This window comes from Petromyzon marinus, chromosome 32 (assembly GCF_048934315.1).
Source record: "Petromyzon marinus isolate PM22_M1 ecotype Great Lakes invasive population chromosome 32, UKy_Petmar_22M1.pri1.0, whole genome shotgun sequence".
Taxonomy (NCBI): Eukaryota; Metazoa; Chordata; class Hyperoartia; order Petromyzontiformes; family Petromyzontidae; genus Petromyzon; species Petromyzon marinus.
Window position 1 is genome coordinate 8,574,586 of NC_133698.1, and position 144,179 is coordinate 8,718,764.

Sequence of the window (144,179 nt, forward strand, 5' to 3'; positions counted from 1 at the left end):
AAATTCATTTATTTATTTTTGACGACTCCGTCCCACCGCGCACACAAACGCCGCGACCCGCCTGGCGCGGATCGTTCTGTTGCCGTCTCGTCCAAGCGTAGGGGCGAGGACGAATGCGCAGAAGAAACAAAACTTTGAAACTTTGATTAGCATCATCGTGTAGAGCTCGTCGAGAGGAACAGATCGCAGTGTCGTTCGCCTTCAACAGACATAAAACGACGTCGCAACGCAGTTTATGCGAGAGCCGGGGGCTTATGGGACCCTGGGGTCCCGCCACAAGGTTCATTTGTAGCCGCGAGAGAGGAAACTCCAGAAGCTGGAAGGGAACCCATGCGGAACAGGTGGGGGTGGGGGAGAAAAACCACGCACACTCTTCACAGAAAAGCCACCTGAGCGGGGGAATCCACCCCGGACTCTTCTTGCTGCGAGGCGAAAAGTGTTACCACTCCTCCACCCTGCTTCCAAGAGTCACACTCAAGCTGTGGTGTTGTCCATTACGGTCTCGCGATGTCATTACCCATCTTTGAATTCTCTTGTTCTGGCTGTCCACTCTCGCGAGGTCCTCCCCCCCCCCCCCCCCCCAGTTCAGGTCCGTGCTCAAGGATTTACTGTTCTCTCTTGTCTGTCTCTCCTATTCATTTTTGTTTCATTCCCACTTTTATGAGAGCATCGTCTCAATACCCCTGGCCTGCAGCATTCTATCCCACAATCCCAGGCTCTGGAAAGAACCCTCTCAAAACTCCATTCTCAATTTTCCCTATACATACAGCATCTTAAGCTTTTCGTTACAGTCAGACAATTGATCCATTCAAATAGGGTTTTTTGGTATTTGTGTTGTATGCATATTACCCTTGCAGGTGGCTCAACGGTAGAGCGGGCAGCTCACAATCGGACGGTTGAGAGTTACAATCCTCGTTGGGGGTTGATTCAGCCCCATCACCCTTCCAGGATTAGTCTCGCACCTCCGATTAGCACGTACGGTGCGAAAGAAGTTCAACATATATACATGCATAGGATCAATAAAAATGAGTACCACTTTGTCGGGAAGTCGACAGTAACGAGTAGTTGTTCTGTGGCTAGACTTTCTCTGCAGGAAATAACTTTGCGCATGCAAATAATCCGCGCTTGGATTCAATCTTACATTTTGCCGCATCCAGCGGTGCAGGAAATAATTTGTGCATGAGTAGAGAAGCAACTTTTTTCGTGAAAAGGATACTTTACTGACAACACACGTATCACTGCCACCTGGAAATCGTGCAATGTCACGGCATTGCTCTGCATGTGTACAGCTCACAGATACAAGGAGTTGGGCTGCCCGTTCGCTCGTGTACAGCCGCTGCCCTTGGCTTTGTCGGCAAGACACGTACCCATAGGGCATGACACAAACAAGCTTTAGCTTCCAAGCAAAGCAACGGAATGATTGAGAGCTTGAGGGCAACAGACCTTGCCGTGAAGGAGTGCATGCCACCCACTTGTCTACGGCAGCGCTCAATGAAAAGTGGCAGAAGCGGTTGGGTTCCGTTTAAACCTTCCCCCCCCCCCCCCCTCAATTCTGCCACTCTTCTGTTTTTTTTTTTTGCGGAGAAGGAAACCGGCAGCATGCATGCCCGGTTGGTACCGTTGCTGTTTCATGTTTCGTTGAATATTCATCATCTTATGGATTTTGGGTTGGGGGGGGGGAGGTTCCTGTACTTTACGTTTGACTGTTCTCGCCACCTCCGGCGGTGGCACCTTGTTAGAGGAAGCTGCCCTGGGTGTTCGTGGGGCTCAGCACACCGGCGGTGGCATCTTGTTAGAGGAAGCTGCCCTGGGTGTTCGTGGGGCTCAGCACACCGGCGGTGGCATCTTGTTAGAGGAAGCTGCCCTGGGTGTTCGTGGGGCTCAGCACACCGGCGGTGGCATCTTGTTAGAGGAAGCTGCCCTGGGTGTTCGTGGGGCTCAGCACACCGGCGGTGGCACCTTGTTAGAGGAAGCTGCCCTGGGTGTTCGTGGGGCTCAGCACACCGGCGGTGGCATCTTGTTAGAGGAAGCTGCCCTGGGTGTTCGTGGAGCTCAGCACACCGGCGGTGGCACCGCAAGAGCTTCTCAGATTGCTTCAGCCCTCCAGCTCGTCCGTTTGCGTTTCTTAAAATCCCATCCCCTCTCTCTTCTCTCTCTCTCTCTCCAGACTCCACCCGACTGTATAATAAATAGGTCGGGTTGCATGTGATGGGGCAAAGTGCCTGGGTAATCCCACCTCTTCCAACATTTCTGACCAGTATGGGAGAGTAGATCAAAATTGCCCTCTAGAGCTCCTGTTGGTTGAAGACCGTTCCACCAGCAATTGGTGCGAGCAAGAAATTGTAGGGGCTGCGCTTTTGCGATGAGACGCATCTTTACGTGCCCATCAATATACGGAGAAACTGAGGTTAATTTCTTTGTATGCATTACGAAGGCATTCACAAAAAAATGCTATTTTGACGAATGAACTTACGACTAAAACCTCTATGAGAGCTGGAATATCTGTCTCCCACATGAGCTCCCGTTGTAGTGAATAGTGAATCAATTGTGTTGCTAACCAACTGCGCGGTATTCATTTTTGGCAACTGTCTGCACTTTCAGCCTTCAACGAATGACCTTTCCCCAGGCCCCGTTACTTCATGCAATTTTGTCGTAAAGGATTTGTTTTTTTGCCATTATGAGTCGGTGGATTGAGTGAATTATCTTTGAGCCAAAAACTGAAGTCACAAATTGTTATAAAAATCTGTGCAAAAAAGCTTCGCAGCTCAACAGATTCCTCCAGTCTAAATAAAGATAAAGATTCTGATATTCACGTTGTTGCAAGCAACATATGGTGTAGCTGGTAGTTGAGATGACATTTATAATTATTAATAAATTTCATGATTAATGGCATTCATTGTTAATGATTCGTGTTTATTTTCTTTGGCGAGTTGACTGCACGTGAGTAATTAAGATAAAATGCTACAAATCTCTTTTGATATAAATTTACACGCACTCGACGCAACCGAGTGTATTTGCGGCCGTAATTGGAATCAACGTACGTCTAAAACAACCAAAGTTAGACATCACGTTTATACTGTGAAGTGAGCTTTCATGCACATGAGAATCTTCAAGATTTACCAGTATAAGTCCGCTCAATCTCAATTAGCAACAGTGGTTCTATGCTGCGCTGTGCTAATTAAGAGTTGCAATGTGCCAAATTTGTGAATCCATTGTTTTCACAGTTAGTTGGTGCATAGTTGCTCAATGTTTTCGGTAAGCAAAGGGTGTCTTGAAATGGAGTGTCATAGAAGCAGGAGAACGGAGACCATACATTGCTCATGGAGAAGTAGATTTGTATGCAGCACAAGTAATGGTTTGTTTTAATACAAATACAATCATAACAATACGTACGCCGAAACAAGTTCTTTAAGTAGAAGAAAACAAATCCAAATTAGCCGACAATCATTTTTAAATGCAATATTTTTTTTAGCTGTGTGCAAAGAATTACACAATACAGCCTTATCGCAATTTGTATTGCAGAAATCACAGCACATAACGAGACGCAAAGGTGGGTCCACGTTTGTACAATGCAATAGGAAAATATTCCTCTCTTAGATTAATTAAGATTTTATCTGAAATAGATTACATCGACAAATCCTGCACTCCATTTGTTTAAATAATATACCGTGAGCGCAAACCAAAAAAATATAATAAAGGCATGTGTTAAATATAACTGTGCTCACAACTTTTTTTTTTGCAGATGGGGCAGCCGTCAGTTTTTTTACATTAAACGTTTGTTTTATGATATTTCATAATGATATCAGAATGTGTGATCTACTGCTGTCATGACATCGATACGATTCTGCTTGCCTTGCATGAACTATATCCGTCTACATTTTAATCGGTGGTAAATACTGTCATTCACGTAATAACTATTAAAAGCGAACCACATCCACATTTTATGAATCATAACACAGGCCTGTGAAGCGTGTATTTTTTTGCATTAAAATTTAAATAGTACGATCAAATGTAATGAATAGGTCTAATTTCAGTAAATTATTTGTGCAAATATATCATTTTCATGAGCATTTGAAAATTAATATTTTCACAGAGTAAAAAAAATCTAATAATCTTAGCAAGCCTTTTTATATATAGAGAACTCCAACAATAACATACTTACTTCCATCCAGACCTGTCCATATTATGGATATAAAATCCCTGTAGGATTTCGCATTACTCCTAGATGATTACTAAAACGATTTGTCTCAGATTTTCATTAAACACTGTAATCGCTGCGCACACCTAAAACAGGCAGCGGGTTCATAATCCCATCCTCTTTGCAACATGATCCAGTGCTCTACACTGCTAGGTTTATTTTCTCTCTCTCTGTCTCCAAATAAATGGAGATGTAGGAACACAATGTCCGACTCGCACGTTATAAACCTTCACTTTTCGTCTCTGAACGGAGACAAATGGTGAGTGAAAGAGTGGCAGGGGGGGGGGGTGCCGTGTTTTCACGTTTCCGCGATTCACAATCACTGCCTGTTAACATTTGAAAGAATATCACTTTTCGCCGATTGTGTTAAATCGCTGTGCATGATAGAGGAAGAGGCTTACTTATTTGTTGAAGATTACGTCATAAATTAGTGGTAAAACTTTTCTTTTTTACATTTCGTAAACCATCTGATGTGACATTGCAGTCTGTACACATATTGTTTAATGTTGGTATCGATATGTACAATATCTTGCGGATTGTGGCATAGATAGTAAAGTATTTTCCTGCTTTAATGAACATTTGTCACAAAACATTAACTTTTAAGTGCCTTCTATGAGACATTTTGTTCTTTAAAGCACATTTCTTGAGGCATCACTCATCTTCTGATGTAATGCGTACATGCAGCAGAACACAAAAATGACTTTAACTTATTATAACAGGCTTGATATATATACGTTCAATAATATTTTAATATGACGTTTCATCGCTTAGCCAACAGAATGTGCATATTAAAGTTCTCCTTTTGTATTGGAGAAGTCTGAAAACAAATCCCATATATTCGTTTTACTGTGTGTGTCTTGGATATCAATTAAATATTTCACTTTTTTATAATGATGATGATAGTAATCCAATTGTTTACCCAACAAAGCCTCAGTGAATCTCAAGACACATTTTCAAGAGGGTTCCTGCATTTAGGATGTTTGACAAATTCCCTGAATGGGTGTTGGCATGTGGGAGAAAACTCGGGATAATGGAGTAAACCCACACACACGTGAGGGTAACACTCAAAATCTTTGCACAGATACATTCAAAAATCCCAACGGTGTACTTGCCATCGCTTAACAGCACATCATTCGATTCGCAAACCTATGTCTACAAAACACCTGATATACCCAGGCAATCTATCCAACCAAGCACGAACCAGGATCAGCTCTGCTCAGCTGCAGAGATCCGATGAGACCAACACATATTGAGAGTGATTTGGTCATAGGCAAAACATTTACTGAAACAAAACGATATTTATGTTTAAGTTCTCATGATATTTTGTGGGAAAGTACAAGTATTGAAATTGAGATGCAGCAAAAGTGGACCCTGAGGGTTTATGTTAACATGATTCCAAAATAAACATTGTTCCCTTACAAAAAAATCTGATTTGCTTTTTTAATATAGATGTGAATTTATGACATTTTTTTATAAAGTGCAAACATCAAGACTCTTTATAAACACATCATGGCAATCATGTACAATGATATACATATTAATTTATACACTAAGGTTTCTACAGTTGTTACCAATAAAGTGTTTTGCTAACATGGGAGTGTATATGGCAATCTACTATCTGAAATAGACCAAAATAATAAAATCGCTGCTGTATATATTACGCGCTGAGAACACCTGCGTGTTAACCAAATCTGTCGATTCAGCGTATTGGTCTTGTGGACTTACAGTAACCAGAAGCGTGTGTTTAAAGTGAGCAGAATCTGGATCGGTTCTGAGCCAGGCTTATTGAAAAAAATGCTGCTGTTATTGGCGAGCATGGCTGATGGTAGGGCACCTCCTCCTTCTCGACGGGTCCATGTTTAGAGACAAACAACACGAAACAACTCTGTTATGTGCCGTTCTGTATCCCTTCAGAATACTGCACAGAATCACCACATTATACATTCTTTTCTTTACGCAATGACTGCTACAGTAGGTAAAATGTGCACTGTTTTGAGCTGTCATTCATCTTCAGGTGTATATTTTTCTAAATTCTCTGATAATTTATGATGAAAATTGAAGTTGTACATTTACAATAAACAATACAGCATTTGTTTTTGGTATTCTACAGGCAATTGAATATGATGTTATCAAATTTGTTTGTAAGGATATACATACTTTCACACATTAGAATATACATATCTGTGATATGACTTGACAGTTTCAGACTGAATCAAAACAAATATATACTTTCATATGATTTGATTTTGCATACTCGCTGAGTTTTTTAATCTATGTATTATGAATAGGACGAGAAGTAAAAACTAAATCATAGTTTGTAACATTTGGGCATTAAATCTTGTGAAGAGAGTTCTCCAACACACCGGTGTTGAGGATCTAGGACACAAATTTTATTTATGCGATCTGACCCCAAAAAAATATATTTGGAATCATAATTTAGTTGGAATATGCCTAACATTTAATATGGGTGTCGTGGCGGTGAGATGTTAACTACCTCGCCTGGTGTACAGGAGGTCGTGGGTTCGATCCCGACCCTGACGATGCCTGTATATTTGGAGTTTTCATGTTCTCCCCGTGGTCACGTAGATTTTTCTCCGGGTCCTCCGGTTTTTCAAGATTTAGAAACGTGCGTTTAGAATATTTGGCTGATATAAATGTCCACGTGATAAGCCTCTTCGTCAAGTCATCATTGTGGCCAGGTCGCTTATTGAAAAAGAGCTATACAGTATAGCTTAGTGGGCCATACTTGGTAAAAAATAAAAATAAATGAAGTTTAAATTTAGATTTAAAGCTTTCGTGACTGCAGTGATTCATATTCTTGGTTCTTTCGGTAAAGTCACGTTGAAGGGAAACAATAAAATAATAATATATATATAAAACAATAAAATTCTCACGACGTTTCAACTGCAACACAAGCAGTTTTCACATCTGGTGATGACTGCTTGTGTTGCAGTCGAAACGTCGTGAGAATTTTATTGTTTTATATATATTTTATTATTTTATTGTTTCCCTTCAACGTGACTTTACCGAAAGAACCAAGAATATGAATAGTTTAGTTTAGTACCCAGTTCACACCGGGGAAAACAAGTGATCCTCTCAGCGAATCGATTCCTCAAACTTTTATTCGAGGAATCCGCTCCTGACCACCCACCTAAAAATAAATTACGAATCGTACATAATCCCCTCGGTTCTTTGGAACTGTATTGCGCTGCTAATAAATGAAATGCATTTCTCCAAAGGGAGACATGTGGTCACGAAGGGTTTTCACCAGGTTGAATAAAGCATTTGATCGCGATAGCATCATTCATTACAGTCGGCAACACAGGCAAAAGTTGCGATGTTGTGAATTTCTTATTCAATGCCAAGCATCAGTTACACCCCACAACGCGGACATATATAGCAACATCAGAAGTGTCTCGAGCAGCGGTGTGAATGGCTCGTGTGTAGTTATGATTGAGCGCTCTACTGTATGTGCAGTTCAGAACTATGGTATTTTTGAAGTGAGAGACTACGGCAAATACAATTGTGTACATTTTATCGGTAACTATAAATAATTAGAACGCTACGCAGATACAAAGCTTGTTGGTGACACGTGACCACTTTACCAATCTGTTTTCGGTCAGAGACTTTGCGCACGGAAAATCTCTTCCGATCTTATGACTCACCCACACATCTTCTTCATTCACGAGCGTCCAGGCAGTGATGCGGTGTTCTTTATGAAATTTCTACCTTGAGTATGAAGTCTATCACGCCTTTAGAGGCTTTGCTGGCCGAAAATACACGAGTATGTGTGTTTCAATCTTACATTTTATAACTGGCCAATATCCATCCCTGGGATGTTTGGAGACTATGTACAATGAGAAATTGATCAAAACCTTATAAACAACCAGAATGTTGCCGTTTCTTGTTAAATAACCAGTAAGGTCCGTGGTCTATATGTCACATTTTATATACTTTCTCAATGGCATGAGTATATGGACTCTGTCAGTAGAATGTGTTATACAGTAAGTATTTCCATTAATTGACAGATATAAACATTGTCATAAGTATGGCTCTGTAAGTCTAATGGCATGCTGTTCTTCATTGTAGCAATTCTGCTAAAATCATCTGACAGCTGCTGTCTTCTCTGAGTTCCAGTCCCCCACAATATGAAATTCAAATTGATTGTCTGAGCATTATCCCAAATTAATGACGGGAGATGAGCTGATTGCTGAAGGCATTTCTTTTAAATCCACACTTTTTTTCCATTTTCCACAGTCGTTTTGACATCTTTCAGGGAGGGGGGAAAGAATAGCAACAAAGTTTTTCACCAGATTCTGAATGAATTTTACTTTTTTTAAATATCGACACCAAAAATCATTTGTCAAATAAAGTAAAAATATATGTCTGTAACCATTCTTTTGAAACTCCACGCGGTACACTTTTCTCTGTGTCATGAGCAAAGCTGATGAATGTGTGCACTAATAATAAAAGTGTTTGATTTATATATATTTCCTTTAAACTGTTTCGGACAGCAGACCAGCGCAAATACTATGGGGTTTGCACATTCATCCGAAGAAATATTTACAATACACTCTGTGTGCAAAACGTCAGTGTAATCTGATCGCCTGCAATTTCTACTGTTTCTTTCTTTATTTTATCCAGTCAGTGTCAAGTCAAAACCGGGTGGAACAAAAAGAATCACGTGACTCTTCGTGTATATCTAGAGAGTGAATTTGAACGCAGCTACAGCCGTTACATTTGCTGAATTATATTTTCCTTCATTGTTTTTCTTACACTCTTTTGTAACGTTTGCACTCTAAGCCACTTTCTTGCACGCGCTATTGTCCCTCCATTCGTTAACTTTGCGGGTTGATCGTTGCGCCAGAGGGCCAAGGGAACAGCCCTGACTGGTAATAATATCAGCAGTGCAGGATCTTAATGAAGGCCTTGCGGAACTCTATGTTAAAGGTGGTATAGATGATGGGGTTGACCGCGCTGTTCACGTATCCCAGCCAGGTGGTCGCGCTGTACAGGGCTGGCGGAATGTAACAAGTCTTGCAGTGGACATTGAGGATGTGGGTGATGAAGAAGGGCATCCAGCAGACGATAAAGACCCCTGAAAGGAAACACGGCAAGCAAAGTTTAGGGCAGAGAACCAAGCCGGTTCAAGGGGGCACTCTTTCGCAATCTTCCGCGGGAGATGTGTGGGCATATATTAGGGGACGTGTGAACGACTTGTTGAGAATAATGTAATCAAGTCACGTGTTTTTTTTTTGTTCGTTCAAAAAAGGCGGCCACGATGTGTTCTGCACTGGTGTCACGAAGCAATGGTGAAGTTACCCCAGCGTTTGTGCCAGGCTAAGTGTACTTTGGAGCCAGGTGAAGTGTCGAAGGCTAGCTAGTCAGGTGTACGTATGTATGTTGAACTTCTTTCTCACCGCACGTAGCCAACCCTGCTAATCGGAGGTGTAGTTCAGATATGGTTCACTGGTAAGAGTGATGCTTTCATCCTGGGGCACTTCTTTAAGACAAGTTGCATGTTGGTATGTATATTTATATTTAGCCCATGACCAAATCACCTGGAATGTGCCTGGTGTCATCATATCTTCAGAATCAGAATATTATTTAAATTGGAGGAATCTCGATGAGCTCTTTTTTCATAGATGTCCAGTAGGGGCGGTTCAGAACGTTACAACAACAAACAACACAACACCACGATAGCAGTGCAGAGTGTAGGTAAGGTAAACTAATTATCTAAACAACTATACAAATCAAACTAAACTATTTTATCTTACCAGGTAAAGCCCACTGAGCTACTAGGTTATTTTTCAGAAACGACGTGACCACAAACGATAGCTCCACAAAGTGACTTATCATGTAGAAATTTAAAGCAGCGGAATAATCTAAATCTAAATGCATGTTTCTTTGGAAGTTAAGTAGAGATGAGCCTGGATATTGCTTGGATGGGCGGCCACCATACATAATAATTGTTTTAGGCTTCGGGACTATAACGTGAGCAGTAATGGATCATGCAGCAAATGCATTGTTATACAGTACTTCTATACTTCCACATCTATGCCCCTGGCCTTTACTAACCCACACTGACCAAATAGCAATGTTGAAGGAGTTTTGCTACGTCCTAGATATATATATCAAACTACGAGGCACTTTGGTTAGTTTACACGCATATCCTACAACCTTGCTATTTTTTTCAGCAAGCTATGACAAGTCCGCTATCCGGCTCCTAAATATTTTCGACCATTTCCAAACGCCGGGGTGCAGTGGTTGTGCCACAGATGGTGACGTTAGCCATGTCCCGGCCATGGATAACGCCATTGTAGCGTGATGTGCGAAATCGTCCCGGGCTCCCACCCCTACTTCACCAACCAGTCTTGACCAGTGTGGTGAAAATCAGGTCAACAATACCTCATGACCGACAAGGCATGGGGAGGGCATCAACAACCAGCAGGTGGGCTGTAGATTAATAACATGCGGTTCACATTTCACACCTGTATTATCATATTATCATCACGCAGCATCTGAAGCATTGCATAGATTTAATTAAGATAAAATTCACCCCCCCCCCCCCTAATATTAATATTGAAATATTTGTAGGAAGGAAAAAAATATTCAGAAAAGCTTTCGCGGATATATATAATCAAGAGTCCACCAAAACATTTGGCCACAAATGACAGCTCGACGAAGCGTATGATCACGTGGAAATTTAAAGCAGCCAAATATTCTAAACGCACGTTTCTAGATCTGGAAAAACCGGAGAACCCGGAGGAAAAAAAAACTACGTGACCACGGGGAGAAGATGCAAACTCCAAATATACAGACATCGTCAGGGTCGGGATAGAACCCACGACCTCCTGTACACCAGGCGAGTAGTAGTAAACATTTACTATGACCCAACATTTAGTGTTTGCTGGCTCGCATTTTTGTCATGTGTTTGCAGAGGAAATCATATAAACACTCAACTATGCGGTTAAATGCGTAATGGAGTGGGTTCCGCCCGGGTGCAATCTATTCGCGTTGTAACCTGTGTACAAATTCGCCCAAGTTGCTGCCCTGATTTCTTCTTCAAGATTGCAGTGGGTGCCACGGTGGCGAGATGTTAACTACCTCGTCTGGTTTACAGGAGGTTGTGCGTTCGATCTCAACCCTCACGCCTGTATATTTGGAGTTTGCATGTTCTCCCCGTGGTCGCGTGGATTTTTCTCCGGGTCCTCCGGTTTTTCCCTGCACATTTAGAATTAACACGCGTTCAGAGTATTTGGCCGCTATAAATGTCCACGTGATAAGCCAGCTCGTTGAGCTGTCATTTGTGGCCAGGTTCGCTTCTAAAAAAAGAGCCATATAGCTCGGTGGGCCTTGAAGTTTTTTTCTTCTTGAAATAACGAATCGCACTGCGGACCAGTCATCCCGCCCAAGAGTGGCAGGTGTTATCCTTTTTCTTGTGTTAACAGCTCACGTTATGGAACATGACATTGAAATTAATAACCACGACGACTTTGCTGCCTTCCACTGTGTTGATCTGCTCCATCGAAGTGCCCCTGCTTGTCGGACAGCGTTCACCCTTCGGCAGAAATTGTTTGGAAAAGGTACCATGCCACAAAAGTGGAAGCCAAAATTTTTTAATTGATGTCTAAATTAATGGATGCTATTTAAGGAAATTTCAATTAAGTGCATACACTAGCCCATGATATGTATATCTCCATATATATAAAAGGCAAAGTTGTGATTATGTGTGTCTGTTCAAAATGTGTATCCTACTTCCCGACATACAACAAACTTGAAATTTGCCATGTGGGTACTTTCCAGACTGTACACCATGCAAAAATTATAAAAAAATACACTTTTTTGGGGGGGTGGGGGGCAGGATCTCAATAATGCATTTATTTTATTCATGCCAAGTGAGCTGTGACGTCAAATCTGTCACGTGACCCGCGCATGTGGAAGCGTAACGCATTGTAGTGTAGAGGTTAGCGCGCTGCGCTACGAACCTGGCAAACCGAGTTCTATTCCCGCTCACGGCCACCACTGGTGACGATTATTTTAACCGGTCCTGGACCTCCCCTAGGTCGACTCAGCCTCAAACGAGTAACTGGTGTGGTGTGTGAACATCACCACTGGGGAGACAAAGGTGGCCGGGCGTGGTGAATCCAAAAAGTCCCGGGCGAAGCCGGGTAGTGAAGCTAGTACAATATATATGAGTGGGAGTGGTGGTGCAGTTGTAGGCGAGGCACAATATGAACCCAGCGACCTGAGATTGATTCCTCACGTCAGTGTCGATTGCTATCTGCGCTGATCCTGGTTTCCCTCCTGCACTGTTCATCAACCCACATGGACAGTATGTCCGTGAGGAGGTCTTCATCCAGCAGTGTATTGACATACATACCTATACTATACTTTGTTGTAAATATCTGCTGATGTATTTCACACATTTCATATAATTGAACGCCTGACAATTGGCAATATCCGTCTAAAGTGAATACGATGTTTAATTTATCATATGAAGTATGTTTGCCGAAGGGCATTAACCTTGGTGTACGCAAGGCACCTATGAATATACTCAGTTTAACACGTAGGCTTTCGCGATCAATATTATTGTTAATAAATGTTTTTTTGGGGGGGTTAGATCGCACAAGTATAAATTGTGTCGAAACCCTCCACCACCCGACATGGTCAATCAGTAAGGGGTTTGTCATGTAAACAAGACGCCAAATAGTTACTATTCTGGCAAATCGCCCGATGATACTGGATGATGTAATTGCCAGCGAAACGTCGTACTCAGATTGTAAATGTTGTGGATGCACTCTTCAACACACCGGTGGGCTGAAGTAGTAACTATTTGGCGTTTTGTTTACGTGACAAATCCCTTACTGATTGGCCATGTCGGGTGGTGGAGAGTTTCGACACATTTCTATTTACACGATCTAACCCAAAAAGACCTTTGTTACTAATATGCTTAATTGGTGGTCTCAGGCTTAGGTGGATGATGGGACACAACGTTACATGTATCCCACAACGTTTAGAGAAACGTTGCGCATTATAAAACAACGAATGTACTGTAACTGTTTAACGCAACAAACACGTGCTTTGTAAAACAGGTCGGCTCATCGCAAATAATTTCCCCGAACAATAATAATAAGTTAAAAATTAAGGCGATATTACAAATCAAGCGTATGTATATGCAAAATAAAAAAATTGCGTAAATAATTATGATGCCAAACTAAAACATGAATTCATGAAATACCGCATGACGATTGTGAAGACTGTCCTCAGCCTGAATGCCACTTACACTGGGACTCTCACAGATTGCATGTAACATTTCACCACGTAACTGTGAATTTTGAGAAGCCATGAAGCCAGGTGGTGCAAACCGTATTGAAACCACCCCTCCCCCACAACTCATATGTACAGATTGTGCAAGTCTGGTTATGCCAAAGGCGATCCAGGATTTCCTTCCCGTACTTAGGTAATTAATTTTAATGAAGCTTGTATATGCATCTCCAGAAAGACCCCCTGTAAATGTGTAATGTTCCCGTGCTTTGTCTGTGTTAAAGGAAATCAAATAAGGATTTTTTTTTATTAAAATATATATTTCACAGTGGTCTGCTCATAAGTGCTTTAGGGGCAAAGTCAGTGAGCCTACAATGAGCTGAATTAATGCCTGCAAATACCTAATGAGAATATAAATAAATAAACGCCACGGAGAACAAAATGTGCACAGATGTTTTTTGGAAGCAAATAATTGAAGCGGTATGATTAAATTCATGAACAGGTTCAAAACAATTGACCAAAAGCAATTCATCTCATTATATTCTTGGTTCTTTCGGTAAAGTCACGTAGAAGGAAAACAATAAAATAATAATAAATATATAAAACAATAAAATTCTCACGACGTTTCGACTGCAACACAAGCAATCATCAGGTGTGAAAACCACAGTAAGAAAATTTGAAAAAAAGTGGCGGTTATTTTTAACGTTAGCACCACGGAGAGCGATTTGACAGTTTGTTCAGATGGACGAGTCCATCTATATTTGGAACAAACTGTCAAACTGTCAAATCGCTCTCCGTGGTGCTAACGTAAACAATAACCGCCACTTTTTTCAAATTTTCTTGCTGTGGTTTTCACACCTGACGATGATTGCTTGTGTTGCAGTCGAAACGTCGTGAGAATTTTATTGTTTTATATTTTCATTAATTTTTGTATTGTTTCCCTTCTACGTGACTTTACCGAAAGAACCAAGAATATGAATCCCCGCAGTCACGAAAGCTTTAACATCTCATTATACTTCTCAAAATCTCATATCGGTAAAAGAAAAAGTCAAACATTTATCTAATCAATTGCTAGCCCATGCCACTTTCTGGAAGAAGGGCCTCCACTGGAGCCTGCTGGAGAAGGTATTTTGTCTGATCTTCCACATGGTCCAGATGCGATGGCATATGTGGGAGCAACCCATGCATTTTCCTCACCGCTTGTGACCCACCGATTGACTCACTATGGTGTACTCGTTCATACTGTTTGGGTGGACAGGGATCGGGGGGGGGGGGGGGAAGGTGGTTTCATAAACTTGCACCACTGTCTGCAAATACCTAATACCAGTTACATGCTAATTTATATGTAAACTCCTCTCCGCCCTCCTCCGGTCCGAGCTCGTCGCTCTCCGTGGTGCTCACACCAACATCATGCTAATCCCCCAGTTACATGCTAATTTATATGTAAACTCCTTTGTCATGGCGCTCTGTTCCTCCCACACAGCTTAAAAGACGCTGTCAAGCTTGGCAGGGTTCACTCAAGCGCTGTCTTCCGGACAGTCCTGTTTCTTCACCTGAGGAAGGCTACTTGTGTTGTGGCCGAAACGTCGTGAGAATTTTATTCTGTTATTATTTTTTTATAATTTTATCTCCATTCTACGTGACTTTACCGAAAGAACCCAGAAGATGAATCCCTGCAGTCACGAAAGCTTTAAATCGAAAAAAAATTGCACCACTGTTTTTGACCGACGATCTGCGAGATCGATTCGAACCGGCGACCTCTGGAGATGCGAGTCCCAGTGTGCCGGCCATTACACCAACGCAGTACGCCATACAAATCCCCCCCCCCCCAAAAATCTAAATCACACGAGACAGGCGTCCGTGCGGTCGGAACTCACCCAGCACGATGGCCAGCATCTGAGTCGCCTTCTTCTCTCTCTGTTGCGAAAAATTCCGATTGGCCGCCACCACCTTGAGGGAAGTGCGCATCTGACCGTTGGGCAGCTGCTGCGTTTCGAACGCCACCTTGAGGACGTTGCGGCACGCTTGGCCGCCGTCGGTCCTCTCCCCGTCGGGCCGCTCGCCGCCGTGGGGGCGGCCGCCGTTGAGCTGGTCGCCCTTCGGCTGGGCGCCGTTGACTCGCTCGCCGTCGGCCTCGAGCGAGGCTCCGTCCGCAGGGGCGACGTCGGTTTCCTCGGCCAGCGTGTCGTGGCGGTACGAGGGCGGAGCGGGGGCCACAAGGCGCTGCTGCTGGTGGTGGCCGAGCGAGTGTTGTTGGCTCGCCTGCTGCTGCTGCTGCTGCTGGTGGAGCTGTTTGATGCTCTTGCCCACAAGGGACTTTTTGGCTTTTCGAGAGAGTGGTGGGGACATGTATGACTCGAGCTCCATCTCTTCAGGTTGAGCAAGTTCTTCCTGCAATGGAGGACAATGCACAGTGCCTCTTTATACGTATATAAACAATTACATTTGAAATACGAGTAGATTAAGACGTTATGAAAGTGGATTTCATAGGTTCGGGCAGTGCAGTCTATCTAAATCAGTGGCATTACAATCACGTGTTAAATGCCTCTGGATTCCCTTCAATAGATTCCATCTTGCAGTCCTTACAATGTCCCTTCAACAATTATAGACAATTATTTCCACGGGCACATTCGTAGGTATTTAAAAGATACTCAAGAATAACAATTCCCAAATGGATTTTGAAAAATCACCAGCTTTTAATGGAAGCTGCAGTTATGTAGTCAAATACTTATAAATACCTCCTTTGGATGAAACAATTAGATTGGTAAAGCCGTAAAATATTTGAAAGACTTTAGTTAATCCTGCATAATTTAAGTTTTAATCCATTTAAAAAAATATTCATCACAATGGGGTCAGGTTATGGATGTTGCTTCTCACAACTGGTGGCCCATTCAAAGGAATTATCCTTCATAATAGAGCCGGGAGGTTATGATCTTTTTTGTGAAATAAATACTTTCCCACGAATGTAATTGGATTTTTAAAAATAACTAATCTCAATTTATTTACCAATTGCACAGCAGAAATTAGTTAACATGGTATGCATTTTTTCTTTACGTGTGATTATTTTAAAGGGGCCAAGGATATGAGCGCTATCATAAAGACTCGCAATTATATTTATAAATCCCTTTTCTGAAATGTCCCAATATGCCTAAAATTAAATTGATACAATTCCAAACTATGTTAAGGACAATGCATCACAGTAGTCACGTGTGAATTGATTGTTGAAATAGTACACTCGACGTAAGAGTAAACTATTAAAACAATTCAGTAGTTGAGAATTGTCAAGAATTAATCATATTAATATTTGACGTAACAAAATATAAGATTCAACGATTTCAATTGCAATGGTGTGCTATTTGTACAACTTATTATTTGGCAGGAAATTATGTTATTTATAGACATTCTAGATCCCCCTGCCACATCAGCCTGGTGAAGATGAGGATACCGTCATCAATCCAGCAGTGGATTGATGATGGGCTGTAAACAATTGTATTTATTGTGTTACTAAATGTAATATCCGACAATAATTTATGAAACGAAGACCTACAGTACATATCCAGTATAGCACGTATTAACTAAACTAAAACTCAACTTTTTTCTATTTTACCAGGTAAGGCCCCATTGAGCTATTTAGCTTTTTTTTCAGAAGTGACCAGGCCACCACAAATGATAGCTCAACGAAGTGGCTCACCATGTGGACATTTATAGGAGCCAAATGCTCTAAAGTCTAAACGCATGATTCTAAATGTGATGTACAAAGAAAGAGCAAGGGAAACTTACTACATTTTTCTTTGAGGAGGCAAAGTTGCCGTTATTAGCACAGACGATTGTGCAGAGCTTGACATCTTCAGGATGAGTGCATTTTACCTGGATTTAAAAAAATCAACACACAAATGAGTTATCCCACAGACTTCCATGAGGCATTCACGGGTGTAAAAATAGTAGGCATTTTAAATTGCTAAGTATCCCTCATTACACATTACATTCCTCGAGTGAAAACTATAATACTGCAGTGATGCATCATGAGCGATACAAGGGTCTATCTGAAATGTATAATTATATCCATCATTTCAGTAATGAATGTGTCACTGCATCAATGTTCGGATTCAAAGCTATATAAGTGAGAAAAACAGCTCCCATTTTTATACTGTACAGTCTGTTGGGGCAAAAGCTGTGAGCAGGCACTAATTAAGACCAGCATGGTACAGGAGTGGGCGGTGTTGCTTAGCGCTATGCCAACCACGTTTTGTTTCCTCAGTGCTGATACTGGCATGCCACGTCAGGTTAACTTCTTTAGGATATGTCGACCTTATACATATTTAGATACAAATGGGCCATAGTGCACAAGGCAGTCATTTAAAACAAGTCCCTGAAGTCATTCTAAAGTACAAAACAAAACATGTTGTAAAATATAAAGTTGACTAATGGATTAATATTGTATTTTATATATGGATAGCAGTACCTTAGATAATGGCAAATGTGCACTTTGGTTTACTACAGCTACAATACAACCGACTGATGACCACTGCCAAAAGCATGCCACATTTAAATATAGTATCAATTTTAACGCAGTATATTAACTGGCAATCTGCATAAGAACATCTCCAAATATGTAATTAGGTTTTTTTTTAAATACACTTTGTTACTGAAGTCTCGTTCACTGATCAGAGAATGATAATTTGATTCTCAATCTGTAGTTTCCAGGATATAAGTTAAAGCAATTTGGACGAATATGTTGACTCGTGAATTGCTGCTTGAATTTTTTTACACATGGCAGACCTTTTTGATATAATTTCAGCTGTTTCATGAATGTCTGGAATTTTATGTTGCAAGACTTATAAATAATTGGAACAAAGTTTGTCCCCGCATGAAATAATTAAGCTGTACCTTTACTGTAAAGTGTGACAAAACATTAGCTTGTACCAGAAATTGACCAAAACATGTTGCATTTACTTTCATATGCATTGCTGTACTCTTACAAAGTGTTGGCTTAAAGATACCATTTGACAAGTGAAAAGCTTCCAAAAACGAATAAATCATATGTTTCTAATTCAGTCTGCCATACTAAGTCAACCTTATTAATTTTGTCATAATTTTACATGTTCTCGGCACATGTTTATCCCCCTTCAGCCAAAGTATGCATGTATGTTGAACTTCTTTCGCACCGTACGTCGCCAACCGCAGTTCTGACTAAATTAGTTTTTTGTTTAGTCTACTTGACCATGAAGTCCTTATGCATCCTAACATCCTTATGAGCCCAAGCAAATTATATACGTGCACAAGGGGATATTTAACAGAATAAAAACATTAGAGAACTTGCAAGAAAAATCTGAAAAAAAGTTGACAATGTCAGCAACCAACGTTTGAAGAATATCATTGTTACAGTTAGTTTCAAATGGTGAAATCCTGTGATGGATCAGACGGCTTGCCACAATATAGGTGTTCCTCCCTTCGTACGGGTTTAGTTTTGTCCAAGTTCGCGTATATGCAGCGAGCCTATTTGTACCCAAAATGTGCCGAATGCGGTTTGTATTCACACGTGATACGTAGCTATACGGCCGGACGAGGCAACATCGTGCTTACTGTGTGCGCTACTTGGCAGGGCAGCTGTCTCATGCAATTTTGGTTTGTCTGCTCTCTGCTTAGGAACGCACGTTCCCACGTGAAGCAAAGGAAACGTGCCTTTCAATAGTTTCACGAAGGATTGTGTGATTTGACCAAGAATCATTTGTGCCGACTGCCATCGTAACATTAGTTTACAAACCAGACCAAAACAACCGTGTAAACTGCGAAGGGTTTTAAAGTGAATGTATATCTTCTAAAATAAATTGAATACATTTCTGCATGCATGAGGTGTGATGATGTGAAGAGGATGCGTAATAAATACACGCGTGGCAGTAGAGTATAGACTCACCCTGAAGGAGCAATGTTTAACATTGACAAGGTGAAGAAACTTTCAGGGGAGAAAACTTTTAATTATCGGAATAACATGTTTTCTCGAGATACTGATTGATTTCCCAAAGCCAAGGATAAGCTATTGGTTGCCGTGATTGTGTGTGTGCCAGTCCTCCTTGTTGGGGCTATTAAAGTTCTCAATACTGGAGTGAGGCTCATATCAAGAAAGGATATCTTCCCTGTAGAAATGGCATAAAAAAGTACATTTACAGAATCCATAGGATCCTGCAGAATGCAAGGTTGTTGTACCTTCTGGGAGAACAGATGTTCTATTTTTTTATCATCAAAGTGTGTCTTTGAAAAGGGAATCTTGCTTTATTATGGCTTTCTGGTGTACATGCGCAAAATAAAGCTACAGTACATTCTGTGTTGGGTGCGATTTCACAGCTCGTCTGGTTTGGGGAGTATAATCATGGCCGTTTTTCGTGGAAATCAGCAACTAATGACCAACAATCAACAACAAAAACAAGCTCTCTACTTGGCATCTCGTTGGTAATTATATCAGCTGAAGCTGTGAGTGGAAATGCCGCCCAAGTGGGTGTTGGTTAAGGTGATCGGATGGAATGGCTAAAGCGATCGCTGGTTGTGCCGAGGAGAGGTGTAAACATTGGCTCGCAGCAGGCCCAGCCTCTTCAGCTGTGGAGCCAGGGTTGGGTGGCCCATGTGGCGCGATGTTAACTACCTCACCTGATATACAGGAGGTTGTGGGTTTGATCCTGACCCTGACATTGATATATTTGGAGTTTGAATGTCTCCTCTCTCCCTGTGGTGACGTGGATTTTTCTCCGGGTCCTCCGGCTTTTCCCTCCACATTTAGAATCAACGTGAGTTTACAATTGTTGGCTGATATAAATGTCCACACGATAAGCCACGTTGTTCCGCTATCATTTTTGATGGCCAGGGCGCTTCTGAAAAAGAGCTACGTAGCTCAACCTAGCCCCTAACCAAGAAGCACAATATGCTTACAACGAATTAGATGACCCAGCATTAAAATATTTATATTGCCTGTCCTTTGACTCATTCTATTTTTGTATTAATTTGGTTGCGTATGAGATGTTAGATAAACGGAGACAACAAATTTATATCGAAAAAAAAAACCTGACAGAAAGGAAATGAGAAGACCCGAGAGGTAGGCCGGAGATGAATGGCAATACGAGAACCAAGATGGGACATTTGGAATGTCCGGACACTCTACTAACCAGGGAAGGGAGGGGATGCTTCCTGGTATGCTGAAATGGCACAACGTCACAATTTCTAGGACAAGTGAAACAGGGTGGATTTACTCAGGTAGGGCCCAGATTGTGGATTACACACAGCCTGTGGTATACAGTGAGTGAAAAAAGTATTTGATCCCCTGCTGATTTTGTACGTTTGCCCACTTACAAAGAAATGATCAGTCTATAATTTTAATGGTAGGTTTATTTGAACAGTGAGAGACAGAATAACAACAACAAAATCCGGAAAAACGCATGTCAAAAATTTAATAAATTAATTTGCATTTTAATGAGTGAAATATATATTTCACCCCCTCTCAATTAGAAAGATTTCTGGCTCCCAGGTGTCTTTTATACAGGTAACGAGCTGAGATTAAGAGCACACTCTTAAAGCGAGTGCTCCTAATCTCAGCTTGTTACCTGTATAAAAGACACCTGTCCACAGAAGCAATCAATCAATCAGATTCCAAACTCTCCACCATGGCCAAGACCAAAGAGCTCTCCAAGGATGTCAGGGACAAGATTGTAGACCTACACAAGGCTGGAATGGGCTACAGGACCATTGTCAAGCAGCTTGGTGAGAAGGTGACAACAGTTGGTGCGATTATTTTCAAATGGAAGAAACACAAAAGAACTGTCAATCTCCCTCGGCCTGGGGCTCCATGCAAGATCTCACCTTGTGGAGTTGCAATGATCATGAGAACGGTGAGGAATCAGCCCAGAACTACACGGGAGGATCTTGTCAATAATCTCAAGGCAGCTGGGACCATAGTCACCAAGAAAACAATTGGTAACACACTACGCCGTGAAGGACTAAAATCCTCCAGCGCCCGCAAGGTCCCCCTGCTCAAGAAAGCACATATACATGCCCGTCTGAAGTTTGCCAATGAACATCTGAATGATTCAGAGGACAACTGGGTGAAAGTGTTATGGTCAGATGAGTCCAAAATGGAGCTCTTTGGCATCAACTCAACTCGCCGTATTTGGAGGAGGAGGAATGCTGCCTATGACCCCAAGAACACGATCCCCACCGTCAAACATGGAGGTGGAAACATTATGCTTTGGGGGTGTTTTTCTGCTAAGGGGACAGGACAACTTCACCGCATCAAAGGGACGATGGACGGGGCCATGTACCGTCAAATCTTGGGTAAGAACCTCCTTTCCTCAGCCAGGGCATTGAAAATGGGTCGTGGATGGGTATTCCAGCATGACAATGACCCAAAAAACACGGCCAAAGCAACAAAGGAGTGGCTCAAGAAGAAGCACATTAAGGTCCTGGAGTGGCCTAGTGAGTCTCCAGACCTTAATCCCATAGAAAATCTGTGGAGGGAGCTGAAGGTTCGAGTTGCCAAACGTCAGCCTCGAAACCTTAATGACTTGGAGAAGATCTGCAAAGAGGAGTGGGACAAAATCCCTCCTGAGATGTGTGCAAACCTGGTGGCCAACTACAAGAAACGTCTGACCTCTGTGATTGCCAACAAGGGTTTTGCCACCAAGTACTAAGTCATGTTTTGCAGAGGGGTCAAATACTTATTTCCCTCATTAAAATGCAAATCAATTTATAACACTTTTGACATGCGTTTATCTGGATTTTTGTTGTTGTTATTCTGTCTCTCACCGTTCAAATAAACTTACCATTAAAATTATAGACTGATCATTTCTTTGTCAGTGGGCAAATGTACAAAATCAGCAGGGGATCAAATACTTTTTTCCCTCACTGTAAGTATGGGCAGCGTCATAAAGGAGTAAAGATTTCCATTCATAACAGGATAGCGAAGTCAACGACCAAATAAACATCAGAGGTGGGTTTTTGCAATTCTTGTGAACTTTACAGAAGATGGGTTACTCAGAACAAGAAACCGAGACTCTTTGGGAAGGCTTTGACAATTGTAGTTGAGAGAGCATCAACAGCAGCAGAATTTCTAGGTCGTAATAGGTAAGGAATAAGGATGAGTAGATAACAGCTTAAATTTACGAAGCCATGGATAGGGCTCGAGAAGGGAAGCAGCAATTGCTTCGTGAGAACAAAAGAGAGAGCTGGAGAGGATGCAGACTACGCTGAAAGAAAACAGGAATTACATGAGAGAGAGAAAACTATCGCAGGATTGAAATATTTTTTTACTTTTGTGTTTTTTTAACCATGTAAGACCCACTGAGCTATATAGCTCCTTTTTTTCAGAAGCGATCTGGCCACATTTAATAGCTCCAACGCAGTGGCTTACCCTGTAGACATTTACAGCAGCCAAATACTCTAAAAGGCACGTCTTGAGTGTTGGCACAGCAAGTGGAGGAGGTTGAAGATGCTTCGAGTAAGAAGGGCAGCAAGCAAAAGTTACGTTCATGTGGTCAAACAATTATGTTGTGAGAAAATGTCCAAATAATACAGTGTTAGAGCCAGGTATGGTAGGGATGGCAGTGAGGCATAAAACGGAGCGGACAGTGCTCGACAGCTAGATCTATGGCGATACATATTTTTAAACAAGGAACCCATTGACTCGTTAGGCCCATGGAGGGACATCGGGCAGCAGCAGAAGGAAGTTTCTGCGCAGAATTGAGAGGTTATGGAAGAAATGAAGAAAAGAGGTAACCCCCTGTCAGAGGTCAAAACAGCAGTGAAGCAGAACAAATCGGGTAAGGCATCAACAAACATGTGGCGTTACCGTTGAGATGCTGAAAGAAGGCAAGGTGTTCGTCAAGGTTGTATTTTGTCTCTCATGTTTTTTAATGTTGTGCTTGACTGTGCATTCACCAAAACCACACAGGAAAAACCCCAGGAATCAATACGGGTGGGATGAATGTGTGGGACTTGGAGTATGCCGATGATGCAGGTTTGATGGCTCGGACTATCAACAGCCATGAACCTGTTAATGGTCTTAGGCACTGAGTCTGCATACTGGGGTCTTCAGATAAGCCTCCCTAACAGAAAGATAATGGTGGTGGTGGTGGTGTAGTCAGCCACAGGGCTTCTGTAGTTGGATCGCGAGAAATGTCCTTTATACAGGTAGCTGTGAGGAGGTCAAGAGGTGTATTGCCTTCACAGGCAAGGTTATTGATGTGCTATGGACGTCACTTGTAAAGAGAGCAGATATACGCCTGAGTGTAAAGAAAAGGTTATTTGAGACAAGAGTGCAAACTCAATTACTGTTATGGGTCAGAGACCTGGACTCTTAACTAAGCAGTTCCAAAAGAAGCTTTGGACATTTGAGCGCAGCGTGTCTGAGATGGTCGCTTGTAATTTCATGGCAAGATAGGGTACATAATGTCGGGCTCTGGAAGAGAACATGGCAGGTAAAGTTGCGGGTATGATTAGGCAAATTATGTCTGAATGAAGGAAGTGCCAGCGAGGTGTGGTAAAATAAACAACATTGGCCATGATGCCATCTTGATCTCTTATTCTTTATTTTTTTTGTTCTCGATCACAGTGACATAGAGGCACATTTTTATTTTATTTTATACCTACGTGACTTTGCCGAAAGAACCAAAGAGTATAGGCACATTTTGTTTCTTATTTCTCGGTATTATGGATCCACACAGATTTGTGAAACTTTCAAACCCACTGCGCTGCAAGGTGGCTTGGAAATGGCAGTGCAGCAAGTGGATATGAATACATATTCTGATTCTGGATTCTTAAATTAATCCGTGGATACCTTTGAGTACTAACCCTTTGGCATGTGTGTGGGCTTTCTCTGGTTTCCTGCCACAGCCAAGAGCATCGGGATGCGGTACTCTCCAGAAAAAAAATCATCCCTAACACTCATTGAGGCTTTTCTGAATAACCACTAGGCAATTCATGAGAGATTTCGCGATATAATGTTTTTCGGGTTAGATCGCGTAAAAATGTCAATGCGTCTTGCATCCGCCTGACGCAGAGCCAATCATTGGCATGTTTTGCTCATGTCCTGGCAAACCCTTACCAACCAGCTGTGTCGGGTGGAGGTGGGTGGGCGACACATTAAAATGTTTACACGATCTAACTGAACAAAACTTTATCGTGAATAACATTGGCCGTGAGAGCCTGCGTGTTAAATCATCGGAGTTTGTACGTGAAATATGTAACCTCTTATGAGATGTTTATCTAACATATGCGATATAAATTTGTTTTCTCCGTTTACCTAACATCTCATACGCAACCAAATTAATACAAAAATAGAATGAGTCAAAGGACAGGCAATAGAAATATTTTAATGCTGGGTCATCTAATTCGTTGTAAGCATATTGTGCCTCTTGGTTAGGGGCTAGGTTGAGCTGTTTGGGGAAGAGGGCATCTGTGTTTCGTAGCAAAGCAGGTACCAGCACACTGCTCGCTGTGCCTGCCGTGGCATTCAACATCAATTTGTCGTATATGCCAAAGGTTTGCAGCGGCTGACCTATACTCATGGGGCTATTTTGCCTCACCAGTTTACCCTACAGTATGATGCGGTTGCGCTGCGCTTCCTATTTAAAAACATTCAAAGTGATTGTTTCCCCCTTCCACACAATTTGCAGATTGGATCTAAACAAATACGTGAAATAAACAAACAAAAACTTCCGTCTAGGGTAAAGAAACATGTAACAAAATATATTGACGCATGTTCCAGTCATTCATAACACAGAGCGTGAGGATTCATATTCTTGGTTCTTTCGGTAAAGTCACGTAGAAGGGAAATAATAAAATAATAAAAACAAAACATCATAATATCAAATTCTCACGACGTTTCGGCCACAACGCAAGCAGCCGTCCTCAGGTGAAGAAACAGAGCTGTCGGAAAGACAGCATGAGGAATTTTTAATTAAAAAAAATGTAAGAGCAGACCAACGAAATAGCTGTAGCGTTGCTGGGGAAGAGGGGAAAAAAATGATAAAAATAACATACAGTACAAATATGGCACATGACTCTGGTCCTGTGGCTCACTGGAAATGTCAACCCTTGACGACAAGACAACCAGTGGTGCATCATCCTCATTGCCCAAACCGGTCGCCGAAACGCCGTCTCGGCCAATCTCATACCCGCCCGCCGCCTGTCGACATTCACCAATTACGGCTGCATAACAGTCACGGCTTTCCGAACCTCGTTCTCATGTGTATATTTTTTTTTTCTTCTGATTGTTCCGAGCGGTAGCTCCAACTGGCCTCTAAAGCCAACTGGGGGGGGGGGGGGGGGGTGTAGCGGGGCATCGATTCGTCTATTCGATTCCATGGTATCTTTGTGTTTTTTGATTCGTGCAAAAGCGTACTTTAAAAAAAAAATGATATGCTAAGGGTAAATGAGGGTAAATGGAGCAAACAAACCCGTATGGACGAGACGGAATAAATGAGAATACAAATGAGATAGTAAAAATGGGAATGCACAAAATGATCACTGTGGGGTGGAGGAGGGTTGAATCATTTCACTTTAACTAATCAGCTTTTAGCAGCAAAGGTATGTCACAAAACATGGGTATAAGACAGAGGAAGGCATCATTGGAACTTGAATTAAATCATAACCTGAATTTGTCTGACATGGTGGATATTTTTTTGGATAACATTATCTGTGGATGGATTATCAAATCGCTCTGCACAGGGACCTCATCAGTGACTCAAACATTATATATCTTATTGCCATTTATAAAGCATTCCACACATCACCAGAACACGTGTAATAACTAATGGCCATGGCTAGAACACTGAATTCCAATGGCATTTTGTTCTTCGTTATTCCCAAAAAAACTATTTTGATGAAGAGTGTCACGTACATTTCATAAGCAGCCCTTAAAATTGAGAAATGCCTGAGTGATGTATTATAGAATATTTACCGAGGTTGAAATCTGAGTTTATTTATAACATTTATTAACGTTATTTATCAACACATGTTATCAAGACATCAGATTTGTGTTTGCAGGTGGAGTGATTATTTAGTGGCTATCACACCCGTGATGAATCCTGCTACCTGAGTTTGATTCTTGGCCACAGCTAACATCATCATATAGAAGTATCATCGAACAATCTCCATATCTAGCACGGCTTGGGGAAGCCTTCATTCAACATTACATTGAAGAAAGGGCTGTAAATTATTATAAGTGTATTTGAGGGGCTATATTCGTCTCATTTTACCATCTTCTTACTGCACAACTTGTGAATGTGGATATTGAGGTTCGAATATACAAAGGTCGAACAATTTAAAGTGCATGTACAAGACTATTTGTCATAACAGAACGGCAGTAATAATTGATGTCTCATCATAAATATTATTTCGTTCACGTGATATGTTTATTAATTGATTGCGTTGGGTGGTGGAGGGTGTACGACACACGTTTTACTTGTGTTTTAGTTTAATAACCCTATGCGATAAGAATAGCGCAAATACTAAATGTACGAACAATCTTGATTTGAAGGGGCATACAGATGGAGAGGCCACAGCATGTTACGTCAGGATCAAAACCATTCCAGGATTTGATCCAGGCGTGGCTTTGGCCGAAGCTTCTAAATGTCACGGGAATGCAGTGTGCACGGATGCCGAGAGGGCGGGGTCCATCAGTGGGCCATACTTAAATAAATAAAAAAAATATATCTTTGAGTTTTTAAGATCGCGTGCCGCCGGGAGACCGTTCCGCCGGGCCGAAGGGGCCTCACCTGGCCCTGGCGGCGCACGTGGTGCTCGCCGGCGGGCTTGATGCAGCCGCCGCGCTTGGCGTTGACCCTTTTGCGCCGCTTGCGCAGGACCACGTAGATCTGCACGTAGACGAGCAGCGTGACGATGAAGGGCACGTAGAAGGACACGATGGACGAGTAGAGCACGAAGGCGGGGTTGGCAATCACGCAGGCGTCGTCATCGCGCGTGGCTGGGGAGGGAGGGGGGTGGCGAGAGGGCTGAGTTCCCCCGCGACGAGACCCAGCAACATAACAAAGATCGGGGACATGGGCGGCACGTACGAGCGCCACTTGCGGAATTCCCATAAAGCGACCGGCCGTGCCACGTGCTCGCGTGACGGACATTGCGTTGCGCCGAGTGTTAAACCGCTGCTCGCCCATCACCCCCCGCCACCCGTCTCTCACTCTCTCTCTCTCTCTCTTCCAGCGCTGACATCCATGAGGAATGACCAGACGAGCGTCAATCACCACTGATCATTCGGTTCGTCCGGCCCATGTACACGCATTATTAGTCTTAGGTACGACGCAAAGGCTTTTCTAACTCACTCGTAACTACATCATTTTTGGGATGTGAAAGCAGGCTGTCTTGCATCGCATAATGAGGTCAAATGAGATGCAGAGTTTATGCACGAAGAAAGGGGGAGCAGGGGGGGGGGGGATATTTGAGGGAACAAAGTGCTGACCTTCAAATCATAGGCTTGGACCAATACCCAATCATGACAATTTAGAAACAGACCACGCCACTCCATAGGCAGTCTTCACTGCACTGAGAACTGAAGAAGTTGTGCATTTGTAGAATGCAAATTTCGAATTAGGATGTAAAAATGGGAATTATCATGTCTTCTTCTTCTTCATGACGGTTGAGCAGAATGATCTGAAACGCTGCAAAGGTAAAAAAAAAGTAAAACTAGAAGATAAATCACGAGAAAGAGATAAAAAATAGAAGAACTGCAGTAAAAATGACAGAAGGAAAAAAACCGCCATGGAGATTTTGACAGATTCTGTGCCGGTGGGGAAAGATTGTACATGTTTTTATTGGAATGCTTTAAAACATCATTATTCTTTTGAATGGTTCATTTTAAGATTTCCCTAGTGCTCCCTCGAGTGATTTTGAGCCAACCCTACATCAAAAAAGGTATAAAACTTGTCAAAGAAATGTAATCAACATCAGGCAAACTCAGAACTACACGCTTGGCTTGAGTGTCCAAAGCCTTACCAATAATTCCTCCACGTTTTTACCTGTCTAGAGTTGGGCATCATAGTAATTGTGTTTTATACGTTTAAAGCACAGGACTATGTGTGCGCTGTAGGACTTGAAACCGACAAGTTTGCTCACGAAATGTGTTTACTCAATTTGTTTCAGACAAAAAAACACCCATATTCTTGGTCCTTTCGGTAAAGTCATGTAGAAGGGAAATAATAAAATAATAAAAAATACAACATAATAAAATAAAATTCTCACGACGTTTCGGCCACAACGCAAGCAGCCGTCCTCAGGTGAAGAACAGAGCTGTCGGAAAGACAGCGTCCTTTATTTTCCTTCTACGTGACTTTACCGAAAGAACCAAGAATATGAATCCCCGCAGTCGCGAAAGCTTTAAATCGAAAGAAAAAAAACCACCCAATTTGCAATATGTGAAAATAAACAGGTAGCGTGTCTCTTTCGAATTGTCTACCTTTTGGGTTCAATCGCTCTTTAGGGTGTACTCTCGTCCTGCGGACTCCTTTGCAACGGTGGTGTCCGCTGTCACACCGTTAAACGAAACAGGCCCCAGTATCGCAACGAGGACGAGAACAATTGTAATCAACTTCTTTAGCCGTGGCCACTTCAGCCAGACACAGTACGCATTTTGCCCTCCTCATTGGTAGACCAGGCCCAATCTACGTAGGCAAAACGGTGAAATAGGTGTAGTCCTGTTTCACTCACCGTGCTCTGCAATGAATTAAATAACTGGATTCTGATAATTGTTTTTTTACCCTTTTATCTGACAACAAAACTGACACCTTTTTTTCACAAGGAGTCATGTTTGCATTGACCACAATACCTGCGGTCAGAATGCAAACAAAAACAACACAACTCTGATCATGTATGCACTGCCTTTGAAATTGATTGGTCCACACCTGAGACAGCTTTTCTTAGAGCCTAGTCTCACATGGTGTTGGACCTTTTGGCGTTATCTGGTCCAACACCATGTGAGACTAGGCTCTAAGAAAAAGCTGTCTCAGGTGTGGACCAATCAATGTCAAGTACAGTGCATACATTATCAGAGTTGTGTTGTTTATTTGCATTCCGACCGCAGGTATTGTGGTCAATGCAAACACGACTCCTTGTAAAAAAGGTGTCAGTTTTGTTGCCAGATAAAAGGGTAAAAAAAACAATTCTCATATTTTGCTACTGGCAAAGGAGGTTCCAATGGTCTAACTGGATACTGTTGCCCCCAAAACATCTCGTTGTACTTTGTAATAAAACAAAAACGTATCTACGTAAAATGCGTTGGCAATGTGGTGCAGAGATGGCACCGTGGTTATGACACTGTGCGATGAAAGCCGGCCACGAGTTTGATTCCTGGCCACTGCTATCAGAGGCGAGGGGTTTCCAAACCGGTTCTGCGCTTACTCCGCTCCCCCCCCCCCCCCCGCCAAACCACACTAACCAGTGTGGGGAAGTATGGCCAAACATCCTCATGGCCCACATCGCATGGGGAGGCCTTCATCCAGCAGAGGATTGCTAAAGGCCTATGGAGTTAGTTTTTTTGGCTTTGGCAATATGCAAAGGAAATAAACAGCAGTAACTGTTGCAATGCAGGGTGTTGATTTAAATCTATAATTTACTATTTTTGTCTCATTTTTCCCCTCTCCTTTGCATTTTTAAAGTTTGTTTCCACCGTCATTTGTACAGTTGATGTCATTCGCCAAATGTAACAATGTAAAATAATGATTTTCATATTATCTACGTAAACGTTAAGAATAAAATCTCTCACTCATCGTTCGACGCATTTTTCATGAGCATAGTTATTTATTCCAATCGACAACAGTTTTAAGTGGATTTATAGCGCAAAAACCTGAGGGGAAAAAAACTTATATATATATACGAACGATGTTAATTCTAGCAATTTATTGCACTGAAAAGAATTCCGAAATTGTATGCCACACACAAACGGGCAAATGATGCATAACAGATATTAATTGATAGTTTGGTGTTTATTATTATTATCATTTTTATGCAACATTTGTAACCAGTATTACATTTCTGTCCAGACAGCCAAGACTGTTTGTGTTGGAGTTCCACAACTGTGGAGCTTTTTGCCCGATTGCCTCGGAGATTTTACCCACAGTGACTAATTATTTTAAATCAAGGTATGAGACCTATTTATATAACTTGGCCTTGTGATTTAATTCTAGAATCTTTTGATTTTACTGTATTAAACATTTTTCCTTCTCTTTATGTATATATATTTTTTAGGAGTTAATTGTTTTGTCCCATGCTCGCTGATGTTTTTACAACATTTTGACATTGTTAATGTTTTATCTTAACTTTTTGCGAAGTGGCTGAGAACCTTGTGGTATGCAAGGCAATCGACAAAAAGATTATTCTGATTGTTCTCTTAATGCGAGAAGAACAACCTACAAGATTTAATGTTCAAGGGGAATCAGCCATCCTTAGTGGTGTACTTATAGTGGCCACTAAAACTGTGATCTATATCAAAATCGCAATGACCAATATTCAACCAAATGTAACCAGCAAAGCTCGAGTGAATTCCTTAAAAAAAAAATTTGTAATTTTCTGTCGGCCACACACCGAATAGCGGTACAGTGGGAAAAATAAGACGTGTTGACTTTGATAATCAAAGTGCGCTATCGATCATCATCCCTTATGGAATATTATATACATTTCATACATGGTAGCGAGACTACATTATATCCAGTCAACCCTCTTTCAGGCTCCAGGCTTATGAAGAAGATAAGGAACATCTGGATTATTATTTTTTTATCAAACAAGCTACTGAAAAATGTATTTATTCATGAATGGGGGAGATGCATAATTGGAATGGCACTTGACCCTTTCCCTTTTTGAGGTCTTGGTGGCAATTTCTATTTTTTTTTAAAGAATGGAGATTGAAGAACTGACTAAGTCACGGAGATGGGGGCTAATGCCTCTGTATCACATTGTGTGGGTGAGTATGTGAAAACATCAGCATTTATATGGTGAACCCGATGAAGTGTCAAAGGTCGAATCGCTCCCAACTGTCACATATTGTCTCGTCTGTCTTGACTGCCATGACCGCCATGAGAGATGGGATAACGTCTTTGCAATAAGGCTTAGCATGGGCGCAAAAAAAACCCACTCTATTTAAGCTCTGCACACTTACAATATAAAATAATCAAAGTGTCTAATGCATGTTTATCATCATTGGAAATTATATTCTGTTTTTCACGGTGAGCTAAATTTGGATCTCTAGAGATTTTAGATATATAATATCCACTCCAGCCAAGAAGCCGGGTAATGTAATGTGTCTATTTTCTGAAATGGTTTGTGAACTATGTGCATCAGATGTGCTCATTACAGCCAGCAGAGTTCTTCATATTGTATATTTTAAAATTGTATATGCGCTAAACCAATTTAAACACATTTTTGTAACCACACCCATAAAGTATAAGGCTGTTCTTGGCTTGACATAAATAATTACCATTAAAATATGTTATAAGTGAGATTGCAGATTGGTTTTATTGGGTACAAAGCATGACTTCTGCTAAGGGTCATGTAGCTTCATGTCACACAAATCGCAGCATTATGAAGGCTGCACATATAAGTCTATCTCTTGAAATGCAATTGCTGCTGTTAAAATGAATGTTTTAATCTTTCGGCAGGACACTTAATGGTGAGACCCATAAATATAAAAAGAAACGCATCCATGCAGCTAAATGAGCCAACTTGAAATGCCTCTGAGCCTCAGTGCACGAAAGTTATGTTTTTACCTTATCTCTCCGACACACTGCGACCTGTACAGACTTCACTTGCGGTGTAATGCACGTGACAGTCAGGAGATCATAATGTTGAAACCATTTAAGAATTTTTTTTTAAACAACACAGTTTATTTCTCTGCTGTGTTATCGCCCAGTGACTTTTTTTTTATTAAATACCTTTTTTGCAAAAATGCTGACATCTAAGACTTAGGCATGAAAATATATATTTGGTGAGGAATCGGACTTGCAATTATTTCCTCTGTAATTTAAAACATGTCTCAAAAATAGTTTTTTTTTATATTATAGGATTTTTTTTGTTTAAATGGTTCTCATTTTAAACGAGCACATTCATTGATGTGTTTTGGTATAATAAGAAACAGGGTACTGTTTTATATTCCATACCTGTCTGAATTAGAATTGTATAGATTGAGTGGCTCACAGGAAAGAGCATGCATAATAATAATTATTATGCAGTATTGAAGCTCCTTTTTGTAGAAACCCGGTTAATGCGATGGATAAAACAGTCGTGCGTACAGATCTGCTTTATTATTTACCTTACAAGCCAGAACAACAGACTTCAATCAAATGCTACCCAAATTACTCTACAATATATTAGATAAAACACACACACGCGCGCACACAAAATAAAAGTGCCACGTGCAAAAGGCTTCTCTTACCAGTGTTGTTCAAGCCAAAGAGAAGGGGGCACGACACAGCAAAGGACAGGACCCAAACCACAGAGATCATCACACCCACTCTCCGTCGAGACCGGTAGCGGGTGTTGTAGAGCACGGGCATCGCGACGGCTGTGTATCTGTAACGCGCGTCGCGGGACATGGGCAAACGTGGGACAACGAGCAGCGATGTCAATGTTTTATTTGTTCCGCGAAAAAAATCCCCGTTCAGCCAGTTAACCCAGCTCGCTTTGCGAGGTGAGAGCCGTACCGCGCAAGCACAGAATGGGAACAGCAATCACACCTGAAGTGATCCGTTCAGGAGGAACAGGCAACATCGCGAAACGGGAAAGCAACGGAGGTAGAGGTAAGAATAATGTGCGAAAATGTAAACAGGAGTATTGCACCAAAAAACGAGGACGAGGTAAGTGATGGTTGGAGAGGAGACGAACGTACTGTGGAACGCACTGCTGGAAATAAGTGCAAACACATAGCTTCTTGCAAAATAACTTTTTGTTTCAGGATACACTTCCTGTACAGGCCTAATATTTCAGACAAAGCATGTAAATTGTGACACTTTGCTATGTAATGAAAAAAACTGGTTTAGTTTTATGTCGCATAATGGTTCATACAAATTGCATCTCACAATCGCTGAAGGGCCGCGAACAAAGCTGGAAGCCAGCGAGGGCGTGAACCGACATCAACAACTGCGCAAGCTCTGCAGTCCTATATATATCAAGATGGGTTTTTTTCAATAAATGTGTATGCGTTTGGGAGGAAACCGGAGCACCGGGAGTAAACCCAGGATGCGAGGCGGGCAACACTCTGGAAGGGACACGCGATATTCGTGGGCACCTTTGCTGTACACTACCACCTTCTCCTGGCATGCCAAGCCGTGGGAACCCGCTTAACGGCATGTGCACGCAATGAGAAATCCCATTACACTTAATTCGTGCAATCGGAATGCTTATTATTGGCATGGATACAATATATATTAAAACAAGACTCACCGCACCCCAGTGGGCCATCATCCGACATCACACAGCACTTGACCTCACCTGCTTAACACGAAATACTATTTATGACTCTCTACAGTATGTATACGTCTCTTTATTTCCTGAGGAAGGGCTAATCAGCTGAGACATCAAGATGTCTCTTTCCTCGGTAATAGTTCTGAACAGCTGCTGATGTTTTCTGCCCTACTGGATAACAATGTATTGCCGTGGAGAATCGTCGTCAGGAAGTCGATTGTGAACAATTACATTAAAACGCATCTTCCAGAATTGCAATATATTCTCCGGCGATTTTTTTTTACTTTGAGCATGGGTTGGCTACGTATTGTGCGAAAGAGGTTCAGCATACATACGTACAAAATACAGGGACAAAGAAACATGCGACTTATAATCCGGAGGATACGGCAATAATAGTACAAGTTGACTTTTGTGGAAGATTGACCATGTGGCCAGACAACGCAGGAGTACAGCCAACCGTGCTAATCGGAGGTGTGGGGAAGGACAAATTAAACACAAAATGCAGTTCTAAAGAAAATGGGGTTGCAATTTAGATATTAACAGGTCCCTGCAGGGTGGGCTGGTAGGAACATTGGAATTTTTCACTTCGTTAAAGTATTGAAAGGGGACGGACGGACGGACACATTAATCTATTGCAGGCTGGTACACTCAGTTTACAACTTCGTTCCTACCAGTAAAAGTGCATGGCTCTAGTGGCTTCCTAATATCGGAAGGAAGACGCGTTCCATAAGTCCGCAGAAGCGCGTCTGAAAAAGCGCTACTACATATGTAGTCATCGTCTTTGTTAAATGGTTAGCCGAAAGCCACTCGCGAGGATGACCGGAGTTCACGTGATCGTTTATGCTCCTTGACGAGATCAGCAAGGTATTGTGGTTTAATCGTGGCAAGCACTTTGTGTGTAATGAGCGCGAACCTTATGATGTATTCGTTCAGTATTCGGAAGCCAATGCAGCTCAGTGAGTACCGGACGGATGTGGTCGGATATTGCAGCGCTCGTCACGACACGTGGCCAGATAATTGTGTACACGCTGTAGCTTGGTGAATTTATTTTTTTGGCAGGCATCCCATCGAGTCGTGAGTTGCAATAATCGAACCTTGTCGATACCGAGAGCTACACGCCACCCGTGGTGGCCATGTCATGGATAAATCGTGGCCCGATGTGCCGGAGGTTCCTCAAATGAAAAGTTGCGGGACATGACCGCATTTTTTTTTTCACGTGGTGAAAATATTCGCCACTGCATGAGATAAAATGCAAGCAAACAAAGTTCATAAAATCACGTTATTTCAAACGAATAAATTCTGCTAATAGGGTGTTTCCCCTTTTTTGTCTGGCAGAATAAATTCTGCACAGACAACTTCGTGTAGACATACGGAAGGCGACGGCGGGTGGGTGGGGGGAGGAAAAAAAAACAGCGTGCTCGTTTTTTTTTTATGGCAGGCGGTACCTATCGATGCTAATCGCGCAGAGGTTGAGAATGCTGGCCGTGCACATCATGACGTCGAGCGTGACGAAGATGTCACAGTGCACCCTGCTGAACCTCCACTCGCCCACCACCTGCAGACAGACACACGACGCGAGCGGTGGACCCCCGGGTAGAGGCGGGGGACAGGTTAACGCGGCCACTTGCAAGACACCACAACGGCAGCAGCAGCAGCAGCACGCCCTTAGCAGCAGTGGGTGTTGACTGTGAGTCACTCGGCAGCTGTGCCGACCAAAAGTGGCACTGCAAAACAAAAATGCATGATCGGTTCTCCCCCCCTCCACCCCACCCCCGTCTCCCCTGTAGCGCATAATGCTCCCTTTCATCTTTTCCACCGCACCACGTGGTGAAGAGGCAATTGTCTACGCCACAGTGTGTGAAAATTCACATTTGCAACGAGTACAGATTTGTTTTTCTGTAAATTGATCACATTGAATCAATGTCATGCATTTGTTATAAAAGTGGAGAGTCATCGAAAGGATATTTTATTTTGCGGTGTAAAATATGCTCTGCTTCGAAAGACATTGTAATGCCATGCATTGCTAAGTTCAAGATTATTTGTAAAATGGACCACAGGATTACAATGAGAGGCTTGTTGCCCATTTATATCTATTTTTTCAGACAATATTTTACCTACGTGACTTTACTGAAAAAACCAAAGAGTATAAATAAATGACTGCCTTGTGTGGTAGATGCGTATGTGTGTGAGCAGTAAACAGGGTAGGAGTAGCACTGGATTGTCAGCGATAATGTGAATGGGATGTTTATACAGTATTCCCTCATTATTCGCGAGGAATACGTTGCGGAGATGCTCATGAATAGCAAATTTTGCGGATAATGATGTTGGCCTACGAAAATATATAATATACTAGCATTTTGCCCGTCCAAGGACGGGTGTGTTTCAGTAAATCTGAAACTTGCAAGCGAAAAGCAGACCGCGACGTCATATTCATTGCATCAATTCGTGTGCACTTTGTAAGGCCGCGGTGACACAGACTTATTTCATTTGAATCCCTTGTTCATCACGACGTCCTTTTTACTTCGATGTCTCAACAGCGTCACGGAGATCACGTGATGACGTGAGGGTTCTGCCTTTGTAGTGAGGGTTGTGAGTTGACGCCGAGGAGGGGGGAGGAGGCGCTTCGCCCCCCCCCCCCCCCATGTGGAGTGACGTCAGCCGCTAATTATTATTAATGAGGGGGGTGTCCATTTGTAAGACGTCATCTCTTCATGATTATTAATGAGGGGGGCTGTTCGATGTGGAGTGACGTCACCTTCTCATGATTATTAATGTTGGGGGGGGTGCTACATGTGGAGGACGTCACCCGCTCATGATTATTAATGAGGGTGGCTGGCTGACGTGGAGCGACGTCACGCGCGGGACACAGACATTATTGGCTCATTATAGTAGTAAATAATGAATTACATTAAATACATAAATACGCTGTTAAATACCTAAATATGATCTCATCACTTTCTCTCGATGCAGTTGTGTAGAGTTCCAGACGCAATTATCAAACAACCGAAATTGCGGATTACAAGTTCGTGAAGAACGTGTGAACACTAGAGACAATACTCTGTCTCTTCATTGCTAGGTTTTGTGTGGTTTTGGTTTAATGTCAGCCACATGGCCATAGTCTGAGAACATCTCAAAGAAGATTGATGTGTTCATTGTTCTTAATAATAAGTTACTGATATTGCAGCCTTCACCAAATTTACAGATGTACTTGAAATTGGTTATTGACTGCATTTTCCTTGCTGAAAATGGTACAAGGCTAAACAACCCAACAATTAAATGTAAATTAGCTTTATTGAAGATGAAGCAATCGATAATTAGATTTAGTCACTCGCTCAAAGCCGGCCAGTCGCCTGTTTATTACTTTTGTATCGCTGCTACTTTGGTGGCTGCTCCAGTGCAACTCACTCATTGATTCCTCCTCCCATCCGTGGACTGGATCTACCAGTGTCACTGTTCCATCTCCTTCATACTGTGTTCAATCATCACGCTGCAGGTCACACAACACTCTTTTCTCTCGACTTTTTCACTCACACTGCGCCACTTTGAATTTCCCTCCCATCGTCTCTTTTCCCAACTTCTTGTAACCTCGCTCAATCCAAGAAATGTATTAACTCTTTGCTGTCAACATTTACAGGGCAACTTTATTTGTGCTGTCTGTTCCTTGGCCGCTAGGCATCTTGGCCCTAAGGGCCTGTGCTCAACAACTGTGGTGTAAAAACAAAAAAAACATTCTCCGCTGACCTGGAAGACTCAATCAGTGGCAACAAATGTCCCGCAGAGCAATGCGTGTCCTGTTCGATAGGCGGTATTGTAAAAAAATAACTAAGATTGCTCTATCTGCAGTGAATGCGGTGTTTATACCCCCCCCCCCCCAGAACAATTTCAGTAATCTCCTTCATTTCAAATTTTAACAAAATTCTATAACTACTTACATTAATTGGTTTGGAAACTGCATGTAAAAAAACATTACAATCATCACAATGATACAAAAAAAATCGAAAAATTGTATTTACCTGCACATTTTTTTGTCTTTCATTGTAGGGTTTTTTTTCACAACTTAATATTGATCAATATATTGCCTGTGTTTGATGTTGGCCAGTTATTGCAGTTGCACTGCAGTCTGCACTTACCAGTGTACATATTCTACAACCTGTATATATATGCATATTCATGTTTCATGCATTCATTATGCCCTCTTAATGCTGAGGACGTTTGGCTTAACAACCCTGCACGGCAAACACATGTGAACATTAATTAACTACTTGCCTCAGTGGCCTGTTCCAGCTTGTTTAGGGGAGTTAATTGCTACTACATGTTTAACTTCTTAAGCAAAACATCTTACAACGGGCAAGGTGAATGGATTCAGTGGCTGGGGAAATCCACTGCAATATTCCATGGATTTTCTTTTCTAGTGAAGCTTGGCCCTCATTTTATTGGCAGCTGTGTCGCATAAAATGTACACGTGTGCTTCCTAATATGTTCAGAAGTATTTTTTGCATTTGCGTTATATTATATTATTAACATTCAACAAATTTTGATCGTACTTATTACCACAGGAATACAGTGAGGGAAAAAAGTACTTGATCCCCTGCTGATTTTTGTACGTTTGCCCACTGACAAAGAAATGATCAGTCTATAATTTGAATGGTAGGTTTATTTGAACAGTGAGAGACAGAATAACAACAAAAAATCCGTAAAAACTCATGTCAAAAATGTTATAAATTGATTTGCATTTTAATGAGGGAAATAAGTATTTGACCCCCTCTCAATCAGAAAGATTTCTGGCTCCCAGGTGTCTTTTATACAGGTTATGAGCTGAGATTAGGAGCAAACTCTTAAAGGGAGTGCTCCTAATCTCAGCTTGTTACCTGTATAAAAGACACCTGTCTACAAAAGCAATCAATCAATCAGATTCCAAACTCTCCACCATGGCCAAGACCAAAGAGCTCTCCAAGGATGTCAGGGACAAGATTGTAGACCTACACAAGGCTGGAATGGACTACAAGACCATTGTTAAGCAGCTTGGTGAGAAGGTGACAACAATTGGTGCGATTATTCGCAAATGGAAGAAACACAAAAGAACTGTCAATCTCCCTTGGCCTGGGGCTCCATGCAAGATCTCACCTCGTGGAGTTGCAATGATCATGAGAACGGTGAGGAATCGGCCCAGAACTACACGGGAGGATCTTGTCAATAATCTCAAGGCAGCTGGGACCATAGTCACCAAGAAAACAATTGGTAACATACTACGCCGTGAAGGACTGAAATCCTGCAGCGCCCGGAAGGTCCCCCTGCTCAAGAAAGCACATATACATGCCCGTCTGAAGTTTGCCAATGAACATCTGAATGATTCAGAGGACAACTGGGTGAAAGTGTTGTGGTCAGATGAGACCAAAATGGAGCTCTTTGGCATCAACTCAACTCGCCGTGTTTGGAGGAGGAGGAATGCTGCCTATGACCTCAAGAACACCATCCCCACCGTCAAACATGGAGGTGGAAACATTATGCTTTGGGGGTATTTTTCTGCTAAGGGGACAGGACAACTTCACCGCATCAAAGGGACGATGGGCGGGGCCATGTAACGTCAAATTTTGGGTGAGAACCTTCCCTCAGCCAGGGCATTGAAAATGGGTCGTGGATGGGTATTCCAGCAAGACAATGACCCAAAACACACGGCCAAGACAACAAAGGAGTGGCTCAAGAAGAAGCACATTAAGGTCCTGGAGCGGCCTAGCCAGTCCCAGACCTTAATCCCATAGAAAATCTGTGGAGGGAGCTGAAGATTTGAGTTGCCAAACGTCAGCCTCGAAACCTTAATGACTTGGAGAAGATCTGCAAAGAGGAATGGGACAAAATCCCTCCTGAGATGTGTGCAAACCTGGTGGCCAACTACAAGAAACGTCTGACCTCTGTGATTGCCAACAAGGGTTTTGCCACCAAGTACTAAGTCATGTTTTGCAGAGGGGTCAAATACTTACTTCCCTCATTAAAATGCAAATCAATTTATAACATTTTTCACATGCGTTTTTCTGGATTTTTTTGTTGTTATTCTGTCTCTCACTGTTCAAATAAACCTACCATTAAAAGTATAGACTGATCATTTCTTTGTCAGTGGGCAAACGTACAAAATCAGCAGGGGATCAAATACTTTTTTTCCCTCACTGTATATACACTTGGGAATACATCAAATCCTGCTACATTATATGCTTTCATTAAAAAAATACCACAAAGTGTACAGTCAGCTCAATTACTGTACCATGAATTGAAACAACTTTTGGGGAGAATTAAAAAAACCCTGACAGGCCACGTGTTCATTGTGGGGAGCGTGGGTGTAGCGCTTAGCCCGCTGCGCTACAAACCCGGCGACACATGTTCGATTCCCGCTCACGGCCAACACCAGTGACGATTATCTGAACCGGTCCTGGGCCTCCCCTAGGTCGACTCAGCCTCAATTGAGTATCTCGTGCGATGTGTAAACATCAGCACTGGGGATACAAAGGCGGCCGAGCTTGGTGTTGACCACCCAATCCCTCGTGTACCGTGCTGACCTTAATAGGTGCTGCTCGCTAACAGCACTTGCCCCAACAGTCTGTTCGGACTATATACGGGGGGTGTTTGTTTTTGTTCATTGCCATCAAAACACCGCTGCCAAGCCGAAACGATGGCGGGATGTTAACTATCTCGGCTGGTATACAGGAGGTCGTAGGTTCGATCCCAACCCTGACACCTGCTGTATATTTGGTGTTTCCTGTTCTCCCCGTGGTTGCTTGGTTCCCCTGGTTTTTACCTCCACATTTAGAAGCATCGCGCGTTTAGTTTTTTTTTTATGCCACTTTAAATGTCCACGTGATGATAAGCCACTTCGTTGAGATATCATTTGTGGCAGCCAGGTCGCTTCTGAAAAACAGCTATATAAATATAGCTCAGTGGGGCCTGACCTGGCAAACAAAAACAAGTTTTAAAAAATTGCTATAAACGCCGCTCCCACATTTCAGCCGTTGTCCGTTACCTCCAGGTAGACCACCCAGGGCATGACCAGCGTCGCCACGAGCAGATCGGCGACGGCCAGGCTGACGATGAGATAGTTGGTGGTGGTTTGGAGCGCCTTTTCACGCGAGACGGCGATGCAGACGAGGACGTTGCCGAAGACGATGAGGCATATGAGCAGCGTGAGGAGCATCGCGTAGAAGTTGTAGCGGTGCGATGGCTGAGGCGCCGTGCCGTTGAGCCAGCCCGAGGAATTGCCCGGTCCCAGGGTGTCGTTGAGAACGGAGAGGGCTTGAGACACGACCATGGTGCTTGGCTTGGTCAAACACCCTAGCCTACGCTGAACAGACATCGGTCGGACATGTAACCCCCCCCCTCCCTACCCCTCCCCACTGCACGTGTAGTATTCACGTTTGAACCGCAGCAGTGTACACAATGCTTTCGTGTAGTGTGTGTGTGTACGTAGCCAACCGCGATCATCGGAGGTGTGGGAGCTCTCGCTGGGACGGTTAGGTGTGTGCAAAAAAATTCAGCTGCTGAAAAGTGAAAACATTATATATTGCGGCATTGCTTTACACGTTCAATTAGTTTATATATATGTGAAATAGGTCCAATGCATGTGGTAAATGTTGACGATTTCATGATTTCTATTTTATTGTTCATTTAATGTGAGTTGAAATTGGGGAATAATGGTTCAAAGTACTGGAAATATTCTATGAAGTAAATTGTTCTGTCATGTAAATATGGGGTAAAAAACATCGACAGGTTAAATAACCCATATTTGTTGATATAAAATGCTTTAAAAATTAATATAATTAACTAGTTAAACCTTGATTTAAAGCTTTCGTGACTGCAAGGATGCATATTCTTGGTTCTTTCGGTAAAGTCACGTAGAAGGGAAACAATAAAAAAATATTTTTATTATTTTATTAATAATATTTTTATTATTTTATTGTATAATAAAAAATACTATTTTTATTATTTTATTGTTTCCCTTCTACGTGACTTTACCGAAAGAACCAAGAATATAGTTAAACCTTGTTCACAATTATCAGTATCACAGTGTATGTAATCAAAGTCTACAATTACATATTTGCTTGGGGTTTGTCATGTTGACGTGGGCATTGCATTTGAATATTCATTTAGAATGAAATTGCTTCACCTATACAATTTTAAACATATTCATGATTGGAGCCAATGACTTATAAGTGTTCTGGGAAAAAGTCAAGTATCAGAAACAGCTACCAGTCAAAATAACACAATATAAAATGTAATACAATTTAGTACATCCCTCTGTGTACATGCTGCTTACACACTTAGCACGCTACAGTGGGAAATTTTAAATCATTTAGTTTGCTTTGTCCGGTGAACGCTACGTTACTGTTCGAAGGGCATGCAGATACACACACACACAATAGCCACACTCAGGTGATGCACTGGCATGCCCCAGATTGCAACGTAACAGTAGCGAAAATAATCCGTGATGGGGGTGTTTTTTTCTTTCCCCGCAATAAATTACCGAGGAAGCGTTGAGGACACACTGAGAAGTTTGAATTTGGCAAACGAGCACAGTGCTAACGAATGTCTTGAAACAGGTTAGCCACGTAACCTTGGCTTTCACGCTAGCCCTTTGTGCACCTCCCCTCGGCAATTACCGTGCAGGGCACGCATCTCGTCACCGACTGTTGTCACGGATCATCACGATGTTGAAACGGTACGCTTTTATTTTTTTAGTTTGAATATAATTAGTCTTTTGTATTATTTTAAATAAAAGTGTCTGACCGCATAGCTCTTTGGATTCTTTTTTTTTTAAATGACTTGCAATGGGTCACAGAAGTCAGTTGCGAATGTAAACGAGGAAGTGATGTGAATGAGAAAAGGAATTCAGGGGGATTTGTGCCGGGTCATGGTAAGAGTTGGTCAAATTGCTCTGTCTTGCGCCGAACATTTACGTCATCGGTGAGGCACCCAGGGAATTTTTTTTTTTAGAAATGGACCGCAACTGGGTACTATGGTTCACAATAATTGGTTTATTGTTCTCTCTGTTGTGAAGATGCCTCATTATTATAGAGGTAATGGTCTGAGCATGATGTTAACCTACGTAAATGTTTAATATGTTTATATATTAAATGATTCACCATTTGCACAGATTTACTCAATAAAATCAGGCAATGCGGCCACAGGCGCTTATATTATTAGCAGAGGTGTGACAATCTATCAGTCCATCGACTAATATCCATTTATCATTTGTGCAAGAATTCACGTTTTGAGATTCGCATGCAGTTTACTTTTGGTATAACTGTGTGAGGATTATCCTGGTGTCAGATTAACCGTGCTTGTGAAAAAAAACTAATCAAATATTGGTTTTACAATGCGCTGGTTTAATTATTGGCTACTGCTCACTCACCGAGTGTCAGTGACTCAGTGCCCACGTGACAGCAAACGCCCGCAATTGATAACAATAATTATAATCGAAATATAATTAAGTACATTTGCTATTTGCATCACTCACCTCCGATTAGCACGGTTGGCTGCGTACGGTGGGAAAGTGACATCACAATCCACTGATTCACCAAGAGGAATTAATCATTGCACCTCATGTGTACGTATATATTTGCACGTAAATGTTTATATTGTACCTGAAACACATTGGTAGGTCTGTAAAGTATTGAGGGGTATACAGTGAGGGAAAAAAAGTATTTGATCCCCTGCTGATTTTGTACGTTTGCCCACTGACAAAGAAATGATCAGTCTATAATTTTAATGGTAGGTTTATTTGAACAGCGAGAGCCAGAATAACAACAACAAAATCCAGAAAAACGCATGTCAAAAATGTTATAAATTGATTTGCATTTTAATGAGGAAAATAAGTATTTGACCCCTCTGCAAAACATGACTTAGTACTTGGTGGTAAAACCCTTGTTGACATCACAGAGGTCAGACGTTTCTTGTAGTTGGCCACCAGGTTTGCACACATCTCTGGAGGGATTTTGTCCCACTCCTCTTTGCAGATCTTCTCCAAGTCATTAAGCTTTCGAGGCTGACGTTTGACAACTCGAACCTTCAGCTCCCTCCACAGATTTTCTATGGGATTAAGGTCTGGAGACTGGCTAGGCCACTCCAGGACCTTAATGTGCTTCTTCTTGAGCCACTCCTTTGTTGCCTTGGCCGTGTGTTTTGGGTCATTGTCATGCTGGAATACCCATCCACGACCCATTTTCAATGCCCTGGCTGAGGGAAGGAGGTTCTCACCCAAGATTTGACGGTACATGGCCCCATCCATCGTCCCTTTGATGCGGTGAAGTTGTCCTGTCCCCTTAGCAGAAAAATACCCCCAAAGCATAATGTTTCCACCTCCATGTTTGACGGTGAGGATGGTGTTCTTGGGGTCATAGGCAGCATTCCTCTGCCTCCAAACACGGCGAGTTGAGTTGATGCCAAAGAGCTCCATTTTGGTCTCATCTGACCACAACACTTTCACCCAGTTGTCCTCTGAATCATTCAGATGTTCATTGGCAAACTTCAGACGGGCATGTATATGTGCTTTCTTGAGCAGGGGGACCTTGCGGACACTGCAGGATTTCAGTCCTTCACGGCGTAGTGTGTTACCAATTGTTTTCTTGGTGACTATGGTCCCAAATGCCTTGAGATTATTGACAAGATCCTCCCGTGTAGTTCTGGGCTGATTCCTCACCGTTCTCATTATCATTGCAACTCCACGAGGTGAGATCTTGCATGGAACCCCAGGCCAAGGGAGATTGACAGTTCTTTTGTGTTTCTTCCATTTGCGAATAATCGCACCAACTGTTGTCACCTTCTCACCAGCCTGCTTGGCAATGATCTTGTAGCCCATTCCACCCTTGTGTAGGTCTACAATCTTGTCCCTGACATCCTTGGAGAGCTCTTTGGTCTTGGCCATGGTGGAGAGTTTGGAATCTGATTGATTGCTTCTGTGGACAGGCGTCTTTTATATAGGTAACAAGCTGAGATTAGGAGCACTCCCTTTAAGAGTGTGCTCCTAATGTCAGCTCGTTACCTGTATAAAAGACACCTGGGAGCCAGAAATCTTTCTGATTGAGAGGAGGTCAAATACTCATTTCCCTCATTAAAATGCAAATCAATGTATAACATTTTTGACATGCGTTTTTCTGGATTTTGTTGTTGTTATTCTGTCTCTCACTGTTCAAATAAACCTACCATTAAAATAATAGACTGATCATTTCTTTGTCAGTGGGCAAACGTACAAAATCAGCAGGGGATCAAATACTTTTTTCCCTCACTGTAAGGCAGCTGCTCTACGGTGTTGCTGAGAAGGAATGAGATGGTATGTAAGGAACGTGACTGAGGTGTAAGAGGGCTGATATGAGGGGCTGTGCTTGGACTGTCAATCAAAGCACCATTACATAATTCTGCCTCCAATTACTGCCATTTGTCTCACTAGATCAGCTTAAACTCCGTCCCCCACCCTCTAGTCCCCCCACCTTATTAATCCCCCTGGGATCTTGGGGGAACCATATGCTTGCAAGCAAACGAACCCGACCTCCAAAAACAAGCAGGCTGTTCCCATGGGCATGGCCTAATCTAGCCCTCCTGTTGGATAACGGGCTTGAGTCTGGCGGAAATCCTACACTGGGCCGAAAGCTTAATTCATAGGAGCGTTCCTCAGCCACCCTTGAGACCCTTCCTTTTTTGTATTTTATTCCCTTGGACTTCTTGCTATTTCTCCTCTTGGACTCTTAAAGACGCGGCTCCTCTCTGACACTCATCGCGAGAGGTCACCACCCCTCCCCACCCCCTTCCTTGCCTTCCGGTTATTGGCATGAATGGACAAAACGTGTCTCGTGTCATTAAATGTTACGTGGCACACAGCGGTCACTGCAACTGCTCTGTACACTCTGGCGAACCGAGTTCGATGCCTGGCCATGGCAGAGGTCAGCAGCAAGTAGATAACTGAGAAATGTTCCTGAGCCACCCTCAACTTCTCCAAACCGGCACTGAGGAGCCCGTAGTGGTTTTTATCCAGCAGTGGATTGACAAACGTATTTAAAAAAAAAATATTCTCATTTTTTGGGTTTACTAATACAGTTCTGTAGGTTGCCAGCACGAATCGTAGTGGCCTCCATTAATTATATTATTAATGCAATATTCTGCATAGCAAAAATGCTTCCAGTAGATCTAAGGTTACTTTTTTTTCTTCCAAAAAACTAAGAGTGTGTAATAATGCGCACGTTGTTATTTTAACATTAGTATAGATTAGAGATAACTTAATAAGGACGTTACCTGCATTCAGTGCTTTGTATCATCAAGACTTGGAATGCGTCCAGCAAGGCCGTAATTATAATACTGGTAGGAAACGTAGTGGACTGGAAGCCCAACCGGGATTAATTCACAGGAGGCAGGGGATAAATTGTGTATGTCTGTGGATGTCTGTCCACGTGTATCTGGACACCCGGATAAAATGGGAGGGGTGGGGCTGGGTGGAGAGGGGAGGGTGAGGAGGGGCTGGGGAGGGTGGGGAGGGTGGGGAGGGGCTGGGTAGGGAGGGTGGGGCGGGGCTGGGTGGGGAGGGTGGGGCTGGGTGGGGGGTGGGAGGGGTGGGGCTAGGTGGGGAGGGGCTGGTCACCCCGTGGTGCCCTTATAAAACTCAACGTTTAACCTACTCACGCCGGCTTGTGCCCGCCCTCACAGTCGGGCATATTTGCGGAATACACCACACCGCTGTTGACCCTGGCCATTGACCGAGCAACCCAACGTTCCTACCAGCTCCCTCCGCAGGAATGTGTTATAAATTGGGGGGGGGGGGGGACATATCTCCCCTCCCAATATTCAAATATATACTCAAAATGTCCCCCCCAATGTATTATTATAAAAAAATATTTTATAAATAATTCCTATGCTATGACAGGCAACCACGCACCACCATCTAATATTATAATTAATGTAATCATAATCATAACTAAACTTAACAAATTGCCATTATTATTACTACTACCGGTTCTAATATTACGGTGTACTGCAGTTCTGCGTGTGGTTTGTCAAAGTGGTGTTGCCGTACCCCAGCAGAAGCCGTTGCTCGACTGCTGTGAGTAGGTACAATCAATGTCAAACACTGTACTGTCTCTCCATTTCATTACTTTCAAACGTATTAAAAAGTGGAAAACTAGAATGTAATGAGTGTTACGTCGGCTGTATCACTGTCGAGTGGAAACAAACGTTTTTGGTTAAAACGGGCCGATTTGCGATTGCTAATCAATCAACCATCACTAACGTTAGCTATCATAGCTAAGTAAGTTACTTGGAAAGTTAACTAGCCACACATTCACCCAGCGACCAACAGTGGCGCTCACGGGCGTATTTAACTAACGTTAATGTCTTTATTACGTTATATTTGTCAGAAAGCCCACGTGATGTTTGAGTAAAGTGTTGCTTTTATCAAAGTGCAAGCAGTTTTATTCCAGTCAGCTTTCATTCACAGTGAGTGTCATCATGAGCAAGAAGAAGGGTGACAGTGACATTCGTCAGGTTTTTTGGCAGCCTCAGAAAAGAAGAAAAGTAAGTTGAGAGCAGTGAGAAAATGAGTATACAGATGAGTCAATGTTTCTTGATATAATAAGAATATTTGCCATTCAGATCAGAAATGTCCATAATGAACGCTTTTAAGTTGTGGATTCACTGTTCAACACACTGGTGGGCTAAAGTCGTGAACTATTTGTATTTTGTCAACGTGACGCTATTTTGCTGATTGGCCGTGTCGGGTGGTGGAGGGTTATGACACATTTATAAATAACGCGATCTAACCCAAAAACGTTTATTATTCATAATATTGGTCGCGAAAGCCTACGTGTTAGATCAGAAATGGTTTTTAATCGATTCCTGAACAGCATGGCAAGAAACACCACTTGTTTACTGATACTATTTCTTTCATGTTCACTCTGGTGCATTCAGAGTAAAGAGAGAGAGGAAGAGAGAGCATGAGGATGCAGACAGGGCAGGGAGAGCAGGTGACATTGAGGTGAGTGAGAAAAGGAGCAAATATTGATGGTTAAGACCGAATAATGAGATCACAACAGTCTAATCCTAATGTTAATTTAAGCTGAGACATTCCTTTATACATGGCTTCTCATGCGTATTTCAGGTAATACAATCAAGCAGGGAGAGTGAGTTTGAGACAATGACAGACAGAGAGCAGACAGGCAAGCGAAGATGAAGGTGCAGGAGAGGGAGTGGAGGAGCTTGGACCTCGCCCAAATCAGCCAAATGTTAATGTCAAACCTAGTCAAACCCTATCAAATAAGACACTCTCAGGATGAATGGTTTAAAGATTATACTTAGCTCCATTACAGCCCCTCCTTAAAGGGGGTCTTCTGTTTCTATTGTGCTAAATACTTTGCAACACAAATGTCTAAGCTTGCGTCAAAAGCATATTCAGCTTTGTCAATACTGGCTTTCAAAATTGGAAAAAGGCACTGGATAAATTTAGTGCGCATGAAGACAGCCCGTGTCACAAATTAGTTTTACTGACTCGGATTTATGAGCCACAATCTGTTAATGTGCAACTTTCACGTGAGCTTGACAAACAGCAGCAACAAGCGAAGAGAAATCGTATGAAGATTGTTGGGGGTGTGAAGTACTTGGCATGGCAAGGTCTGGCTTTTCGAGGCATTGATAAGGAGAGTGGGAACTTCAGCCAGCTTCTAAAGTACAAGGCAGAGGGCAATGCAGAGCTGACCACCTGGCTGAAAGGTCACTTTGATTTGACATGTCCCCAAATGCAAAACGAAATTTGAAGCTGGTGGGAAATACAATCGTCAAATAAATTGTGTCGGAAATAACATCAATGCCAGTGGTTCAGTTCGCACTTATCATTGATGGCACTCAGGATATCTCAGGAGTTGAGCAGGAATCAATATGTTTGAGCTTTGTAGATGCAGATCTACAACCAAAGGAAGAATTCTTGGAACTCTACAAAGTGTCATCAATGACAGAGCAAAATATAGCCAAGATGGCATGTGATGTGATGATGCGTCTGGGCCTTCCTCTGTCCCAATGTCGAGGACAAACCTATGATGGTGCCGCAAATATGGCTGCACGATTGCAGGGGGTGCAAGCCATTTTAAGGAAGAACAACCACTGGCTATGTATTGTCACTGTGGTCCACACTGCGTGAACTTAGTTACACAGGCTGCCTGTGTAGCCTCTCCGCTAGTAAGATTATTATAATCAATGAGTCCGGTGCATGAATTGGGGGGCTTCTTTAATCAATCTGGCAAGTTCAAGGTGATTTTCCAGGAAATCGCAAAATCAGAGCATGGTTTCACCTCGTTGAAACCTCTCTGTCCCACCAGGTGGACTGTTCGCACCCCTGACATCTGCTCAGTTCTCAGCCAGTATAAGTCAGTGCTCACAGCCCTTGAAGAAATGGCATCATGCAGCTCATGTGACACTTCAACTAAGGCCAATGGTCTTCATGGAGCATTTCTAAAAGGGAACACTGCTCAGCCTTGTAATGGCTGAAGACCTGATGGGGGATTTGGAGTGCCTGAACACCTCCCTGCAGCTTAGGAAACAGACTGTTTCAGGCATGTTGGAGGCTGTGGACCATGTCAAAACAAGCATGCAGGACAAGCGAAGGGAGGAGCACTTTGATGTCTTGTTCGCAAAAGCAACTGCTATGGCAACAAAGTTGGACCTACAACCTATTCAGATGCCTCGTATCCGCAAACCTACAAAGCGTTACACCGGTCAGGCTGCAGCCCATATCCATCCGGATGCTCAGTCTTTGTACAGAGCCCAATTCTACAACGCCTTGGACACAGTGAATACTAAATTCATAGAGAGGTTTGATCAAGCTGGATTCCACAAGCTGCAGCAGCTTGAAAATGTGCTGCTACGCGGAGACATGGACAAGATGGTAGACTAGTATCCTGAATTGAATTCAAGACTACTGCAGGTGCAGCTGCCCATATTTGGGGCTAATTACACATATCAAATGAGCTCAGATGTTGATCGCATTATTATGGAAACGGTGCCAGAAGTGAGAGGTCTCTTCAGTCAGGTGGAATCTTTAGTAAGGCTTCTTCTGGTCGTCCCTGCCTCCTCTGTAGAGGCTGAGAGGAGTTTTAGTGCCCTGAGGAGGCTTAAGACATGGCTTAGATCTTCGACGAGTCAAACAGGGATGAATAATGTGGCCATGTGTCACGTGCACCAGGAGAAACTGGACAGACTGGACCTTGAAGGAATATGCCAGTCTTTTACCGGTGTCAATGATAAGCGCAAAAAGGCCTTTGGATCATTTGCTTGAAGAATGGCAAGTCAAAACACTTGTCATTGCCTGGAGAGAAGATGAGAGGATAGGAGAAGAGAGCAGAGGAAAGGAGCAGAAATGACTGCAGAGGAGGGGAGAGGAAAAACGATGACTGGAGAAGAGAGGAGAATATCGGACCAGAGGAGAGGAGGAGAGAGGAGAGGAGAGCAAAGCAAACGCCCCTGCTGCCCACCCAAGTTTACTTGTAAATATGTAAATAAAAACAACAATTTTCTAAACCTTTTCCACAATATCTGGACTTGTCTTCATATAACAATGCATAAATTTATGTTAATATGATTGTGGTTATGGTTGTACTTTATTTCAGTTTCATGTATTTGGTATAGGCCTGTGAGCCATGCGGCGCTTGACTCGGGTAAAAACATAGAACATCTTAAAGTGACTACGCGAATTAATCCCTAATATCTGCCATTGCATACAATGAAACAAGAAAAAGTAAAAAAAAGAAAAAACAGAGCAATGTAATACAATATACACGATTAGACATTATTGTAAAAAATAACAAATAAAGTCCAACCCATGTAATCGTGCATTTTTTATATATATTTTAGGCAGGAAATTCGTTTTCAAATTTAGATATTTCTCTTGGGGGGGGGGGCAGACCCCCTGGAAGATTTGGTCTCCCCCAATGTTGACGCCAAGGCTATGGCCTTGGCGTACAGTAATACTGTATTTCCTTTTTTTTTTGGCCCTTAGCAGGTACGTGTCTGTCCGAATAAACACTTTATTTCCATTTGTGGGTAGGTGGATGAAGCTTTTACGTTTTGGACAGTCTTCTGCCCCTCAACAGCAACCTCCTTCCCTGCATTACTCCGTTTTTACCATTACCATAAGCCGTCATACAGCCTTACTTGAAGCAACCGCAATGATAACTTTTTACGCATCCAAATCTTCCCCATTCATTCACTCACATGGCACACTTGACATGCATTGGACAGGGAGGAGAATGTTACAAATAAAGGCCTCTGATCACCCATTCTGTTACAAGATGGGTTACACGTAGTAGGATTAAGGTCATTAATGCCTCCCACTCCTAAGCCTACCGGCTAATTCAGTACAATAATATATTTTTTCCTCGTGTTGTCTGCTGTCGGTTAGAGGCCGCAAAAGGCTTAGGAACGCATTCACGCGGTCTCCCGAACGTTGAAAACGTTGGTAGATTGTTCATCCAACATTGCTCCTGTCGATCTGATAGCGGAGCAAAAAGACGCGGCAGTATATCAACCAGTGTATTGACTCACAGTGGGGTAAAGAGTGGGTGCCAAAGTCTCCTGTAGAAAGGAATTGCACGTCATGGGAGAAATCTCTTGATTAAAAAAAAGTCTGTTTCCACAGTTATTTAATGCTAAGCTCCAGTTGCATTGAGTGTCGGAATTTGGAGTAAACTCGCTTCAAGTACGGTACCGCAACTGAGATTGACAATGAAAAGTAAAGTTAGGTAACAAAGGGATTGGTCTCGAGTGGGCAATTTGTCATGGAACAGAAAACCAAGCTGATTGTTAGGCGTTGTTGAAAAAGTTAATTAATCGGAACTTGGATTTCGTAGCGGCACGTATGCAGCGTGTACACTTGAAGTAGCAAGTGGATTTGACCTTTGACCACGGACCACTTCGCTTGATAATGCATTCCCTCAGTACAGCCATTTTGGGATTATTCAGTGTGACGAGTAATTCATTTTAAGACTAGATGTTTGCAATTTGCATGTACGTCAGAGAGGGGGAAACATGGTAATAACGGGTTATTTGACCGGTATTATTTCGCACTTGACGATGCGATCTGCTTCGTCTGCAACAGAACGGGTGCCACGTTTTTCGCCACTGGACGCTCGCGCTGGAACGCGCCGACAAGGGCGGTTGGGGTTGTGCTCACAGAGTAATCTTTTGTTCGCATCCCAAAGGAAAATTAACCTTTCGCGAACAGCGCCTCGGGCTCGCGCTGGCAATTGTGCCTCCGGCGCTCCGCGACAAGTTCCGTTTTGGCAAGCTGGCTCGGGCAAGGGTTAGGGGGGGGGGCAAGGAGAGAGCGGGTCGCACAGGCGCGGTTTGTGAACCTCTGGCGCAGATGCGCGCACCGCGCACGATTTCTTTCAGACGGCGCTGCCAGCAACAAGCTTGGTTTGTAGTATCGCACACGTCTGTGCGGGTCTAAAAAAAGACCAGCGGTTGCGGCTGTCCGGGGAGTGTTTACCGTGTAGGCTGCTGGGATTGCTCCGTGCGTCGAATGAACACACGCATGCAGGCCGGTCATCCAAGCGAGGCAATCAAAGCACCTTGAGCGTTGATTACAATCGAGATCTCTGCTGTATGTATAGATTTTTTTTTGTCCATTCATTTCGCTCAACGCGTTCTCTGTGTTTGTGTAACGACAAACGAAAAATAATGTCGCACTGTTCTCATATAATTACGTTTATTATCACGATATCACACGGTGGTATCCACTGCGGCGTGGCATATTTAATTCAAGCCTCTGACATGTGGCACGCGAGCCACCCTTGAGGCCGTCTGTAACGCGTTCTACAGTCGGCAAATAATGCTGTACGAAGCAAGGAAATGGAATTAAAGTACATTCACACCGACAGCATCGGGTGCCTATGTGATACGCTCCCTGCAGGGACACCGGGTGTAGCTTCACGAGACATTAACACACGGGCAAAGTGGAAGACAATAACAAGCATTCTGCGCCTCCGTCCAACGTCATTTGTGCCATCTCTTTCCATCGCTCGTTCCCTAGGCAAACCGCTTTGGTCGCCACGGCAACGCTAATGGTATGCTATCTCGTTATTTTGCTTAATTAAATACTTTTTAATTAAGCAGTGCGGATAATTGGATCTGAATAGCCACTGTTTGGCGCTCGTGGATAAGATACCCCCACTTTTGGGAAGAAAAAAAAAAGGAAAGCCCGCTAAGGCAGGCACATTCAATTACCTCGCTGTATGAGGGAATTGTTCTAATTATTACCGGTTCATCAGCAGCACAAAGGCTTTCCTCGTAGCTGGCCGCATTCATTTTAGTCGCCCATCATAATCCCGCCGCCGCCGCCGTTCAAATGTGCCAATTGTGCGGCCCCTGCTTTCAAGCTAGTACCCCTTTCGTGCGTTCACTCTCCGATGCTCCCTCACCGTCTCGCCCACGTTACTTTCTTTTGACCATCCATCGCGACGCGAAAGGGGCGAGCGTCGCTTTGAGTCATCCGCTGTTCTTCGCGCTGCCATTCATCAACAACGACGGCCAAGTGGCCAACTTGGCTTCGCGAGTGTTCAACCACGCGCAGTGTCTCTCCGAGCAGTGGAAAACCAAAAGGCACAGCGAACGGAGGAGAACCTCCCTGGATGCTGCTGAATTTGCCTGTTTCTTTGTCAAAGCAGCACCACGCAGCGAGTGTAATTAATGCATTTTTAACTGATAAATAATGCAGCGCTCAATTATAAAGGACGTACTGTAATATTCATATTTTTGATGGTAATTCGAAATTCATCGCGATTCACGTTGCTCTGATGCACAACGTGCCACCGACAAACCTTTGTAAAAACGCGCGTGTTGGAAGTGGTGAAAATATCTAAAAATGCAGTCCATTACTCACACACAACAAGGCTGTGAAATCATAGCATTGTAACTGCTGTGTTTCCCATTCCACGATATTTGCTTGGGTTGAGTTGCATCCCCCCCCACCCACCCACCCACTCCTTGTCCAGAACTAAACTGCCACAGGACAATAATGAATGTATTACGACACTAAAAAACACAGGATTCTGCATTTGTATGTAAATACATAAATAAACTTCGTCATCATTGAAGCGCCTTATTAAATACATTCAACTTGCATATAAATACAACAGTAGAAAAGAATTGCGCGTGAGCAAATTATTACTAGACACAGCAAACGAACGAGACAGCCCAAAAAAATATACACCACAAAGCCAGAAAGCAACAACGCAAACGCAGACAACGAACTAAAAAACCTTACCGGCAAAATACTCTCTCAGACGAAGAACGCATCGCGGTTCGGCAAAAGGTGCGGTAAATTCCCCGTTCTCTGCAGCTCCGCCGGCATCTATCGGCTCTGTGCTCATAATTACGAGCGGCTTAAGGGGGCGAGGAAGCGCTACCGGGGGGGGGGAGAGAGAGAGAGAGAGAGGAGCGGTCGAGGGAGAGAGAGAGGGAGGGAGAGAGAGAGAGAGAGGCAAGGGAGAGCGAGGGAGAGAGCGAGAGTGTTGTCTTGAGCGTTGGCTGCCCTCTCCTCCCCTTGTCTCTCAGTGACACGGGCTGCCTGCTGCTCCACCGCTAACAAGGCGCTTTGACGCTCGAACCCTATAAGCCTTGCCGTCGCGTACCCACCATTGATAATTGGCAATAGGGAAATACCGTGGGTTGTTTTTTTTTTGTTAAATCCTATCCTGCAGCATGAGTAGAGCCGAGGTCGCTATTTGTAGCATTTATTACACGGTGTTTTCGGTTATTTTCCTCCCCCCCCCCTTTTTTTTTTGCTGTGCGTCCGCGTCGCCAATGTGTGCCCTCCGCACCGAGCGACGCATTATCGGACAAGCTGTGCGTGTGGTGTGCCCGTCACATTTGTTTGGGGGGGGGGGGTCGAGGGGGTGTGAGGGGGGGGGTGCTGGTCATATTTTTGTTGTGTTTTTATTTATTTATCTTAACCGCCACCATGCAGTTGACAAGCGTCGTGAATATTTTTATTTTTTTGGACATTGCCGTGCGCGGCTTGGAAGCATTTCTCCCGCTCCAGAGTGAAATAATATCAAACGTCGTCTTCGAAGCAGTTTTCTTGAAGAATTAAGAGCCTCGAACTTAAGTCGCTCTTCTTGCCTCAGCTTTATCCCATTAGTCCCTTGAACGCTTCGCTGTTGTATGCTGTACTGTGTTACAAAACTATTATCGCTATGAATAAACACAATTCGAACTTTTAGTACAGTGAGACATTTCAATGAAAAAATATTTTCCATAAGGTATTAAGATGACTAAGCAACAATGATAAAATATTTATTCATGGACCTTAGAAAGGTTATCCCTCTATTCTATGACCAACCATTTGCTATAGGAAATTACGATAATAATTACGATACGTTTACATATATGATTATAATAATTCCACTATGGATTTTTGGTAACCAAAGGCACTTGCATCATGCAAGATTAAAAGCAATTAATTTAATTTTTGCTTGTGCAGATATGACTGAGCAAGGAAATGTTTGCCTCTTCACAAAGAAACATGCTCTAATCGTCTATTTTGCGCATCAGAAACTGTAGTGGTTCTGGCATCTGAATATACAGAAGATTATAAATATATGATTTACGTGATAATTTTAAAGAACAACCTATTGTTTTTCTGTATGGTACCATTAAATGTAAAAAAAAAATATTTTTTATACATATAGATTTTTGCGCTCATGAATAAATGCATTACTTGCTTAGCTCTCAATATTTAATTCGACCCCTAATGACTTGGCACTTAATAAACTGACAGATTCGACGAAGAATCAACCACCATTCAACGCAGTGATATAAAGATAAAAAGTTAAATAAAACCACGCAGTAGAGTCTATTCGAATTTTTGGTTTCCAAAATGTGCAGCTTTGACAAGTCCCACATGTTCCTGCATAGATTATCGAAGCCAGCTCCTATTAGATAGATAAGCTATAAGTAAGCCCGATTGTCTGTTAATTGGTGGTAAGACAGGTAGTAATTCTTATTTTCCCAGACTATTGCTCTTGCAGTGACATTGCAGCGTCTAAGTCTTTGCGAGTTACCATGGCGGAACGCTAACATCTGATGGTAATGTGAAGTTGTGCGAATAATTTTAAGTGCATTAAATGTCCACCAATTGTATCAGTCGTAGAAAGCGAATCTTATTCATCCAAATGCTGTATATTTTTGTTAAATGCCACATTTTATCTGATACTGTGAGCGTGCATTGTAAGTTTACTTGAATATGTATAATTGCATATGAATACGTGTAAACTATCGCGTAAGTCATATTCTTAGCTCTTTCGGTAAAGTCACGTGACTTTAACGAAAGAGCTAAGAATATGAATTACTGCAGTCACGAAAGCTTTAAATCACAATTTATCGCGTAAGTATTTCAGGGTCATTGTTTCTATATCAAACTCTCAGCATTAAATGTAAAAGAGCTTGATTTATATTTTTTTAAAAATAGCTTTTCCACAGCAGAAAGATTGCTGCACCATTTACAGTGTCAGTGCCCAAACTTGAGTGACGGGAGCAGAGCGCATGAGTTTTCCACTGTGTGGTGACTCACACGTGGGCACTCAGAGGAAACCTTTCCAACATCACATTCTCCATATGAAAAATGAATTCGACACTTAGGTCTACACGTGAACTTGATACTCTAATCTCCGAGTATTCCCAAATAAAGTACGAAACCAAAATCATCGACTCATTGAATGTAATGTTTACAATGAGTGTGGACCTTTGCGTGGTGATTTATTTACTTATTTACCCGTTTGACATCGATGTTTGCCATTGAGACCGTTAAAATTGTTGCACAGAAGAATCTATCCAGACTGACCATGAATATTTCATTTGCCTTCAAGCGTAGATTTTAGATCTGCTGGCTTCAATATCATGATACGAACATTTAAATAACCAGCTCAATCTTTTGTTTTAAGCGTGTGATGCATAGGCTTTGATATCCATTATAAAAAAAACAATCGAGCAATCAACTTAAGGTCTGCATACATCGCATCATGCAAATCACCACACATTCTGCATGAAAACGTTGCCACGTCATATCACAGGTGATCTACTGCTTCTACATTTAATCATTTGCATGGTAATTCCCTTTGTAGATGTATCGTTTTCATATTTTAAGCTGGGAATAAAATCTTGTTTTGTTATCCACCTGAAAAATGGGGTTATAAGATAGATGAATGCCCCCTGAATTTCATAGTGAATGAAAAACATGACCAATGTGTCCCCTTTTGGAACTGTCCCTTGCTTTTTGTACACATGAGGGTTTTAGCTAATCGATTCCCAACTTGGAAGTAGAATTTATTATGGCTTAGTATGTTTGACTGTCAGCTCAGAAAATGGAGAAACTACCGAAGGAATTAAATATTCCCTGAAACATTATCTTTTTTGTAGAAAAATGGGGGTATCCATTTGCCATAAAACAAATTGTTAACCTCTGCAATGTAAAACAGCAAATTGTAGACCCAGAGAAGCATTCAAAACTATAATATATATCCTGGAGACCTTGAGCGAACTGGACTGTCACACTTCAAACACCCAGGGGGAAAAGGCAACAAAACTTAATTATTGACCAACCAATAGATATATATATGCTGGACTCAGTTTTAGCTACTGCAAAAGGTTTATGTGAATTGAAATACAAATTATGATTATACAAAGATGTGCACTAAAATATTTTAACTCCAGATTGATATTTTCCAGCTATTAGTTTTTTTTTTATCCACCAGAGTATACTTTGAACTTAATGAACCTGTATAGGGCCAGCATTAGCCAGTGGGATGCAAATTATTGTGTGTCCCACTCCATTCTCAGCTCTTGTCACTGTAACGCTGTGTGAAATAGCTCTGATAGGTCAGCACAAGTAAACTGCTACATCTGCAAATCGCAGTCCTGTAATTCTATATTTTCTCCAACTGAAAACGTGAACTAATGAGCATCTACAAACCCACAATCAGGTGCTTCATAAACAACAACAAAATAGGTCATGGGAAGGATAAACAAATAAAAAAACTAATGGACTATACATAAATATGTCATGTTTGCACAGCCTGGGAATATGTGCCACAGTCGCTCTTATCTATATCTCATGATATATCAATCCCAATGATTATACATAAGTTAACATTTCAAATATGACAAAACGAGTAATACCACAACCTCGTATAATTAACTAAAAAGCATACCACTCGAAATGTTAATATATTTTCCATATCTGCATGGTTGATAGCATCATTTCGTTTGTTTGTTTGTTTGCTTTATTATTTTAAAATATGAGATGGCGGGAAAGATTGGACAATTCCATTTCGCGGCACCCCAACACATTGGACATTGGTGTGGACAGCGTAATACTTAGTGTTGTCATGAACATTGTTATGACCTAGGACACAGGGAGAGAGGTGCACGGGTAGCGTTTTTCCAGGTGCAGACAGGATGTACACTTAAAGACCCATGCTTGCTTAAGAAAGGATCTATAATCAAGAGGGACAGGAGAGAGACAGAGGTTTGAGAGGTTATTTTTCTTAGATTGAACCAATTGCACTGGCAGTAAAGGATTTATGCTTTTATTGCAACCATAACAAACGGAATCATCCTTTTCCTTAAGGTTTTTTATTACATCAGTGGATCAATTCATGTTGTCTGCAAATCAATTGCCGGTTTCACAAATTGTGGCTTCACATTGCATATACGTAAATTATTATATACAAGTTATGACCCGTGTAGCACGTTTAATATCATCTTTCATTTAACTTTAATTCCCCTGTGGGTTAGGTGGGTTGGGTGGGCTGGGTGGGCTGGACTGGGTGGGTTTGGCTGGGTGAGTGGGGTGGGGTGGGGTAGGGTAGGTTGGGTTGGGTTGGGTGGGTGCGTTGGGTGGGTTGGGCTGGGTGATTGGGTTGGGTGCGTTGGTTGAGTGGGTTGGGTTGGGTGGGTTGGGTTGGGTAGGTTGGGTTGGGTTGGGTAGGTTGGGTTGGGTGGGTTGGGTGGGTTGGGTGGGTTGGGTGAGTTGGGTTGGATTGGGCTGGGTCGGTGGGTGGGTTGGGTGGGTTGGGTGGGTTGGGTGGGTTGGGCTGGGTTGGGTGGGTTGGGCTGGGTTGGGCTGGGTGGGTTGGGTTGGGTGGGTGGGTTGAGTGGTTGGGTTGGTGGGTTGGGTTGGGTTGGGTAGGTTGGGTTGGGTTGGGTGGGTTGTGTTGATGGGTTGGGTTGGGCTGGGTGGGTGCGTTGGGTGCATTGGGTGGGTTGGGCTGGGTGGTTGGGTTGTGTTGGTGGGTTGGGTTGGGTGGGTTGGTGGGTGGGTTGTGTGGGTTGGGCTGGGTTGGGCTGGGTGGGTTGGGGTGGGTGGGTTGGTTGAGTGGTTGGGTTGGGTTGGGTTGGTGGGTTGGGTTGGGTAGGTTGGGTTGGGTTGGGTGGGTTGTGTTGGTGGGTTGGGTTGGGCTGGGTGGGTGCGTTGGGTGCGTTGGGTGCATTGGGTGGGTTGGGCTGGGTGGGTTGGGCTGGGTGGTTGGGTTGTGTTGGTGGGTTGGGTTGGGTGGGTTGGTGGGTGGGTTGTGTGGGTTGGGCTGGGTTGGGATGGGTGGGTTGGGTGGGTTGGGTGGGTTGGGTTGGTGGGTTGGGTGGGTGGGTTGGGTGGGTTGGGCTGGGTTGTGTGGGTTGGGCTGGATTGGGCTGGGTGGGTTGGGTGGGTTGGGTGGGTTGGGTGGGTTGGGTTGGGTGGGTTGGGTGGGTTGGGTTGAGTGGTTTGGCTGGCTTGGGTGGGTGGGTTGGGTTGGGTTGGTTGGTTGGGCTGGGTGGGTTTGGTGGATTGGGTTGGGTGGGTTGGGTTGAGTGGTTTGGGTGGCTTGGGTGGGTGGGTTGGGTGGGTGGGTTGGGTGGGTTGGGCTGGGTTGGGAGGGTGGATTGTGCTGGGTGGGTTGGGCTGGGTGGCTTGGGTGGCTTGGGTGGGTGGATTGGGTGGGTGGATTGGGTGGGTGGATTGGGTGGGTGGGTGGATTGGGTGGGTGGGTGGTTTGGCGACTGCAGATATTTCATTGGACCAAGGTATTAATGTTAAATTTTGATTTAAAGCTTTCGTGACTGCAGGGATTCATATTATTGGTTCTTTCGGTAAAGTCATGTAGAAGGGAAACAATAAAAATATAAAACAATAAAATACTCACGACGTTTCGACTGCAACACAAGCATTCATCATCAGGTGTGAAAACCACAGCAAGAAAATTTGAATTTTTTCAAATTTGAAATTTTTCAAATTTTCTTGCTGTGGTTTTCACACCTGATGGTGATTGCTTGTGTTGCTGTCGAAACGTCGTGAGAATTTTATTGTTTTATATTTTTATTTTTTATTATTTTATTGTTTCCCTTCTACGTGACTTTACCGAAAGAACCAAGAATATGTATTAATGTTAATCATGTAAACCTTTTAATACACAGCAAACCGACCATCAAGCCTACTTTATTTTTTACATCTGCAACTCAGAACCACCGTGTATCTTGGCCAGTCTGTAACAAATAATAGCAAGGCTATGTACAAGATACTCGAAAACCTAGTCGGGGGAAAAACACGATTTTAATTTAATAAAAAGCTATTTTAATTTTACCAGGTAAGGCCCACTGAGCTATATGGCTATATTTTAGAAGCGACCTGGCCACAAATGATAGCTCAACGAAGTGGTTTATCATGTGGAAATGTATAGCAGCCAAATACTCTAAACGCATGTTACTAAATGTGTGTGGGGGGGGCGGGGGGGGAGAAACCGGAGGACCCGGAGAAAATTCCACGTGACCACGAGGAAAACACGCAAACTCCAAATATACAGGCGTCAGGGTCGTGATCGAACCCACGACCTCCTGTATATGAGGCGAGGCAGTTAACATCTCGCCACCGTGGCACCCCAAATATATATGATAGTTCCACTAATCACCCCAAGGCCTGAATCAAATATTTCCAGAGTTCACTCTGAGGTAAAGCAATAGCCATCAGCATAACCTTACCAGTATGATTTAATGTCATGGGGTTTTTTATTTCAAGAGTAATTCACTACTTGGGAATACAGTGAACCACAATACTTACCAATCCCCATGTTGCTTTTGTATTTCAGAGGACAATTATTGTTCTTAAAACTGTCAACAGTTTTATAAACAGTATCTGTAACCCAGCTTGAAGTAGCTATGTAATTTATTTGGATTTCGAATTTTTTGTATTTGTTACATAAATGCAACAATTACCATTTTATATCACGGTACTTTCCTTTTTGTTGCAAAAAAAACCTCACTGTGCATCGATACACATTGTTAGGATGGTCCTAATATGCCATTCATTTCGTTCTTCATATCACATTTTACGTGTCAGAGGAAAAATAATTCGGAGAGAATAGAATCCAAATGATACACTTTAGTTCAACAACCCACCGTTTGCATTGCTTCGCAAAGCCACCTAGGCAAATACACAAATTTCACACTCCTCACAATTTATTGAATCGGGGTCATGATTCAGTTCAAGAGTACTTTTTATATCGTGGTACATGTAGGGCCTCTTGGCTGCAGTGTTTATGTCAGCCAATTACGTACAATATATAGAAGCCAAAAAATATCGATTCTAGTGCCCACAATGCAATGTATCATGATAATAGTAATACATTTTCTTTTCAAAATTTGTATTTATTTGATTCGGAATATCATTCGATTTGTACTAATAATGTCAAGTGAAGAGATGAGGTATCGGTGTGGAGCTCTTACATAGCAATGCATCACCACCCCATGTTATAAAATAGCCTGTGGAAAGTGATATTATAGAACTAATTTTGAGATCCCTTTAAGTAGCCCAGTTCATTTTTACCCTGCTGTAGAGATGTCCATGTGATGGTGACATTTAAATATAAAAATGTCAGAACTTGAATTTAGCCTCATTAAGTGAAAACCTACATTTATGAGTTATTGATTCACCTGGCTGAGACCATCAATTCACTGCATGTGAGAATGAGTTGCTTACAAGACTCGAATCCAGCATCTTGACTGTTGTGCCTCAAGCGTGCCTAGCCTTGATCCACTTGGTTACCTCAAGAAACGAACCTAACTAATGAATTGATGCATCGTTACTGTACATGTGTGAAGGCTCCCTCTGTCTCCCTGGGGGTGGGTGTAACACACTCATAATCTCAGCACAATCTACACAATCTACCCCTCACCCCTTTTCACTAGTGTACAGATCAATGGTTTACGAATGAATAGCATCTCATCCGGCAGCTCATAATCATAATGTTAAAAACACATTGAGGGTGCAATTGCTTTAAAGAGAAAATAAAATTTTATTTCACAACAACAAAAAACTGTGATCCTGGAAAAGTTTAAGTCGTTCAATGAAAAGTTACATAAAATGTGGACCTACCACTGTATGGGCTGTCTCCCCAGTGCTGATGTATTACTAACAGTGCCTGGTGTGACATTGATACATGGGAGCATTAATTCCATGTGTTCCTAATGTTAAATAAATAAATAATAAGAACTGAAACCATCAATGTGATTTTTCAAACGGTGGAACACAAAAGCTATATAAGGATCCTAATCTGGCTTCGTAGAAAGGAATATACAATGAGGTTTACACGTTTTTTCCGTAATTTATTTTTCAACATCCAGTGGCTTTAACGTTATTTTTTTTTACTTGCCAATTTCTCAAATTTGTAAGTGTGGTTTCAAAGTTTTTGCATACCAACTTTAATTGGCAGTTATTTCAATCAACTAACAACCCACGCTCACACATTTAACACATTTAATTCAGGCGATCTGTGCGGTTATTTGTCTCTATTTATCTTCAAAGAATATTTTTCATGTATGGTATTAATGTCCAAGTGATGTGGAACAAACGTGGACAAAAAACGCATTTCTGCAGGCATAGTTAGAAGTGAAAATTACAGCGCAGTCCCATGGCGAGTAGTTATGATGATTCTTGTTGATTGCTAATGGTGCTTTCAAATCCCACGTGAAAATATTTTAATTACATCGGGAGGAAAAGCCATGCCAGGAAGGAAAAAAAAACATCTGAAGAAAAGCCTTGGTGAGTGCACGTCTTTCATTTGCTAGATGTATTAATGATGGTCAGAGGGCAACGGAAAAGAGTGGGCATTTGAGGGTATGCATGAAGGAGCGTTTAAGCGCAGAAATGTCCAGATTTTATCAATGTAATTTTAAAAATGTGTGATGTAAGTTTAATATTCAATAAAGCAAAATGTACTCACAAGCAATACCATACAACATTTATATTATTAGTTCTTTCGGTAAAGTCACGTTGAAGGGAAACAACAAAATAATAAAAAATATATAAAACAAAAAAAATTCTCACGACGTTTCGACCATAACACAAACGGTCGTCTTCAGGTGTGTTGGTTTGCATAAATTTATTTTTAAACGGTGCATTTATTTATAAAAAACGTTAGCGCCACGCGCAGCGATTTTGCAGTTTATTTAGGACTAGTCCATCTATATTCTGAAAAGAGGAGGGGGAAGACGATTTTTTTATAATGTATGCTGTCTGAAAGCCACTGTAAGCGTGAACAATCAATTAAGACCTGAAATGGTTTATCAAATCTTTCCAATGATTGCTAAGATAGAATCCATCTATCGGTTGAAATTGTCTCTGTGCTTGTATATGTGGATATGCGCTATCCACATATACAAGCACAGAGACAATTTCAACCGAGAAGATGGATTCTATCTTAGCAATCATTGGAAAGATTTGATAAACCATTTCAGGTCTTAATTGATTGTTCACGCTTCCAGTGGCTTTCAGACAGCATACATTATGCGCTATCCACATATACAAGCACAGAGACAATTTCAACCGAGAAGATGGATTCTATCTTAGCAATCATTGGAAAGATTTGATAAACCATTTCAGGTCTTAATTGATTGTTCACGCTTACAGTGGCTTTCAGACAGCATACATTATAAAAAATTCGTCTCCCCCCTCCTCTTTTCAAAATATAGATGGACTGGTCCTAAATAAACTGCCAAATCGCTGCGCGTGGCGCTAACGGTTTTTATAAATAAATAAATGCACCGTTTAAAAAAAAAATTATGCAAACCAACACACCTGAAGACGACCGTTTGTGTTATGGTCGAAACGTCGTGAGAATTTTTATTGTTTTATATATTTTATTATTTTGTTGTTTCCCTTCAACGTGACTTTACCGAAAGAACTAATAATATGAATTACTGCAGTCACGAAAGCTTTAAATCAACATTTACCATACAACATTGTGTAGTTATAATTCGTTTTTCACGTTGCCGTATTTTGCTCGCGAAGGTGTATCCGGTGTCATAGACACAGCCATCCGTAACTTCACGAGGATTCTAATTATATTGTAATGGCTCATTCGTTACAACTCTTTGCCCTTGTTATCGTACCAAATCCACTTGGTCCAAAAAACATGAAATTGCCAACACGCGCTTCTTATATCTCGGGGGTCAAAAGGTCAAGGTCCAAAGGCCACTACACTGCACTAATGTTTTCACCCTTTGGCCAGATGCTGCAATTGTTGCACGGTAGTGGTCGCATTGTTTTTAGCGGTTGTACACAGCCGACGCATTTGATTACATAAAAAACACGTGTTCAAAAAAGTTTCTTCTTGCGCGGTTGGAAGTGGTATTTTTAAGCCGTTCGTGCTGATAAGATAAGGAGAGAAAACACTTTTCTGTTAGGCATTGTGAACTGTGATTGTGCATACGTTTATCCGTGTGTACGAGCATTCAATAAATTAGAGGCCAGCATGCGCGTGCCATAGGAACTGATTAAAGCATTGCATTGCGCTGACCTCTTGGTCCCACAATCTATTACTATGCAGTAATCTTTTTCAAAATGACCTGCCTTTATCGTTATAACAACACAACGGTAAACACACAGCGGTATATCTCGCAAAAAAAGCTATACCTTTATCATTTCAGCATAGCGCTTCCAATTTTTTTTTAGAATCAGCTATCTTCAATGTGTGATTCAAATGACTGATAGCATCATGATAAAATAATTTTAAACAAGAATGCATAGCCCTATGTCAATCCACTGTTGGATGATGGTCTCCCCATGCCGTGTTGGTCGTAGGGATTGTGTGACCATACTTCACCATTCTGATTGGTGAAAGGCAGGGCCCATGATCAAATCAGATACCGCCACTGATGTTAGCCGTGGCCGGATATTGAATTCAGGTCATCTGGTTCATAGATTCATAGGTTGATTCCAATCTACAAGGAATTGAGGAATAGTTTGCAATTGTTCAAGTAGGGCAGTTTAACCGTAATATTTAGTTACCATTGACTGTATTCACTGATGTGTCTCATGGGATCTTTATTGGCCACAGAATCTTAAATCAGACCCCCACCCTGACATGTCATTCAAGACACAGCTGCAGGCCCACACGTAGCCTGCCTTGCACCTTTGACACAATGCAGATGTGATTCCTTAGAGCCCCATCTTCCTTGCTTGAAATTGGGCATTGCATTTTCACCTTCGTAGACCCAGACCCTCAAAGGAGTCAGGCCCTAGGATAGCAGTTATGATGGACCCTGTCTCTCAGCATCCGGGCACTGCATTCTAACAACGATTAGAAACTAGGCACAAGCCGTGCTTGGGACCAATCCTGGAATGGTCTAGAATTTATTTCGATCCTGACATAACGTGCTGTAGTCCCTCCCTCTTTATGCCCCTTAAAATCAGACCATTCGTAAATATAATATTTACGCTATTCTTATCGTACACGGTTATTAAACTAAAACGAAACTATTTTTATTTCACCAGGTAAGGCTCGCTGAAATATATAGCTCTTTTTTTCAGAAACGACCTGGCAAAAGAATTATAGCTGAACGAAGTGGTTTATCACGTGGAATTTGATATCAGCCAAATACTCGAAGAGCATGCTTCTAAATGTGGAAAGAAAAACCGGAGGACCCGGAGATAAATCCACGCGAGAGAGACCGAACTCCCAATATAGAGCAGGCGTCAGGGTCTGGATCGAACCCACGACCTCCTGTATACCAGGTGAGGGGATTACCATCTTGCCACCGCAACAGGTGGCACCACTCGGTTATGTAATCACTCCCTCCGCCCCCCTTTCTTCGCTGCAGGGGAGGGTGGGGGGAAGCAATCGTATATATTTAATCGTAACTAGGTTTCACGGATGCTTCGGTTAGATTACACGTGCTCAAGCTATGATATATTGCCTGTGACATCTGTGTCCGTTCCTCAGGGTCGCCCAGCTGAAAGCCGGTATGTCCCTTCACAAAAGTGATTCACGCAGCCCGGAAGAACAAGCGTCGTGTGGCCCATGTATAGTTCCCTGGCTGCCATGGGAAACCATTTATTGGGCCCCTCATCCCTTTCACCAACTGGGCAAGTGGGCTATTAAGTGGCAGTGGTAACAGCTTTAGATTGTACATCCCATCATCAGCCATGATTAATCCACTGCTGGATGAAGGCTTCCACAAGTAATGGACATGTGTCGTGGTCCCACAATGCATCAACATTTACTGTCTTTCTTTTACCAGGTAAGGCCCACTGAGCTATATATCCCTTTTTCAGGAGCGACCTGGCCACAAATGATAGCTCAATGAAGTGACTTATGCGGAAATGTAATGTATAGTGGCCAATACTCTAGACCAGTGTTTCGTAACCTTTACTGCAGCTTGCACATCATTGCTTCTCAATCGTAAAAAAAAATGTATAATGTTAACAAGAACATAGTGTTTAATGAAGCAAAGTAATTGTACGCACGTGCCCGTGCTTAATTTGTGTTTTTCAATTATTTACCTTCTCAAAAAATCTGGTCATGTCTCGCACCCCCAGAAAGGGCATCTCGCACCCCCAAGGGGTGCACCGTTCACCCCAGGTTAAGAACTGCTCTAGACGCATGTCTTTAAATGTGGAGGAGAAAACCGGAGGACTCGGATACAAAATTATCCACACAACCACAGGGAGAAATGCAAATTACTAATATAATGAGCCAAGAATGTGTGTGTCCTGCGCGTGACGTCACTCCACATGAGGCCCATCCCACTGTATGACGTCACTCCACATGAGGCCCACCTCCCCTCATTAACATTCATGAGTGGGTGGATTTTTACACTTAATGCAGAGGAAGTCGAGCTGAATTAAATAATGAATTGCACAAAGTCGCTTCAAATGACATTTCTTTACAGAAAGTGACGGTAAAAAATAAATCTACGCAGCACAGTGCTACATCCGTGCGTGACGTCACTACAAAAGAGCCCCCCCCCCTCCCTTCATTAATATTCATGCCCGCGTAGAAATTTACACGAACGCACAAGAAGGTCGCGCACTCCACATGCCGCACCCCTCCCCTCATTAATAATCATGAGCGGGTGACGTCACTCCACATGCCGCACCCCTCCCCTCATTAATAATCATGAGCGGGTGACGTCACTCCACATGCCGCACCTCTCCACAATAACCATAAGCGGGTGACGTCACTCCACATGCTGCACCGCTCCACAATAACCATTACCGGGTGACGTCACTCTACATGCTGCACCCCTCCCCAATAACCATTAGCGGGTGACGTCACTCCACATGCCGCACCGCTCCACAATAACCATGAGCGGGTGACGTCACTCCACATGGGGCAACCCCCCCCCCCCCCTCATTAAGAATCATGAGCTAAACAATGTTTCTATTGAATATTTCACATTTACTGCCATATACACCCGTTCTTGGACGGGTAAGCAAGCAAGTTACAAATAAAGAGGCATCGCCAGGGTCAGAATCAAACCCACAACCTCCTTGACACCAGGAAAGGTAGTTAACATCTCGCCACCGTGGCGTATTAAGCCAAGCTCACTTCGTTTTCTCAACAGGCAAATTGTGTCTTTAATCTGCGTGTGTTCTCTAATCCGTGTGCTCATCTTTCCGTCTCTCAGTGTAATCCCAAGCAGGGCATCTCTCCCAGCTGTGTTTTTAAGCTCTAGTTTCGTGTTGCTTCGTCATTATCAGGTTCAACTTACCAAAGGACTTTCCAAAAGGACTCCAACTGCCCCTTATTTTTACTCATTTATCTTGGTTTTCTTTCACTAACTGCCCTAAGTATACATTCTACAGTGTTTTTTTTCCAGTTGGGTTAACCCCTGACAGATATTTACGATTTTTTTTTATTGTTGTGAGCAAAACAATTAAAGTAAGGATCGCTGAACCATACAATCTTAATCATAATAAAGCAGTGAAAAATAACTATCGCACAGTGGCACTAATTTTAATTGTATATTCCCCACTCAATTCCCGAAGGAACATAACCTGTTTCACCCTCTGGGAATTGGGTGATTCATCGTTGATGTGGTATATCTGCAAACACTCTTTCAGTTGACGACACATTAAGACGCCTCAATCATATTATAAGCTGTGTGTGGATCAGGTAACAGAAATACTGGCATTCTTATATTCGGAAGAAAAAAAACACCACGTTAATCACAAAAAAATGCCTTTTTTGGTAGAGTCTATTGCACTAGAATTCATTATTGAGTGTAGATAGAGAGTTGTAATTTAATTCACGCTTGAAGGCATTGTAACAAAATCTAAACGCTTCACTTTTTTGCAGAATTGGAAATTATCCAGACCTCATTTAATGTCTCGATGAGTACATTTCGGGTGTTTGCACATCTACGTTTTTTTTTCCCCTGCATTAAAAGCATTTATAAAGTTGAAATGTGCAAAGACATTAATAAATATATGTCCAAAAAGATGAAAGGTTAACCATTTGGGGGGAGGATGTTCAGAATGCATAGAATAGGGTGACCAAAAAAACAAAGCTTGCTGGCTGTTTTTAATTTCTCCCCCAGGAAGAGACTTATACTCTCAGTTGGTGTTATTGTATATATATGTATCGATATCCATATCCCAGTTTTCTTCATCCACAAATGATCTACATACCCAGTATAAGATTTATGTCAAATGTATCAAGCACTTGACCACTCGTTGTGACATGTGAAAATTCGAATCACGAGTACGTTATCATTATCAGCGGTCATAATAAATCAACTGCTGGATGAAGGCTCCTCCTAAGACATCTCTCATGGTCCCACGAAGTAACAATCCACCTAGCACCTGCGAATGAGTTGTTTTGCGTTGCTTGTTATAATGAAATCTGAGATGGTTAATGTTTTCCGTTTATATACGTCTGAATTTGTTTCTCAAATACAATTTTCAGATAATAATAACAACAAATCTAATGTTGCTATGAATAACTTACCCCGACTCCTGTTTTAATATGTATTTTGGAAAAAAATAGTCATGTAATCTTATTTTGGCTGTTCTACTTTTGTGTGTTTGTAACTTGAACTTCCTTTGCAACGGACATAGCCGACCGCGCTAAACGGTTCCAGATTTCACACTTGATGAAATAAAATGTTTCCATCCTCTTTTGGTTCTTTCGGTAAAGTCACGTAGGTAGAAATAAAATAAAATAAATCACGACGTTTCGAACGCAACACAAGCGTTCGTCTTCAGGTGAAAATCGGGATAGCTACGTGACTTTACCGAAAGAACCAAAGAGTATGGATTCCTGCAATCACGAAAGCTTCAAATCAAGATTGAACCGCCTCTACGGGGAGGGTTTACACACATCTGTTAGAGCGTTTAACAGACTGCGAGACAAGAAGGCTCACTTGATCGAGTCTCTCACCTTTCTGAAGAGATGCAGCGACCACAAGCTTCTTTTCACAAGGCAGCAGACATCGTGCTGCTCACAGCAGACATCGCAGCTATCCCGATTCTCACCTGAAGACGAACGCTTGTGTTGCGTTCGAAACGTCGTGATTTATTTTATTTTATTTCTACCGACGTGACTTTACCGAAAGAACCAAAGAGTATGGGTTCCTGCATGTCACGAAAGCTTCAAATCAGGATTGAAATGTTTCCACTTGCAGTTTGAAAATAAGGGCGGGTGGGTGGACTTCTAAACTAAATGGCATAAACTGCGGCACCAATGGTTGGAACAAATTTAGAGGATTTGTTCACTAAAAGTTTACGCAGATTATGGAATGGTTCCTCAGTCCATTCTCCTTTTCCATAATGAGGAATTGACGGAACCCTGGACCGTTTGCCTCATCGCATATTTATATATTTACAAAAAAAAATGTCAAGAGGGGCTTAGGAAAGGTTTCGCTATCATCGACCACATACGTACTACGAATTAGAATCTGGGAAATACTAATGAGTTTGAAACAAAAGAGATCCATTGTCATTTATATGAATACATTAACCCTCCACTGCCCCTCTGGTCTTCACACCTGATTGGCTCACGAGTGACGACATCACATTAACCCCCTCTATTTAAGCCCGAAACAGGAGGAGGATTTCTCCACAACTCTGGCTGGCGCCTGATGATGCCGGTTGTAATTACCGGTGAAACATCATACTCGAATTGTAAATGTTGTGCGTTTACCCGCCAACACATCGGTGTGCTGAACTAGTAACTAATTGACATGTTTTGTTTAAGTGACAAACCTTACTATTTGGCTGTATCGGATGGTGGCAGGTTTAACGACACATTCATATTTACGCGATCTAACCACCATCACCACCTCTATTCCCACCACGACCACTGCCACAACCAATACTGCAAACACTACACAACACCATCAGTAACGCCACCGGCAACTGGCACTACTCCCACCATTATCAATGGACACCGCTGGAGGCCTTGGCCCTGACTTTGTTCTCTGTAAGGAACCCCTTCAATAGCCTTGGGGCCCCCAGTGGCTCACCAGAGGCCCCCGTGGATACTTTCCCTCGAACTTTAAAAAATCCCGGGACCCCCTGATGATTTTCTCTAATTATAGCATGCCCCAATGGATTGATGAAAATAAAAATCCCCCCATTAATCCTGGCTTTTACTGAAACCCTGCAATAATTGAAGTTGCCATGTAAACACAACGAGGGTAACAGTGTTCGGTAATTGCTGCAACGTTAGCTCCCAAGTCTTCCAAGGCACGGTGGATTACCGATTTTTTTTTTCGTTTGAGCCCCTGGTCTTTCAAAGGCTTGAGGGGAGATACTGCAGCACCTGAATGCGGTAGGGAGGGGGTGATGCAGAGACTGCCCAAGGCAGCTAACTTTTGGATTATTTCCTTGGTAAAAGTTGTGCCAGGTATTATTAACCCAATATATAACAACACAACTGGCAATGCTTTTATTTCTACATAATATAAAATAATGTACGCAGTATATGTTTTTCTATGACAGCGCTTATTCGAGTCTACTTTATGAGATTGCATGCATTTATTTATTAACCTTTATACCTCTCAGCGTTGGCCGTGATGTATATATTTCTACGTTGCCACTATGCTTTCCAAATCTACAAACACACACACACACACAGCTGGTGGCTGAGTGGATGGTGGGTGTTTGTTATAAGATTGGCCAGGGCTTTTAAGTGTCGAGCACAGCATGGACTAAAAGCACAATCAATATTGCACTTGACATCTAGATGCTCATGCAGACACAATGAGATGGTCAAAACGACTGCTGAAAATACACGGCATGTTTTCGAGGTGCAGGCATCCCTCGATTTAAGTAAGGGATGCGTTCTTGAAAGATAAGAAAAACACGGCGTAAAATGACATTTCGTAAATTGGAATGAATTCTCCCATTAATGTAATGCCAACAATTAGGATGTGTTTTGGACGGTCACTCCAACTTCTTCTTTGGTTCTTAACCTGATAATCTACACCTATGTCACCTTTCACAAAACAATAATAATTAACATAAATATAATGAATAATACAAATTAAAAACGCCAAAAATATTGACCTTTTCAGGGAACTCACCAAAATATCTGCACGTTGGACTGACTGGCAAGGCGGTGTGGAGGCGTTAGAACGATTGCACTGTCGGGACACCGTGACGCTGTCGTGGATGGATGACGCAGCCTCCTGGGTGCTTCTTGTTCGATGATCTTGTGGCACTTACCGTGTGAGGTTTCGTTTATGCGGAAATTCCATTTCGTGAGTTGAAAAGTGCCCGTAACTTGTAAAACGCGTTCATTCAAATTTTCGTCAAAAAAACCGTTATTTAATCGAGGGATACCCACACATTAATTTGTTTTCCTTGATATCCTCCTTTAAACTTGCTATTTTATATCGTCACCTATAAAGGCACCCAGTACAAGATACAGGATCTATTGGCAAGAATTTTGTTATGCTCTTGTGGCTTCCAATTAAGCAGAACAGCGTTCACGCAGTTGTTTTATCAATCCACTTCTTGGATGAATGCCTAACGAGACCGTGCCATTAATGGGGGGTTGTCTTTATCATACTTCACCATGCCGGTCACTGTGGTGTGGTCCACTACCCTACCGGGTTTGGTAAACCCGCCAGCACACGACACGTCTGCCAATAAATCACAAACGCCAAATGTGCCAGCAAGGCCTTCACGCTTCATGTAACACGTGTGCCCATTTCATTATACATACTCCAAGCTGAATACGGGTGGAAACACGATTTTACGTGTGTGCGTTTAGTTCGAATTGCTGTCCGTGTACTCCATACTTGAAGGATAAAATTGGGGGCATCTCGCCATGTGTGTGTGTGTGTGCGCGTGTACTCACAGAGTTATCGTCCACTCAAAATTATTATACACAAAACAATGAGACAGACCCTAACAACAAAAAACACCACAGGAAAAGAACACGTTTGTGGAAAATGGATATGTGACTCTTTTGTTTACAATTAAAATTTCTTAATTTTCAGTTCCGTCTCTGCCTCAGAGTATATCTCCCCACTTCCATCACCCCCCCCCGCCCCTCACATCAACACATTAATCGTTCTTGTAAAGTAATCATTACCAACATCGCTCCTGCTCCTAAGGCCCTGTGTCCTTGTGGTTAACCCCACGAGTCTGAAGTATAAAAAAGTACATTGCAACGATATGAATTGAATAAATACAACCTCATCCGGTACCTTCCAAGCAGACTGAAGGCATGTTCTAAATGAAGTCTAAAATTGGATACTACTCCGGCAAAACAGTTGCTTAATGTGTATAGTGTAAAGGCGTATTTATTCAGTGAGACTTTACGGGCGAGCTGGAAAATAAATACCTCAGACTATGTGGCACACATAAAGTCATGCTGCCAACACACACACCCACTTACCTAATCACCACACTTTATTTTGGAACAGCAGAGTTAACACGCTGAATGGTATCTTATTGCTTTTGTCAGTAAATTAGCAATTTTCAGGGTGACCGGTTTTTTCAGTTTGATTGGGAATTGTTCTACGTTAAACAAATTCTCCGTCCTGGTGAAAGCAGGCATCATGGTTGCCATGCTGTTTGTCTGCAGCTCATGGACATTTCCAATGTATCTTCATAGACATAATTACGCACCCCAGCAAGGAGGCAGGTAGATTGCGAACTGCGTGTCGGCTACAAGTGCAGCAGAGTTTCTTCAGCAGCTGCTGTAAGATGAGTTAAGATGAGTTTAAAATAAAAAAAAACGCCACTTTATTCAAATTTTCTTGCTGTGGTTTTCACACCTGATGATGATTGCTTGTGTTGCAGTCGAAACGTCGTGAGAATTTATTGTTTTATATTTTTATTATTTTATTGTTTCCCTTTCTACATGAGTTTACCGAAAGAACCAAGAATATAAGTTAACATGTTACCTGGCACTTTTAAGCTTTGCAATATAAATATTTGCACTTTTTCTCTATTTTGTTTTTGTCATATCCTCGCAAACTGTAAAAAACGGCACATTGAACACAATTGGCATGGAGATTGTAGATAGTCATATGTATGCATATCTGAAAACATATATGGATGTAAAATCTGGACACAGTGTGTGAGACTATAAATTATAATGATGTTCTAGAGGGGATGAGGAGTTTAAATTTGGCAGAAATATAGTCCAGGCAATGCTTCCAACTATAAAAAAATAAATCAAATATATGCTTTTTCCCTAAGTTTTAGCTCTTAAAAATATTGCTTGGAGGTTGTTTGGTGTCATTGTAAAGGACAAGGTGAGTCAAAACGTTGTTTTGTTCATTTATGAATCAGCTTGCTATGATTTATATAATGCAGATTTTTCCACAGAAAAACTCGACGAAAAACTGTTTTCATTGTATCAAGTAAGGCCCACTGAGCTATATAACTCTTTTTTCAGAAGCGACCTGGCCACAAATGATAGCTCAACGAAGTGGCTTATCATGTGGAAATGTACAGCAACTAAATTCTCTAAACTCATGTTCCTAAATGCAGAGGGAAAACCCGAAGAAATCAGAGAAAAATCCACGCGACAATAGAGAGAACACGCAAACTCCAAATATACAGGCGTCAGGGTTGAGATTAAACCCAGCACCTACTGCATACTAGGCGAAGGAGTTAACATTCCACCACCATGGTGCCCTCCACTGTGGTATAGCACACGGAACCAGGACCATTTAAAGTTTTACATTCATGATTTCAGTTAAGGTAATGTTTGGACGAGGTAAAATTTTATAAATGGGAAGCCACACTGTGTACACATTAATTTAACAAAAACATGTTTCCACTCAGCATACTTGACTTGTAATTTAAACAGCATTTTTTAAAGTTGTCTGGGAATAATTAAATTCCCCACTTAATATCTGCATCATGTGCGATTCAAATATGTAATAATGATGGTTTAGGATGTAAGTGAAATGTTTTAAAGCGGATGGGGAAAAAAAATGAGCAGTAATTTAGGTCAATGTGATTGACTGTAATGTGTCCAATTATGCAATTGAATTTCATGCATTCTTTGAGCTTTGCCTACAGCCTCCTGCACATTCATCATTGTCTATTAGCATCACATTAGAGTCTGAAAGAGTGCTAAGTATATTAAGAAACGTAATGGATCAGACAGTCATTGGCCTGTGCACATGTTTGTGGTTAAGCAACTGTTAGTTTGCAGCAACAATAGAAATTGAATGGCATTCATGAAATGCCATCTTCACCCTTTCGCTTTTGACCCCAGATCACTATCTAATTCATTACAGTTGCCTTAACATTTCTTGAATCTCCGGTTATCATGAATACAATGCTTCACACTGTGAAATATGTTCTACTTATTTTTGTAAATTTGAACAACCAAGCCTGGATTGTATATTTTGTTCTAAAATTTAAGGACAGTTTCTGTAACAACATAACATGCAGTTTGCGTCAGGGTTAATGTTTTATGGGGGGTGGTGTAAAGATGCAGCACACGACTCGTAATATTCCAATTTTGTTAAAATTCGAAACACGCAAATATGCATGTTTAGTGAATCTCTTGAAAGTGTTTTGTTCAAATTGAAAGCCTAATTAGACCCTTAAGAAAAGTTTAATGGTTTTCTTGATGAATATTTTGTAAGTGTTTTACAACAATTTAAAAAAGGAACCTTTTTATTACACGAAAAAAAATCTCTCTGCAAAAATCTACTTTTAATAGTGTTCACAAAACTGCTTGAATACCAATGCAGTGCCCCACTTGATTATTTCGAGGGGGGAGTTCAGAAATATATATTTTTTTACGTACGATAACGTTTGAACGTTCTAGCATGATACACATACCTGCCTTGATTACTGATTCAGGAGCACAAAAGGATGATCACATAACTACTGTGAGATTACACGGCGCGCTAGCAAGGGCATGAATTATAATATCAAATTCTCAAGAGGATGTGGCGAGAATTCCTAACGATCTGAAGAGACCAACGCTGGCTTGTGAAAACGCATAAAGTTTCATTTTCACCGTTTAGAACTCTGCGGTGTAGGTCAGGATGCCCTCATTGCCAGAAAGTAACATTCCGATATTAATATTATAGTTGAAGTGTGCTTCCATGCGCGCGCGCACACACGCAAACATCTGAGGAATTTTTCGATTAGTGCCATGTTACAGGATTAGAAAAGGGCATGAGCAAAAACTTTCCCAGGATGAGAACCAGGAGGAAAATATGAGGTCGAGGCTGAAGAGTAAACAGAAGCTACAAGTTTACACTTATTCACTTATATTGTGATGTTTTTTTTGGCCACAAGCAGAATGGGAGTGCTGTGAAACAAGGAATGGTGGTTTGGCAACCTACTTAGACACCAGTTAGCACAGAGTGCTCTACTAGAAACGAATGCCAATGCCCAAGGTTCACAAATACATCATGCCATCTTCTTCCCAATGTTCATTTCCTTGTGATCTCAGTGCCACGTCACGAGAGGTAGTAACCATTTAGAACCCTTACAGACCAGTGCAACCTTTTGTTTGAGAATGGTCCGTGGAAAGAGCTACTCTATCACAGAACTACCGTACTTGTAAGATCTCTTCCAGTAACATATTTATCCACAATAAGGGGCCACACTTTCCCATATTTACTGGCTACAGAAAAATAAACGTTCATCGCATTGCTGTAAAACCGTTCATTTTTAATATTCCAAAGACAAAAATTTGATCAATGCCGAATGTAATTCAAACCTTTGTTTGTGCACTCGCTGGTGAATGGGCTGAGATCATCAACTCGCTTTAGTCGATAACCTGGTTTAATCGCAGGTGTCTGTTGTTTTACTGCCTTGCCCAAGCTTCCGAATCAATTATGCAATTTTAGCTTATTCACTTTGTTTATTGATTAAAGGGACGCCACGTTGACGAGATGTCATCTTCCTCGCCTGGTATCCAGACGGTCAAGGGTTCAATCCTGACCCTGACGCCTGTATATTTGGAGTTTGCATGTTCTCCCAGTGGTCGCGTGGATTTTTTTCTCTCCAGGTGCAATGCAAAACATGTTTTGAGATTATTTCGATTATTTTAATGCTATAAATACCCAAAGTATGGGCTTATTTGTTGAGCTGTCATTTGTGGCCAGGTCGCTTCTGAAAAATAAGTTAATACCGCTTTGGGCTTTGCCTGGTATTATGGAAATGTTTTTGTTTCATTTGTATGTGTTTTGCTGATTTGTTTACCTTTCTTGAACTTTGCACTACTATCATGTTTTTGTACTGTTTGTTGTTGTAACGTTCTTACCCGTCCCTACTGGACATCTGTGAAATAGTGCTTTATAGCTGATCAGATTCCTCCAGTTTAAATACACATTGTGATCCTGATTCTGTCGGAATCATGATTCTAACTCAGTGGTGCCGGCTTATCACTCTGACCTCCTCTACTAACTTGGGAATCTGGGTTTCAAATGGCTCAATAGCGTTGTAACTCGGCCATTGTGAGACCCCAGAACTGCCCAGGAACGAGGGATGAGTTGCATGAACTGTCACCTTAACGTAACAGGGGAGTAAACCATATAGAATATGATTTGTAAAATGTTGGATTATCGCTTTCAAATTTCAACTGTAACCAGGAATGGCATGTATATCTAGAACAATTGAATATATTTCTGATTCTAACCATTTTAGAAGACATTCAACGATTGAAACAAATTGCTGTTTGCCAATTATTTATTCACACTTTAGTGACTTAACATTTTTAATAAAAAAAATAGAACCCACTTCACGGATGTAAAATAAGCTTCAAAAATATAATTCAAATAGGTAATACTTATTATGAATGATTTAACAATTATATTATGTATGTGTGGGGATCAGATGGTTAGCATGTTATGGTTGTTAACTCAGTCGCCTGAGTTTGATTCCTGTCCTTGGATAACATCAATGGCAAGTGATGTGGCATCATGGAGCAGTATGGGACAACAGCTCACGTTGTAATCAGCGAAGCCGACACTCACCAGGAGGGTCAGTTGTTGTTTTATTATTCATGATTATTTGCCCTGCTTGTATGCACGTTGAACCTTTTTCGCACCGCACGTAGTCAACCGCGCTAACCGGAGATGGTAAAGCCGTGGCGCTTTTAACTTCAATTGTTGTTGCATATTTCCTACGTTTTGTCCCAATTTGTACGATCGGTATCGTCTAACAAGAAGAAAATTCTCTACGGGGGTCTCACAGTGCAGTGCAGCCCCCTGTATTATAGGATGGCCGGCAGATGCGCATATCAAAGAGCTACTTCTGAGATGCCTTCAAGTGACCTCTGATCTACACACGAAGGGGCAGCCGTTTCACACCCACCTTTAGACGGAGTAATGTTTGTCACGTGAGAGTAAAACAGATGCAACAATAGATTTTATCTCAGATGTGAAATATAGCCACGTTAAGTATATAAATCAAATTTAATCGTAGCTTTTGTTTTTATGCAGTCAATTGGTGACTGGGCTGAGACCATTATGAACTCATTACCAATCTGGGCAGTTGCCAGGATTAATCGCAGGAGGTTACCTGGAACTGAACCCCGAATCTCTCAGCGCGTGCCAGCTCAGGGCTCTGACCCAGCCCGACAACCAACATTATCACTTGTTAATGTTATTATTTTCTAACGTATCGTAATTGCACCGACATATTAAAATGCATTAGACTGCCAGTACAATTAGTGGATGGATTAACAGATTATTTGGGATTTTACGTTTTGCATAGCTATATTAAGGCCCTAAGCTGTGATGCTACACAAGAACATGAACATTGCTTACTTTGCTTCTGAGTGCCGACAGCACTGCACAAAATAACTGCACACTAGACAAGACAGCGTCTCGAGATGCACATGCATTTAGCCTACAATTGGAATCCAAATGTTTTGTAATAAACAGCCGAACAGTCATATCGTACGACAAATCAGGGTACGTGATTTTTTTTTTTAAACAGTAGAATGCAAGGAATTACAAATACGGATTTTGCTGCTTTCACAGACTTAACAGCGCAATATGCACAGCATTTAAAACTACCGCTTTTGGCAGATATGCGTGTGCTTCTTTAGAGCAATGTCAAATTCATTCACTTTTACAATTAGTAGTTGCAGCCATGGATTTATTTTTAAACAATACCCATGATTTCGGTAATGAAACAAAGGTCAAAGGAATTAACAAACACCGTCGCTGTCTTTTCATCCAATCGTTGGCAACTGTCTGTTTGTACCGCCAGGATTGAGTTCTACATTACAGGACTTAATGGAACAGCACGCTACACCTCTTCATCAATGAGCACTCCATGATCCTGAGCTCAATTATAGCTATTGTTCTGGGAAGACTTAGACAGGAGCCATAAATGAATCACAGTGTCACCCTTCTTCCCACAACCCCTGGGCATCACAGTGGCGATATGTTCACTTCCACGCCTGACAAACAGGCGGTCGTAGGTTTGATTCCGACCTTAACGCCTGTATATTTGGAGTTTGCCTGTTCTCCACATGGTCACGTTGATTTTTCTCCAAGTCCAACGCTTTTTTTTTCCCTTCAAATTTAGAAACGTGCTTTTAGAGTATTTGGCTGCTACACATTTCCACGCGATAAGCCACTTCGTTGAGCTATCGGTTGTGGCCAGGTCGCTTCTGAAAAAAGAGCTAAATAGCTCAGTGGGCCTTACCTTAAATGTGCATCTACGTCAGCAGTTCAGCTTGTAAACATCATCACAGAACGCTTTGTTCTGTTGCATTGCGCCCTGCGGGCTTGAAAGCAGGGTGCCGCTATCAGACACGATTGCCGTAAGTTCAGACCGATGCAGGTGAGATATCGTTGCTGTGATTTATGGTCGGAGGAGTACACCGAAATTGTTTACGCCCATGAGCGTGCGGTGCCGATCAAAGAATTATTTCTTCAGCTGAGGCCATCAAGAGGGTCCGTCCTTGTGCCATCCGCGCCGAAACAATTCAAGCAGGGCATTGATGCAGAAAAACAAAGCTTCGCAGCATGCGCCCTGCATAAGGGGATGCAACAAAGCGCGTATCCTGTACAGCAATAAGATCAACTGTGTAACCAAAAAAATTGGCTGTGTGGCACAATGTACTTTTTCTTTTGAGTGATTATACTATGCAACACGATTTGTGTTCCTGGGTAGTAAGTGTTATTTCCTAATTGCTTATGCCTCAAAAATAAAGAAAATGGCTATTATTCCCCCACAATCTTTGCTTTTGTGACCAGGACAGTGACATTTTGAAATGTACCTATTTTCAATGAGAAAACGTGGTGTGCATTTGTGTCATTCCTTCACATAAAGTCCTGGTCAGAAAAGCAAAGTTTGTGGGGAATAATAGCCATTTTCTGTATATTTGAGGCATAAACAATTAGGAAATAACACTTACTGCCCAGGAACAAAAATCGTGTTACATAGTATAATCACTCAAAAGAAAAAGTACATTGCACCACAGTTAAATACACAGCAAATGTGTGTTTTGTGCAAAATTACATCGATTCAATTGGAGGCTTGATTTGTATCACAACACAACCTTCTCACACTTGAATGTTTATTATGGGTGTTTTTTTCACTTTGCTAACAGAACGTTGTTGTTGTTGTTCGTTCCTGGCGAAGTTGAAGTGAGGTGAAGTGTGGATTGTTTGTTGCTACCCACAGCTTACATCTTGAATCGTTTGTACAGTTTAAGGGACATTTGAGGAATGGTCTGTGTCTTAAATATCTCACCGGCAATTTATTTTCAGTTGCGAAAAGGTCAAAGGAAAAGGTTACAGTATCAATCAAAGTGTCACTGTCCCACTCTTTGCCCCAATGATTCTTTGCTGTTTTTGATACGTAGTATATTGCATGCAACAGGTTCTCATGCATAGTATGTGCATACTCAATTGAGACATTTGTAAAGTAAAACAATCATCTATCTTTATTTTTTTATATACATAGATATCAGAACATCTTTAGTCTTTCCGCACAAGCACGAGGTTCAAAGCTATTGGATGTGTGGGGGGCGCACGCCTGTGATCCTGGACTGCAGAGGCAAGGGTTGGCTGATCACAAATATGTTCTAAAAACTCCTAAATTGTGCTGGGCTCTGAAGGTGGCTGACAAATGGCACCGTAAATGCGTTATTTAATTATTCTGTGCAAAGCTTTGAATGTTACCCCTTGAAACATGCGTTTAGATAATTTAGATTCTTTGGCTGCTATAAATTGCCACATGATAAGCCACTCTTTGCGCTATAATTTGTGGCCAGGTCGCTTCTGAAAAAGAAGCTAATAGCTCAGTGGGCTTTACCTGGTAAGGTTTTAAAAAAATGTTTAGTTTTATTTGCAGATTTTTTTAAAAAGTTATTTGCTCACCTTTCCTATATTTGACACTCATATCGAGTGTTACACTGTTTGTTGTTGTAAGCTTTTGACCCGCCTCTACTGGACATCTGTGAAAAAGGCCTTTATAGCTCATCGGATTCCTCCAGAGTATGAAGATATATTCTGATGTTTGATTCTGATGCATGTGGTTTCTCCGGGCACAGTTTATTCCCACGTACAATCATCGACGGCGGTCACCAAACATTCCAATGCAGGACCCTCCTGAAAAAAGGGCGTCTTTCAGACTCATTAAGCAGCCTTTTTGTGATTAATTAAAAAGGAATTCCTGCATTGGTGCAATAATCTGTCCTTCCCCTACCCCCCACTGATCAGCGTGAAGCATGATTAATAAAAAAAACTTCCGTAACCGACTTTACCGAAAGAACCAAAGAGTATGGATCCGTGCAGTCACGAAAATTCAAATCAAGATTTCATCCAAGATTATTGACTGAGGGCTGTAAACTATTATTGCATTCTTTTTTACTCTGGCTAAAAGGGACCACAAGCTCCTAGCCATTTACAAGTCCGACCTCTAATGTCAAATATACTTATATATATTTTGTATTTATGGCAGGCAGCCTCTTCCCAGATGTCAGGCCGGTGTGGAGGAGTAGATCAACATTGCCTCTAGAAGGGGGCTCTCTACAGGGAGGGGGGGGGGGGGGGAGTCGTCGCATACCATGGAGGATTTTTTATCGATATACAAACGAAGCGGATATGATGATGGGTGATGTTCAATGCATGTTTGGCATGAAATGTGAATCAGAGAGTGTGCGGTAATTCATATTGCACGCAGCTGAAAGCAGTGCATTTTAGACTGCTTCATAAACATAGACAAACATAACGGATGCGTTTATCAGTTTACCTTTAAAAAGTGCGCGAAAGATAACAAAACGTTGTTTTCAGTTGACTAGTGTGGAATTTTAAAAGGCACGTGGTATACGTGGAATGTGATCATGTTTTTTTTTTATCACAAAATATATTTTGTAATTCTATGCAGTGTCAAATTCATCACTGCAAATCTGAATCAGTACCATGGTACAGGCCCTAAGATTTATAACACCTTGAAATTATTCTTCAACCTTTTAGCATTCGTATTGATCTCTAGTTTGGTCGAGAATTTCAATTGACTAGCTTCAGAGCACGTCATATAAAATGATACAAATTTAATGCACCGTATATTATAATAACGTTGAAAGTTGTTTACGCAACCAATGATGAGAATGATCAATGCGTTGATAAGAATATATTTCATTTGCTGCATGGGAGGATAAAATGTGTGGGAGGTTGTGGTTTTAAATGTAATTATTTTATTTTTAACTTACCTAGATTAAGTGCCATATTATTATGTAATTAGTCTTATGCAAAGTGAAAACATTTTGAAAAGGTTGACTTTTTCTTGCAGTGTTGGATCAGCACTGTACGGGTCTTGCTAAGACACTTAAAATATAAAAATCGAAATCCATTTATGTGATGCGTTAATAACATTGGAGGTCCATACTTATCTTTCTCGTTATGTTTGCATAACGATGTTTGCAAAGGTTTCATTGTGTGATAAGTATCTTTGTCGTTATGTTTGCAAAGATTATAATCGGTTAGCCTAGTTGACCAGGGTTTGGTAACCTAAAGGTCGAATGTAACTATCAAATGCCAATATTTTTTTTTTATCATACTACGACTTTAGGCATTGACTAAGTGATTAACCAAGTAAGGCCCACTGAGCTATATAGCTCTTTTTCAGAGACGATTAGGCCACAAATGATAGCTCAACGAATTGGCTTATCATGTGGAAGTTTATTACAGCCAAATACTCTAAACGCGTGCTAATAAATGTGGAGGGAAAACCCGGAGGACCCGGAGAAAAATCCATGCGACCACGGGGAGAGAGAACAAACTCCAAATATACAGCAGGCGTCAGGGTCGGGATCGAACCAACGACCTCCTGTACACCAGGCGAGGCAGTTGACATCTCTCCACCGTTTCGCCCAATTCGAAACACAGTGTTGTGCTGTCAAAAGTATTCCCCTCAAGTTCCCTCTTAGTCCAGCTAAGGTGCTGGCAGTGACAGATAAATACAGGAGGTGTTTGTGGGTCATCTCGACGTATCACGGCCTCCAGTGGTTTACTTGTCAACTTTATTTATTTAAGCTTTATGCCGCTCACTTCTCTTGTAGGCCACAGCTCGCAAATACTGTTAGCGAGTTTAACACGAAGCCTTTCGCGTCCAATATTATCCATGATAGCGTTTCTTTTTGGGTTATAAATGTGTCGTTCAACCCGCCACCACCCGACACAGCCAATTGGTAAGGTTTGTCGCATGAACAAAACATGCTAATTGGTTACGAGTTCAGCACACCGGTGTGTTGGAGAGTAAAACCCACACCATCGTAAGCGAAGCAACCATTAACGGTTGGCACAGCACACGAGCACTTTGACACGCGCAAAGACAGACACAGCAACCCCAAAGACAAAGATTCCCCGTATAGCCTGGACAGACTTTTGTGGCAAGTGCTCTTAGTGAGCACCTGTGAAGGCCAGCACGGTACACGAGTGGGTGGGTGGCCAGCACCACGCCCGGCCGATTTTCTCTCCGTAGTGGCGACGTTTACACATCGCACCAGGTACTCATTTGAGGCTGAGTCTACCTCGGGGAGGCCCAGGACCGGTTCAGATAATCGTCACCGGTGTTTGCCTGAGCGGAAATTGAACTTGGGTTACCGGATTCGAAGCACAGCGCTCTAACCACTACACCACCGCTCCCCATACCTCCACCCCCCACACACAGAAACCACACACATTCTATTTCCAGCAATATCACACGAATCATTAATTTATTTATAAACTCTGCAAAGGTACCCGTCTTTAAAACATATATATATAGCCGATTCGTGTCGCAGGAACACATAACCAGGGTACAGCCACCTGTGATATTGTTTGTTGTGGTAACAAAATAAATTATGTTAAAACAGAGGCCATTTCCCTTTATGCATGCTGATTAGCAAACACATCCTTTTGATACAAACAGGTTGCTTCTGTGTGGTAACATCGTGGCATCTGCATTTTGGGCTGCTACATCAAAAAAGAAAAACCGTATCCGACGCAAGCCCCTGAATAAATATGAGGCGCTCCTTCAGTTTTTTTTTGCGGGGACTGTCATTGTTAATGGTGATATTTAAAGCGGACAGTAATTGAATATGCCACGTATTGTGCAATGTGCGCTCCGCATTAAACAAACATCTCATTTGCACACGCTTACATTGCGAGCGGTCCGCTTGCAGCGCCGCTCAAACAAAAACAGGAGGCCGGAACTCGTGGTTGTCCTCGGCTTTGTCGTCGGCGTTAATGAGCGTGCGCTGTGTCTAAAACGCGTTTGGATGGAGATCCACAGAGCAACGTGGCAGCGTCTTGTTCGCGACAGCAGTGCGTGGAAACAAGCCACATTGTCTGCTATTGAATCCACAGAGGATGGATGACCTTTCAGTATTCGAGACCGTGAAATCAATTTAAGCACGTATTAAGGTTGCCGGGAACCGACTATCATCACAGAAATGGGGCGGTTTCCTTGAATTTTTTTTTATCTTTTACAGTGTATACTGTTTTAAATGAGCGTCATTAGCTAAATTTTGTACGGTTGATTGTGTTAATGGTTTTGCGCAACAAAGCTTTCATTTTGCTCTGTCGAAAACAGTGTAAGTTTAAAGAAAAGGATATTTGCTTCAAATTGTCTAGAAATAAAACCGAGGTAAAATGCCGATTAGATTAGGATAGATATTGTAACTGAATAAAATTGTAAATTAAACAAAATTAGATTTGCTTTATACTTTTGTAAAAAGGAAGTGCTCCCAAACCTAGACCTTAATAAAAACAAATGTGTATGTTTACAAGTGCATAAAAACTATATTTTACAACAGCTACACTGGGAGTACATGAAGTTAGTAAGAGGGTACATATTTGAAGTGCAGTTCACGAAAGTTAAAGTTTTAGGTTTATTTTGTTTAACCAGGAGAGAAATCAAGGGACCAGGATAAGTCTCCTTTGCAAGAGTGACCTGGGGCATGTATCTGTCGGTCGAGGATGACGATTGCCCTGTACAATTCCTGTGGAGTAATATTGCGGTGTCTCCTTTTTAAAAAAATGTTTTGACAAATTTGGGACCTTGACGGCCAGCACACGATGGTCTGCTCGTGCGAATGACATCGGGAGACCTTCGACGTCCGTTGCGAGGCAGACGGACAGACAGCGCGCGTAGCATTATTTCGGTTAGCACACTCGCCGGGGCAGCTGGATTCCAACGTGCGTATGTTGAACTTCTTTCGCACCGTACGGAGCCAATTGTGCTAATCGGAGGCGGCAGCATCACGGGTGCATCCTCCATGACGGAGCTCGCTCCGTTGCTGCATGCACGTGGGTAAATTGCTCACTTTGTAGACACCACACGATCATGTTTTGATTTGTGTTTATGGCATTGCCCTCCACTAACTTAACCCATCTGAGCACAATTATTTCAGTAACTAATGTAGGCTACGATGCTTTGTAAATTAATTATGCGTGCTTAAGAATAACAATATGAAGCTTCAACCCATTTGTTGCATCCGTTAATCCTCGCAGCGGCTTTTGGCTACAAAGACGACCACTGCATCGCGCGCTATCAGACGCACTTCTGCAGCCGTCTGGAACGCTTCTTCCTTCCAATATTAGGAAGCCACTGGAGCAACGCACTTTCAAATGAAGATTTAAAACTCATTTCTTTAGAACTGCTTTTTTGTGTTTAGTGTTGTTGTAATTCTCCCGCACCTCCGATTAGCACGGCTGGCTGCGTACGGTGCAAAAGAAATGCAACATGCGTTCATGCAAATGTTAAAGCAATCATGCTGCTTTAGGATGGGACATGCGCGAATACATTGCGTGTAGCAATTAACCCCCTCCCAGTGGTTTGTTATTTTCACGATTCGCAGTGACGGTTCAGTTCACAACCTTCCTATTTTTTTGTCTAATATTTCAGTGCCTCGTTTCTACTGCTTGTCGCTTGCCTTTTTGTTCACTCCATTAGCCTGTAACATTTCCATATCACGTGCGTGCAATTTGCGCACGTTGTGAGTAATGAATTACTATAAGGCACAATTCGATGAATTTATAGTGACCACCACAATAATAATAATAATAATCCATTTTTAATTGCTGAACCAATGCGTCGTTTAATGCCTACCGAATAAAGTACACAGACCAAAAGTCTTGTCGCAATTGGTCTTTTCAAATGGATGTACGATTTGCATGGACGATAGGTAACGATTTTATATATATAAATATATTTTATACTGTCGTCCTGTGGGAGGAGACTTTGGCTGTTATGCCACCTGAGAGTAGGCCAACAGTTGGCCAGGTCAACCTTGCAATAAATATTTGACATCTTCTGGTTTTGTTTATTCCCGCCCCCTCAACTCGCTCAATTTAACGAATGACTGATGTGCGCCCTCGCCTTGAATGTGCTGATGAATTTTTAGTGCCGTTGATGAGGGTGAAAGATTTGCGACCATTAGAGCAAATGTGCATTGCGAGTGTGCTTTAGGGCTCTGCAAGTGAGAGTGAAAGCTTGAGGTTGCATGCATTTTGTAACCTAATTATGCAGCCAGAATTGCCGCTCTCTTCCACAAACTCCATGCACCAGTTGTATATGTTTGTATCCGTTAATCTCATTTTATAATGCCAACTCAACTGCTGAAGACATCGTAAAGTATTTTTTGGTATCCAATTGCATAAACACGGCTGTTACTAAATGTACTGTTTTGCCGAAATGTGGGTACTTACATTTAAATAGCTGTGTTTCGTAACAGAAAAGTGGTGCAGGCTTTCAAAGTGTTCATGTTTTGGTGGATATATGGATATCGAGGTGAATCTGAATGAACACATTCTGCCATGCCATGTTCGTGGTGTGTTCATGATTGAGAGTGGCAACATAAAAACCATGATCACATTCAACGTATACCACGTGCCTTTTAAATTCCACACTAGTCAACTTAAAATAACGTTTTGTTATCTTTAGCGCACGTTTTTAAAGGAAAAATAATACGTAATTTGTTTAATCAACGTTGGAATCTGTTGTTGCATTAACACTGGGCTTTTCAAACTAAAAAAAATCTCAAACATTTTGGATAAAAAAACGGCACAATAATTCAGTGGTGGCCTCAGCACACAACTGCGACAGGGCGGATTCACGCCGATAGGTTTGAAAGCCTTCTCATGTTTTACAATAATATCTCCAAATACGATGCAGAATAAAATAATGATTAATGTCATTGCAACTGCCACGGGACTGACGTTCATCTGCACAAATTCCATCTGGGATTTCATCATTAATCAACCGGGTGAGTTGGATGATACATTCACATGGATATTTTTAGGTAAAGCACTGAAAGAGAGAAACAACAGTTAAAGGCATGAATGAGAAGCTTCTATCGCCTCCGTTCTGTTATTTGTTTTACTCGGCACACATCACAAAAGTTATGTTTTCGGCAAAGTTCAAGCCTCTGGAGAACATTATGTGACTGAGTCTCAAGACTTACTTGGCCCATGAGCATTACATTTTTGAATTTAACAAAAGGGTTTGAGCTTTAAGCCAGATCTCCCAGTCCAACTTACGGGATTTATACTCATACTTCTGAGTGCCAGAAGTTGTTGTATGCCCAAGGTCAGTTGACGTCTTCAATGCCAGAATGTTTTCTTCTCCTTGTTGGAATACTCATGGCCACAAAACAATGATAGGAGACAAGTACTCTTGGTTTGACATGGGTTTTTTTTTAGCCTTGACATCTAGAACCTCCCCTCCTCCTCACCTGAAATGTTTTGCTCCCTTGATTATATGATTTCTATCTTCTACATATGCACAGAGTTTCTCCATTAGTGTTATGATCGCGTCTCTATGGTGCGTTATGGTTACATCTGACACTTTATTTTTTAGCTGTTTTCATGCTGACTTTGTTTATTTCGACGCCTTCAGTAGCTTTTACGTTGAGTCCGATAATTTCTTTCCTCGTTCTTCCCCGAGTGGTTTTACACATTTCCATGTATGCTGTGTTTTATTGGGAATTTCCATCCCTTTGTATATCTCTCCTTTTCTTCAATGTGCTTTTTTAGTTTTCAGATATTTTCTTTTCTCTCCGATTTATTTTTTTACTATCACCGCCCACTTTCTATTCACAATCCATGACGATTCCAGCTATCTCATTATTGAATCGTTTTGCTTGGCATCGATCTCGGTTTTTTTTTCTGTGGATTTGGAGCTGTTGGTTAAAATTATAGGTTCTTGAAAATCTGCACAAAAGTAGAATTTGCGAATGTATAAGTATGTTTGTATAGGATGAAAGGATGTTAGGTTCCTGTGTCTGACTGAACATACGGGAGAACATGAAAATATTTCAAAACATTAATCCTGTACTGTACACTTAAATAACATCCGTATGCTTAATTAAATTGTGCAATTATACGAATAGATAAAAAAACACCACGAATAATATAACAAACTAGAATCAAGCAAATAAAACACCAATAAATTATACTTAAAACGTGGAAGTTTGCCTTGGATGATAATTGGGGTGTGATAATGGAGATGGTGATCAGCAGACGCACTATCGCCACGAAGAAGAAGTCTATCCTGCAACTCAATTCTTTTATCTAAACTGACGACTTACTTCTGGCGTTTTATCTAGCGCACACCTCATCCACTCACTCGACGCTTAGACCACCATGATTGAAAGAACAAAAACCCATCGCTACGGTACAGAGCAAGTAAACCTCCCCTCCTCCCATGATGCTTTGCCAAATCGCGAATAGTCGAAAGTAACGGATAATCGAATATCACGAAATAAAAATCGGCGAATGAACGGGTTTCACTGAAGTAGAAATTATCATACCTCCTGAACTAGATTTAGTTTTATTTTAACTGCATTGTTCTTGCCGATAATAATCTTAGCACTCTCATAGGTACAAATGTACTCGATGGTAAAAATGTTCATTTCCATCGTACAACGCTGCGATCTTCTCTGGAAGTCTGGGTTTGTCTATGAAAGTACATTTTATTTCGAATGTATCTGTTTAGGCTCCACTTCCATTTGTTGGTGTCATTTTTTTAAAGCGCTCTTCATTACCTTAATGACAAATTATAACCACTGCCCTTCACAGTATTACAAACGTAACGCGTCTGAACCAGTTGTAATAACCTGTGCATATTATCAGAGAAACAGATCTGCTGAAACGTAATGACTGGAGATGTTTGGTCAATGTTTACACAAAAAATGAAATACCTCAATTGATGGGTAATGATAACGTCAACTATTCTTTTTTATTTAAAGCTATCGTGACTGCAGGGATTCATATTCTTGGTTCTTTTGTTTCCCTTCTACGTGACTTTACCGAAAGAACCAAGAATATATATTCTTATTTTATACTTGCTTAATTAAACAAAAAAAGTTTTTTTTTTAAACTTCCTTTTTGCAAATTGTATTTTAAAAAACAGCTGGCACTCAACCGGTAGATAATATCCTTTACTCGGATGGTAAAAATAAACAGTGGAAATGCTGCGCATATTATAAATGTTCATGCAAATAGCAGCGCGATGCATTGCGTGATAATCACGTAGGTTAGTACATTCACAAGCGATTACATTTAAAAAAAAAATAACAATAACATCTTCATTGCCTTTTTAATAATGTGGCCCCCGAGGAACATTCTCACCAACAGCAATTGACGACAGAGGTGCCTATACCCAACACGCATTCAGCAATGGACAATTAACTGATTGTGGGCACTCCTCCAAATTAACCAATCACACCATAAGACGCTGAAACCGCGTTTATTTTACCTACATAAGTACACGTACGTAAAAAAACAAATCCACTTATTATACACTGTGCATCCAAACAAAAAAAATCCTCCAGTAATCTAGCATCGCATACTTTGCATACTACCCTAAGTGTAATCCACCCGTGCCACGCCGTGATTAATAGCGTCGGGGGGGAGGTGGGGGGTGAATAGAAAACAACGGGGAGAGACCACTGTGCTGGCAGTGGTAGCGAGACGAGCAAATTTCACACAGCTCATGCTCGGTCACCAGAGTGAAGCAGTGACGTGCGGTGAGGCCAATGGCTGGGGAGGCACTGGCTCGTGTCAGAGCCAGATTCACACACTTAGGGGGGGGGGGCGTGGCCTCACGGAGGGGGGCGTGGTCTCGCGGAGGGGCGTGGTCTCAGGGAGGGGCGTGTCCTCACTGAGGGGGGCGTGTTAGACACATCCCCCTCAGTGAGGCAGATGTGATGGCTGCCTCCCCTGGTGCTTTTTCATTGCAGTTTCATGACGAGACCATTGAGCCTAAATATCTTTATACACACACACGTGAAATAAGTTACCTGGAGTATGGAAGGCAAGGACATGAAATGAAGGGGTCTACAAACATTACAGTGGTGACATACTGAGATAGTAACAGGCACGCGCTTATTGCCCGCGCTCCATCCAGTTACTGAGGGGTTGCGCAATCAGAGGGGAGGCTGAGCGCGTCGCTGCCTCACCTCTCGTCTCTTGCTGTATTTGCAGCGGAGCTCCGCAAATTTGGCGATTTTGTCTTTAAAAATTATTGGAATCGTACAGAAATGACATTTATAACACAAATCAGTGGAAAAATATTAATGTTTTTTTTTACTTTTCGTAACAGCTATTTTCATTGGAGTATGACAGGTGAGGCTCTGCCTCCCCTTGCCTCCCCTGACCGCACGTCCCTGGAGTGAAGCCTCCTGGGGAGTTTGTCATTCGATTTCAGCCCGTGGTCACGCAGGAAGTGGCCTTTTCGAGTGACATCCGTGGCCATGCCCCGCGTTTGCAGGGGCGGCCCTGCTACTTCCCTCTCGTTTGTAAGGAGCCACCCTTTGCAGAGTAACCTGGCTGCGAAGGGTGTAGCGGCAGCTATTACGAGCATATTCATGATACGCCCGCTCGTTTTGAGTCGGGCATTACCCCAGGCATTTGGCGCCCTGGTATGCATTATAAATAGAAAAATCCAATCTCCGGAAGCAGCGCGCAACAGCATATCTGCTGTTACTTGCAGGACTGAGGAGTTGAGGAAAACAAATGAAGTTCCCTTTTGTCAAAGTCAAGTGAAGCGTAGGGCAGTGCTGAACACACTCACTCCTCTCCAGAAACCGCGCGCTTATTTCACCAGCGCGCCTCAGCGGGTCACAATTCAGTGAATCGCACCGCACCGCCTTTCCGATGCTGGTGAGAATGTGCGCAGGACTGATAATGGAAAAACTACTCCCTGGGAAACGGACCCCTCCGAGAATGGCGCCGCAAAGCAAGTCCGCATGTGGTGCCCGCGTCGTTTTCAGAAGGGGGCCGTCCATAAGTGACGTCACGCACCTGGGGGGTGGGTGGGGAGGGGGGTGTCAGACATTTGTGACGATGTGTGACGAGAGGGGGGAGGGGGGGTGAGAAATGTGACGTCACATCAAAATGCGCAACTTTAAATAAATATAGACAACACGTTCTACTTAATTAAATATACTTTTTAATAAATGTTTTCTCCTACTACATCAGAGTGCAGCGCCACATTAAATACGCACTACAATGACAATAGTTTAAAGCGATTTGAAGCATGTTTTATTATTTTGGGGGGGGTGGGGGGGAAGAGCTTTGTGACGTCATATTTGAGGGGGGGGTCTCACTTTTTGTGACGTCGTGTGACGAAGTTGGGGGGGGGGGTCAAAAATCTTCCAAAATCGCGTGACGTCATTTATGGACGGCCCCAAACGCACCGTCGCAATTGTTCATGCGTCGATTTGGCGGCACGGGCAGCCAATTTGGCAAGAGCCGTCTCGTGAGGCTGCCGCCTGCTGGCACGGACGGGCAGGCGGTCTGCTAAGCCCGCGCGAGTGGAGCCCAATCCGCTCACACACAAAACCACACCGTGGGGATTAACCCTGGATGTTGGCAGTATGTTGCTCCTAGGCTACCCGGCCACAACACTCGGTGGCCCACGGAACAGGTCTCCCTGCGAACACAGAGTGTGAAAAGAGGGCCCTCTCAGGGGGATAGATGTGGCTGCAACAGCCAGCGAGGGGCCGCTGGCATATTATATCGGCTGTTTTCCTTTCGTTCAGCTTTCTTTAAAAAAAAAACATCACAAGGTTCTTAGCTCGATTTTTAGCCAAATGTCAAATCATTACAGCTACACAGTCCTTGACCTTTCGGCACAGCATCTTGCTCGAAAATAATCTACTGCATGAAGAGAAGAACAGCTAAGGCGTGAGGACGGTGCGTCGCCGTACAGTGCAGTATAGCCCTTCTGGATGGCGTTTACTTACATTGTTCACATTTTCATATTTCCCCGGGTAGCCCAAATGGTATTTTTGAGGGATGGTCTTTTATTATTTTCAAAATGACTGAATATGAAAATTCAATCACATGCATCCACTTTTATTTTTATATGGCCACACAGGGTGTGGGATTTAAAACCCCCACCGCATATCACGATGCAAACACAGTCTCCACTTATGCCACGCTACTGGCTTTTGAGACATTCCCCTTGTCAATCATGAAGGTGATGCTCCGTTTTTTTTATTTCTCCATGCACTCATTTCTCCACGCCACTACATTGCCTGTGAAGTGATCCGCATCTTACGCGTCTCGTTACCCTATAAAAGGTATCAGATATCTGTACAAATGACACTTACGCACATTTGTATCTCGACGAAACATCACAGTATATAGAAATAAACTTAATCCTACTTGAGTGAAGACAAACCAAAAATGCAATTAAAGAAGGTACATTTTACTCACTTTAAGATATGTAAAGTTAAGTGGATTTAAATGTTGTAATAGTGATGGACCGATATATTAATCCATCTCAGCGACGCATTTCATTTTAGGAATAATGCGCACCCGTTGATGAAAACGAGGCTATTCCAATTCTACCAATTCAGTTCCATTCAAATAGATTTAAGAGCAGGTGAGACCCCCCATTTAGAAGGGACGACGGACGATTGTTCAGACCAGGTGGTCCGGCAGCCGAAATAACAATAAGAGTATTTTTGTTCCGAATTCGGTGTAAAAAAAAAACCCCTCAATATTTCAAGAGCCGCAATGGCGCGTCAATACGAGATGGTGGTGCTTCAATAAATAGCGGGACAAAGCAGTCTCCTTCGACGCTGCATGCGGCTCCGGAGCCGCGAATTGCCGACGAATGATCGAGCGGCACCCAACGGAGGCAGCACGCAACCAGGAGCACATCCACCACACAGATGAAGAAATTACAACAAGAACAAACCTAAAATCAGCGTGCGTGCAGGTACCACTCGGAATGTTGCATCACTGGACCATGTGAGAACGTCGATTGCTTGGGTAAGCACCACTCCAGCAGTGGTTTGATCATGGCTGCTGATGGTGATGACGATGAAGAGAGCCCTTTGAAACAGGAAAGATGAATGTTCAGATGAGATCTGGGTAAAACGAGCAAAACCTCTCGTGTGACACATTAAAGCGCAGACTCAAACACCGTACATATCATACACGGCAGCAACAACAACAACAACAAAAAAACAACACATCTCCACAAATCCCATTGCAAATCATTGCTCGCTCACCCTTGCCCAACCTAGTCATCGTACCGTACTAATTGGATTGTTACATCGTTGTACACCGTACATCCATTGATGTGCATATCTTCTTCTTCTTCTTTCATATGGATTCATCGCATCAGATTAAAGATGCCATTTTAGATGTGTTATCCACTCAATTGTCTGTTCAGACGCGGAGTGGATCTCGTCCGTCCCTACTTTAAAGGAGTGAGGACGGCAGCGGCGGATGCGGAGTGTTTACGATGTGGGAACGATGGTTCGGGATTCGTGGCCGCACGACTCGCAGGACCACCGAATCTCTGACGCGCCACTTTGTGCATCAGGTGGCCGCGTCGACCACGTGGCCCGGCCCCCGATTCGATTGACGGTCAACCATTGACGGGAGGTAAAAACGGTAGGGTCGCTGTACAATATGTTCATTTTTGACGTAGAATGCAATCCAGACTCTCGCTTCCATCTCTCGCCTTCATTTGTACTCTGTGGCTTGGGGTGAGGCTGCTGCTGCTACTGTGATCCAAAAGGGGTGGCGTGATTTTGGGCGAACAGGACGGCGCTTGGGTTTTACGTCCCGATGCATCGGAGGGTGCGGGTTAACGATCCATCTTTTTTGGGCGAACACCCGGACGGCCGCTGTTTCACGACGAATTTTCCGCGGAGCGATGTGGGGTGAGCACCGGGCGCCCACTGGGTCGGCGTCGACTTCGGCGTACATGAGATGGCACGCATCGCGATGCTCAGTCGCGTGTCGATAACTCGAGCGTGTGAGTGCTGCGTCCCCGTACAGGTGAGAAACACTCTCCCGTCGAATACAACGAGGGCGAGCGGGTATACGCGTTGTGCACGTACAACGCGTATACGTGTTTGTACCGATCAAATTCACACCGGAAACCGGGTTCCAAGCGCCTGACTTTGCTTCATCGCTGTCGTTCATTCATTCGTTTGGGGCCAGACTCGAACTTGAGGAAACAGCAAGAGGGGGTTAGCGAGGGTTAGGAGGACACGGGGGGGGGGGGGGGGTGGGTTAATCCCAATTGAGCAGAAAAGCTACCCTCTGCATCAGTATTCTGTTGGGAACCTCTCTCATTGCCTGAAGAATAATGTTTTTTTTTGTTATTTCACCACAAAAAGGTTGTGGGTAATGTTAATGGTAATCTGTTGTGTTTATCCTGTATTGAATGCTGTGCACCATTATCCCGTGACTTATTTGCGCGGTAGGATAATTGAAAATATGCTAATTATCTTTAGTAAAAGAGCATTCTTCAACATAGTGTGCGATTGCGCAAAAGAAGCAAAATGTGTTGGGAGTTAATAAAATGTTCGGAATCAACAAAGCGCCGTCCCAAACTGAAGATTTGTTTTTTTGCAAATGTAATTTGCCCACGCACGCAGCTTTACACACACACCTCCTGGGTTCAAGAAATTAAAATGCCCACGTGTATATCACATTCATGGGCCATTTCCTGTTTCACACTGCTCCATACAACGGCTGGGTGCCATGGGAGTGCAGGAATCGTCATCGTATATCTTCCCCCAGTGTCTCCTGTCTCATCGAAGGTAATGCATGCATCTTTTAGAAGACTTGTCAGTCTGCGCTGTCAACATTTTGTCAAGTTATATGAATATTTGCACATGTAAGAGGTCTGTTTGTGTCAACCAATAAAAACAAGATTGCTTGTCGCATGTCATATCACCTGGCCCCATACGAGACATCTGTGAAATAGAGCTTCATAGCTCATCGGATTCATCCAGTCTAAATAAAGATTCTGACTCGGAATAAAACGAATAATTTACAGCCTCCTGTACGAAGGCCTTCACACACCGTGCCAGTCATGGCACCTGATTGCCATACTTCACCACACTGGTCACTGCAATTTGATATAAGGGAAATGTTGGAGTGGGGAGGAAGAACAGGACCAGTTTGGATAACAGTGCCACTGATGACGTTAGCCGTGGCTGGGAATTCATCTTAAGGTTGCTTGGTTCAGAGCACAGGTCCACGAACCACTCGCTGCAGGACCACTCCATCTCCCAAGCGTCCAGCGTACAATTAACTGTCAGGAAGAGCTAAACGACGGTGATTTGAAATCCAGCAGCGCTGACCTGCAGCCCCGACGGTTCCCTTCGTATGCCCATCAGTGCCCACCTCTCTTTTTTTTACATTCCCGAGACACGGGCCATCGCGCTGCCAAACTGCACCCCCACGCCCCCCCGTGCGCCCGACGGCGTACGGAGTGGATTGGGCACGACGGCGAGTGAACGCGACACGCGTGTCACGGTGCCCCCTGGGGCCTTATTTATTTAACATGCGAGGCGAGCGGAGGATCCGGTGTGAGCTCGCGGTTTTGTGAGCCTGCCAAAAAAATTACACAAAACGTTTACGGGGGGGGGGGGGGGGGGTTGCTGGGGACGGGCTATGACGTCATGCTGATACGCAAAGCCGGCCTGGGTGCGTCACAATGCTCTCCGGTTTGCGTCAAAGAGCCCCGCCCTCCTCGCTCGCCCCCCACCCCGCCCCCACCTCGTTTGCGTATGTATGGTCATCGCTGAGATGAAATTATTGTTACATCCATTCCGCTGTTGCTGCTGCTGCATTAGGAGATTCTGATGATTTGTTAGCGTTTGAAGGAGAGGCTCTGGGATCAGCGAGCTAAACGAAGCCACCCATTCAATCTGAATACGTAAAACATTGTTGCAACGTTTAAGGCATTGTGTACTTGGTTAATATTTTGCGGGGTTGTTTTTGTTGTTGTATATACCCACGTCCTGCCATTATAGACATTGGGGCGGCCGCACTCATTTGTAGGGCAAGCTGCAGGCGATGGACGTGATTTCGTACTTTTCAGGAGGCGGGCAACCTCCATCACCAGCAGTAGTCTCCAGGTACTTCTCAAAAGCAAACAATTCCTGACTGATCTCGTGTCAAGCGTTTCTGGCAACAGCTGCTCGTTTTTTTCCCGTCAGAATGAGCCTGCCCGTTAGCCTTGCAAGGGTTTTCTCTGTTTGCTCCAAATTACGCTCATTGCTCCGGCTGGTATATTGTCCAATAAGCCCACTGCGGTGTGTGAGTCCCATTGGTAAAGTCGGTTGGATCTTCTGAAAACGCGAGAAAATACAGTGAGGGAAAAAAAAGTATTTGATCCCCTGCTGATTTTGTACGTTTGCCCACTGACAAAGAAATGATCAGTCTATAATTTTAATGGTAGGTTTATTTGAACAGTGAGAGACAGAATAACAACACAAAAATCCAGAAAAACGCATGTCAAAAATGTTATAAATTGATTTGCATTTTAATGAGGGAAATAAGTATTTGACCCCTCTGCAAAACATGACTTAGTACTTGGTGGCAAAACCCTTGTTGGCAATCACAGAGGTCAGACGTTTCTTGTAGTTGGCCACCAGGTTTGCACACATCTCAGGAGGGATTTTGTCCCACTCCTCTTTGCAGATCTTCTCCAAGTCATTAAGGTTTCGAGGCTGACGTTTGGCAACTCGAACCTTCAGCTCCCTCCACAGGTCTGGAGACTGGCTAGGCCACTCCAGGACCTTAATATGCTTCTTCTTGAGCCACTCCTTTGTTGCCTTGGCCGTGTGTTTTGGGTCATTGTCATGCTGGAATACCCATCTACGACCCATTTTAAATGCCCTAGCTGAGGGAAGGAGGTTCTCACCCAAGATTTGACGGTACATGGCCCCGTCCATCGTCCCTTTGATGCGGTGAAGTTGTCCTGGCCCCTTAGCAGAAAAACACCCCCAAAGCATAATGTTTCCACCTCCATGTTTGACGGTGGGGATGGTGTTCTTGGGGTCATAGGCAGCATTCCTCCTCCTCCAAACACAGCGAGTTGAATTGATGCCAAAGAGCTCCATTTTGGTCTCATCTGACCACAATACTTTCACCCAGTTGTCCTCTGAATCATTCAGATGTTCATTGGCAAACTTCAGACGGGCATGTATATGTGCTTTCTTGAGCAGGGGAACCTTGCGGGCGCTGCAGGATTTCAGTCCTTCACGGCGTAGTCTGTTACCAATTGTTTTCTTGGTGACTATGGTCCCAACTGCCTTGAGATTATTGACAAGATCCTCCCGTGTAGTTCTGGGCTGATTCCTCACCGTTCTCATGATCATTGCAACTCCACGAGGTGAGATCTTGCATGGAGCCCCAGGCCGAGGGAGATTGACAGTTCTTTTTATGTTTCTTCCATTTGCGAATAATCGCACCAACTGTTGTCACCTTCTCACCAAGCTGCTTGGCAATGGTCTTGTAGCCCATTCCAGCCTTGTGTAGGTCTACAATCCTGTCCCTGACATCCTTAGAGAGCTCTTTGGTCTTGGCCATGGTGGAGAGTTTGGAATCTGATTGATTGATTGCTTCTGTGGACAGGTGTCTTTTGTACAGGTAACAAGCTAAGATGAGGAGCACTCCCTTTAAAAGTGTGCTCCTAATCTCTGCTCGTTACCTGTATTAAAGACACTTGGAAGCCAGAAATCTTTCTGATTGAGAGGGGGTCAAATACTTATTTCCCTCATTAAAATGCAAATCAATTCATAACATTTTTGAAATGCGTTTTTCTGGATTTTTTGTTGTTGTTATTCTGTCTCTCACTGTTCAAATAAACCTACCATTAAAATTATAGACTGATCATTTCTTTGTCAGTGGGCAAACGTACAAAATCAGCAGGGGATCAAATGCTTTTTTTCCCTCACTGTATGGCGTAGCTTCGCCTGTGACGCTGCGTACCGGTCGCTGATGTTTTCGCCGAACTTTTTTGAAGGTTGTGTTCATTGCCGAGCGTCCACTGAACGAGTAAAACTGTTCATGTTCCAATCCGAAGCTGTTTATTGAGAAATATTCAGGACCCACATGGTGCGTACTGAAATCTCCGCCTATTATCGACTTCTCTCTCTGAGTTCTCGATCACTCTGCTATGAAGAAGGCCCATTTCCTGAGACGTCACCGTTTACATATATAAATGTGAGTGTTTTTACTCTTTTGGCAAGTGTTACTGACGAATGTGTTGAGGTTTTTTTTTGTTATTCGTGTTTGTGAACCACTTCTAACACAGTATTACGTTTATAATTGTTTATTTCTTTGTTATAAGAGTGGGTTTGTGATCTTACAGTGATCCCTTAATATATTCATCTTTAAACCATTGTTTGCTTGCGGCTTGACCAGTCCCGGAGACTTTAATCATACTTCTCCATTCAGTGGCATCTGGCATGAATATTACATGAAGTGCAAGCTTCATTTTAATAACCGAAGAAAATACTTGGCAGAATTGGGGAGACATTGCAAGAGCTATAACAACTACTGAATAAAGTATGTCAACCATGGTCCACACGTCTCTATGCCTGTAAAGTGGCCATACATGGATGGCGTTATGTGATTATCCACTGAAAGCGTGAATGCAGCTAGCCAAGTGACCGTCATTCTTTCAAGTTGATAACAGCAGCTGGGAATGCGAAGCTGAATGTTGTGTTAACCCTTAAACGCTGCGGTGTCTGTAAGAAACCATTACAGGCACTGGCATACATCACTTCCATGTCAGGGAACAGCAGTTAAACGTAGCAGCTCTATGCGCATGTCTAATAAAGTACAGGAGGGAGCAAAGTATTTTTTCAGAATGGCAGTTATCCCATTAAACTGCACGTTGCAATAAATGCCATGCTGTATTCAGATTTGTGGTGTATTTTGTGCCACATGTATTGCATATGCATAAGCTGTTCCAAGTGAGCTCTGACAAGTGAACTGCAGGAGTTCAACTCTGCAAAGTGCCTGATAATGCTGGATGCAATTACCAGCAAAACACAATCCCTAGTTGTTAAATGTTGTGGATTCCTACTCAATGCACTGGCGTGCTGAGGCAATACAAATCTTGGCACTTTTGTTCACGGGACAACTTTATTTATTCTGCTGTGTCAGGTGCAGGAAGGTGTGTGACACGCATTAGCAATTGTACCCACGTGATCTGACACGAAATAAATATATTAGGAATCTGAGCTTTAATTTGTTTGAAGTACCATGACGGTTAAATTGTGAATATATCAAGCATTTAAAAACTTGTGTTTTTTATGTTGAATATTATGGGCATTACTATTCATCCTCCTCATAATGCAATGAGTTGTAATGATTCAGGGTCATGAATTAATTGAAAAATAATTTTGTTACTTTATGGAGAATGTAGTGGCCTCTAGTGGCTTCAAAAATCAAGTGAACCCATGATATAGAATACAGGAATAAACACATTTAAAATGTTTCACTCAAGTAATTTAAGCACTTTCCTGTTTTGTTAATTCATCATCATTGTCCATAATAATTGTGATTGTCATCATAATAAAAAAAATTGTCTTGTCTCCGACTCTCTGAGTTGCATTGCCCTGTTAGGTGCCTCTGCATTAACGGGCTGGGGTCTCACTAACATGGCCACTTCTGCTCCCTTAGCCTCGATGTACCGATGGTTCTGGCTGTGTGATGGGCTGTGTGTCTCACTGGCGCGACCACCGTTGCGATGGTTCTCTTGCGTTGATGCGCTTGCCTCTCACAGCGCAGTTGGCAACGCCGCAGCTTGTGTTACACATAGACATGACATTAACTTGCTAATCCTCCTAATCTCCCTACCTAATCTTTCCCATCAACATAGTGCTAATCTCCCATTAATACTGCTGTTGTGTGCATATGCGGGGACGATACCCTTATGCGGCGACGGAAGCTCATTTCATGCTAATCTCTCTCCCTAATCTCTCTCCCTAATCTCCCCCCAAAACACAACTGACGTGCTTGCGTCCGGGGATGGAATTCCTTTCAAGCTTAGACCCCGCCTGCTTGCCCATCACCACATAAATAACCTCCTTGTTGTAACAGCTCTCTCACTGGTTCAGCAGTTCCACTGCTGGATATTTTTTTTCTGCCTGAGGACGACCGCTTGTGTTGCGATCGAAACGTCGTGATATATTATTTTTTGTTTTATTTTATTTTTCTACCTGCGTGACTGTACCGAAAGAACCAAAAAGTAATTGTACAGTGCTTTTCCTGAATAGATAAATTTTTAGTTGTTTGTGCTATGGTTTTTTGGATTTTTAATGAGAAACTATTATGATATATAATTGAATTCTGAAAAGTATTTGTTTTCCAAACATACACTGCTAATGTAGTGCAGCAAACTGTGCTGTTATGCCTGACTAAATGTCCTGAAATGGAATTTAATGCAATTATCATAGCTCTCCACACGGCTTTCTGAAAATCAGTGGCTTTGAAAGAGAGACAACAGGGAAGAAAAATCATACATATGCATGAATTCCAACATGCCTTTGTGCTCGGAAATAGTATTTGCTTTAAATAATGAGTGCATATTAACAGCTGTTACATGGCCATTAGCGAAGAAAATGGAAATGATGTGTTCAGAGAAGCATGGAGATCTGTACACTTGGAATTTTATTGAGCGGAGAACATTTACAAGTTAGAGACATCATTTTAATCTTCACGCAGGAGTGGATAGAGCGTGATGACACACGGTGCAGAGAGGCAAGAACATATCCCAGTTAAAGTAATTGTTTTGAAATTCGTGCAGCAGTGACTGGAGCATAATAAAGATTATAAAAGCATTGAGAGGTGCATGATTGGAATTATACTGAGAGGCAGATTGAGGAGCATGTGGATCAAGAAACAAAGACAAATCATATTGCACCTTCATCCAGTGGCTTTTGGCAAATCGTAGATAATTATCTATCCACCATGATCGCTGATTATGGAGCAGAATGACTTTGGCCTACTCGGTCTCTCCTTATTTTCTTTTCCAAGGAAGGCACAAGGACCCAGACAGGGAAAACAGGCAAGGCAGCCCTAGGGGGCACTAGGTCTCATTGCATTTATGGTAACAAAAAAGTCAGCTCACAAGTAAATTATGAATAATATTACATCACACATTTTGAGGTGAGATCACGTGATTTTACATAATTAGTTTTATTATAAGCAATGAGTTAAATTAAGACAAATGCACTTGAGGCCTAGTGCCACGTGCGACCAGGCCTGTCTCACCTAGTTTACCTACATGGGTCTTCAAGCCTCCCTGGACATGGGAATCTCGGTAACCCTGTGGTAGACCCAAGTCACTCATCATCATCGTTAGCCTGTGACGTTATCAACCATGGTGTGTGACATCACACTGGTGGTTTAAGAGACCTACCTTTGGTCAACCCTATTATAAACGTGCTCGGTCGTGTATAGATTAAGTCCTTGAAATCAGCAGCACATTTATAATAAGCGCTTATTTACATAAGATTTCAAATTAGGGCTCTACAACACATTCGGCCACGATTGAGTCGTGGCATAGCCAACACGGTGACGTGTACCATAGCATCGACAAGGTCCAATTATCGCAACTCACTACCCGACGGGACGTCTGGCAAAAACGTTAGCAAGCTGCAGCATGTACACAATTATTTGGTACGTGTCGTGACGGGTATTGTAAGATACGGCCATGTCCGTCCAATGCTCGCCAAGCTGCATTGGCTTCCAGCTGCTGAAGAAATACTTTATAAGGTTGCACTCATTATACACAAAGTGCTTGCCACAAATGAACCACAATACGTTGCTCTTCTTGTCCAGGAGCCTGAACCATAATGCAAACCCCGGTCATCCTCGCAGTGGCTTTTGGCAAACCATCGAACAAAGGCAGTGACTGCATCGTGCGTTTTCAGATGCGCTTCTGTGGCCGTCTGGAACGCTCTTCCTTCTGATATTAGGAGGCCACTGGAGCTATGCACTTTTAAATTTATATTGGAAACTCATTTCTTGAGAACTGCCTTTTGTTAAGTTTGTTATTCTTCCTCCACACCTCCGATTAGCACAGTTGGCTATGTACAGTGGCAAATAAGTTCAACATATATACATTTAAGATCGTCTTCACGAGAGTCATCATGACCCCTTACCTCAGACAGATGGACATACAGAGCTAATGCATTAACACGTTCAACCTTCGTTGGTAAGCGTTAAAATTAAGGTGAGTATATTTGGCTCGTAGAAAAAAAACCGGTCCATTTATATTTCACTTTGTGGTCTGATTTGGGCCAAAATCTCAACAAAGGATCGTGTGTTTTAATCAAAGGTCAAATGCATTCTACGTCCGTAACTCGGTATTTTATTTGTATAAAATATACATTGATCTTGTTCGTAAGAGCAGAGCATCCACCACTTGTACCTCCAAATTAGAGCAAAGCAGGTGTTGCGAAATTATACTTTAATTTGTAACTTTATTTTAAAATATTTTGTGAACACTTACATCGGCTGCTTTTCTCACTGAGCAAAATTGACTCGATATTGTTTTCCTTTCCGTGTATCCGTGGGTGCCAACATTATTTGAAAAATGTATTAATCTAAGTACAAACTATTCGTTTTATAATAACATATCAGATGCTTATTTGCATTGCTGCGTTTTAGCACATTTGTTTTTTTTCACTGGTATATATCCCCTGAATTAGTTTTTTTCATGAATTCATGTATTTACTTATTAAATAATGTATTCATGAATTCGTGTGAGCTGTGCTATGGGTTGGCACGGGTCAATGCATTTTCAGCTTGTGTGATAATTTTCTACAGTTCTTTTGAAGCGTACCCTATGGGGCTATAATGCATCAGATTGAAATACAAATGGCACTATTGTGTTATGGATTAATGTTTTGTTATGAGTTTTGAATCTTGCTTCAACCCAGTTTCAATTGACTCTCAGCAATCACAATCCGATGGTATGTTGTCGCGATTGTAAGAACCTACTTTAATCGCTCAATTAATGCGTCACCGCAGCACAACTCTTCCAATACATCTGCACATTTTGATACTCGAGAGCTCAACAAAATATCATTGGTATAGCCACATTTACTCGAGTATTGTGTGCATTGACTACTGTATTTACACAAGAATGTCAGTGTGTAACATGCCTGACGTCACTCGACATGGGGGTTGGGGGGGCGCCTCCTCCCCCCTCCTCAGCGTCAACTTAGAACCCTCACTACAAAGGCAGAACCCTCACGTCACGCGATCTCCGTGACGCTGTTGAGACATCGAAGTAAAAAGGACGTCATGATGATCAAGGGACTATAAATTTAAAATGAAATAAGTCTGTGTCACCGCGGCCTTAAAAATTCCACACGAATTGATGCAATGAATATATCACGTCGCGGTCTGCTTTTCGCTTGCAAGTTTCAGATTTACTGAAACACACCCGTCCTTGGACGGGCAAAAGGCTAGTTTAAAATGGTTTATGATGGTTATGCAGTTCAAGTGCAATGGATGCCCTCTCTACATTTGTTTAACCAAGTGAGCAATGTGTTAAAAGGCAAAGGTTATCAAGAATGGGGTCACAAACCCAGAGCAGATTATCCAGTGGCAGATTTCATACAAATGAATGGGGCGCCGCGGTGGCGAGATGTTAACACCCCGCCTGGTATGCAGGAGGTCGTGGGTTTGATTCCGACCCTGACGCCTGCTGTATATTTGGAGTTTGCGTGTCTCTCTCCCCGTGGTCGTGTGCATTTTTCTATGGGTCCTCTGGGTTTCCCTCCACATTTAGAAACATGCATTTCGAGTATTTGGCTGCTATAAATTCCCATGTAATAAGCCACTTCCATGAGTGATCATTTTCTGGCCAGGTCAATTCTAAAAACGAGCTCATTGGGCCTTACCTGGTAAAATAGGATCAAAAATAGTTTTTAGAATGTACTGGAATTTTAAAAGAAACAAAAATCTAAAGTGCTCATGTTTGTAATTATGTCCCGAGACCCTCATGTTTGTAATTATGTCCCGAGACCCTCAATGTTTATAATTACCAATGCCGGATTATCCCAGTAGGACAAGTAGCTACACATGCTGCAGGCTCCGCACTGTCAAGGGCCCCGCGCTAAATGCTTTCAAGCTATTAATACTGGTTCAGCAATTCTGCACTTGCTCTATTACTATAGTACTATACCGCCTTCAACTTTCACGAACAACTGGGTGTGTAAGGTTAGCGATTTGCCGTATTATCTGGCTGTATAGCAAATGAAAAAATACAATTACTTTCCTATGCAAGTTATAAATTTGTGTTTTAATATTTATATTTTTTTTTGTTTAGGGCCCCTTTATAACATCATATGCTACAGGCCTCGCACTAGCTTAATCCGGCACTGCCCGAGACCCATTTGCACTTTTGTGAGTAGCCCTTAAAATAACGCCACACACTCTTCATGGATTCACTCCCACAATCCCCTGTGCCGCCGCTGCTCAATGCAAACACATGTACATATGATTGTATATGTGACAAGTGTAATGCTTCAAAAAGAAAAACAAATGGTTTACGAAGGGATTAAATAATAAGGCCTTGCTCTAAAACTTAGAGACAAGCTCTCTCTCTCCCTTTTGAAGTGTTTCACTCTGCAGAGGTTACTGTAACCGGTCACTAACTTTGCAAATGATATCTCTGCTTCTCCAGAGAGAAAGAATATCACCCCAATTTCACCGACCATCTCTCTGCAACTTTAACATCTCTAGATTTTAAAAAAATGAGTCGTCAGAAAACTAATTCTACCAATATGTCAGTTTATTTGACATTATCTGGCATGTAGTTATCTCTGGCAACACATCCCTTTCAATTATGAATGGATATTGCTTGAAGGGATTTTTTTTTCAGGACCGTGTTTCAACCTTACCCAACGAGCCTGCTTCAGTGCAACTACACCACTGCGATAAGGCCCAAAAGGGTGACACATTCCTTACGGTTGTTTTTCTGAGCCTAGCCACCCTGAAATGTTTGAAAGGTTAATGGCACCATTTCAGTGGATGGATTGGGCTCCTCTTGGGAACTGTGCACATATTTTACCGCACATCCACGCAGTGCAAAAGGAGACATCCATCAGAGTGCTTTATTGACAATACATTATTGGACGGTTCATGCAAATGCATGAGTGGGCGTGTGATAGGTTTTATATGTTCCCTGCCTCCCTCGCAGTATAATCTGTGGTGCAGTGAAAATTATACAATAAAATTTTATATTTTCAAACTTTTACCTTCACAATTGAAAAAAGCGTCCACGTAAAACTCTTTTGTACGATGTAATGAAATGTATGCTCAACCCGTAACTGAAAATGTAATATCTGATCTTTGTGTAATCTAATGATACCCCGTGACTTTGTGATCACCACACTTTAAATAAGCCATTGCATCTGGCAACAACACATCGTGCAAGCAAATGAACAAAACAAATGTGCAACGGCTCTTTTGCACATTATTCACATTCACGATACTTCGCCTCTGGGTGCCAACTTCTCAAAAGTCAAATACTCTTCTTGGGTTTTAACTTAAAGCTTTCTTGGTTCTTTCGGTGAAGTCACGTAGATAGAAAAAAAATTATAAAAGCATTTTTTTTCTATCTACGTGACTTTACCGAAATAACCAAGAATATACTCTTCTTGGGGTTACTGCTTGTGGTGGTATCAGCGAGATATAAGGAGTGAGGGAGGGGGAATTGCCAGGCTAAGTTTAGCGCCATGCCTTTCACTCGAGTGGAAAATGAGCCCTGCCCCGAAGCTACACGGTAAGAGTCCTGTGAACATATTTTGCTCAGAATTCTCGGCAATTATTTTTTTGAGATGAGTGACCATCTTGCGTGAAGCAAGATGGTCGTAGGCTGCTTCTGCTGCTGGGCTACGTAGTAGGGCAGCAGAGAGCAGGGCCAGAGCATTCGTACAGTACACACAGTGTGCAATCAATCACTGCATATCCATCGCTATACAAGCATTTTAAAGTTATGATTCAGAACCACAAGGCTATCCTATATCTTTGAGAATTCCATAAATATATACCACATTATCAGGGCTGTCAATGAATACTGGACTGTGTTAAGCACCACCCAGTACCCATTAGAACATGAAGGCACTTATCTCTTTGACTCTTGGGGAGACTGTGGTGACCTCAGACTGAATTAGGACACATCATTACCACGTGTGATTTGTGTCTGGAACGCCCAGTGTGGTTTTTTTTCGACTCGCGGTGTTTGAAATATTAAGAGACATTTTATAAGAAAATTTGTTTAATTTGCTCGTGTGCAAAGAGCTTTAACTTATTATCAAAATGTGTCTGATGTTGTCAGATCCTGACAACTAAGCAGGTTTGAGCCGGGGTAGTGCTTAGGATGCGCGACCTCCATACACGGTGGCGAAATGTTTACTACCTCGCGTGGTATGCAGGAGCTCGTGGTTTCGATCCCAACTCTGACACCTGTATACTTGGAGTTTGCATGTCTCTCTCTCCGTGGATTTGTCTCCGGGTTCTGCGGTTTTTCCCGTACATCCGATTAGCACGGTTGGCTACGTACGGTTCAAAAGAAGTTCAACATCCATGCATACGTGCGTTGAGAGTATTTGGCTGCTATAAATTCCCACGTGATAAGCCACTTCGTTGCTCTATCATTTGTGGCCACGTCGCTTCTGAAAAAGAGACATATATAGCTCAGTAGTCCTTACCTGGTAAAATAAAAAATATAGTTAGTAGTAGTAATATTGAAAGGCTGCTTCTGAGAAGCAACAAAGCACGTTGTTGTACTGTTTGTCTTTGCTACCGTAGCTGGGCTTCCCACCTTCAACCCTAAATAATCAGCATGGTAATATATGGACCTGCACGGCATGGGGAGACCCTCGTCCAACAGTGGATTGACAAAAGGACTGCCCGTGTACTCGAATAAAATATACATATTAGTTCAGATATACTCTGCCGTATGCCGCAGTGCTTTGGAAATAACCTTCCCACACACCAAATGTATTCCATTTTAGTAGGCTTGTGAGGGAGATTGTTCGTAGTAGTCACGAATGTAATTCACTTTAGAAGGGCCGTACGTGCATATTTACACATCGTGCAGGGATAACTGGGGAAGAAAGTTAAATCTATTTTGTTTCTTAATGGTATTCCACTGGAGAGTTTTACATGCACGCACTACGGAGCGACCGTTATATCCTTTGAGATGCAAATACGTTTACATGGGGTTTAACACTGCAATCAGATCAATGAAAGCGACTGTTCCATCATTTTATATTCCAACTAAAGCTTCTTAGCAGTTGTCCCCCCCCCCCCAAGTTGCAGAGCACAATCCAAAAGACGCAAATTCGTCAATCAGCCAGCAACAAACGGCACTTTCCAAAGTCTTAATAAAATAAGAGTAAAATTTTGATTTAAAGCTTTCGTGACTGCAGGGATTCATATTCTTGGTTATTTCGGTAAAGTCACGTAGAAGGGAAACAATAAAATGATAAAATTATAAAACAATAAAATTATCACGACGTTTCGACTGCAACACAAGCAATCATCATCAGGTGTGAAAACCACAGCAAGAACATTTGAAAAAAGTGGCGATTATTTTTACGTTCAAAATTTGAAAAAAGTGGCGGTTATTTTATTATTTTATTGTTTCCCTTCTACGTGACTTTACCGAAAGAACCAAGAATAAAAACAAGAGTCAACACGTTTCTTCAATTGAGCAGGGTTATGAGAGCTTGGGAAAAGAAAGGGAGATTGTTCGTAGTAGTGCGTACGAAGAGGCATTGAGAGAAGTGTTTTGACCTGTGATGTGGTTGGTTGAACACAGTGCGGATAGTGACTAATCAGTCAGTCGGTCGGTTGGTCGGGTAGACTCAATCTTCACGAGCTGGTGGAGGGATCGATGAGTGACGTTCGCAGGCACAGTCACCCGTGGTAGTTGTGGTGGACGAGTGACAAGGAGGCGACTGACCGCCAGCGAGTATGTGACTGGGGTGAATTAGTGAGTGTTGCATCATCAATTAAAGCAGGCTTCTATACGGTGGCGAGATGTGAATTACCTCGCCTGGTATACAGGAGGTCGTAGGTTCGATCCCGACCCTCACGCCTGTATGTTTGGAGTTGGCATGTTCTCCCCGTGGTCGTGTGGATTTTTCTCCGGGTCCTCCATTTCCCTCCACATATAGAAACAACGTGCGTTTAACGTATTTGGCTGCCGTAAATTTGTGCACAATAAGCCACTTTGTTGAGCTATCATTTGTGGCCAGGTCGCTTCTGAAAAAACGCTGTATAGCTCAGTGGGCCTTACCTGTTCAAATAAAATAAAAATAGTTTAATACATCAACGGACCTCCTTTGTAGCTGCTCACACCGAGCTCTCATTACTCTGATAGTGCTTGTCTCACGCCTTTTGGCGTCCTACAATGCATATATTATCAGAGTATGTTTTTGTTTGCATTCTGACCACAAGTATTGTGGTTAATGCAGACATTATTCCTTGTAAAATGTTTCAGTTCGGTGTTTTGACATCGTAACACCTGTTTTGTTGCCAGAAAAAATGGGAAAACCTATTATCATAGTTTAATACAGTTTGAATAATTTCAAGTGCAGTAAGGTTGGAACAGGCTACTCTACCGCAGATATAGCAAGTTTTCCAACTTCAGCTGAATATTTGCCTTGTACAGTGTCACCCACAGGTGAGCATCACCTTGTCCAAATGTCAGCCATGACCTTCATTTGACTTTAAATGCCCTCTAGTGCCACCATTGAAAGTGGCCATCGCGTTAATCATGCGTTTCAATTCAAATAATTCGGTGAGTTATTTGAACAATGTTATCCAGATTTAATGGGCACACCATGTAAATCCTCTTGTGAGCTAATGTTCCCGATCGCAGTGAGATGTAATTTGGCACGAGCTAGCATCTTTGAAGTAAATTCATGACGACAAACACCCCCCCCCACCCACATACCACAATTCAAGAAAATCTAGGTAACTTTCAATCCACTGCCACATATAGTACAGGGTATCTGAACTTGAAATATATTTTACTTGTCGGTATTCTTTCCTGATTAAGTCCTCCGCACGTTGTGTGGGTCTTTGGGGGTTCATTTACCATAGTTCACACACTGGTCAGTGCTGGTTTGGTGGAGGTAGGGAGCATAGAAATACAATACAATCAGTGGGGTTTTCTGCACTATTATCTTCTGCAAAAAAAGCATGTTCCCCGACAGCTGCCTATAACATCTACCTCATGCGTGGCCGTCACCCCTCTAAGCACGATCCAGGCTCAACCCTGCTTTGCTTCTGAGATCTGGCGAGATCGGGTGCATTCTGGGTGGGGTTTTTTTTTTGTCGCAAGCTTTAATTGAGTAGCGTATGTGATTTGCATGAGGTATAACGTCAACACCACTGTACTCGCAACATGTAATGGCGCCTCGGTGGCTAGGAGATGTTAACTACCTCGCCTGGTACACAAGTGGACGTGGGTTCGATCCCGACACTGGCACCTGCTGTACATTTGAAGTTTGCATGTTCTCCCCGTGGTCGCGTTGATTTTTCTCCTCCGGTTTTACCTCCACATTTGGAAACACGCGTTTAGGGGCCGTCCATAAATGACGTCATGCGATTTTGGACGATTTTTGACCCCCCCCCCCACCACCTCGTCACACGGCGTAACAAAAAGTCAGACCCCCCTCAAATATGACGTCACAAAGCTCTGCCCCCCCCCCCCCAAACCATATTTCCATTTTGAAATAAAACATGCTTCAAATCGCTTTAAACTATTGTCATTGTAGCGTGTAATTAATGTGGCGCTGCACTCTGATGTTGTAGGAGAAAACATTTATTAATACGTCTATTTAATTAAGTAGAACGTGTTGTCTATATTTATTTAAAGTTGCGCATATTGATGTGAGGTCACATTTATCAACCCCCCCCCCCACCATCGTCACACATCGTCACAAATGTCTGACCCCCCCCCCCCCCCTAGGTGCGTGACGTCATTTATGGACGGCCCCTTAGGAGTATTTGGCCGCTATACATTTCCACGTGATAAGCCACTGCGTTGAGCTATCATTTGTGGCGTCTGAAAAAGAGCCACATATCTCAGTGGGCCTCACCTGGTGAAATAAAATATATTTAAGATAAATAGTTAACAGTCTGCTTTTTCCAGTGAGGCATACCAGCGGGGCTGCGAGCAGGTGAAGTAGGTCAACGGTGGTATGATGGCACCCCCAGTGAATACCACTGGTCCTCGTGTGCCCCCCCCACCACCTCCCTCAGCCTCCACAGCCCCCCCACGGTAAGTTACTAAGCCCACAGTGGATTGAGAGAACAAATCAAGTCCACGCCTCGAGGCAACCCGGCGCTAGCAAGCTATTTGCTTCATATTCTTGGTTCTTTCGGTAAAGTCACGTAGAAAGGAAACAATAAAATAATAATTTAAAAAAACGCCACTTTTTCACATTTTCTTGCTGTGGTTTTAACACCTGATGGTGATTGCTTGTGGTGCAGTCGAAACGTCGTGAGAATTTTCTTGTTTTATATTTTTATTATTTTATTGTTTCCCTTCTACGTGACTTTACCGAAAGAACCAAGAATATGAATCCCTGCAGTCACGAAAGCTTTAAATCAAAATTGATCTGCTTCATGTTGTGTATTTACGTCTTTTGCCACCGCAAAGTGATCCCTGACGTGGACGTTTCCTGCACATTCTCAATGTATGCCACAGCACGTGACCTCTCCACGCCACCCTCCCCACCACCGGCAAAAGAACTCCGTCAACATCGCAGCAGTCGCTTTTGGCAAACCATCGAACAAAGACGGTCAACTGCATCGCCCTTCTGCGGCCGTCTGGAACGCTCCTTCCTGATGATATGAGGAGGCCTCTGGAGCTGTGCACTTTTAAGTCATCGGCTAGATTGACAAACTCACTTCTTTAGAACTGATTTTTTGTGTTTAGCTTGTTGTCCTCCCCCACCGCTGATTAGCGAGGTTGGCTACGTACGGTGCGAAAGAAGGTCGACATACATAGATACTGTACATTCGTGCCCCCTGACCCACGGATTGAGGACCGCTGGAGTAGATGAATAAGAGATGGTCAATGTGTGAAGCTGACCGGTGGAGGGTATTAGACTGGTCAGTCTTCATATGGTAGTTTGACACCAGTGGGAACTTCTGGCGTGGCATCACTTGTATGATCATTCATTAGGTACGTGAGAAAGGTGGGGTAGGGAGGGTGAATTTCACTGCTGTTTTAAATTATTTTAAAAGTGACTTCCCTGGCCTTGCGAATGTGCCACCAACTCCAAATGGACGAGTCGCGTGCACAATGCCCCGCAACTTGAGAGAACCGCCACGTGTCAGCTCTATCGCGGGGAACCATCCCACGCAATTGAGATACGACAAAACGGGGAACCTACAATACAATTCCCCAGCTGTAACACGTTGGCAAGTATATGTGCCAAGGGTATATCCATTAGGGCACACTGCGCACATTTCAGACTAAACTTCCACACCGGTGGGGGGGGGGGTGTGTGAATTGCCACGGGACAGGTTCGTCGAGAGAAAAAGTTTCGTTGTGGTGAGCGCAGTGGCGTAGCAGCGCTCAACGTGGGCGCTCTGCGCGCGGGGTGAATGATGGGACCCCCCTGTTTGGCTTGCACCCCTTTCTTATAGCCCGGTGCCTGAGACCCTCCGTGTGAGACTGCGGGTTGACGTGAGCAGTATTGTCTGAAGCTAAAAGTAAACGAATTTTTTTCTTTCAGTTTTACCAAGTCAGGCCCGCTGAGCATTACACTGTCATATGTGCACAATCACATGGACTGGGTGGGCGAACTAACAAAAATGCGTATCCGTTTGTCATGTGGCGTTAGGCATTCGTGCCGTGTTTGCATGGGGCAGCTACGGCACGGGGGGGGGGGGGGTTGTGGGAGTGAATCCAAGAAGAGTTTGTGAGATTATTTCAAGGATTCCTCAAGAAAATGCAAACGGGTCTCGGGACATAATAATCAACATGAGCACTTTTGATTTGTGTCGTTTTTTATTCCAGTACATTCTAAAACACTTTTATTATTTTACCAGGTGCGGCCCACTGAGCTTTTTTTTCAGAAGCGAGCCGGCCACAAATGGTAGCTCAACGAAGTTGCTTATCATCATGTGGACATTTATAGCGGGTCAAATACCCGAAACGCACGTTTCTAAATGTGGAGGGAAAACCCAGAGGAACTGGAGCAAAATCCACGCGACCACAGGGAGAACATGCAAACTCAAAATATACAGGCGTCAGGGTCGGGATCGGGATCGGGATCGAACCCACAACCTCCTGTATACCAGGCGAGATAGTTAATATCTCGCCACCGTGCGTTTTAATTCTCGAGGAAGCAGGCTATTCAAATTGGCGCCTTTGCCACGATAAGCTTTGTAGAGCGACACACAATTGGCTACAGATCACTTATGCACCGGTCCCATGATGTGTACGCAGGGATCTGCACCGTGCTGATAAACGAAGGCGAGGAAGAGGAGGAGGAAGAAGAAGAAGACTCAATGGAAATATATCTCGATCAGGGGAGCGAAAGGACAATGGGACTTTCAGTCGAGTTGTTATCTGCCCCACTCCGTCTCTTCCTCCTCCCCATGTCATCTGCTACCCAACCACCGCTACCCCATCACCACATACCCACACCCTTGCAATGACCTGCTGCTACAGAGATATTGAACACGGCAACATTAATGTGACAGGTTAGTTTCTCAACTTTTCAGCACGGAATGCTCTTTAAACGTTGAGATTAAGCAGATGGATTGAAACTAATCCCATCCATCAAATGTGCCCAATTCACCATTGTCGTATGCAGTCCGTGTGTTTGTACAATAACAACTCCTTTTGTCAGATTAAATCAGTTTGTTCTTGATATGTTATACAGAAGTAAAAGCTCAAAAGTGTCTTGGTAAGACGCATTCTAATATGATTATCCTAATCGCCGTGTTATTATTTTACATTTCAGTGCCCCAGCAGCATGTGTCCTCGTCAAGAAGTGCTACTTCTGCGTTGATGTATTTTGGTTTTGTGCACGTAATTATTTTAATTTAATTACGAACGATGCCATGATCGGTTTGTGTCCTTAAGCAGACAAAATTACGGAGGACAAAAATATGATATGTTGAGAAAACAGCAACGACATATGTACACTCATTTACAATCCATTGCATATGAATACAGTGAGGGAAAAAAGTATTTGATCCCCTGCTGATTTTGTACGTTTGCCCACTGACAAAGAAATGATCAGTCTATAATTTTAATGGTAGGTTTATTTGAACAGTGAGAGACAGAATAACAACAACAAAATCCAGAAAAACGCAAGTCAAAAATGTTATAAATTGATTTGCATTTTAATGAGGAAAATAAGTATTTGACCCTCTCTCAATCAGAAAGATTTCTGGCTCCCAGGTGTCTTTTATACAGGTAACGAGCTGAGATTAGGAGCACAATCTTAAAGGGAGTGCTCCTAATCTCAGCTTGTTAACTGTATAAAAGACACCTGGCAACAGAAGCAATCAATCAATCAGATTCCAAACTCTCCACCATGGCCAAGACCAAAGAGCTCTCCAAGAATGTCAGGGACAAGATTGTAGACCTACACAAGGCTGGAATGGGCTACAAGACCATTGCCAAGCAGCTTGGTGAGAAGGTGACAACAGTTGGTGCGATTATTCGCAAATGGAAGAAACACAAAATAACTGTCAATCTCCCTCGGCCTGGGGCTCCATGCAAGATCTCACCTTATGGAGTTGCAATGATCATGAGAACGGTGAGGAATCAGCCCAGAACTACACGGGAGGATCTTGTCAATAATCTCAAGGCAGTTGGGACCATAGTCACCAAGAAAACAATTGGTAACAGACTACGCCGTGAAGGACTGAAATCCTGCAGCGCCCGCAAGGTTCCCCTGCTCAAGAAAGCACATATACATACCCGTCTGAAGTTTGCCAATGAACATATGAATGATTCAGAGGACAACTGGGTGAAAGTGTTGTGGTCAGATGAGACCAAAATGGAGCTCTTTGGCATCAACTCAACTCGCCGTGTTTGGAGGAGGAGGAGGAATGCTGCCTATAACCCCAAGAATACCATCCCCACCGTCAAACATGGAGGTGCTTTGGGGGTGTTTTTCTGCTAAGGGGACAGGACAACTTCACCGCATCAAAGGGACGATGGACGGGGCCATGTACCGTCAAATCTTGGGTGAGAACCTCATTCCCTCAGCCAGGGCATTGAAAATGGGTCGTGGATGGGTATTCCAGCATGACAATGACCCAAAATACACGTCCAAGGCAACAAAGGAGTGGCTCAAGAAGAAGCACATTAAGCTCCTGGAGTGGCCTAGCCAGTCTCCAGACCTTAATCCCATAGAAAATCTGTGGAGGGAGCTGAAGGTTCGAGTTGCCAAACGTCAGCCTCGAAACCTTAATGACTTGGAGAAGATCTGCAAAAAGGAGTGGGACAAAATCCCTCCTGAGATGTGTGCAAACCTGGTGGCCAACTACAAGAAACGTCTGACCTCTGTGATTGCGAACAAGGGTTTTGCCACCAAGGACTAAGTCATGTTTTGCAGAGGGGTCAAATACTTTTTTCCCTCATTAAAATGCAAATCAATTTATAACATTTTTGACATGCGTTTTTCTGGATTTTCGTGTTGTTATTCTGTCTCTCACTGTTCAAATAAACCATTAAAATTAAAGACTGATCATTTCTTTGTCAGTGGGCAAACGTACAAAATCAGCAGGGGATCAAATACTTTTTTCCCTCACTGTATATAAATACATACTTGCCATTTCTACCTGTTTCCGCAGTTAGGTTGCCGATTGTTGAACCCCTTTACCGCATACCAATATTCAAAGTGACATTTTCTGGCGATTTATTTTTCACTCAAAAACCATACGAACTCGCTCAGAAAATGAATGTACGTTTAAAGGGGGGGGGGGGGTTGTGCAGGCTATCACTTAAATCGATGGGTGTTGGCAGGTATGTACAGCATGTATATATTTGTATATATTGAGCCAGCTGATGGCTTTATAAAAGGAGGCAATGTTTCAGCAGTTTCGGTGGAACAATCCATCCTAAACAAGTTGAAGGTTAAAGGGAGGCACCGCTGTAGGTTTTTTTTGCTTTTGGCGGTGGCAGGAGGGTGAGTAATTTTCCAAGCTGTTACAGCTCATTGAAGGCAAAATTGACTCCTGTCTCACGGGGATGGCCCACTGTGAACGGGCTGACATGGCCACTGAATAAAAAATATATAGTGGAGCCCGGATTGTAGCGGTCGCGCATGCATCCAGGAAAGCCGTCTCCTCTGGCAGAAATGACATTACAATGCAGCGCACACCAAAAAAAAAATCTATCCCTGCAACAGCACGGGACAAGCAGCCGTGAATGAAGCTCGCGGTCTGGGGGATTCTTTGTATGGAAGAGAGAGAAGAAGAAAAAAAATAAGACGGGATGTGCTCAATAACTATTAAAAGCAAGGGCAGAAACAACGAAGTGTAGTTAACTTTAGATGAATGCGTTTGAAACAATAAAAGGATTCGAGCTGAATGGCCGTGTGTATGGGTCAGTCAGCACCTTTTAAAATGCCACTTCATCAGCAGCCATCACTGTTCATATGAAGCACGTGTTAAAGTGCTAATTATTCAGTTTAACTCCATTTGACACACTTGCTGTGAGTGTATCCCGTGCGGTGCGAATTAATGCGGGGAATGGGCTTTCTAAATGATCCGTTTGAATTACAGCATGTTTCGTTTGTAGTGTACTCCTATACCTTATGGAAATTATCACTCAATACAACATATCATGAGAGTATATTACTGCTGACTCTTTGCATAAAAAAACTGTAATTAAGCTAATGTTCTCAGTGAGAACGATTGTTTAAGGGCGCTTTACAATTGAAATAAAAACGACTAAAACTCACCCCTTGGACTTTATTTATTTTCACTGATTTATATAGCAAATGTTAGTTCTCATCAATGGCCTTAGTATTTCATGGCGAATTTATTAAATTCCTATAATGTTCACAGATTGTAATGATTTAAGGAAAAAAATTCCAAAATGACAACCTATTTTTTTTATTTGCTTTGTAAATACATCCGGACGCAGATAATCTCGAACAAAGAATCCAATGCAAACATGTGGAATTTATTGATACAAAAAGACACCCATGTATCCAGGATTACATTTGTATGAGTTATACTCAAAATAAAGTGTACGCCGTAAAACTAAAGGCTGCTGTGGTCTTAGGAGGAACCTATGACAAACTACTTGTGATCTTATGGTGAACACTAAATCAGCGAAAGCGTAAGCCTTTACATTGCTCAATTCAATAAATAAATGTACTCTTTATTTGTTGCTAACTTTGACAGTGCTGTTTGTTGTTGGCATCTTGACGTTTTCGGCCATACTTGGGCATGCGCTCAGCAACTGTGTTTTAAAAACATAATTATAAGTGCACATAGAACGAATAATAGCACTCTACCGCAACACCGAATGTGTTTACACGTACACGATACACACTAAATATCTGCATTTTTATCATCAGCCATGTAGGAATATATATTTTTTCTATTAAAAAAACAAGAATTTTTAACCTCCGGCGAAGAATTAAAATGCGAGTGATGTCTTGTTCCCCTCAACTTTCCCATTGCCGTTGTTGGGTTTTTTTTAGCGGCCATAATTAACTCGCATAAGGACACATGCTCCGATTACAAAGCCACAACCACTTAGAACCCGTACGCGCAGTGGTGGTGTTCTTTGTAAACATCAGCGTGCATCCCTATTGCCAACCCAGTAAACAATTTTCTTGATTATTTTTTTTATTAACAGATGGCGGCTTCTCCGCAAGAGCGGTTGTCGAACGGATCACCACGATACACTCTGTGTGTGTGTGCGTGCTCGGAAACGGCTGCGTGCACCTGGCCATAGAAGCCCCATTAAATTGTGGATGAGGCCGTATTCGCGACCGTTCCCCGCGCTTCTGTCTCGCATCTTTTGACCGCCACCAATGCCCTCGTTGTGCCTCTTGACCGCTGCATATTCGTCTCGTTCGTCCGTCCCTCTTGCCAGTCTCATTTAATTAACGTTTTCTTTTGTTTAAGGCAATAACCTACAGCTACTTAATTATGCCAGCGCGTCAGCTGTTCCGCACGGTGTGCTCCCCGTGACGGGATCATTCATGTTGGCGTTGCACTCGGAAAATGTTCGTGTACACCGTGAGATTATCTGTTGGTGTGGTGTGCTCAGGACGCTGCGTTCGCATTTTGACCGCACTTTGTTCCGTTACGTTTATTTTAATCAATCAATCAACGTTTCATTTTGTCGCACGGAAAGTTCCATTTAGCCAGTTACCCAGCTAGTTTACAAGGGAGATCCGTGGTGCATCGTTTAACACGTGTTTTGTGGCTGTACGCGTTAGCATGCTTTTGATCATTTTGAACAACAAGCCCATGGCAGTAACAGAACTGCCTATGCATATAAACTTCTTGCATTGTCCAATATATTGATTACTTTGCTCATCAACCTTATGCAAACTGCATTGAAGTATTGCATTGCAATTATTGACTTCACTTACATAGATTTTTTTCCTTTCTACATAACCAAATTAATACGGATTTTTTTCACGCTTTTTTTCCCCCATTTGAATCGGCAGTACTCGTACAGGTGAAAGCAACACATTAGCAATGCAAAACAACCGGAAGTGACGCTACAAATACGTATAACGCATCACGACCGAACGCGTCACGTGCGTGCGTTCGTCTTATCGGAGTCACAGACATCGAACAAAGACGGTCTCACCGCATCGCGCGCTTTCAGATGCGCTTCTGCGGCCGTCTGGAACGCTCTTCCTTCCGGTATTAGGAAGCCACTGAGAGCTGTGCCACTTTTACAGCTCGATTGAAAACTAATTGCTTCAGAACTGATTTTTGTGTTTAGTTTGCTGTCCTTCCACCCCCCCCCCCCCCCCCGTACCTTAGATTAGCACGTTTGGCTACGTACGGTGCGAAAGAAGTTCAACATACATACATACGAGACGTAAATCAGGTTAAGTGTGTGTCGGTTAAAAAAATACGTTGCATTTAACGGCGGTACAGGCAAAGAAGAAACCTGCCACGCTGTATGATGCAAGCGTCGGGTGAAACGCAGTGAAGTTGTACGTCATGACCGATCAAGCATGCCAACATACATCGAACATTAACGAATTAACGCGCGTGTGTGTATATACAAGGCAGGTAACTGGAACTGCGTGAAAATGTAGTTTCATTCAAATGACAGTCAAGTTATGCTTCGAGCAATGAGGGAGGGCAGGAGCCATATAAAACACGACTCGTTCTGCTTCTTCCTTACTTTTAAATTCGCTCCCATTGTCTCTTCTACCCAGCAATTATAACGTGGTCAGTTCAAGAATGGAAAAAAACGTTGTTTGCAAATTAGCTCCAAAGAAAACACACAATGACTGTCTCGTGTGCATTGTAATGATGAAACAAATGAGCGATGCATGCTTATTTCACGATGTTATATATTCGTGTGCACGTTGGTTTGCACGGCGACTGTTAGCGGTTGTGTTTGTAGACGTGTGGGCATTTGGTTAACATGTTCAACTATTTTGCGTGCGCTTCCAAACGTAATTGTGTATGTTGAACTTCTTTGTGTGAGTCTATGTATGGACGTTGAACTTATTGTGCACCGTACGTATCAAACCGCGCTAATCGGAGGTGCGGAGGAAGGACATCGAACTATGTGTCTCTGAGTCTGTGTGTCTCTGTGTGATTCTATGGGTCTCTGTGTGAGTCTACGTATGCATGTTGAACTTCTTTCGCACCGTACGTAGCCAACCGTTCTAATCGGAGGTCTGGGGAAGGACAATCAACTATGTGTCACCGAGTCAATGTGCCTGTGTCAATGGGTCTCGGTGTGAGTCTATGTATGTATGTATGCATGTTGAACTTCTTTGGCACCGTACGTAGCCAACCGTGCTAATCGGAGGTACGGGGGAAGGAAAACAATTACACACGAAGCACGTAAAAAAATGTTTTATATCTTAACCGATCGCAATGACGACGACCAAGGCCAAACACAAACAGAATGAAACCCCAGCGACGTCGCAACGAGGACATTGTTAAAAAGCCTGCACCCCATCGACAATCACACTCCTAACGAATTTAGACGGGGCCCTGAATATTGATCTCAACTTGTAACGGGCCCCACATGAGTATTTCCCTCTTTCCAAGAGAGAGGGAGGGAGAGAGAGAGACGTAATGAACGACTCAAGAGGTACAGGTAGCCACAGACGAGCGGGAAAGTCATCCCGGACACCGAGCCAGTGCCAAATTCTCCCCCAAGTTCCACGGGCCTCTGTAAATTAAGGCCACTTAACGAGTATACTACGTTTGGTGACCCTGGATACGGTACCTCGATGGGTGTGTGTATGTATGTTTAAATGATTTCGCACCGTATGTAACCAACCGTGCTAATAGTAGGTGCGAGGGAAGGACAAGGAAACTGAATACAACAAGTAGTTATAATACCCACGGGAAGGGAGTTTCTCAACATCTCTGTGGGATCCACGAAATTAAACTCAAATTTTTATTTATTTTACCAGGTAAGTCCTACTGAGCTATTTTTCAGAAGCGACCTGGCCACAAATGATAGGTCAATGAAGTGGCTTATCGTTTGGAAATTTATAGCAGCCAAATATCTCTAAACACGCATTGTGGATTCTAAACGTGGAGGGAATAAACGGAGAGCCCGGAGAAAAATCCACGTGACCATCACGGGGAGAAATATACAACAGAGGTCAAGGTCGGGATCAAACCCACCACCTCCTGTATACCAGGCGAGGGAGTTAACGTCTCGCCACTGGGGCGCCTCAAAGGCCACCACACAGCCGTGTGGACCTCCACATTTGGAAAGCATAAATATAAACCCCCTCCTCTGCATCATTTAGTGCAGATTGAGGATGCTGTCGTGGCGTGATGGTCAACACACCAGACTCGCAATCCAGAGGTCACCGGCTCAACCTTCCGGAACAACAATTGAAACCACCAACCCTCACAGCCCCCCCCCCCCCCCGCTGCCCCCCACAGTGCTGCAGTACAAAGCGTCACGTAACGTAACCAATACCCAGCTAGCTAAAGGGGGGCTACAGAGGGAGCGGCCAGCAATGGGTGCCCCCCAATCACTTTTTGTGTAGGCAGGGTTACGACATTTGCTAATACACCCTCCCCCACCCCTACCCCCGGGACCTGATAAAAAAAACATCAAATCTTTAAAGCAACAAGCAGGAAACAAGGAATACTCAACCAAATTCATGGAAGCAGTGAGTGAAGTGCGTGTAAAATGTAACCGCTGATAAGGTGACGTCGAGTGCTCTCCAGGGCTGTGGAATTCACTTCTACTGGACGTTCGCTCTGCTGATTGCCCCAGCTCGTTTTTAATTAAATTCACGCCTTAAAGACGAAACTTATTTCGAAGGGAGATTTTTTTTTCTTCCATTTCTTGAATCCTTTGTTTTGGGGTTGGTGCGAGCCTCGCTTCACGTGTGTGTGGAGCGGTGGTGTAGCGGTTAGCGCTTCGCTGCACTACGAACCTGGCCACCCGAGTTCGATTCCTGCTCACGGCCAACAGCGGTGATAGCGAATATGTGAACCGGTCCTGGGCCTCCCCGAGGCCGACTCAACCACAACTGAGTTCCTGGTGCGCTGTGTAAACATCGCCACTGGGGAGACAAAGGCGGTCGGGCGTGGTGCTGGCCACCGACAGCACTCGCTCCCACAGTCTGTTCGGGCTAAACGAGGAGGGGGTCGTCGCCTGGTGGTTAAAGTGGGTAAGCAACATTGAACGAATCCATAATCGAGGTTTTTTTGGGGGGGGCAAGATCGCGTAAATATATAAATGTGTCGTTAAACCCGCCACCACCCGACACAGCAAACTAGTAAGGGTTGTCACGTAAACAGAACGTGCCGTTTCGTAGTACAGCACGCCGGTGTGTTGGAGAGCCAAGCCACAACATTTACAATCTGAGTACGACGTTTCGCCAGTAATTACAACTAGCTTCATCAGGCGACAGACAGATTTGTGGAGAAGTCCACCTGTTTCATTACTTAAATAGAAGCATAGATGTCATGACAACACTTGTGCACTCTTCTTGCGCCAAATGGGGGGGGGGGGGTAATGAATCAACGTATATTATGCATCTGCATTACGCGAGCCAATTGTTCTTGTACAAAACTATACGCGAGGATTCATATTCTTGGTTCTTTCGGTAAAGTCACGTAGAAGGGAAACAATAAAATAATAAAAATATATCAAAATATAAAAACATATTTTTATTATTTTATTGTTTCCCTTCTACGTGACTTTACCGAAAGAACCAAGAATATGAATCCCTGCAGTCACGAAAGCTTTAAATCAAAACTTATACACGAGGAGTCAAATCGTCCGGAGGCAACAACAATCTCGTATGCAAGGTTGTCGCCTTCTTTGGTTCATTCGGTAAAGTCTCGTAGAATGAGAATAAAATAATAAATTGATAAAATAAAACAACGCAATAAAATGCATTTAAGGTTGTCGCCGTGTCCAGGCCATGCTTGGAGAGCGGGGCTTAATGTCTGGTTGGAGTACCTAAGGCTGGTCACGTAAACATGATCCTGGAGCCGGGCACCTGCAGGAAGCTGCAAGGACGCCATCGCCATCACATTGCAATTGTGGAATGAGGCCACCTGCAACTGGCCGCGTGAAACTTGATGGGGAAACGAGCGATGCCGTTCAAGCGGTGCTGCTGAGAGTGTTGTTTTAGCAGCTTTGCCAGAGCCCCGGTACTCTTTGTCAAAGCGACGACTGAGAGAAAGTATATCCCCCTTGAGTCGTGGCGTCTTGGAAAGGTTTTGTTCTTTTTTTCTTCTAAATATCCCCCGACGATGACCGGCACAACAAGCTAACCGTTGGCACGCCACGGAGTGGCAGATGGTGTCAAGTGAAAAGGGAATAACTGAAATATATGCCAGCTGCATGTACCCATTGCAAATGTTTTACACCCTTAAACACAAAAGGAAATCGTAGTGGTGCGGTCTCGCCTTGTTTTCCAATTACAAGCTGCACAGTGAGTAACCGAAAGACGCGGTCGTAGGGAGCGGTGCTTTCACGTGTCAACAAAAAGTAAAAAGCCAATTTCGGCTCAAATGAGCACTTGAGCCATTGCTCATCTCCCGTGTAAAGCCATGAGAGCCAGCGGTGGGAATTACTCGTTCCTACGGCAGGGGCACGTTTCCCCAGAGGCCAACCCCTGCACTAAAGTGGTGCCCACGACATCGACGCCAGAGGGATGATGGGCAGTCAATGCCCATCCAGGACGTGAACTCCTTCGCCTTCTGATCGCGCCATTCGTTCCCACATGCGGAGAAGTGTTGGCGTTGTACTTGCAGGGGCTTCGTAAATGGAATTTGTCATTTAGTCACCGGTGTCACCAGCACGCACACACATTCCAAAGATGAACCTGCCTGTCTCGCGCACAAAGGCAAAGATTCCCCGTACAAAGACAAAGATCCCCCGTACAGCCTTAAGAGACTGCAGGAGCAAGTGCTGCTAGTGCGTAGCACCTATCAAGGCCGTCACGGAACACGAGGGGGTGGGTGGCCAACAACACGCCCGGCCGCCTTTGTCTCCCCAGTGGCGATGTTTACGTATCGCACCAGGTACTCATTTGAGGCTGAGTCGACCTAGGGGAGGCCCAGGACCGGTTCAAATAATCGTCACTGGTGTTGTTGGCCATGAGGGGGAATCGAACTCGGGACGCCGGGTTCGTAGCGCAGCGCGCTAACCACCACACTACCGCGTCCCCACACGCACTACCAACCAGGTATTATCTGCATATGTAGACACTTGTCATGTATACAGGTCGCATATAAAGACAACATTTCTGAACCTGTGGGCCACCATCAAAGCCCTCAACATTTTTTGACAGCCTTAACTGATAAAATAAAAATAGAATAGATTTCACCAATAAAATACGTTTTAAACTTAAAACTACTCTCAATTGTCGTGCCTGAAACGGTTCTACAGATCACTTCCCACCACCTTGCAGACTACGATTGGTCGACTGACCAAAGGTTGGAAACCACCGTTTTTATGTCATGGCATCACGCACTTTCAGATGCGCTTCTGCAGCCGTCTGGAACGTTTTTTTCTTCCGTGATTAGGAAGCCACTGGAGCGTTGCACTTTTAAATCTGGATTGAAAACTAATTTCCTTAGAACTGCTTTTTGTGTTCAGTTTGTTGTCCTTCCCCCCGCACCACCAATTAGCACGGTTGGCTATGCGCAGTGCGAAAGAAATCAACATCCATACATACATTCACAATTCTGGCTAATTGACTGATAAAAGTGGTTGTAATCACCAGCAAAACGTCATACTCGAATTGTAAAACTATGTGGGTTTACTGTCCAGCACACCGATGGTGCTGAAGTAGTAACGAATTGGCACATTTTGTTAAAGTGACAAACCTTACTAATTGGCTTTGTCGGTTAGTGACGACTTAAACGACACATTTATATTTACGCGACCTAACCCAACAAAAAAAACCCTTTATTATGGATAATATTTGTCGCGAAAGCCTACGTGCTAAACTGAGCATCGTAACACATTCGGACGGCAATTACATGTATCGAAAAGATAGGCCAGCAAACGACATTAGATCGTCGAGGGAGTAGCGAGTGGGATAATCTATACCACCCGTCTACTTTTATAAATCGCCTGGAAACAATCCGCATGTCAATTTCAGCCATTACGAACCGAACCACCATTTTTCTCTTGGCCTGATGTGGTTCACTATAGGTGCAGATACCCGGAACTATTTTTCAGAAAACTGCAGAGAAGCCATCACCAAGCATGGCAAACGATAGGGCATGCTGTGCGTGCCCCAGCAAAGGACATGCATTTGAGAGATCTTTACATTTCACTGTCATCCTGGTCTCTGATAATAATAAAAAAAAACATATGACAACCCTACCGGTGCAATGATTGGCTGCATAATTTAGCAGTGGCCATAAATGTTCAATTGTTGACACAGACCGTAGCGGCTGCTGATGACACTGCGACCACATGTGATTCTTGGCACTGGCCCCAGACCTCTCAACGAACACTCCCAGTGAAGAGAACAGCTTGACCCTAGCCCATCTGCTCTTCGACCGGTGACTTTAGTTTTCCTGGTCAAGCGTACACAATACACAGCTTTCAGGCAATGCTTCACTGACTCCTTAGCTGAGCCCTTACTCCTACGGATGCTTACTGGTATCCATGAGCAAAGTCTATTTGATGTTTGTGGGTCTTATCTGAGCCCTTATACCTACGGATGCTTACTGGTCTCGGTGAGCAAAAGGTTGCGCTTGAGGAACACCGATGCAAAGCAAGACTCACTTTTAAAAATGACTGTGTTCAGGAGGTACAGTGTAGGTTTTATCTACTGCCTGGTGCCACTTTGCCTTCAGAGGGCCGCAGGAATAGGCTCAGATTTTCCCAGCCAGCTACGCTGTGGTGGGATGCCATTTATTTTGGGGGAAAGTTTAAGAAGGCACCTGTAGATGTGAAAGAGGCCATTTGTCTTCCTTATCCTAAGCAACATATAAAACGATTAACTATTTTTTTTATTTTACCAGGTAAGACCCACTGAGCTATATAGCTTTTTTTCAGAAGCAACCTGGTCACAAATGATAGCTCAACGAAGTGGCTTATCACGGGGGAAATTTCCAGCAGCCATATACTCTCAACGCACGTTTCTAAATGTGGAGGGGAAAAAAACGGAGAACCACGGGGAGTACACGGAAACTCCAAATATACAACAGCCATATAGGGTCGGGATCGAAAACACACCACCTCCTGTATACCAGGTGAGAGAGTTAACATCCCACCACTGCGGCTTCCCAAAGGCCACCACAGAGTCTTGTGGACCTCCACATTTCGAAGACGTAAATATAAACCTCCTCCTCTGCATCATTTAGTGCAGATTGAGGATGCTGCCGTGGCGTGATGGTCAACACGCCAGACTCACAATCCAGAGGTCACCGGCTCAATCTTCCGGAACAGCAATTGAAACATTGGGCAAGTTTCATAACCTGTCACCGCCTCCCCCCACCTCTGTCCACCTCACAGTCGTCAATCGGTAGGTTGCATAAAGTGAGGTGATGTGTGGCTATTATCACCGCTTCCAAGCATAGACAGTGTGGAAGAATAGGCCAAGTACACCTCGAGAGGGGCCCTCTCGAGCTTAAAAAATCCACCTCTAATGGAAGCCCTCCTGCCAACGATGGCATGACCAAGTAATTGCCGGGCTGACCCTTTACCTTTTTTTTACCAGGGCCATTACAGGCGAAGTGGGTAATATGAGACGGTGGATGATAGGACGGATATGAAGGTAGAGGTAACAGGTAAGCCCCGCGGGATGGCTCCTCCACTTTCACCACTTCCAAAAAAGATGAAATCCAGCTAACTCAGGGTGGTTTGGCACAGTCTCCCCCAATGTTGTATCCATCCATCATTCTGCACAGGCAGAGGACGTCAATATTCCCAGACCGTTGGGTACAAACAATTAAAAAAAAAAAACAAATGGGGGCTCTGGAAATAATCAGGTGCGGTTATGATGTAGAGCTCTCGAGCGAACCTCATTATTCGGGAAAGATATCTACGAGCTTACCCCCGACCCCCAATAACATGCTGGCTTTTTTAGGAGGAAATACACAGGCTGATGGCATTGCATGCCAATGAGTGAGTTTATTTGACTCAAGAGGGCCAACGTTTTAATTTGAGTTTTTTGTAAACAACACATTTTTTTTTACCAGGAAAGACCCACTGAGCTACACAGCTCTTTTTAAGAAGTGACCTGGTAACAAATGTTCGCTCAAGAAAGTGGCTTGTCATGTGGGAATGTATCACAGCCAAATACTTGGTGATCTGCAAGGTGGCACCCGAAAGCAGAATCTTTCATGAGACACTCCACACTGGACACCACGGTGGCGAGATGTTATCTCCCTCGCCTGGTACGCAGGAGGTCGTGGGTTCACTCCCGACCCTGGCACCTGCTGTATATTTGGAGTTTGCACGTTCTCCCCGTGGTCGCTTGGATTTTTCTCCGGGTCCTCCGGTTTTTCCCTCCACATTTAGAAACAGCATGCTTATATCGTGTTTTTGCTGCGATACATTTCCACGTGATAGGCCACTTTGTTGAGCTATGATTTGTGGCCAGATTGCTTTCTGAAAATGATCTATACAGCTCAATGGGCCTGACCTGGTAAAATTAAAATAGTATATAGAGTCAGAAGTGTATTATCCGAGTAAATTACCCGTAGAAAGATGCAAGGGTGATTCGGTCAGCAGACAGACACGGCAGCAAGAGTTACAAATAAATAAATTAAACACGATTTAAAACATAAAATAGATAAATAAACAGGACCGGTTCAGATAATCACCACTGGTTTTAGCCATAAGCGAGAATCAAATTCATGTCACGAGCTAACTGCCACACTACCGCTCCACACAATTATTCTCAGGTTTATCTCGATCTTAAAAAAAGGAGAACACTTCATTCAGTGATGTTATTTTTTAAAGTTAGACAAATGAATTAAAGTGGCCCCCATAATAGTTATCTGCTGAGAACGATTACAGATAGGGGGGGGGGGAGAGATAAGGCAACTTTCAACAACGGTCGCTGACAAAGTGCATTGCTGAAGGAGCGCCGTGCATGCTTACAATGCCGCCTAGGTGTGGTCTAGGTGTGGTTCAATACCGTGCTGTACTTTAGGGGGTTTGGCCAGAGTGTGTAAGTACCGTGGTGGTGGTGGTCAAAGGCGCCGTTTCAGCATTCACACACAAACTCCTCCCCCTGTTCCACCACACGTGTGGCAGCCAGCACTCCGTGACATCGCGGCCCACCTCCCCCTAGGAGATCTGCATGACTGTGTTCAATGACTAACGTCGATGCGCATTCAGGATTTACCACCCCCCCCCCCCCCGTTAGATCCTCTCCCAACGGAGCTCTGTCCATCTCTTTTCTTTTGCTTGGCTTGTTTCTCGGGTGGTGTCGTGAATATACAAGTTGGTGGTGATGGTGGTTTGGAGAGTGAGTTGGGTGGTGGTAGTGGTGGTTTGGAGAGTGAGTTGGGTGGTGGTGGTTTGGAGGGTGAGTTGGGGGTGGTGGTGGTGGTGGTGGTTTGGAGGATGAGTTGGTGGTGGTGGTTTGGAGGATGAGTTGGTGGTGGTGGTGGTGGTGGTGGTGGTTTGGAGGATGAGTTGGTGGTGGTGGTGGTGGTGGTTTGGAGGGTGAGTTGGGTGGTGGTGGTGGTGGTTTGGAGGATGAGTTGGGGGGGGGGGTGGTGGTGGTTTGGAGGGTGAGTTGGGGGGGGGTGGTGGTTTAGAGGGTGAGTTGGGGGTGGTGGTGGTGGTGGTGGTGGTTTGGAGGGTGAGTTGGGGGGGGTGGTGGTGGTGGTGGTTTGGAGGGTGAGTTGGGGGGGGGGTAGTGGTGGTTTGGAGGGTGGGTTGGGGGGGGTGGTGGGGATGGCTTCCCGTCTCCGGGCACTTGAGTGTAGAGTGGCAGCAGGAGGAGGAGGATCAGGAGATGGATGTGCACGTTGAGCGGATGATGTGAAGTAAGAAACGAGCGGTGATCCTCTGCCATGGAAAAGGCGCATCGATGGGAGGGACACTACAGGCAGCTTTGTTAACATGTCAAACGCATGTGGTTCAACTTTTGACTCATAATTAATGCACATTTACATGCAATGTGTGTTAATTACAAAACAGAATTCACGGCCAACACCAGTGAGGATTGTCAGAACCGGTCCCGGGCCTCCCCCTAGAGGTCGACTCAGCCTCAAATGAGTACCTGGTGCGATGTGTAAACATCGCTTCTGGGATAGACAAACGCGGTTTGGCGTAGTGCTGTCCACCCACCCCCTCGTGTGCCACAGTGCCGACCTCCATAGATGCTCGCTAACAGCGTTAGCCCCAACAGTCTGTTAAGGGGTCGTCCATAAATGACGTCACGCACCTGGGGGGGTCAGACATTTGTGACGATCTGTGACGAAGGGGGGGGGGGGGGTGAGAAATGTGACGTCACATCAAAATGCGCAACTTTAAATAAATATAGACAACACGTTCTACTGAATTGAATAGACTTTTTAATAAATATTTTCTCCTACAACATTAGAGTGCAGCGTCATATTAAATACACACTACAATGACAATAGTTTAAAACGATTTGAAGCATGTTTCATTTTGGGGGGGGGGGCAGAGCTTTGTGACGTCATTTTTGAGGGGGGGGTCTGACTATTTGTAACGTCGTGTGACGAAGGGGGGGGTGGGGGGTCAAAAACTCGTCTAAAACAGCGTGACGTCATTTATGGACGGCCCCTAAAGGCTAAACGGGGTCGGGGGGGGGGGATTCTTTATCTTTATTTTTTGTTGTGTTTATGATTTATAGGCAGCTCACACCTGTCCAGAGCTGAAGGGATGCACGCGTTGTTCTCCGGAATGCACCGTGTGCAGCCCTTCCAGTACGCACGCACGTGCTTTCGTGGGGAGACGTAGTGGCGCAGCGGTGAGCACGACACGCTACGAACCCGCCGGCCAGAGTTCGACTCCCGCTCACGGCCAACGCCGATGACAATTATCTGAACCGACCATGGGGCCTCCCCCTAGGTCGACACAACCTCAAATGAGTACCTGGTGCGATGGGTAAACATCGTCACACGGGAGACACAGGGCGGCCGGGCGTGGTGCTGGCCACCCACCCCGTCGTGTGCCGTGCCGGCCTTCATAGGGGCTCAAAAACAGCACTTGCCCCTACAGTCTGTTTCAGGCCATATCGGAGGGGTTTTTTTTCCTTCGCTTAAAAATTCTGTCCACTGCTAAGAGTTATCACTTGCAGCACTGATAGCCGAGAAGTTCCGCTCACACACTGTTCTTGCGGCAAAAGTTATTTTGATGGTGATGATGATGTGTGGTTTGCACTGTGTGTGTGTGGGTGTGTGAAATCACAAATGTACCATCCATGCCAAAACAAGTGAAATGCGAACCGACAAGTGACTCTGCTGGCAGAGTCACTGAATCAGACGCAGCCACACAATAACGTGGATAACGAGGGTCTTAGGTCCTGTCGCACATTAATATGATAGCACAATCGTTCAACGTAGGAGATGGCATTCGCAGAAGTAAAACGCAACGTTTATTTTCACCACAGTCCACTTATTATCGGGTCCCGAGCACACAGTGGGCTGAAGATATTTGCGCCAATTTTTTTCTTTCTCTCCAGCTTGAAAAGGAAAAATATATATACAATGCTGCTTTGAGTAAAAAAAAATGAAACCAATTCCTGCTGCAGAGATGATTACAGAGAAAAGATTGACGATGAGCCTCCGGTGGTGGAAGTTGAGAAAGTGTATCCAAGCGGAATGCCGTATACCGCCCGTGTTATTCACATGCAAGTGGAGAAACTAATGTCCACGATCCCATCTCAACGCCGTCTAAGTGTTGCTATTCAGCAGTGCCACTACAGTACAATAAACATTTCTCAGTTTTATGGTTGACCGGTGCAATGGCCGGGAAATAATTTGGCCAAAGTTTTTGTCGAGCCAGGCCCTCTCATGCATGAGACGGGGTGGTTAAAATAAGGCATCTTCACTCGGTTAGACCATCCTGAGCTCCTGAAAGATTCACGGGCCCCCCCCCTCATTCACCCTCTGGCATAGCTCACTATCCGCCCGTGCAGCTTTAGAACACCTGAGTCTGAAACTGAGGAATAGGGAAAGGGAGTTCATCCAGATCTGAGGCCCCCTCGTGAATGCCACTCCAGAGACCCTGACTTTACTTGACTGAACTTGAAATGAGACTGACCCCCCCCCCCCTCTCCTCTTCCCCCCCTTCCTTCTCCAAAGAAAAGTGATCTGACGCACCACGTACCACATAACGCTACGATCCTACACGTCTGTGTTGGTTGTCTGTCCGAGCCGCCTATCCCGCCATGCACCACTCGCCTGTCGCGGAAGTTGTACACTCAATGCCAGATTATACTCGGATAATTATCCTAGCAGCAAAAGTAGCTACACATGCTACGGGCCCCGCACTTTCAAGGGTCCCGTGCTGAATGATTTCAAGCTATCAGCGATTCTGCACTTGCTCTTTTACTGTAGTACTATACCGCCTTCAAATTTTATGAACGACTGGGTGTTTAAGGTTAGCGATTTGTCGTATTATCTGGCTGTATAGCAAATAAAAAAAGTACAATTACTTAACTATGCAAGTTAAAAATGTGTATTCTTGGTGCTTTCGGTAAAGTCACGTGACTGGAGGGATTCATATTCATAGTCACGAAAGCTTTAAATCAAAATTTAAAAATGTGTGTTTTAATATGTATATATATTTTTAGAGCCCCTTTATAACATATGATACAGGCCCTGCACTAGCTTAATCCGGCACTGTGTACACCCCCCCCTCCCCCATACCGTGGTCCGGTCAATACAAATAATTTACAACAACAAAATGAGCCATCTTCTCGAAAAAGGTATAGTTTACAGAAGATAGAGACAATTTCTTCCTACAGCTGCGACATTCTGAGACACGGGAAAATAAGGTCACGGTCGCGTTGCTAACTGCTACATCACTGCTCCCAAAGATATATAACACACACACACGTACAAACGTACATATTAGCCACTCGTAATATACATTAGGGGTATCGCAGATTATTTCTAAATAAATGTTCTATTCAACTGAAAAGGGATATCCCCTAATCAGTGGATGATTATGTTGTGTGATCATGGACACAACAAATCGGAGACGGTTAGATTCGGTCTCATTTCGCTTGCTAAATCCTTTCCGCTCATCTATTTAATAAGGAATACAGACTAACCAAAGAGTATGAATCCCTGCAGTCACGAAAACCTCAAATCTAGATTGAGTCTAAACTGAATTATGGGAATGCTATTTTAATGCATTTACCATTGGTGTCGTGGTATCCTTCACATACGATAGGCAGCAGACAGAACATTCCCGGTAAAGGACAGCGGGCCTATTGTGATAATGTTTAAGTGGAGAACTATCGACAGAGCTAAAATTGGGTTTATGGTTGTTGACTGAGCGTACGAGACAACCTATGGAGTATTCGCCATGACCTCTCACCCTATCCCGATCCCACGATCATTTGTACAATGCCCCATACATGTATCTGTCTGAAGAATTACACGCACTTATTTTTAGCTGGATTTGCTCTGCTAAAATATATATGCCATGCCCAAGTAAGGCGATTCAACACGTGTAATTAAAATATGCGCTGTATTTTGTTTTAAAATTAACTATCGCTAACAAAAAAAAATGCGCACTTCAACTTGAGCAAAGGTTCTCAGTCATCAAAACAAAAAAGAAAGAAATACTTCACTTGATTAATCCGTGTATTCTTGCACGCACGTGGATGCAGTACACACCGTGTACAGATCACCAAGACACTCGACGTATGAAAACCGCGCACGTAGTCGTATTGCTTCCCGTGAAAATACACATTTGCAAAGACAATCTCATCCAGCAACCGAAATGAACGGATTATATAGCCCTCCCTAGTGCGTGGTGTCCAAGATCACAAGACACAATCATCCACTGATAAGAGGATAACCCTTTTCAGTTTAGTCGAACATTTAATTCATAAATAAGCTGTGATACCCCTAATTTATATGACGAGTGGCTAATATGTACGTGTGTCCGTGTGTGTTTCTATTATGAAGACAAAGGTAATGGAATCCTTTGTTTTGGGATTGGTGAGAGCCTCGCTTCACGTGTGTGTGGAGCGGTGGTGTAGTGGTTAGCGCCACGCTGCACTACGAACCTGGCCACCCGGGTTCGATTCCCGCTCACGGCCAACACCGGCGACGATTATCTGAACCGGTCCTGGGCCTCTCCTAGGTCGACTCAGCCTCAAAATGAGTACCTGGTCCCACTGGGGAGACAAAGGCGGCCGGGCGTGGTGCTGGCCACCCACTTCCTCGCATGTCGTGCCGGCCTTTATCGGTGCTCGCTAACAGCACTTGCCCCGACAGTCTGTTAAGGCTATACGGGGGATCTTTATCTTTGTGTGTTATATCTTTGGGGGCAGTGGTGTAGCAGTTAGCACGCCGCGCTAAGAACCCGGCGACCCGAGTTCGATCCTCATGGTGAAATCTATTCTATTGCCCCAGAGCAAGGAGGCGCTGCTGCAGTCGTTCAACAAGCGGCACAAGGACGACTTGCGCTTCATCCGGGACAACTTCACGGAGATCGTCAAGACGGCCAAGGGTGGTGAATGAAGAGCCCCCTGTGTGGGCTTCAGTGGGGCCGTCTGGTCGGGCAGCAGAGACAACGAGAGGCCAAGAAACGACATTCCAGTCGTGGGCTGAGCTCAAGGAGGGCTAGCTCGAGCACCATCCTGTGGCGGGGAAAGGAGGCGGTGCAAGCGGTTGAGCCGAGCCCACCACAGCCAAGAATCTGCTGTCGGGGGGGGGGGGGGGGGGGGCGCTGTTCCACCCTAGCACATGGGGGGCGAGAAGCCGTGCATGTGTGACGAGCGCGGCAAGACGTTTTATTGCGCTCGGCCTACAAGTATATATATATTTTTCTATTCCACTTGTGTGTAAATCTGTGTATACCCCGGATATTTTAAAGATGGCAATTCTCCTGCTGTGTATCATACTGCTGTCCCTCCCGGCCATATCTAGTGCCACACTCAACTCTACAAGCAGCTACCCTCGTTACTTTGCGTCCATACTTGTTGCTCGATTTGCCACTACACCTGCTAATGAAACAGCTCATAGACACTTCTACACTCCATCATTGTATCCTTTTAAACCCTATCTTTGTTCCATTACTTCACCAGCACTCCTTCCAAACTTCATTTTGCTCTTAAAAATAACACCATCTGCGAGCTACTGCTATTCGTCCAAGGTTCGCCGCTCTTCATCCTTTCACAGAAAATACTTATGCAAACTGTTAATTCTACTTTTCTTATTTCTGGGTGGTGTTGAGCTTCATCCTGGCCCAAATGAAAAGAACTCGTATAATTCTGTAGATTTTTTCTGGCATGAAAGGTGTTGGTGTTCTACATGTCAACATCAGAGGGCTTGTGATTAAATTAAGTCAACTAAAACTCGAAGTGGCAAATCTTGACCTGGACATGTTTTGCCTCACAGAAACATTTCTCACTCCTGCCATCAATGACTTGCAGATTACGATTGAAAACTACAACCTTTTTCGGCTTGACCGAGAATCTAAAGGAGGGGGAGGGGGAATTGCCATCTATGTTCGTAATACTATTGCATGTTCACCAACTCACTCCTTGTTTAAAAAAATGTTGCTTTGAAGGTTTGGCTCTCAGAATAACTCTCCCAAATAATCAACAGATATTGGTAGTGTGCTGTTATAGACCGCCTTGTGGGAAGGATGTTGAAGCTGCATCGGCACTGAGAGAGCTTTTTGGGGGCCTCCCTAAAGGTGAAATAGTTTTAGTGGGTGATCTAAATTGGAATTGGCTAAACCCGCCGGCCGTGGCCACAAATTTTGCAGATGAATTTAACCTGTTTCAATAAATGTCCCCACAAGACCGGGACAGTCAACTCTGCTTGACGTCCTATTGACAAATGCCCCTCACAATTTCGCACTGACTAGTGTTCTGGGTAATAACCTTAGTGATCACTCCTTCATTTTTGGGGTGAGATCATCAGCCAGACCCAAAGCCCCCCCTAAAATTGTTGAGAAGCACTCTTTGAGGCACTTCAGCACTCAGGCATTTACAAATGATGTGCTTCACTCGGATATTGATAAGGTCTGTGATATCCCCAACCTGACTACGGCTTGGGAGACTTTCAGGTACACGTTTCTCCAAATTCTTAACAAACATGCTCCGTTGGTTAGATTTAAAACTAAAGGCAACTGCCCACCATGGCATGATCCTTTGATTACAAAGCTCATGAAAACTAGGGACAAGGCTTAGGCATGTGCTCAGAAAAGTAATTTGGTCAATGACTGGATAGAATACAGGATTTTAAGGAATAGATGCGTAAAAAAAATACGGCATGCAAAAAATGCCTACTTTTCCTCCACTCTCCTGGAATCACATGGAAATGCCAGGATATTTTTCAGATCCCAAAAAAATAGTTGACAATTTTAACCTTCATTTTTCTGAAGCTGGTAATCTTTTTGATAATGTATTGGGAGTCACCCTGCTCCTGCAAATTCCTACACCCCTGTCCAAACATTAAACGAATTTAGTTTCCAACCAATCCACGAAAGTAATGTTCTGAAACAACTGCCCTACCTCAAAGGGTCTTCCTCTACCGGAGCAGATAGTTTTCCTGTCTTTGCTCTACTAACTGTTGGTCACCTAATATACAAACCTATAGCCCATATTTTCAACCTGTCCATCAAAGAAGCATCAGTTCCTCTAGAATGGAAACATTCCTATGTCCGTCCACTTCACAAAGGGGGCCCTAAAGATGATCCCAATAACTACCGACCTATCTCAATTTTGTCCCCATTGATGACAATTTTTGAAAAATTATTGAACTACCAAATTAGCAGTTTCCTGTCCACCAACAATCTACTACATATAAAACAATCTGGGTTCCGAAAAAAATACAGCACCACATCTGCTGCATTAGACTCTTTGAATCAAATTTACAATAGCCTTGATAATAAGCAGTACTGTGCCTGTCTTTTTCTTGACCTGTCCAAAGCTTTTGATACAGTAGACCACAACACCCTGCTTAGTAAACTAAGTTGCCTCGGTTTTTCCGAAAACACAGTACAATGGTTAAAAAATTACCTCTTTTCTCGCACCCAAACTGTATTCACAGATGTTTGGAGGTCAAACAGTGTTAAGATAACAAAAGGGGTTCCACAGGGTTCCATCCTCGGCCCCCTCTTGTTCTCTCTTTATGTCAATGACTTGGGCACTGACCTGGACCATTCCAGGGTAAATCTTTTTGCAGATGACACGATACTGATTACTGCTGGCCGCTCTCCGGATGACGTGATTGCTAAGCTCCAGGGTGATTTCAACAAACTACAACATCAGCTAGTTTCTCTTTAACTAGTCCTGAATACCTCCAAAACCAAGGTGCTATGCTTCTCACCGGGACTAAAGCAGGAAGTAATTTTTCCCCAATTAAATTCCTTGAATAATTATCAAATAGAGCAAGTCAAGATCTATAAGTATCTTGGGGTCATCCTGGATTCAAAACTGAATTTTGAAGATCACAATGATTATATTGGTAAAAAAAAAAAATGTTTTCTGTATCGACACAAGCACTGCTTCCCCCCAATGTTCCGTTTGGAATTGACAAAAGCTACCATACTGCCTCTACTTGACTACTGTGACATCGTGTATAAATCAGCCCCAAGTACTGTACTGAAGAAGCTTGATTCCATCTATCACTCGGCCTTAAGATTTGCATTGAACTGCCCATATAGGACTCACCACTGTGATCTCTACATTGGGTCAAATTTAACATATCTTAATGTTCGACGGCTTGTGCACCAGATCTTATTTATTCACGATGTACTTACAAAAATATCCGCAGACTACCTACTAGATCTCCTCGCTGTTTCAAAGAACAAATTTGACCTCAGGTCTTCGCTCATTTACCAGCTTCACATTCCCTATTGCCGTACAAAAAACGGAGGAAGGGCCTTTGCTATTGATGCCCCCAGGGTCTGGAATGCTATTGCCAATAAACTGAAACTTGAATCACTACCTATGAGATCTTCACTCAAAACTGCTCTAGAGGAGTTGTACACCCCTAGCTGCCACTGCTATTCAGTGGCTTAAAATATGGCTCTAGATTTTGGTGTTATAATTTATTTATGTAGTTTATTGTAAAAAAATTCGGTCACAGTCCCTATGATCACTGTTACATTGCATTTATGGCTTTTATTTTGGTGATTTCGAAAACGGTTTTTTTGGTGTTGGCCATGTTTTTGTTTATTGTAGTACGGAGTTAGACTGATGGCCTTAATCTTAGTTGTCTTGTGTTTGTTGTTGTTGTTGTTTGACTTGCATCCCACTGGGATTTTTGCACACAGCGTTAGTGTATGGTGCTATTTCAGGAATATTTTGATGTTTTTTTCCTGGATTTTCTGTTTCCACAGTCACATAATCACTTTAAGATGTTTTCTTGTTCATGTTTTTGTTTGTTGCGGTTGCACCCGATTCAAGAGCCGAGTAGCTCACAGGGCTATACCAAATAAATGAACTATGAACTATTTATCAGCTAAGGCTGTGAAATAATGTTGATGTTTTTGATGGTGGCCCACAGGTTCAGAAATGTTGTGAACCACTGATATGTTGTCTTCATGTGCGACCTGTATACATGACAAGTGTGTACAAATGCAGATGGCCAAGGTAGTTGTTAAACGAATGCTTTTATAATACCTGGTTGGTAGTGCGTGTGGGGACGCGGTAGTGTAGTGGTTAGCGCGCTGCGCTACGAACCCGGCGTCCCGAGTTCGATTCCCCCTCATGGCCAACACCAGAGATGATTATTTTAACCGGTCCTGGGCCTCCCCTAGGTCGACTCAGCCTCAAATGAGTACCTTGTGCGGTGCGTAAACATGGCCACTGGGGAGACAAAGGCGGCCGGGCGTGGTGCTGCCCACCCACCCCCTCGTGTGCCGTGATGGCCTTCATAGGCGCTCGCTAACAGCACTTGCCCCTAAAGTCTGTTAAGGCTACACGGGGGGTCTTTGTCTCTCGCTTTGTCCAAAGGACTCCCACGATGTCACCAGACCAAAAGCGATGGCCGAGGTGCTTAATTGAAAGCTCATCATACGAGGTCGAAATGACCAAAACAATTTCATTTTTATTTAAACCATCCTGAAGCTGCTGCATGTCCGCTCTACTATATACAATGGCTTGGCGAGAAATTGCATGTCCCTAGCAGAGTTCAAAATCATACAATGGATAAGAATTTGCTGGTGGGGAGGGGTGGAAGGGGTTTGTGGGGGGGAGCGAGAAAAACTCAATGGGTTTCCCCCTACTATGTTGTATAACCTAAGGGGTGAGTGTCACGTGAGTGTCACGCCACCCCATTTGTAGGTGAGTGGCTGCACACTCGTATAGATTTGTTGTTATTTTATATACAGACTGACCTCAACGTTGACGTTTGTACTGCTTGATGCACAATGGTGAATTTGTTATTGCATCGAAGTTTAGCTAATTCGAGTTAAACTGCAGTTGAATTTGAGCAAATTTCCAAGTCATTTATATTAATTTCAAATTCGTTTTAAGTTTGTATTTTCAACGTGATAAAAAAAACCTGCTTTCTGAAAGTTACAATGATGCTCGACAGACGGTGTCATTATAAAATAGGCAATTGCAGCAGATGAATGGGAGAATAAAAGTGTATTTGCGTAAGGGCATAAAAAGTAGCACGTGACTGAGAAACCAGAATATATTTTTTTCTCAGAGCCAGTACATTTTGTATAGATATAGTTTTTCACAAACTATATCTATTTCACAAACTATATCTATTCGCGCTATTTACTTTATTCCAAACACTGAGGCATTTTTAAAGTAATATTTACGTGCTTGTTTGTGCAAATTAGTGTACTAACATCTCGTGTATTGTACCTTGTAAAGGTTTCATTTTAAAATGTGCGGGTGTGTGCGTAATTCAGTGTTAGCGTGCTGCGCTATAAACCCTGCGACCCGAGTTCGATTCCCGCTCACCGCCAACATCAGTGACCATTACTTGAACTGGTCCTAGGCCTCCCCTAGGTTGACTCAGCCTCAAATGTGTACCTGGTGCGATGTGTCAACGACGTCACTGGGGAGATAAAGGCGGTTGCTAACAGCACTTGTCCCAATAGTCTGTTAAGGTTATACTGGGGGGGGGGGGGGGGGGGTCGGATCTTTGTATTTTTGTGGCATTCATTACATGATTCCGCTGGACTGGCAAAAATAAGAAAGAAACCACTAGGATGAGAAAGTATATTCTCTTAAAATATCAAAGGGGTCATTTATTTACTTAAATTGTGTTATTGATAGATTTTCTATATTTATTTCTAACCAGTGAGAATATATTTAAGCAATCACGAATGCATTTATTTTCTTGAAATAAAGCTTGCTTGGTGTGTAAGTGTTAAAAAAATGCTGGAGGATATATACTCTATTGTCAACTTGCAAATGAGATCAACACACAGAGATTGTATTGTCCATTCTGCCTTGTGTCGTTAGAATAAGGAAGCTGCATGCATAATTGAGTCCCTTCTGTAAAGTGCAAATTATGGATTCAGTTTTCCAAGCAATGTGTATAAACACAATGCTTTGTTACAATAAGCAAGCCCGAGCATTCGTACCATTCGTGGCTTTGGCAGCAAATTCTATGCAAGCATAAGTACGCTCTAATACGCGTATGAAAGTAAGCACCTAATCCCCTTTTAATTACAAGTTGAATTATAAAAAAAAAACAATTTCGCAGATGTTACACAGAAACCCATGCACATAAAAAAAAAAATTTTTGCATACAATTCTTGGCTGCCTGATGCATCATCAACAGCCATGGACTATCCTTTTTTTCAGTTGGAGGCTTCTCAAAGCCATCTCGAACGATGCTTTGATGATGATGATAATGATAATCCACCTGCACAGCTGATTTTATCGCTCCATCCCACTCTGGCGGAAGACGTCTGGATTGCGTTTCATTCCTTGGCTGCCACTGTCATTATTTTTTTCCCATCGGCCATCATCATACCTTCTAGAGCTGTGTCCGGCCCAAGCCCCACTTTACGTTTCTAAACAGCTTACATGAAATCATTCACCTTCGTATGTTTGCTGAAAAACGGAATCAATTTGCTAATTATCCACGTGACAAATTGATGTGATCGCAAAATTCACGTGAACTGTAAGGAAACGAATTAGGATCGTGAAATGCTAACATTAACAGTATTTGGCAGCAATACATTTCCACGTGATAAGCCACTTCATTGAGCTATATCATTTGTTGGTTGCTTCTAAAAAACAGCGATATCGCTCAGTAGGCCTTAACTAGTAAAATAAAAAAAAAGTTTTAAGTTTGTAATTTTGATTTAAAGCTTTCGTGACTGCAGTAATTCATATTCTTAGTTTTTTTGGTAAAGTCACGTTGAAGGGAAACAACAAAATAATAAAATATATATAACAATAAAAAAAATTCTCACGACGTTTCGACCATAACTCAAACGGTCGTCTTCAGGTGTGTTGGTTCGCATGAATGTATTTTTAAACGGCGCATTTATTTATTTATTATTTTAAAACACGTTAGCGCCACGCGCAACAATTTGGCAGTTTATTTAGGACTAGTCCATCTATATTCTGAAAAGAGGAGGGGGGAAACGAAATATTTTTTTTAATTTATAATGTATGCTATCTGAAAGCCACTGGAAGCGTGAACAATCAATTAAGACCTGAAATGGTTTATCAAATCTTTCCAATGATTGCTAAGATAGAATCCAGCTTCTCGGTTGAAATTGTCTCTGTGCTTGTATATGTGGATAGCCTCATGAACGAATCTCTCATGGAAGCCAGATGGCTTACAAAGAACCTCTGTCTTGGAAAAGTCAATGGCATGTGAGCCTACTGAATTAGAACAATGATCTGCCACGGCCGAGGTGTTGGTCCTACCGTGTTTAAGGTCTGCTTTGTGTTCACGAATGCGGTCCGAGACATGGCGTTTGGTTTCTCCAATGTAACTACTACCACAGAGGCAACTTAGTTTGTAGACACCAGGGTATTGTATGTCCGGAATCACATCTTTTACAGACGGAACCAGATCACGGATTTTATGTAATGTGTTGAAACGGACCTGGATCTTGTGTTTATTCAAGATTTTGGAGATCTTTTTTGTGATCCCCGCAATGTAGGGTAAAGTGATGGTTTTGAAAGGCTCCTCAAGAGGGTTCTTCTTCATGGTTTGAGTGATAGCTTTGCGGATTGTATAGTTGGAGTAACCATTAGCCTTAAGAGCTTGGTGTACGTGCTTGAGTTCACTGCTTATGTGTTCCTGGTCGGATATGCATTGGGCTCTATGATACAGTCTTGATGAGAGAATTCTTCTGTGATGGATGGTGGTGGGAATCCGGTTTCAGATAAGCATCCGTATGGGTAGCTTTCCTGTAGACAGAGTGGCTCATTGAACCATCAGGTCTCTTTTTAATTAGGACATCCAAAAAAGGTATCTTGCCATCTATTTCGACTTCCATGGTAAATCTGATGGCTGGGTGTATGGAATTGATGTGGTTGAAGAATTGGTCTAGAGCAGGCCGGCCATGTGGCCAGATGACAAAAGTGTCATCCACGTACATCTTCCATAAGGTTGGGTGCAGAGTGGCAGTCTGGATGGCGTCAGTCTCAAATTTCTCCATGAAAATGTTAGCTATAACTGGAGAAAGGGGGGAGCCCATTGGGGTGCCCTCAGTTTGTTTGTAGAAAGTTCCATTCCAAGTGAAGTATGTATTGGTTAAACAGTGTCTCACCAGGGGGGGTACCTCAGTGTTTAGTCCTTGATGAACCAAGTCTTCAATGATTGCAATGGTGTCAGGTACAGGAACCTTGGTGAATAAGGAAACTACATCAAAACTGACAAGCAGGTCGTCTGGGGACAGGGAAATACCCTTGATTGTCGATAGCAGGTGAGTAGAATTTTGTACCGCAGAGGTGGTCTTTCCAGTGAAAGGACGCAGGATTTCAGACAAAAAACGAGCTAGTTTGTAGGTGGGGGAGCCGATAGTAGAGACTATGGGACGAAGAGGTGTATCTACTTTATGTATTTTTGGTAAGCCGTATAATCTTGGTGGCCTGGCAGCAGAAGGTTTCAACGAAAACTGTTTAGATTGATCAATTAATGCGGTTGAATCATAAATTATCTTGTTGGTTTGTGTGACGAGGCTGTTGGTGGGATCTCTTTTTATTTTTGTATAACTACCATCGTCGAGTAATTCTTTAATTTTGTTGTTGTATTCTATTTTATCCATGATGACAGTAGCATTGCCTTTGTCAGCTGAGAGGACTACAATATCATTCCTCTTTTTTAATTTATATAATTCAAAACGCTCATCTTTGCTGAGGTTGCTAGCTGGCATCTTAGCGTTTTTGAGGGTTGCAGCGATTTCAGATCTTGCTACGTCTGCAGCGATGTGACCCAGCCCCCTGAGAGCAACGTCTACTTGGGCAATTATATCATTAACTGGTATGTGTTTAGGTGTGACTGCAAAGTTTAGACCTTTAGCTAAAACGGATTTCAGACCATCGGAAATAGAACTGTTACTGCGATTAATTACGACTTTGTTAACGTCTAACTTTTTGGTGTGTGGGTCCGGTCTTTTGTTGAAGAGGAGGTTAAATTTGGAAATCAGGTTCCTTCGGTAAAGTCACGTAGAAGGGAAACAATGAAATGATAAAAATATAAAACAATACAATTTTCACGACGTTTCGACTGCAACACAAGCAATCATCATCAGGTGTGAAAACCACGGCAAGAAAATTTGAAAAAAGTGGCGTTTTTTTAACGTTAGCACCACGGACACGATTTGACAGTTTGTTCAGATGGACGAGTCCATCTATGTTCGGAAAAGAGGAGGGGGGAGACGAAAAAATGGATGCGGTCTGTTATAATTCAGTAGGCTCACATGACATTGACTTCTCCAAGACAGAGGTTCTTTGGAAGCCATCTGGCTACCATGAGAGATTCGTTCATGAGGCTATCCACATATACAAACACAGAGACAATTTCAACCGAGAAGATGGAATCTGGCTTAGCAATCATTGGAAGGATTTGATAAACCATTTCGGGTCTTAATTGATTGTTCACGCTTACGGTGGCTTTCAGACCGCATCCATTATTTTCGTCTCCCCCCTCCTCTTTTCCGAACATAGATGGACTCGTACATCTGATTAACTGCCAAATCGCTCTCCGTGGTGCTAACGTTAAAATAACCGCTACTTTTTCAAATTTTCTTGCTGTGGTTTTCACTCGTGATGATGATTGCTTGTGTTGCAGTCGAAACGTCGTGAGAATTTTATTGTTTTATATTTTTATTATTTTATTGTTTCCCTTCTACAGTGAGGGAAAAAAGTATTTGATCACGTGCTGATTTTGTACGTTTGCCCACTGACAAAGAAATTATCAGTCTATAATTTTAATTGTAGGTTTATTTGAACAGCGAGAGACAGAATAACAACAACAAAATCCAGAATAACAACAAAAAAATCCAGAAAAACGCATGTCAAAAATGTTATAAATTTATTTGCATTTTAATGAGGGAAATAAGCATTTGACCCCCTCTCAATCAGAAAGATTTCTGGCTCCCAGGTGTATCTTATACAGGTAACGAGCTGAGATTAGGAGCACACTCTTAAAGGGAGTGCTCCTAATCTCAGCTTGGTACATGTATAAAAGGCACCTGTTCACAGAAGCAATCAATCAGATTGCAAACTCTCCACCATGGCCAAGACCAAAGAGCTCTCCAAGGATGTCAAGGACAAGATTGTAGACCTACACAAGGCTGGAATGGGCTAAAAGACCATTGCCAAGCAGCTTGGTGAGAAGGTGACAACAGTTGGCACGATTATTCGCAAATGGAAGAAACACAAAAGAACTGTAAATCTCCCTCGGCCTGGGGCTCCATGCAAGATCTCATCTCGTGGAGTTGCAATGATCATGAGAACGGTGAGGAATCATCCCAGAACTACACGGGAGGATCTTGTCAATGATCTCAAGGCAGCAGGGACCATAGTCACCAAGAAAACAATTAGTAACACACTATGCCGTGAAGGACTGAAATCCTGCAGTGCCCGCAAGGTCCCCCTGCTCAAGAAAGCACATATACACGCCCGTCTGAAGTTTGCCAATGAACATCTGAATGATTCAGAGGACAACTGGGTGAAAGTGTTGTGGTCAGATGAGACCAAAATGGAGCTCTTTGGCATCAACTCAACTCGCCGTGTTTGGAGGAGGAGGAATGCTGCCTATGACCCCAAGAACACCATCCCACCGTCAAACATGGAGGTGGAAACATTATGGTTTGGGGTGTTTTTCTGCTAAGGGAACAGGACAACTTCACCGCATCAAAGGGACGATGGACGGGGCCATGTACCGTCAAATCTTGGGTGAGAACCTCCTTCCCTCAGCCAGAGCATTGAAAATGGGTTGTGGATGGGTATTCCATTATGACAATGACCCAAAACACACGGCCAAGGCAACAAAGGAGTGGCTCAAGAAGAAGCACATTAAGGTCCTGGAGTGGCCTAGCCAGTCTCAAGACCTTAATCCCATAAAAAATCTGTGGAGGGAGCTGAAGGTTCGAGTTGCCAAACGTCAGCGTCAGAACTTTAATGACTTGGAGAAGATCTGCAAAAAGGAGTGGGACAAAATCCCTCCTGAGATGTGTGCAAACCTGGTGGCCAACTACAAGTAACGTCTGACCTCTGTGATTACCAACAAGGGTTTTGCCATAATAATAGGGTTTTTTCCCCTTTTTTCTGGCAACAAAACTGAAACCTTTTTACAAGGATTCATGTCTGCATTAACCACAATACCTGCAGTCAAAATGCAAACAAAAACATACTATGATAATATATGCATTGTACTTGAAACTGATTGGTCTAAACCAAGCGGCGGCTTTCTTTTGAGCCTCGACCCAATTGGTGCTCGACTAGATGACGCCAAAAGGCCTTTTGGCATCATCTGGTCA

General features: G+C 43.0%; 1 protein-coding gene across 3 annotated transcripts; it reads right to left on the minus strand.

Moving 5' to 3' along the window:
- Positions 1 to 5,091: 5,091 nt before the first annotated feature.
- Positions 5,092 to 73,108, minus strand: DRD2 (dopamine receptor D2). 3 transcript variants are annotated; one of them, XM_076071265.1, is made up of 8 exons: positions 72,890 to 73,108; positions 40,920 to 41,237; positions 35,356 to 35,465; positions 32,883 to 33,019; positions 27,223 to 27,431; positions 17,246 to 17,332; positions 15,343 to 15,856; positions 5,092 to 9,296 (listed from the first exon to the last, which is right to left on the minus strand). In XM_076071265.1, the coding sequence occupies exons 2-8, from the start codon at positions 41,202 to 41,204 to the stop codon at positions 9,100 to 9,102; spliced, it is 1,539 nt and encodes a 512-aa protein (XP_075927380.1). In that variant the 5' UTR covers positions 41,205 to 41,237; positions 72,890 to 73,108; the 3' UTR covers positions 5,092 to 9,099. The 3 variants fall into 3 exon arrangements, with proteins under 3 accessions (XP_075927380.1, XP_032820438.1, XP_032820439.1); XM_032964547.2 differs by lacking the exon at positions 72,890 to 73,108 and adding an exon at positions 54,186 to 54,356 and having other exon boundaries at positions 40,920 to 41,232; XM_032964548.2 differs by lacking the exon at positions 72,890 to 73,108 and adding an exon at positions 54,186 to 54,356.
- Positions 73,109 to 144,179: the final 71,071 nt, after the last annotated feature.

Bases quoted from the DNA above. Each gene is read 5' to 3' on its own strand.
- DRD2 (XM_032964547.2), bottom strand. From the start codon at position 54,217: ATGCGTTCTTCGTCTGAGAGAGTATTTTGCCG. The intron at 33,020-35,355 runs GTACCGCCTGCC...CGCGCGTTACAG, and splicing joins TGCGCGATTAGCATCGATAG to ATACACAGCCGTCGCGATGC. The intron at 27,432-32,882 runs GTAAGAGAAGCC...CTCCCTCCCCAG, and splicing joins CTTTGGCTTGAACAACACTG to CCACGCGCGATGACGACGCC.